General features: G+C 43.6%; 2 protein-coding genes and 1 pseudogene across 7 annotated transcripts; 1 reads left to right on the forward strand and 2 right to left on the reverse strand.

The window, feature by feature from the left end:
• Positions 1–20,915: 20,915 nt before the first annotated feature.
• Positions 20,916–109,319, reverse strand: LOC147449836 (uncharacterized). Of its 6 annotated transcripts, none has more exons than XM_086522195.1 (9): positions 108,931–109,319; positions 86,433–86,671; positions 53,183–53,366; positions 52,955–53,074; positions 26,073–26,148; positions 25,759–25,890; positions 25,405–25,478; positions 25,141–25,272; positions 20,916–21,771 (listed from the first exon to the last, which is right to left on the reverse strand). In XM_086522195.1, the coding sequence occupies exons 1-9, from the start codon at positions 109,270–109,272 to the stop codon at positions 21,703–21,705; spliced, it is 1,368 nt and encodes a 455-aa protein (XP_086378321.1). In that variant the 5' UTR covers positions 109,273–109,319; the 3' UTR covers positions 20,916–21,702. The 6 variants fall into 6 exon arrangements, with proteins under 6 accessions (XP_086378321.1, XP_086378320.1, XP_086378323.1 ...); XM_086522194.1 differs by having other exon boundaries at positions 20,916–21,761; positions 108,931–109,305; XM_086522197.1 differs by lacking the exon at positions 86,433–86,671 and adding an exon at positions 53,852–55,056 and having other exon boundaries at positions 20,916–21,761; positions 108,931–109,069.
• LOC147449837 (phosphatidylinositol 4-kinase gamma 4-like) lies at positions 106,799–108,921 on the forward strand (annotated as a pseudogene).
• LOC147449838 (uncharacterized) lies at positions 109,294–109,557 on the reverse strand. Its single transcript, XM_086522199.1, has one exon. It carries the CDS (start codon positions 109,555–109,557, stop codon positions 109,294–109,296), a length of 264 nt encoding a protein of 87 aa, XP_086378325.1.
• Positions 109,558–144,179: the final 34,622 nt, after the last annotated feature.

The raw sequence follows: 144,179 nt of genomic DNA on the forward strand, positions 1-144,179 counted from the left end.
TTTGTGAAAGAGAATCTTTGATGCTATACATTGCAAAGTGAGAGAGTGTGAATGTCATATCTCAAATTACTATTGTACATGTTCTTCCATTATCAATGATTGAGGTTATACATTGCAAAGTGAGAGAGTGTGAATGTCATATCTCTCTCTCTCTCTCTCTCTCTCTCTCTCTCTCTCTCTCTCTCTCAATACTCTACTTTCACCTTATCTACCATCAATAATACTCACTTTTGAGCCCACACCCATGACTCAAGCAAACAAAGAAGACATGCAAAATTTTGATACTCAAAAGAATCATAATCTTGATTTGATTAGTTTGTAAATAAAGTTATCAATAAACTTAATGAGGGATCTAAATAGGCCCCTCTCCTTCTTGTAAATCATCTCCAATATCTCACAAAGAACCCCAACGATGTATACGTGAGAAGATATTTAGGTGTAGTCACCACCTTGTGAGCTCTATATTTTGTGAAAGAGAATCTTTGATGCTATACATTGCAAAGTGAGAGAGTGTGAATGTCATATATCAAATTACTATTGTACATGTTCTTCCATTATCAATGATTGAGGTTATACATTGCAAAGTGAGAGAGTGTGAATGTCATATCTCAAATTACTATTGTACATGTTCTTCCATTATCAATGATTGAGGTTTTGGTGTTGCAAAGGCATGCTTGGATTTAGAATCTTTGTCCATTCAATTGTGTGAAGCTCTTTGGAAAATGAAAGTGACTTGTATCTTTTAAGTTCTCTCATTTGCGTTTGTTTGAGAAAGTGATTAGTGTGTTTTCATTGCCAAGTTCTTTGTCATTGTAAGAGGGTATGGTGGTGATAGGTGTCCCACAACCCTAAGATAATGTGTGTGTGATGGCAATGGTTAGCACTCACTAAGCATTGGCAATAAGCATTGGTTTGGTTTTGTGCAAGCTATATGATAGTGTTTTACCAAACAACCTCCATTTTCAAGTTGCAAACTATGTATTGCACAAGTACCATTCCTCTCTATCTTCTCTTTGCTCTATATCTCTCTTGATCCATTTGGTGTGTGTATTTGTGTGCGATCGTTTGTGTGTGTTTTGTTGCACCTCTTCTTGGTCATGGTATCGCGTCCTAGTTCGCATCCCATAACTAGGTGGTGCCCCTTCACTTGTTTGGTTGTGGGTTTGTTTTTTTTTTCTTGCTTGTTGTTGCCCCAACCCCAATTAAGCAGCATGGGAGCCTTTAGGGGTGTTTAGAGCTTGCCTCTCTTGTTGCCTACCTCGGACCGCCTCAATTTTGGTTCCCCTAGTGAGGAGGGCTTGGAATATGTTGTTGTTGCATATTGTGTGAGTGCTTATCTTTTAGCATAATCAAGTAGGCTACATGAATCACAAAAACTTATATGACCCATTTGTTCCCATTGCAAGGAAAAATGTGTATATTATTGTCAGCACTAAATTACAATTTCAACGAGTAATTCGTAGAATTTTAGGTCCTCTTAGGTTGACCGAGATAAATGCTTCAGTAAATACTTTTATTTTCCCTCTCATTAGGTACAACCTTAGTTTGGATGTATATATTTTTGTTCTATTTTAAGCATTAGGTCATGTATAGATCATGGATAATGGTCTAGAAATAGAGTTTTTTTCCTTCCATTTTACTACACATCTTAGAATAAACGTTGCGATTAGTAGAAAGATCCATTTTCAACAATGTATGGTGTTGATGTTTGGTGCCCAAGGATATGAGAAATTCTCATGACTCCAAATCTTGTCATTCTGACTCTTATAGACTATCATAGATCATTTGATGTGCATATTTTTATTTTGTTATAAATTACATTTTAGCAAACATTGTTGTGTAAATCCTTTTAAGAAAGAAACGTGTTGTCACTTTGAAATTGTTTCAATGGAGGCCGAACACCAAATGTCAGGATATCCTCTCTTTTTTGGAGATCCTGGCCAGGACGATTTATTTCTAGAAAATTTAAAAATTGCTTGTCACATAAAAAGAGTGATAGGAGATGAGGAATGCTTAGGAATTTTTGAGGAAAGATGCTATCACTTGGTTTTTCTCTCTATATGAGGAAGTTAGAGAGAGCTATAGGGAGGTTTTGGATCACTTCAAGCATTATTTTTTCAAACCCCAAAACACTCAAAAACTATGGCAAGACATTGTTTCCCACAAGCAAAATGACCTAGATGATTACTACACCTACAAGAAAAAGTTTCTACGTCTTTGGGTTATATGGGTAAGGAACATTGCTAACCCCATGGATGGTGGATAATTTTTAAAGAAGGAGAGATTTATAGCAGGCTTATTTCCCACACTCAAGATAAAATTTGAGGTGGGTGCACCTGCTACCTTTAATGCCACTGAAACTAGGGTTGCCTTGAAGTACAAGAAATTGAAGTGCATTTAGGGAGAGCTTCCAATAGAAGGTCCTGGTCTCCTAAACCTAAGGACACAACACAAGCATCAATGTCTAAACAAACACCTGAGGTAATAGCCGAGGTAATTGAAAAGTTGAACGAATCTTTGAGCAACCCATCAATTCACCTTGCACAAGTTGTAGGTTCCAAGAGATAAACAAAGAAATCTGGTGAATGAGAGTCACGACCCGAATGAGTATTACATTGTTGGAACTACAGAGAATCTGGGCATGGGATGTATAATTGTCCTTGGCCCTGTGGGAAGCCAGGGAGGCCTAACTTGAATTATACAGTGATGAATGTAGGTGAAATAACTAGTCAACAACCAATGCTTTTGCAAAGACCAAATAGAGAAAGAGAAGAAAATGGTATTAAGCATGGCCATGAAAAAGGTAAGGAGAAAGAAGGAGTCACATCACAGAGTGACCATGGACAAGGCAAGAAGGAAAAAGAGACCAAGGAAGCCAAGAGTACTTGAGGTTGTATCAACCTCCAAGACTTCCTTCTTGGACATGGTATGGCTTTGTACAACCTATTGGAAGACATGAGAGGTAAGGGTCCTAATATCTCATGGCCTCAATTTCTTACATTGTGTCCATAATAGAGGAGGGAATTAACAAAGAAAATTAGCAATATGAGAAAGGTGAAAGAAAATGTGCCTATTGTGAAAATTTCACAAGATGAAATGAATGGGGACATTACACATGTGTTAGATTATTACATCAAAGGAAAATTGGTTAGGAAAGGTCTAGTGAATAGGGGTGCACAAATTTGCATCATGACAGAGGGACTCATGCAAAGACTAGGAATGCACGTCCATGAGACACCTAAAATCCAAGTCAAAATGGAAAACGATAGCAAAGCTAGGTTCGTAGGAATTTGTAAAAATGTTTTTGTGGAAGCCTTTGGCATAAAGAAGGCAATTGATTTTTATGTTATGTCGACCAAAAGGTATGGCTATCCATTTATCCTAGGAAGATCATGGCTAATGAAAATGTAAGCTTTGCATGATTGGGAAAGTGGAAAGTTAATTTGCATGAATGACAATCAGAAGGTTGTCTTTGACATGAAGGAGAAATGTCAAAAGAATCACTATGAAGAATCATCTCAAACTGAGACAGAGGAAGACTAGACCGATAGCACTTCAGAAGAAGAAAGTAGTTGCAGCATTACTAAAGAGGAGTCTTCCATCTAAGTCATGGGGGTAAGGTTTAAGCCAAGTAACCAAGAGACCTCTTGCCCAGGCTTGGAAAGGGTAGGTCCTCAAGAGAACCAAGGTGTACAAGATGAAGGGATGCTAGAAGGTATGTTGTCAAAAACACTTACAAAGGAAGAAAGAGAGGAGTTCAAATGTGTGCTAAGGAAGTTTTCTAATTTTTTTGCTAGAGACTACACCAACGTGCATCGACTCAATGTTGTTCAACACAAGATCGCATCAAAGCTGAGGCCACACTTAAGTCACAGAAGCTATAAAGGCTAGGACTCATCAAGGAGCAGGATCTACTCAAGGAGGTAAGAAAGCTTCTAGCTACAGGTTTTATTTATTCATTGGAGAATTCAGAGTGGGTCTCCCCAGTTGTGGCCACTCCTATTACAATGGAAAGTGGAGAGTTTGTGTTGACTATAGGCCACTCCATGAGGCAACCAAGCAAGATCACTTTCCCCTTTCATTTTAGGATACGATGCTTAATGAGGTAGCCGATCATGAGAAGGACACTATGCATGATGGCTACTCAGGTTACTTTCAAATAGGGATTGCATTGGAGGATCAATTGAAAATATCCTTCATCACTCTTTGGGGTTATTATGCTTTTAGAGTCATGCCGCCTGACAAATGCTCCGACAACTTTTCAAAATTTCATGAACATGGTGTTTTAAGCATTCTTTGAGAGTCAATTAGGGTGCTCATTGATGATTTTTTTTATTTATAGCTCAAAATCATTGTACTACAGAAGGTAGAAGAAGGTTTGAAGAAACTGTCCGACATGGCAGGCCAACTCATTCCTGAAAAATGCCATGTAGCTGAGGATGAATTGATATTTCTTAGTTACAAGGTTTCCTATAAAGGTATTGAGGTGGATTCTTCAAAGGCAAAGACTTTTATTGAGTTACCATCACCCAAGAAACTCAAGGAGGTCATCTCATTCATTCAAAAGGTGAAGTATATGTCTTGCTTGATTCATTTATACTCAAAGTTACTTCACCCCTTGCAAATATTGACACAACAAGTTGAGTTTTTTTTTGTCTGATGAGCTTGAAGAGTATTTTTGTAACATTAAAGTCATTCTATCAGAACTAACAACACTCATGTCTCCTTGTTGGGAGTACACATTCTTTGTTAGCTGTAGTGTTTGGAAAGAAACAATTGATGTTGTTTTGCTACAACAAGATCCCCACAGTACTAGGATGCAGCCCATCTATTTTTCTAGTTGGGTAATGAATGCCTTGGAGAGAGGCTACACAGTACACAGAAGCAGAACTCGTGATTCTTGCTCTCATGTTTGTGATGAGAAAATTTAGATCCTACCTGTTACGAAAACCTTCTGTAATTCTCACTGCAAAAAAATTGTTTCCTTGGGTGTCATCTCAAATGAACCTTAGTACTAGGATTTCAAAGTGGATAATGGAATTGCAAGAGTTCCAATACTCTTTCAAGGCAAAAGATAGTGTGCGTACACAGTTGGCAGGGATTCTCACTTATAGGGTGCATGAAAAGGAGATTAAGGTGCCTGAAGTAAAGACCCTACCATTGCCACCACCTAAAAGTATTCATGATGCTTTTACCTTGTTCTTTCATGGATCTTTTTGACAAGCCATGGATAAAGCAGGGGAGGGATGGTGTTTGTCAACCCAAGTGGAGAGATGGTCATGAAAGAGAAGGTCAACCTACCAGGTTCAACAAGAAACAATGAAGCAAAGTATGACATTTTACTTCATGGTTTGAAAATGTGCATTAATCAAGGGATAAAATGACTCATGGTAAAGGGGGATGCACTTCTCATTGTGAAGCAGATTTTGGGCATTTGGGCATGCAAGAATGAAAGCTTGAGGACAAAAGTTCATACCATCCGTAGGTTGTTCAATCAATTTGAAGAGGTACAATTTTATCATATTCCTTGAGAACAAGATGAGGATGTTGATTTACTTGCACAACACATAGTTGCATGTGTTGGGAAGTGCAAGTCATTATGGTAGTAGCAAAAGCTATCAAGAAACTGAGGTACTAGGGAATGGAGTCATTGGATCCCATTTTTGGCTACATTTTAGAGGGCGAGTTTCCACAAGGATGCACAAAAGCTCAAAAGAGGAGACTCATGAAGAAGGAAAGTTGCTATCTCTTCCAAGAAGGCTCCCTCTATCAAAGAGGAAAGGATCATATGTGTAGAAGAGTACCAACAATGGAGAAAATTCCAGCCATTCTAAAAGGTTTGCATGAGGAAGAATGTGGTGGTCATTTTTTCCAAGAGCTAACTGTGAAGAAGGTTTTGCTTGCGGGGTATGTTTGGCCAAGTTTGCATGTGGATGTTCAATATTGGTGTAGAAGCTGTCACAATTGTCAGGTTAATGGAAACCAAAGATTGGTGCATGGTCCAAGGCAAACAATACTTGCAAATGGACCCTTGAAAAAGTGGGGCATTGATGCTATGGATCCACTACCAAAAACAAAAAATGATAAACTCTACATCCTAGTTGCAGTAGACTATATGACTAGGTGGGTGGAAGCACAAAGCCTGTCTGGCAAAGGTAAACGAGAGGACATTGAGAAAACTTTTATACATTCTCATTTTTTGTAGATTTAGCACACCTTTGGAGATTGTTTTTGATAATGGTCCAGGATTTAGGAAGGGCTTGCTCACAGAAGTGTGTGAAGAACTTCACATTCTACATCATCTCACAACACATTCAGTCAAATGGTTTGGTGGAGAAGGATAATGGTGTCATTGCAAGCATCATTAGAAAAACAAGAAAAATTGACTTCTTGGATGGGGCATTGTGGGCATATCAAACCATATACAGGGAGGCGATAGATTTCATGCCATTTCACTTAGTCTATGGTCAAGAGGCTTTGCAGCCTATCGAGCTCAACATGCGAACAATGCCGCTGCACAAAAAAGGCACAAAAGATTATCAAGAAGCCTTGGATAGATTGACTTATTACATTAGTAGAGCTTAAGTAGAGAGAGAAGCAGCCTATGAGTGCTACAAGAGGAAAGCTACACAAGCAAAGGAGAATCTTGACAAGAAATTGAAGGACAAAGACATCAAGGAAGGAGATCTTGTGCTAAGGTATGACAATCAACTTGATAATCGTTTTGATGCCAAGTTTGAAACTAAATGGAAAGGACCATACATAGTCAAGAAGGTTTTCAGCTCAAGCTACTACCAGCTCATAGACTTGAATGGTAAAGAGAACTCCAAGAAGATAAACACGTATCAACTAAAGCCCTATTTGAGTTGCCTTCTACCAAAGGATCCACCAAACAACTATCAAAGAGCTACTATCTTGTGTAAGTTTTGTTGCATGATACATATGTGTGAATCAAACAAAGGGGACAAGGAGTCACACAATGAATATTTTGTAAAGATACAAAGTATCATAGAGGACTCAGAACCACTCTCTTTGAAAAAGTTATCTTATGATGGCACATGTGCCATTATCTTGGGGGAGGGCTAATGATAGCCATTTTTTGGCTCTCTGTGATTGCCATAGTAAGCTACCTTACCCTACCAACATCACCCAAACACTGTTGTACATCGGCATGTGTGAGTTAGGGGACTTTCCCAATATCTCCTTAAAACCGTCAGTGCTAGTTGAGCCAAAAACTAAATAAAAATAAAAAATAAAAAAATATTATGACCCATTTGTGTGTAAATATTTCATTGTATATAGAACCTAAATATGGGGGTTTTTTATTATAATTATTTTTATATATACTTAAATATTTTTACCTAGGTGTGCATTATTTGCCTAAGTATGTTACGTACATTGACTCAATGTTGTCATAAATTTTCTTACCATTTTGCATTCACTCTATTCTATAAATAAACCTTTTCATCCAAACGTCTATAGGTTTTAGAATCCACTCCAGGGGGAAATAAAATATATATATCTCACCCAATCATTCTCTTTTACTAAATTACTATTTTCTAAATGCATTTTTTTCTACTTCTTGTAAATAGAACTACATCAATGAAAACAAATGAGGGACCCTTCATTTCATTCCCTATATTTTTATATATTTTATTTTTATATTTTTATATATATGACACTATTCTAGATTCTATGATTGTTTATAGGCTAACCTATTTTTTTCATCATATCCATATATCATATTTGTGGATAATCCAAATCCTTGCATGTCTTCAAACCCTCAATAATATATTAGGTCAGGCTCTCATGCAAGGAGAGGCTCACCGTTGGAGCCTTATGCAAATTCAACAAAAGGGGGGCCACTGGAAGACTTTTGCACTAAGAAAAAACAGGTATTTTGGTGGAGTTTTTGTAGTCCATCTCCATTGTGAATTTGAAGAAGTGGTCAAAATACAAAATGTAGCCCACAAGCTGAATAATCTCTCTAAAGTTTATTGGAATTTTTGGAGCTACCACTGATGAGATATGAATTTTTTGGTGGACCCCAGTTTTTTCACTTTTCTCACAAGTCACCCCTAGTTCTCTCTCATCTCCTTTCACACTTCTACACACACACACACTCATCCTTGTCCATACGTCACTCAAACCCACACCTTCCATGGCTTCTCTCACCCTCTTCACACCATTACCCTCCCCTCTTACCTAGATAGATCATATGATCTTCTACATGTATATACACAATCTCTAAACATCTCTCTATCACCTCTAAACTACAATTCCTTCTTACCTATTATATATATACATAAAATTCAGCATGTAAACCCATGCTTAACCTCTACAAATTGGGGAATCTCTTCAACAAATAGTCATTTTCATCGTTGATGATAAACCTTGATGGCGGCGACGTAAAGAAGAGAGGAAGAAGAAGAGGATTGGTAGTCATTATTGAGAACCTACACAATTGAGTCCAATTTCTTCAAATCTTCACCATCACAAGGATTCCCTCACTTTATTTACCCATCTTCCTTCAACCATTCAACTCATTCTACCCATTGTGAATATATCATTAACCTTTTTAGTGATTGGTTGATAACACTAACTACTAACCTACTAACACAAAGATCCATTAACCTAACCTTAAAAATCACCTCCCCTCAAGACATGTACATATACTAAAGACTCTAAGACTCTCTCTCTCTCTCTCTCTCTCTCTCTCTCTCTCTCTCACCTTAATGCTCTACTTTCACTGTAACCATCATCAATAATGCTCTCTTTTGAGCCCACATCTATGACTCAAGCAGACAAAGAAGGCCCGCAATGTTTTGATATTCAAAAGAATCATAATCCCTATTTGACTAGTTTGTTAATAAGGTTATCAATAACCTTAATGAGGGATCTCCAACCTATAAATTGGCTCCTCTCCTTCTTGTAAATCATCTCCAATATCTCACCAAGTATCCCAACGCTCTGTAGTCACCACCTTGTGAGCTCCACATTTGGTGTGAGAAAGCCTCTGATGCTACACATTGCAAAGTGAGAGAGTGTGAGTGTCATATCTCAAATCACTAGTGTACATGTTCTTCCATTATCAACAATTGAGATTTTGGTGTTGCAAAGTGTGCTTGACTTTAGAATCTTTTGTTCGTTTGATATTGTAACGGATTTGATTTGTTTGCCGATGAGCGATTGGATTTTGGTGATTTCAATCACTTGAGTGTAGCTTGAGTTAGATGCGAGTTGTTAGTTGTTTTCGAAGAGATTGACACCCTCTTGTAGCCTCTATGCACTAGTCAAGTCAGCCTTGTCCCATGGATTGACAAATTAATCGTGGTTCTTGCTAATACTGCAATAAGATAGGATGGTGAGGTTAGACATGTGTCCCACATATGTCAAACGCCAAACCATCGACCAAGTGCACACAACCAAGTCTCCCACTAGAAAAAGTGCTAAACCAGTCATGATTTGGTGTGACATGGAAAGCAACATCCGTATCTAGTAACCATTGTGGAGAAAGTCTACTATCCATAGACAAATTTACAAGAGGTACACTGGAGGCAAGCGTGACATCACAGTCACTAGCATAGACTGCCATTGTAACTGCTTCTCTAACATGTGTCAAAGCCGTATCTGCATCTCGCATACATCTCCGCTGTTGTCTCATACGTTTGAAACAATGATGCCTAATGTGCCTTGTGTGACCACAATGCCAACAACGCAAGTATCGGCAAGATCGAGACCTCCGTCTCTCATGAGCCGTCACTATAGACTCAATTGTGTCACACATCATGTCAATGCATATGCGTCAAAAGTGGGAGATCACTCGACCACCACTGCACTAATCAAGCATAAATTAACCAATAGCTCAATAGTGAAAACCTATAACCTGCGTGTTGGAGTCTCACGCTTGTAAATCTCTTTGGCAAATGCAAGGTAACTTGTATCTTTTAAGTTCTCATTTGAGTTTGTTTGAGAAAGTGATTAGTGTGTTTTCATTGCCAAGTTCGTGCTCATTGTAAGAGGGTTTGGTGGTGAGAGGTGTCCCACAACCCTAATATTGTGTGTGTGTGTGTGTGTGTGATGGAAATGGTTAGCATCCACACTAAGCATTGCTTTGGTTTTGTGCAAGCTATGTGATAGCACCGTAACAAACAACCGCCATTTGCAAATTGCAAACTACATATTGCACAAGTACCATTCCTCTCTATCTTCCCTTCACTGTATATCTCTCTTGATCCATTTGGTGTGTGTCTTTGTGTGAGATTGTTTGTGTGTGTGTTTTTGCACCTCTTCTTGGTCGTGGAAAAATCTATATTGCATCCTAGTTCGCATCCCATAACTAGGTGGTGCCCTTCATATGTTTAGTTGTAAATTTAATGTTTTTTTCTTGCTTGTGGTTGCCCTAGTCCCAATTGAAAAACACAGGAGCCTTGAGGGGTGTTTAGAGGTTGTCTCTCTTGTTGCCCACCCTGGACCACCTCAGTAGCTAAGCCACAATATGAACGAGGCATTAGTCCCAAAACTTCAAGTAATATTCTTTGTGGTCTAAGAGTCTTAGCTATTCTAGGTATTACTCAAGCTAGAAGATTTGAGCATATTTATGGTGTGTCACTCATGCCAGTATAGGTGAGCATAAGAGTCAAATTCTATGTATTTAAAGTTTGGTGAAGTGAAGGAGGAAGTCCAAGAGAAACTCACTCATTGCGCATGGTGAGTTATGAGTGGAGAAGCTTCTACATCAAAAACCCTTCTTGGAAACATGGAAGCTATGGCAACATCCATTGATGTCACATATGTTACATTTGTTCCTTGAAGCACACATCAAATCCATGTTTTTCACTGCATGCTTTTGTGTGACAAATTTCTCATATGCATATAGAGTGTCCTATAATTGGTACTTGCCTTAGACACTCTTCCTTTGTTTCTCCCAAGCACTCACCTTGCATGAACAGGTACTAAAATTTCAATTGGTCAACATCAATAAGAGCGTATACCAAAGACACTTTTTTTTCACTAGATTTTTTTCCTTTGGTTGTCCAGGTTTTAGACCCTTATCTAGAAACACTCATTATCATCCTCTTGTATATATTTATTATACATTAGCAATAAGGAAATGGCTACCCAAATCATTTGTCAAAAAGAGCAACAATTGCAAGTCTCCGTATGCTTGTCAAGAGCATCTTTGATCTTCAAGGGTTACAACAAAGATCCATCCAAAAGAATTGCAAGTTAAAGAATGACCTACAACAATAAGCAATGTCAAATTCCACAAGAGAGCTATCCCCAACAACCATGCATAGCTCACAAAATGCTTCAACATTGGTGACCTATTGCAAAAAACTCCCATTGCAGTGGAACTTGAAAGTCAACACCTCAAAGAGAATCAATTTCACAAACTCAAACACATCAAAATCCATCTTCATGCCCAAGAATGGAAACAAAGAGAAGAATGTGCATTAAGAATCAAAGTTGCATCGACAATCAAAGCTCAAATCACGTATCAATAGATATGAATCCCTCAAGGAAGGGAGGAGCATCATCAATGACACAATAGATATGAATCCCTCAAGGAAGGGAGGAGCATCATCAATGACAAAGAATATAAGGTTGAAGAACAACCTTAAGGACACATCTGAAGACAACCCTAACAACAAGGTTGCACATGCTCGTGTCAAGGGACGACAAAAGATAGGAAGGGGGGAATGTTAATGGATTGATTGAATTCGCACCCACCTGGTCGGACACGTAGTCGGACACCACAGTTGTACTCTATTATTTTTCCGAGCTAGTGTAGCTACACTGTGTGTAAAAATCTTGATTCCAGAGTAGCAGGTTAGTTCCCTGCATTGTAATTCTATCATGATATGTGTAAAGGCCCATGTGAGCTGGCTACTAGCCATTTAGAAAGCCCTAGGTATAAAAGTCAGTAACTTTAATGTGAAAGGAGGCTTATTTTTTGAAGAGGAAAGAGCTCTACAAAATGTACACTCAAGCGACTACGAAGATCCAACTTGTAATCATCGCAATTAATGATTGGATAATCCATTTTCAATTCCAAAACTTTCATTGTGGTCCTTTCTCTTTTCTCTTTCATTCAGGTCTAAGCATTGTTAGTTTTGTTGAGGTTTGTGGCTAGCGTTAGTGAGCCTAATCTTCATATTTGAGTGCTAAAATCATTGTTTTTTGACGTTTTGACCATAGGAGAGTGCTCCTACACCATAAGGAAACCTTTCTTGATAGTTCTATTCCAAATTTTAGGACCTTTTTCATGGTGGATTATATATTTTGGTACCTTGTTAGATTGCTGCCAGACTTGGTAGAAACGTGCCCCTAGGTGTCTTAGACCTCTTCCTAAAGTTTTGTTGCATTTCAATTTCGTTTGAGTGTCGAAATGGCATGATGACCTGCAATAGTGAGAAAGGAAAGATGCAAGTTTCCTGATCATTGAGTGGTGGTTTTCTTATTGAGTTTTTGCTTTAGCTTGATAGGTTCACTTCTTAAGATTGACGACCTTAAAGAGTTTACGTGCCCCATCTGAGTCACTTCACTAAGTATTGACATTATGTTAGTGCCAAATAGCTATGCGACAGACGTTCATCGTGTGGCAACTCGCTAACATACAACAACAGCTTTAATCTTTATCTTGTGTATAAAATGATGCATTTGGCTTAATCTACTATGGTGAAGTGTCGATACTTGTTTTGAATGCCTGAATTAGTATGTGAATTTAATGGTTAAAATAAGTTTTTTTCAAAGAATAACAACAAAAAGTTATTATTTAATGATGTTGGATCCTTGCTACATTGGCTTTGTTTGCTCAAAAGAGTTATTACTTTGTGGTTATTGTTCTCTTATGACAAAGTTGTATGACAAAAATCAAGGATAGTGGTTCCTATCCATTCAACCAACTTACTTGCCTAGCAGCTATTTACCATATGATGATTTGATTGCCTCTATAATGGGGATTGAATAGTAAAATTACTGAAAATAATGTAAAAATTGGGAAATTGTATTTAAGATTGATAGGATGCTTTCCTTTTTTTGAAAAATGGTATGGCCATTGAGGTTGAGTCTAAATGGTTTAAGCTTGACAGTCTCTCCATTAAAAAGCATGGATTTTAAAACTTATACACCAGACTTTTGTATCCACATGTGATTATTACCATTGATAAAGCCTTGCTTTATAGTTAGAGATGAGGTGTCCATCGGGAGGTCGTATCTCCCTTGGTTGTGATTGGATTCTATTGTCTCTTGGTCATGATTTCTTGTTTGGGTGGAACCTTGTGCTACCTAGATGATCTTAAATGTTCCAAGGTGAACTACTACTTTTCATAACCATATTTGACTCCGAGTAGGTTGACTGGAATCATTTGCTACTTCACTTGTCTTTGTTGGGTAGTTGGGTCAAAGTTTGACTTTGGTACCCATATTTGTCACATTTCTTGTTGCTTTGAAGGTATTTCTTGATGCCCTTTGTGGTTTTTCTTTCTCTTGATTGAGGTTTTTGTCTATTGTTGATGATAGCTCGGCTTCCTCTTTGTAGAAGTGTTTTCTTGAGGGGAGTAAGTCCAGGCTATTACCTTGGGCTTTTTAGACCAACCATTAGTGTTCCCTTGAAAGTAGCCTAAAGTAGTGATTCACTCATTGGATTTTACCCATCTTATTACCTTTAGTTGTTGAGGTTGATTTTGTGATTGGTGTATCCAAATTGGACCTTTGACTTTGATGTGCTCTCTAGATACTAGCACTTGGTTGACTCGTTTTGTCTTCTTCTGGAGGCTTTGTTGTGATGAAAACTATGGTTCATAAAATTTTTGCTTAGGTTTCCATTACATTGTCGATGGTTTGGCTTTTGATGTAGAGTCTGTATTGGAAGTTTGATGGAGACTCGTTGAAGGTGTGACTCTCCCCAAATCTAGAAAATCGAGGTAGCTAGATGGCCTTCTTTTATTCTCAAGTTCCATTGACAACACCCTACTCCATTTCCACAAATCAAGGATACGAGCAACAGAAAAGATAAAGCCCTATATCCATTGTGATCGTGCTTATAAGGGTCATACACCATAAGTCAGGTCAAAAAATCAAAGGTTCTAATGGGAACTAATTCCTATATCATAAAGATAAAGTCTCATTGACATACTTAGGATCTATAAACAACACCTTTTTCCCCATGTTTAAGAGGCATGGTTGCCATTCATAAAGCGTAAACGTGATATGCGACTTATGCTTAACTAACTAATAGTCTTGGAAAAAATACTCGATTAATCGGGTCCACTCGTCTATAAGCATATTTCCATTTGGATACTAGTCTCCCACTTCACTCACCTGTTCTTTCTGTTTTTTAATTACTATCACATTGTGTTACATGCATACAACCCTTCAAACATCACCAAAACAATTCTTTCTCAAACAAAGCCTAATAAAGATATTCCTACATTTCAACAAAAAGAATTATCCAATTTTCTTATGAGTTTTCCACTACCTGTGGACTTTCTCTATCTAACCAACAGAGCTTTTGCAAAAGATTTACTTTTTTGCTAACGCAAGTTTATACATTTAATGCTTGTCGAATAGCGCGCTTGAGGTCGATGTGATTTGTTAGTATGCCATTGATTGCTACTATGAAGTTAGCCTTGTTGAGCACGATTTGGATATTCATGATCAAATTGGGACCAACCCCATATCTTTGAAAGATTGGATGATGAAACCCCATTCTATTTTTTTGTGTGCCTTATCAAAATCCATCTTAATGAAAAGAAAATCTCGAATACTTTTGTTGGCATACTCGATTCCTTCCCAAAGGGCTATAATAGCATCCAAGATGTATCGTCCCTTCATGAAACCTTTTTGTTCTTTACTAATCCAGTGTTGTAGATGATACTATAAGCCAATGGCTATCACCTTTAGCTAATAATACCTTGTAGGCACAAGATAAAAGAGTAATGGGTTACCAATTGCATAATTCTATCCTATCTCCTTTCTTGTGTGAGAATCTAATAACTCCAAAGTTGATGAAGATGGGGGTAGTTCTAAATTTGAGGGATTTTAAACAAAGAAGAATAATCTTTGGAGCCAGTAGGTCCACAAAATCTGGAAATAATATGTTGGGAGGCCATCAAATCCAAGGCTTTTCCCTTTTTTTATAGATTTAATAGAATCCTTGATCTTTGAAAGTGAAAAAGAAGAATCCAAATTGTTCGGCGATGGAACCCCCGGATGGAACTATCCACTACATCTTGAGATTTCTTTCTGAGGTTGACTCTTGTCCTCTCTAGGGAGGTGGACGTAATTTTTTGGCGAGCATTTTTCGCGACAAGCATGTTTTTGGAATTTGACAAGCAGATTCTAAAAAGATTCTATCTCTCTCAACCCTTAATAGTTGAGGATCTGCTCTTTTTTTCACTCTCTCTCTCTCTCATGGAATTTATCCCTTGGTGAACACACCTCGATCAAACATCCATCATTTACAAATCTCACTTTTTGTTTGCCTCTCTCATGTACACTGATACAGGCACATAAAATAGAACCGAATCATTGCTCTCTCTCTCTCTCTCTCTCTCTCTCTCTCTCTCTCTCTCTCTCTCTCTCTCTATCAAACATCATAATCTATGTCGAGCAACAAGTTTAACCACCAACTAGATAATGCTACACCCGAGGATATTCTTTGCCTCATTCATGTACACTCATATACAAGCATAAAAATACACCCGAATCATTCCACACGATACGTCGAGCAACAAGTTTAACCACCAACCAGACAACGAGGCATACACTCGAATCATTTGCAACAATCTAATTTTAAGGGTTTACAATCCAAAATAATCCAATCCAACTTTTGTTCTAATAAATCTCTCTCATTTTCATCTCACTCATGTGCACTCATACACATACACACTCATATACAAGCACAAAAATACACCCGAATCAAAGCATAACACTCTTTTCAAACATCATGATATACGTCTGTGCAACAAGATTAACCATCAACTTGATAGTATTGTGAGAGCTTAGGTAATTAGATAATGCAATTAAACTCTCATTAGACCCCTTTGTCTCCTAGCCAATAGGAATCAGGCAAGCCATTGGGCTGTTGAATGCTCATTGGACCCCTTGGGAGACTGTCTAATAGTCTTCTAAAGAGCTTAATTCCCATTGGTACTTTCATTAAGTGTTTTTAAATTAATTAAACTAGATTTACTTTAGCCTAATTCTCATTGAATCACCTCCATGGCCATCCAATAGGATTTGAGTACACCTTGTGAGCATTAGGGCTAGGGAGCTGACATGTGTCCCTCTTCCCCCTTGTGTACAAAGGAAGCTTGTGAGTGTGTGTATGTGTGTGTGTGTGTGTGTTTCTCTTTCATCCCCTACTTCTTGGGCTCGCCCCCTCCTATGTAGGAATTGTGAAGACTTTTTGGGACACACACAAAGCATCCAATTTCCTAAGCTTTTGACCATTGGACACAACCTTTGAATTTTGGAACCTTAGCATTTTGGAACCTTAGCATTTTGGAAGTCTTAATGGACTGAACCTTAGGGTCTTTTAAGCCCATTGTTGCACATTGTTCTTTTGTAGATGGCCCCCCCTTTGGATCCCTATTTTCCCTCCTTTGGATCCCTATTGTGGCCGATCTGCCAACTTAACCAATATTCTAGCTTTTTCTCCCTTGGCACTTCCCCATATTAAATGATCAGTTTAACATGAGAAGATCATTTAAGAGAATTAGATATTAGTTATTATGACATTACCTCTCTCTTGAAATCACAGTCCTCCTCGACTATGGGGTAGAAAAGATAAAGCATATTCATTAGTCCTTTTTCTAACGGGTAGAGGATCCCTATGTTACCCTACGACATCGTTCCAGAATGGATGACTAGTCCATTTGGTGCTTGAGAGCCTAAGCTGCCGCAAGCATGTCTACACTTTAGTCCTATCAATCTTCCATAGTAGAGTGACAAGCTCTACTTGGTGTTTGGGAGACGTCGTCTCTGCAAACCTGATCTAAGCATGCATACTACTACACATTTGTGCACAATAAAGAAAAAGAACAAAATAAATAAAACTGACATGAGATATTCTAGCTTCTTTGTATGCATGGTATAATGAGACAAAAATTTCTTATTTGTGTAAGGTTTTTGAAATCGGGGGGATTGGCACTAAAAAATATGGAACAAAGCACATGAGTTCAAGAGAAAGATTTATCTAGCCTCATTTTTTACACATTTTCAATGTACACAGGGGTACGTATCAAATGGAACATCCATAGTTTGAACAAGAAAAGCGCGTGTTATATCAACATATATGATTTTTAAATTAGGCCTTGAATGCACATAATATGGGTGGGGGGATTTAAAATCAAAGATTATAAAAAAGAAGGATAATATGTCTTGCATAGATTAAAGGTCTCAAGGACCAATTACTTGTTGAAGGAGTACGAGCGGAAGTGCGACGCGCGAGAGAGAGAGAGTGCGAGAAGAAGAGCACGACGATATGGTGAACTCGCTCTGTTGTAATGTGTAGAGCATAGTGAGTTCTTATTAGGTTTTAACAAAAGAATATGTGTACATACCTGGCGGCCCGCCCACTTACCTGGGCGACTACATTCGGCTTCATACCCCAACAACCTCCCACTTAAAGTCCAATGTGGTACTTTAAGTGTGATAGAAGCTACTATACAAGCTAATATACAAGAGATGTAGAGAAGTGATATACTACCCTACACCTAACTGCTTGAGAAAATGCACAAAGCTCTCTGAGGGAAGTCCTTTTGTAAGTAGATCAGCAGGATTTCCTCAAGCATTTCCGTGATGAAATGATATTTCACATCCACATACTTTGTCTTTGAGTGATAAACTGGATTGCGAGCCAATTGTATAGCACTCTGACTATCACAATATAACACAGGCATCTCTTCTTTGATTCCCAAATCTGTTACTAATCTATTAATCCAAATTGATTCTTTGCATGCCTCTGATGCTGCAACATATTCAACCTCTGTAGTAGACTGAGTAACACAATCTTGTAATATAGAACGCCATGATACTGCTTCACCAGCCAATGTGAAGACATACCCTGACGTAGAACTTCGGTTGTCTAAGTCACCTGCATAATCTGAGTCTGTAAAACCCTTTACACTTAGCTCCTGACTCCCATAGCATATACGCATACTCTTTGTAGCTTTCAGGTATCTCAATATTCCTTTCACTGCCTCCCAATGTTTCTTGCCTGGGTTTGACATGTATCGACTTACTACTCTCACTGCAAATGCAATGTCTGGGCGAGTAGCAATCATTGCATACATCAAACTACCCGGTGCAGACGCATATAGAATCTTATCCATTTAAGCCTGTTCTTCCTCAGACACAGGACAATCTTGTTTGCTAAGTTTCACATATGGTGGCAATGAAACACTCAATGCCTTTCCCTTCTCCATATTGAAACGTTGCAAAACCTTGTCAATATACTCTGTTTGAGATAACCAAATCAACTTCTTTGATGTGTCTCTCTCAATGCGTATACCAAGTATATGACTTACCTCACCCATGTCTTTCATGTCAAACGATTTTGCCATCTTTGACCTCAAAGCTGAAATTTCTTCCAAGTGCTTGCCATCAATCAACATGTCATCCACATACAAAATAAGGATCAGCCAACTGCCATCCTTAGCCTTCTTTGTATATAGATAGTGATCGAACTCACTACGTTTGTAGCCTTGAGAAAGCATAAACTTGTGGAACTTATGGTACCATGCCCTCGGTGAATATTGACTAGAACTAAGTTATAAAATGCAAGAAAAATCAAGATTTATGTGAGGCTATGAAATGAAATGTGAAATAAAAAGAACTCAATAAATAGGACCTTTTAGATGATAACGTGCAATGTGCATCTTTCACCTTATTTAAGTGGGACCTTTACTAATATATAAACCATCTGTGATTATGTATGTATGTATAATAACATGATTTTATATTGAAACACAACAAAAATATTCCGTGATTGTAAGCACTCATTAAAACTTACTCTCCATAAATCTCATCTCCCCCTTAACATAGCCCGCCTAAGTACATTCTCACCTTCTTTGTAAATATATGAGAGAGAGAGAGAGAGAGAGAGAGAGAGAGAGAGAGACGAAGAGAGTATCTATTAATATTGACAACTTATATGAGAGCTTGTGTTCAAAAACTTTTTCTTGCAAATTTTTTAGTGTGTTTTCTAGCACTTTGGAGTGCTTCCGCCTTTGCTTTGGTCATCTGCATACTTTTTCGGTTGGGTTAGATTCTCGATACTATGGACAATGTGGAGAGCACAAAATTTCCTCATGTTCCAACAGATTCAAGTGGAATATGTTTCTTTCTTCAAGATATCTCTGGACAATCTTTTCAAGTTGCCTATGACTTGGACGAGCTCCCTGTTAGCCATTACCAGCTCTATTTTGACTGTTTCTGAATTACAATTTGTAATACTTTCTATAGGTTTTTCATCGCTTTGAGGTTTCCCATTTGTAATTCAATCTGACATTACAAAAAAGTGTGCGTGTATGTGTGTGAGAGAGGAGGAGGAGAAGAAGAAGAAAAAGGAGCATTTTAATGTCGTAGGAAACTATCACAAGAGACCTCAAAGATCTATCCGACGAGAGTTGAACTCAAGACTAGTTTTGAGAGAGAGAGAGAGAGAGAGAGAGAGAGAGAGAATCTATTAATATCGACAAAAGCTAGAATGATCTATGAGACAGATTCACAATAATTATATGTGCAATATAGCTATCTTTGGACCAAAACTAAATTGAAGATAAGTGATATATGACAAATATTTACAATAGAAAGTAATCAAAAACTAAGAAACATTAGTCATTGATGAAGATTGAGGTGGACATAATTTGGGATCAAAGGCTATATTTATTATTAGCATGATTCCTTCTTTAACAAGTGAAAGGGTCACGGTGGCTTTCTAAAACAATAAGAAAGTGATAAAATAATTAGGCTGAGTTTAACTAGAATTATATAAGGTGATGGATTGTTCATGAATGTCTCTTTATTGAACGACCCATTTTTCTCTTCACAGAGAAGCAAATCAGAAATACTAACCAAAATTTTAACGATTTTTCTTCCCTTTACCATGATTTGCTCATATATATATATATGTTAGTGTGTGCGTATATTTATCTATAAATATAAATATAAATATAAATAAATAAATAAATAGTATAATAAAAAGAAGTATTTACTATATATATGTGTCTTTGTATATGTGTGTGCATATAAATATACATAAGTAAATAAATAAATATATATATATATGTGTGTGTGTGTGTGTGTGTGTGTGTGTGTGTGTGTGTGTAGAATTTACTGACGCTTCACTTTAGTATTCTAAAAGAATAGAATGCAAGAGAAGTCAAGCCATGTGAGGATGTGAAATGAAAGGTAAAATAAAAGGATCTATTTAACATTTTAAATCCAAAATAACATTTAAGATATGTCTCAATCATATGGGCAATGAGTTGATGATGACTCCCGTGCACTAGTGAAGAAAAACACAAAAAAGCTTTGAAAACATACTTGGGTATGTGTCAACCCGATTAAATGAGACTTGACTTGAGTAACACCAAGGTGAAGGCTCACATTGGCATTTTAGAACGAAAAGTCACTCTTGAGGCCCTTAAACTAAGAGGTGCATCTACAGAAGTTGAAGGCTCACATTAGCATTTTAAAACAAAAATTTGAAAAGAAGTCATGAGGTCTTTAAATGAAGGGACCCATTTAAAAACTAGACGAGGAGAAGGTCCATGTTGGCATTCTAAAACATTAAAAAAAGCAGAATCAAGTCATGGAACTGTGTAAGGTTGTGAAAGGAAGGGGCCATTAAAAATTTAAAACCTAACGAAAAGATTTCAATTGTGTACATGAAAAGGCCGGTGTAGGAATTAATGAAGTTACTTTTAGAAAGCCATAAAAAGGTACTCAAAAATTTGTATGCCTTTCTCCCTTTCCCTCTATGGCATGTTTTAACATGCCAAAAAAGTGATGGAGAAGGCAAAGAGAAAGAGGTGGTTTTCCATGACATTTGAGAGTGGGAATGAAGTTTCTAGCAGACCCTACTTTATCAATCCCTGCTTTGCAAAAAGTCACCAAATGGACCCAATGGAGGAAAAAGATTCCTATGTCCTACTCAGATGTAAGGCTTAGAATGAGAGATGTATTGTACATGTTATAGTATTAGATGCTGGGGTTCTATTTCCTCAAAGTTCTATTTCCTTCAAACAAAAAAAAAAAAAGGGCTTGAGAGTGGGAAGCTGAGACCTTACATGTGCTATGTCCAGCCCCCACATCCTCCCTTGTTATTAGTGCTTCTCTCTAGATTTTGTATGTTGCTGTATGCTTTCTCCACATCTTCCGAAGCACATATTCAGATCACCTTAGTTGAAAGAGACATTCTTCTCGAGATTGAAGAAAGCTGTGAAATCAAGGAGGAACTCACTCTGAAGAAGAGCTCCATTGAGCTATCAGCTCTTTGCATCTGGCTATGTATGTTGGTTCTCATGACTGATAGTTGTACGAAATTATTCAAAGCATTGAAGGCCCTAACCATGAGCCCACGTGTGTATTGCATAGTTTACTTGAGTTGCTGTGGTTTGAAGACTCTCAAATATCCATTCATTGAATTTTTCCTTGGCATCTTCCTCTGACAAGTCCAACACTAAAATATCACGGAGGTAACACACATTCTGAGGAGTTGCAAGTTCGGGGATCCCACTCGATACCATCTGCAATTTTCTTCATGGAAGCAGTTAGTGATCAAATTTCACAAAAGGTCCACGTTGTTGGCATAGGCATCACACCCAAAATGTAGGATGAAAGCACACATTCTCATTCTCATAAGATTATGAAAGCATTATATTCTTCTCTCTCTCTCTCTCTCTCTCTCTCTCTCTCTCTCTCTCTCTCTCTCTCTCTCTCTCTCTCTCTCTGTGGACTTCCGCAAAGCATTTGACACAGTGCCGAGGGCCAGATTGATGCGCAGGCTACTGAAGTTGGGAGTACCCACAGAGATCATATGGGGGATCATGGCTTTATACAGCTCCGTGACTAGCCAGGTACGCACTCTTGAGGGGATTTCTGACATTGTTCATTCCACTATTGGAGTGAAACAGGGGTGTCCTTTGTCCCCTACACTATTTGGTATGTATCTAGATGAGGTATCTGACTACATTGACAGAGGGGGCAATAGAGGCGCTCAGCTAGCAGGGACATGGATCCCTTTGTTATTATATGCTGATGATATTGTGTTGATATCAGAGTCACCAGAGGGCATGCAGAGACAGTTGGATGCATTGCACAGCTTTGCCGAGGATAGCGGATTGTCTATGAACCTTGGTAAAACCAAGGTTATGGTGTTTAACACCACACCACAGTGGGTCAAGAGATCAGCACCTACACTCGTATATGGTCAAGACACTGTGGAGTACACAGATGAATATACATATCTGGGGGTAGTATTCACGGGACCGAGGTTTACTCTGAGGAGAGCAGTAGAGACTAGACTGTCTAGAGCCTATGCGGCATTGGTAGGGCTAGAGAGGATGTGTTCGCAGGTTCAGTTTCAAGAACCATGAACAAAGCTATGGCTCTTTGATACTTTGGTTGCTTCAGAGTCCAAGTTTGGAGACCATATGTGAATCATGACAATTGGAGGAGCATGGAGAGACCCTTGGTATTTATGATATCCCGGATGATTAGAGCCAAGGCCTCCGTACCACATGCGATTATTCGAGCGGAGGTAGCCGCCCCTCCTATAGAGATTGAGGCTCTTACCAGATCAGTGTCCTTTATGCACAGTCTATGGGATACACATAGAGGTAGATATACTAGATTGGCTCTTGAGTCCTCTAGACAGTTAGCGATGCAGGGAGACGCATCATGTTGGTATGCACAGATGACCTCATGGTTTCAGAGGCATGGTTTCAGCATGGATAGACTGCCTCCTTTTCAGTATTCCCTAGATGCACCCTCATTGCCATTCACACGGACGGAGATCACTAGACTCATTCGTCAGGATCTTATACAGTTGGACACCAGGAGGACATGGGTAGAGCCGATGCAGGAGTTGGGCACGAAGATGGCTTTCTACAAAGAGCATCTTCTCCAACTTTCGGGAGATGGGTTTGTGATTCGTCCGTGCTACATGGACACTCATTTGTCTCATGGTCTGCGATGTCAGATTCGCACATCGTCACACCAGCTGGAGATTGAGACGGGTAGATTCAGAGGGATACCACCGGAGTCTAGGACATGCCAACTATGCGATAGAGAGCCAGAGACAAAGCTACACTACATATGCCACTGCACTGTGTATTATGAGATACGAGGGTGCTTCCATTGGGAGGGTTTTGGACCCCTAGATAGAGTCATGAGGTATCAGGATCAGAGATACCTTGGCTTATATCTACTCGAGCTACATCGATATAGAGATAGTCTGTTGAGGAGACATGGAGTACGACAGTCATAGACACAGATCACAGATTTCTTCGGATCGAGGGAGCCAGGAGACCAACCACCACCACAGGGTTGTACCCACATTCATACCAGAGGCACCCTCATTGACAGGTCGACTGAGCTCGGGAGATCGAGACGACCACGACCGAGACACAGGAGCACACTCCATCGACGGAGACTCCAGCAAAGGATCAGAGGCATTCTAGCACGACACCCAGAGTGTCATTGAGGGCCTATTCTACATTTCACATTTCACATTTCACACTTCATTTTTCATTTTTCACATTTTACATTCAGTACTTTTTGTACTTGTACTTCGGACATTGTATCAGATTCACCACTTTGTATCTGATGGTCTCATAGGTCATTTTGGCCTTTTTGAAGACGTTAATATATCATTTCATTTCATTTCTCTCTCTCTCTCTCTCTCTCTCTCTCTCTCTCTCTCTCTCTCTCTCTCTCTCTCTCACACACACATTGAGGAGGGTAGAGCACATGGGAGAAGGATATATTGCATCTTTGTGGATTTCCGCAAAGCCTTTGACACGATGCCGAGAACCAGACTGATGTTGAGACTGCACGCTTTAGGAGTATCCATTATTGCACTCTATGAGACTGTGGTTGGACGAGTACGGACCTCAGAAGGTTTATCACAGCTGGCTCATTGCAATATAGGGGTGAAACAGGGATACCCACTCTCACCGACCATTTTTGGATTATATGTTGATGAGATCTCGGACTACATTGGGAGCGGAGCAGAGCTCAAGAGGCAGAGGAGCCCAGTTGGCTGGCCCTTGGATATCACTATTGTTGTATGCTGATGATAATGGGCTTATAGCAGGCTCCCCAGAGGGTATGCAGAAACACCTCGAGGCCTTACAAACTTTTGCGCAGAACAAGGCCATGGTATTCAACACCACAGCATAGTGGGTCAGGACTACAGGTAAGGCTGACTAGAGGATATGCAGCATTGGATGGACTAGAGAGGATGTGTGCACAGGTGCAGTTCCAGGAGCCACATACTAAGCTATGGCCTTTTCACACTGTGGTCACATCAGCCATACTCTATGGTGTACAGACATGGGGGCCCAACTTAGATGATCGCAGCAGATCGGGACGCACATATGAGGGATGGATGTCAATGGAGCGACCGTTGATATCCATGATCTCTAGGATGATTAGGGCCAAGGCCTCAATCCCGCATGAGATCATTAGAGCACAAATACCAACACCACCGATTGTAGTTGAGGCCTTATGTAGATTACTATCATTTCTCCATAGTATATATGGGTTGCCCCGAGATAGTTATGCCCGACTTGCTCTTGAGTCTTCTAGGCAAGTTACATGGATGGAAACACATCATGCTGGTATGCACAGATGACATCATGGTTTGAGCTTCATAGACAAAATAAACCCCTTTCAATATCTCAAGATGCACTCTCCCTCACCCTAACACATTAGGAGAGTACTAGAGTCATTAGACAAGACCTCATCCAGCTGGAGACTAGGAGGACATGGCTAGAGCCCTCACACATGCTAGGGACGAAGATGGCTTTCTACCAGGAACATTTTCTTCATACTACACATAATGGTTTCATAGTACGAAACAAAAGATAGCTTGACAAAGAGCTTGAATTATTATGCACTTACCAAGTTAATCAGGTTCAGAAACAAATGAGCGTTTTCACGCAATTTGTTGAAGGCAAGCCCGCAGAGCTCTTGGAACTGGTTGAAACGCTCATCTGCCGTTCCACCCATCACATAAGCCATATCTGGTGTAAACTGTTGTAAATGCAAAAATCAGTCAACATCTCCTACATTTGCAGACCTTACACACCTAAACGTCGTTAATTACAAGCAGAAGCCTTCTTATATACATTTCCTTGCGTAACATGAAAAGAACTAGAATCTTACCACAAACTTAGCTCTTTCCCTTTTTATTCCAAATTTGGACTTGAAATGCCCAAGAATGTGGCCAAAATCAATGTCTTGATTTGGTTAGAGGCAACGCAAGTCATCTTTATTTTAGTTTCACAGCGAAAAGCGTCAAAACCTCTATTGACTATAAACTGTCTGAGAAAATTGGATGGGCTTTGCACACACATGAACACATATAAGCACTGCTAGCATCATTTCTTGTGTAGTTGTAGAACAATCTTACATGTACCATAAAAGTTCAAGTTTGATCGAGCAATGATATATATAATATTCATGTGCAGCTATCATTTAATCGATCTGGATAATTCTTCACAAAGGTTGAGTGGATACGGAAAAATTCACCAGTTCGTTTAATCATAACATTGTCATTGTGCCTGTCCCCAATTCCAAGAACGCATGTAGCCACACAATATGCTGCACATGATCTGATAAATTTCTCTACAGCTTGGCTGTAATCCTCTCCTGCTTAAACACCAATTTGGCAAGTCTTTAATTCCTTTCACTAAACCTCCCTATGACTCCTGCTAGATTTTATGGCCTTACAGCCATACACCTTGTTTAACTTAGCAATCCAATCGTTTCCAATTGGCATGCATGCTAAGTGTTTAGAAACCAAGAAAAAAGGAAACGTTTGAAGCTTGTGCCTGTCCGATTATTAGACACCAGCCAGTTCTGTAGTGTCTCAACACGAAAGACAGCTTTTGCTCCTCCTCCATATTTCTGCGAAAAGGAGAGATAAATACCATGTTCTTGTTCAGCAAGGATTTTCCTTTCTATTGTGTCAATATCATCACACAGGATATGGAGCCAAAAGCATAATGATAAACCCATAGCAAGCAAATACTTGGTTAGGCCAATAAAAAAGCTGTGACAAAACTTTGATGATTAGTGGTCACCAAACACAACATTAACTGAGCGATAAACTTTCCCAGCTGCGTATATGCCATTCTCAATCTGACACCTACTATGGATCAAAAAGTGCTTCTGAAGCTTCAAATTTATAACTCTACATACACAGCAAGAGGTTATCAAGGTGCTCAAATAAATTCGTAAACTCGTTCAGACTGCCTTTGATTTTTCAGTCCAGATTCTCACAAGTTTAGAACTCCCAACCTGAAGCTTTCAAGCTAATAGTTATAGTGGTGTTGCTGCAGATTTTGGCTGTTTTCTATCAAAAAGCACCTCTGCTTTATCACCCACGCATGGACTCACAATTGTGCAGACAGTTGCATGCAGATATCAAAAAACGATATTGCTCTGTTTAACCAGACTATTGCTGTCCAGAAGTATAGACTAGCGCATTAAACTAGCTTAGCCCAACGGCCATTGGTGAGCTTGGTGGGTTGGCAGATAGGAGCCAATAGGTAAGTATGGCGGCCAACACCAGACTGTTTCTCATGTTGAGACCTGTTGAGCAAGAATCATGGCTACAATTTCTTCTTATCCATTCCAAGTTGAGACTCTCTCTCTCTCTCCCTCTCTCTCTCTCTCTCTCTCTCTGCAGTTCCATTTGACTGCTGTATTTGAAAAACTGCAGAAATTGAATACGCCATGTATGCTTAATGTGGGAACATGTATGCATAATGTGGAAGCCCCGGTGCGTGTAGATCTCCGCAACATTTCGTCTCGTTTGTTAGCAACGGCCAACCATGAGGAAGCAGAATGAGGCCGACCCCTTAGAGGACGCAGTCCAAAAATGCAAAGAAGAAATGGTCGAGACCATTAACAAGATCAACCGCCACCTATTAGGTACAATAAAACTGCTCGAAGATCGCGTTTTGGCCCAAGAAAGCAAGATCATTGCAATGGGAGATCGTGTGACGGCCCAAGACGAAGAGATTGCGTCACTCAAAAAGAAGCTCACGGAGGCACGATCACGAAACACGCTTGAGAGGGAGAATTGCAACCCTCGGTAATAGAAGAACTCAACACAATCAAAGAGCAAGTGCGAGCCATCAAAGAAGGGGAAGAGCAGCATAAAGAAATGACGACCTCTTGGGTGGACGTTATCACAAAGACTCAATAGAAAGCAGATGAGGCTGAGAAATGGATTGAGGTTGCCAAGAAAGGGAAAAGTAAGGAAACAACATCCACACCCACTATTATCAACCTGACACTAGAAGAGGAGCAAAGAAGACGTGTACGCTCTCTACATGTGAGAATTTGCGGCCTAAAAGACAAAGATAATGTAGATGATGACCTTACCCTCTCACAGGTCGCCCATATGCAAGAGGTAATGCCAGAGATTAGAGCGGCAAGGGAAAAAGGTAAGATTGCTTTTTACCAAGATGGAAGAGTGGTGATATTGGAGCCACGCTCCACATGACGGTGTGAGACCTATGGGGCCACACTCAAAGTTGCTACCTGGAATTGTAATGGATCTATGTGTCTTGATGTAAGTGCTTTTGAGGAGAGTTTCAGTGGGAGAGACATCATCTTCTACTCTGAGACACATCAGGCCCCTGGGCAGTCTATGCCTCACATTAGTGGATACAGATGGGAAACAGCTTGTAGACAGGAGACACGATCAGAGCACAGAGTGCGGGGCTCTGGAGGAGTGGCAGTGTTATTCAGGGAGGAGTTGCATCCATTGATACATATCGCTCGCACGGATGAGCAAGCTAGGTAAGTGTGGGTGAGATTGAGAGCAGAGACTGGCAGATATCTTTACATTGCTATTTGCTACTTTCCCCCGAGTATGTCAGTATATGCACCACCCAGAGGACAGTCCCCCTTCTCTATTTTGGATGATCACACATGGGAATTCTCTAGAGATGGTGACATTATCATTCTAGGGGACTTCAATGCTAGGACTGCCCATCATCAGACAGTATTTTATGATACTTCAGAGGAGATGCTGAGAGAGCTGGATGTCGCAAAGACGGGCCTATCTAGACTATCACAGGATGCGGAACATACTCAGTATGGACGGCACTTGATAGACATGGGGATTGCACATGGATTGGCCATCTTGATTGGCCTACAGACATTTCCCGATGCGGGAAGTTTCACATGCTTTCCACACAGACACGGAGCCAGCACAGTGGATTATGTCATGGCGCAACCAAGCCTCATCTCTAGTATCCAGGATCTCATGGTCGGACCCAGACCTGTTGGGGTGGCAGTGGATCATGCTATTGCGTCGCTAACCATCTCTTTCCAGTTCAGTGTAGCACATAGTCCACGTGTAGCAGCCCCTACTCGCTACACCTTCTTGCAAGAGACAGATTCCGTATACATAGTCGAGATCTACAGACGTCTATGCACTGAGGAGCCAAGGCGACCTTTGGAGGAGCTTACTACTATACTGGCACAGACATTACATGATGCAGCAGCAGAGACATATCCACACACCGAGCCTGAGCATACACGCCATTCTGGGAGCATGCCTCGAAACAACTGGTATGATGAGGAATGCCGCCAGACTAGAGCTAGACTTCAGAGGGAAGTGCTTTTGGGGGACATCACTCACAGACAGTCTCACAGATTGACTTCCGACGCCTGGTGCGGCGGAAGAAGAGGGCATTTTTGGCTCGACTAGAGCAAGATCTCTACCAGCTATTCTTGAGTCAGGACTCACGTGAGGCATGGCGGCTCTTTCATGAGCGTCTCCCCCCCCTACCATTACCTCTACAGAGACTTGGGGTCAGTACGCATCATCTTTGTACACAGTTTCTGGACAACCGCCCCTTCCTGACCCCCCCCCCCCCCCCCCCGCCCCCGATCCATGCCCACACACATGTGTTTTTTTCACCGCTGAGATGGTGAAGAAGGCCATTGACAGGATGAAGACTGGGAGAGCATATGATCATGATGGCTTGGTGACCGAGCATTTTAGGCATGCCAGAGATCTACTAGCAGAGCTTCTAGCAGTTATGTTTAACTGTGCCATGTGTGAGGGCTTGCCTGATACTTGGAGCCTATCTACGATTGTACCTATCTTCAAATCAGGAGACCCTATGGAGCCTGAGAATTATCGCACTATCATGATTGGACACACATTGGCAAGGTTGTACACATCTATTCTTGAGCAGCAGCTGAGTAGATGGGCAGAGAGAGAGGGAGTGCGTGCAGCTAGGTAGGAAGGGTTCATGAGAGGTTTTTCTACTCTTGACCATATCTTGACACTCAGGGCCATCATCGAGGAGGGCAGATCCTGTGGGAGACGGATCTATTGTAGCTTTGTGGACTTCCGCAAAGCATTTGACATAGTACCCAGAGCTAGATTGATGCGCAGATTACAGGAGATGGGAGTACCCACAGAGCTCATTTGGGGGATCATGGCATTGTACAGATCAGTAGTAGGGAATGTACACACCTCAAAGGGTCTATCTACACCGGTTCACTCCACTATTGGGGTGAAGCAGGGTTGTCCGCTCTCTCCTACTCTTTTTGGTATGTATGTGGATGAGGTTTCTGACTACACTGAGAGAGATGGGGATAGAGGTGCACCGCTGCCAAGGACATGGATTCCGCTATTGTTATATGCTGATGATATTGTGTTGATCTTCGACTCTCTGGAGGGGATGCAACGTCACTTGGATGCTTTGCATAGGTTTGCCCATTAAAAGTGGTTTGTCTGTCAACCTTGGTAAGACCAAGGTCATGGTATTTAATACCACCCCACAGTGGATCAGGAGGTCAGTGCCCGCATTCACATACGGCCAGGAGACGGTGGACTATACAGATGCTTACAATTACCTTGGAGTGGTTTTTAGTGGACCAGTATTTTCATTGAAGAGAGCAGCAGAGACTACATTGGACTAGAGCCCATTCGGCATTGGGTAGATTGGAGAGGATGTGTTCACAGGTTCAGTTTCAGGAGCCTCGGACAAAGCTCTGGCTCTTTGACACTTTGGTGGCTTCTGCATTGCTCCATGGAGCTGAGATCTGGGGACCTTCATTGGATCTTCAAGGGAGGACAGGTTGCACTGATGGGTGGGGGGGCATGGAGAAGCCCTTGGTCTCTATGATCTCGCAGCTCATTAGAGCCAAGGCTTCAGTACCACGTGCTATTATAGACAAAGCTAGCTGCCCCCCCATTAGTGGTTGATGCGCTCACTAGATCTGTCTCCTTCATACATAGCAAGTGGGAACTTCCCAGAGACAGATATGCCCGCCTTGCACTTGAGTCCTCTCGACAGTTAGCCATGCAGGGAGATAAAGCATGTTGGTATGGGGAGATGACATCATGGTTCCAGGCGCATGGGTTCAGTATAGACAGATTGCCCCCCTTCCAGTACTCACTGGATGCACCCTCCCTGACTCTTACACACTCCGAGATGACCAAGCTCATCCGCCAGGACCTGACACCAGGAGGACATGGATACAGCCAACACAGGCGTTGGGCACAAAGATGGCTTTCTACAGAGAGCATCTTCTCCAGCTTACGGTGGACAATTTTGTGACGAGGCCTAGATACATGGACACCCACTTGTCTCATGGGATACGGTGTGATTGGCCAGATACGCACATCTTCACACCAGCTATGGATCGAGACTGGGAGATACAGCGGAGTACCAGCAGAGGCCAGGACATGCCCCCTGTGTGACATGGAGCCTGCGACAGAGTTACACTACACATGGCATTGCCCCGTCTACTACGAGATACGAGGCCGCTTCCATTGCTTGTCCAGAGAGGGCTTTGGACAACTCTCCACAGTCATGAGGTAGGAGGATCAGAGATGCCTAGGTTTGTTTCTGCTCGAGCTGCGCAGACACAGAGAGAGCCTCATGAGAAGAGAGGCCAGCTAGTCCCAGAGACACATCATAGACTTCTTTAGAGCAGACACTGGACACCCAGAGGAGCTACTACCACAACAAATCTTGTCGCCGCACACCAGAGGCACACTGATTGACCGAGTGACTGAGTTGGGGAGATCCAGATGCCCACGACTACGGAGGACTACATAGCATCGACGGAGGCTACATCAGAGGATTCGGATCACTTTGGCCCGACATGCACGATGCCTGATCAGACTGCTGACCATGGAGGAGATTGATGAGATCTGTCAGCGACCAATGCTGGATCTCTTGTGACTTGTGATTTAGCTATCCCAGCTAGCTGCTTAGTTCACACCCACCAACTTAGGATTTCATAGTATCTCATTTTGTCATTTTTGTCATTTCATTTCATTTTGTTACTGTGACTTTGTATCAGATCCACCACATTGTAACGCTTTGGTCTCATAGGTCATTTTGGCCTTTTGAAGACGTTAATATAACATTTCATTTCATTTCCTCTCTCTCTCTCTCTCTCTCTCTCTCTCTCTCTCTCTCTCTCTCTCTCTCTCTCTCTCTCTCTCTCTCTCTCTCTCTCTCTCTCTCTCTCTCTCTCTCTCTCTCTCTCTCTCTCTCTCTCTCTCTCTCTCTCTCTCTCTCTCTCTCTCTCGTGCTAGAGCTGTCCAGACATAGGTAGAGTCTCTTGAGGAGAACAGGCACTCAGAGACATTCACAGAGGGAGATCACTGACTTCTTTAGATCAAGGACTCAAGAGCCAGATAAGCATGCTTCACAGCAGACTTAAGATCCCACTTAAACTAGAGGTATATTAGTGGACAAGGCCACTGGGCTCGGGAGAGCTAGACGCTTACGTCTACGAGGGCGACCACGACATCAACGGAGGCTCCATCAGAGGATCAGGACTATCCGAGCACGATATGGGAGACGCCCGGTACGACTATCTATAGAGACGGACATTGATGAAGCTCTTCAGCGACCGATGCAATACTTTCTCGGACGACGTCCAATGTCGGACATCTTAGGGCATTGATGATGATGATGACGATTGCAGTCCGATGATTTTAGTCTTTTCGTTTTTCTAGTTTAGTCTTTTACTTTACTTCATTTTATGTTTGTACCCAGACATTGGACTAAATCCACAAGGATTGTATCAGTTTGGTCTCATAGGTCATCTTGGCCTTTTGAAGACGTTTAATATAACATTTCATTTCATTTCATTTCTCTCTCTCCCCCTCATCGGATAGATCTTTAAGGTCTCTTGGATAGTTTCCTACGATGTTAAAACAATCTTCTTCTTCTTCTTCTCTTCTCTCTCTCTCTCTCTCTCTCTCTCTCTCTCTCTCTCTCTCTCTCTCTCTCTCTCTCTCTCTCTCTCTCTCTCTCTCTCTCTCTCTCTCTCTCTCTCTCTCTCTGGCAGCATGGAATTGTAACGGATCAATGAAGCTAGATGTAGGCACATTTGAAGATAGTTTTAAGGGAAGAGACATTATTTTTTACTCAGAAACGCATCAGACTCCTAGAGGCACATTACCTAGAGTGACGGGATACCATTGGGAGACTACTTGTAGGCAAGAAGTGAGATCAACGCATAGAGGACGGGGGTTAGGAGGTGTGGCAAGCCTATTTAGGGAGGAGCTGCAACCCCTCATTCGTATTGTTCGGAGGGATGAGCAGACAATATAAATGTGGGTTAGAGTGAGAGCGGAGACAGGGAGGCCACTCTACATTGCAATATGCTATTTTGCCCCAAGCACATCTCACTATGCATCGCTCAAGGGGGAGTCACCCTACATGATATTGGATGAGCACATATGGGAGTTCTCTAGGGATGGAGATGTCATTCTTTTGTGAGACTTCAATGCCAGGACAGGCCAGTCTCAGATAACTAGACACTCTAGTGGCTTCAGCTATGCTTTCCGGAGTTCAGATTTGGGGACCCTCAATGGACCACCATGGCAGATCTGGTAGCACTGATGGATAGAGATGTATGGAGAGGCCTCTAGTCTCTATGATCTCGCGGATGATTCGGGCTAAGGCCTTAGTGCCACATGAGATTATTCGAGCTGAGCTAGCTGCCGTCCCTCTCGTAGATGAGGCCCTTACTAGATCAGTTTCCTTCATGCATAATTTATGGGACCTTCCTAGAGACAGATATGCCTGGCTAGCCCTCGAGTAATCCCGACAGCTAGCGCTACAAGGGGACACATCATGTTGGTATGGGCAGATGACATCATGGTTTCAGTCACATGGCTACAACATGGATAGATTGCCTTCATTCCAGTCCTCCTTGAATGCACCCTCCCTTTCTCTCAAACGGACAGAGTCCACTAGACTTATACGTCAGGATTTGATTCAACTAGATACCAGAAGCACATGGATACAACAGGTACAAGAGTTGGGCACGAAGATGGCTTTCTATAGAGAGCATCTTCTCCAACTAACATAGGATGGATATGTGATCAGATCGGCCTATATGGACACTCATTTATCCTATGGGATACGATGTGCTATTGGTCAGATGCGCACATCATCGCATCAGCTAGAGATTGAGACTGGCAGATTTAGGAGAGTATCAGCAGCAGAAGCCAGGATATGCTAGTTATGTCATATAGAGCCAAAGACAGCTACATCACATTTGTCATTGTCCGATATACTATGAGATACGAGGCCGCTTTCACTGTCTATTCAGAGAGGGATTTGGACCGTCCCTAGAGTCATGAGATATCAGGATCAAAGATGCCTCGGGTTGTTTTTGCTAGAGTTGCGCAGACACAGGGGAAGTCTCTTGAGGAGATCACGCAGTGGGAGACATTCACAAAGGAAGATCACTGACCTCTTTAGAGTAGGGACTCACCAGCCGGATGAACATGCTTCACAACAGACTTCATAGCCCACTTCTACCAGAGGTATATTAGTGGACAGAGCCATTGAGCTCGAGAGAGCTAGACGCCCACTTCTACAAGAGCGACCACGACATCAACGAAGGCTCCACCAGAGAATCAGGACTATTCTAGCACCACATGGGAGATGCCCAATACGACTATTTACAGAGGCCGACATTGACGAAGCTCTTCAGAGACCGACACAGTACTGTCTTGGACAAAGCTTGATGCCGAGCATCCTCGGGCATGGATGATGATGATGATCATGCTCTCCTCACGTTTACCGTCTCATCCCAGTTCAGCATAGCTCAACTAGTACACACCTACGCATACCTGATACACTTTTACTTCGGAGACTAATTCTGTCTACATAGATGGTATCTACAAACGCTTATGCATAAAGGGTCCGGGGAAACCTTTAGGGGAGCTCGCATGTATATTGACAGAGACATTACAAGATGCAACAGCAGAGGTATACCCCCATATTGAGCCCGGGCAGCGACGACGTTCTGGGAGCACACCCCAAAATAGCTGGCATGATGAGGAGCGTAGAGAGACCAGAGCCCGAATTCAGAGGGAGGTACTTCTAGGAGTCATCACTCACAGGCAGTCACTGATTACTTCTAGGCGTTTGGTACGACGGAAGAAGAGGGCGTTTCTAACTCAGTTAGAGAAAAATTATACGAGTTGTTTTTGAGCCAAGATTCATGCGAGGCATGGCGACTCTTCCATGGGCATTCTCCCCCACCAGTCATCACTTCTATGGAGGTATGGGGTCAGTATGCATCATCTCTCTACACAATCTTAGCGCAGCCACCTCTTCTAGATCCGCCAGAGCCATGCCCACACACATGTGCTTTCTTTACCGCTGAGATGGTAAAGAAGGCCATTGATAGGACGAGGACTAGGAGAGCATATGATCACGATGGCCTAGTAGCAGAGCATTTTATATATGCCAGAGACCTGCTTGCAGAGCTTCTAGTAGTGATGTTCAATCGTGCCATGTGCGAGGGCCTACCTGATACTTGGTGTTTGTCTACTATCGTACCTATCTTCAAGTTAGGGGACCCTATGGAGCCTAGGAACTACCGCACTATCATGATTGGACAAACATTGGCACGGTTGTATGCATCCATCCTTGAGCAACAGTTGAGTAGACGGGCAGAGAGAGGGGGTGTACGGGCAACAAGACAACCGGGTTTCAGGAGAGGTTACTCTACTCTTGATCATATTCTGACACTTAGAGCCATTATTGAGGAGGAGAGATCACATGGGAGACAGATCTATTGTCGCTTTGTGAACTTCCGCAAAGCCTTCAATACAGTGCCCAAAGCTAGATTGATGTGCAGACTACAAGAGATGGGGGTTCCCAAAGAGTTGATTTGGGGGACCCTGGCTCTATACAAGTCAATAGTGGGGCATGTACGCACTCCAGAGGGGATTTCTGATTTGGTTCACTCCAATATTGGGGCGAAACAGGGCTGCCCGCTATCTCCTACACTATTTGGGATGTATGTGGATGAGGTTGCTGACTACATTGAGGGATGGTGATAGAGGAGCACCATTGGCAGGGACATGGATCCTACTATTGTTATATGATGATGATAATGTGCTGATGTCCCACGCCCCGGAGGGGATGCAGCGTCAATTAGATGCTTTGTACACATTTGCCCACGATAGTGGACTGTCTGTTAACCTAGGGAAAACCAAGGTTATGGTGTTTAACACCACACCATAGTGGGTCAGGAGGTCAGCACCTACTTTTACATATGGCCAGGAGATAGTGGAGTATACAGATGCATACCCCTATATTGGGGTAGTCTTCAGTGGACCGTCGTTTTCAGTGAGAAGAGTAGCAGAGACTAGATTGATGAGAGCTTATGCAGCCTTGGGAGGTTTGGGAAAGATGTGTTTGCAGTTTCAGTTTCAGGAATTTTGAACAAAGATCTGGCTTTTTGACACTCTAGTGGCTTCAACTATGCTTTCCGGAGTTCAAATTTGGGGACACTCAATGGACCACCATGGAAAATCTGGTAGCACTGATGGATAGAGATGTATGGAGAGGCCTTTAGTCTCTATGATCTCTCGGATGATTCGGGCTAAGGCCTCGAACCACATGAAATTATTCGAGCCAAGCTAGTTGCCCCCTCTCTTGTGGTCGAGGCACTTACTAGATCCGTATCCTTCATGCATAGTTTATGGGACCTCCCTAGAGACAGATATGTTCGACTAGCCCTTGAGTGATCCTGACAGCTAGCGCTATAGGGGGATACTGGTATGGGCAGAGGGCATCATGGTTTCAGTCACATGGTTTCATCATGGATAGAATGCCTCTGTTCTAGTACTCCTTGGATGCATCCTCCCTATCTCTCACACGGACAAAGACCAGTAGACTCATACGTTAGGATTTAATTAAGCTTGATACTAGGAGCACATGGATACAGCCGACACAAGAGTTGGGCACGAAGCTACACATGAGGCAGAGAGACCACTATGTACAAGCCAACGCCCAACTGTTGTAGCTCGGTGTGCAACCAGCCACTGGAATAAAGTGACTTGCTTCGGTTGTCTAGAGTCCCAAACCTCTCCCAAAAAGCTGCAAAGAACCCATCTGTGAGACCCTCCTCCTACCAATGAGGTGTTGCAGCAGGACGAGCCTCCCTCTGGGCTGCCAGTATGTGACGTCCTAGTCGAACAGTGTACTGAAAGAAAGGGACACCTGGATGGTCTACTGAGGAGAAAGGGTCCCTCCAAAGCCACTCTCCAGGATCCCATACCTGGATGGTCTACTGAGGAGAAAAGGTCCCTCCAAAGCCACTCTCTAGGATCCCATACCTGGATGGTCTACTAAGGAGAAAGGGTCCCTCCAAAGCCACTCTCCAGGATCCCATTGTACTCGTGCCAGTGGACAGCTCTTCCAAACCCACAGTCTCCAGTGGCCAGTCTCAAGAGCTGCTGGGTCGAGATCTATGACAGAAGTCCTCCCATAGATGCCCACCAATCGGATCCTCTAAAAACAGCACTCTGCCAACTGTGGAGCCTCTACTGCAACTCTGTGTAAACGTCCCTCACCCTGTAGCTCGAAAAACAGGGAGGGTATAGTCTCTGAGCAAGCTCGAACTGAGATAAGAACCTCCAGTTGCGTGAAGGCTCCCATCCATCTGGGCGCTGCTAACTCGAGAGATGTGAGCCACTCGGCAGGTACTGCCTCTGCGATGTCCTGACACATGATCTGCACCCCTCTCATGCCCTGTAGCTGAATGCCCTGAAGCTCCTTTGACAAGCCTGAAAATTGTAACCAGTCACCTAAAGAGCGTGTTGGACCCTCTGCCATGGGACCCCAGGAAACATGAGGCTGACTACCAACCAAGTGGCCTCTCTGAGTGCTAACCATGGGGTTCCAAACAAGGGCCGTCTCAAGCACTCCTCCGTACAAGTAGGCTGACGTTGCTCTAGGCCTAGATTTTGCGCGAATGCCACGATGTTCCTAGCGCTGGGCACCCACGCATCCAGAGAACTCTGGCTTTGGTCAAGCGATATTTCTATTGGCCAAGAATGCGCTCTTACATAGAGAGCTATGTGAAGAGATGGGCTCAATGTCAAGTCAATAAGGCAGAGTGCCTTAGGAAAGCTGGCCTGCTACACCCATTGGAAATTCCAGATGCCAAGTGGCAAAGTATTTCCATGGACTTCATCGTTGGTTTGCCAAATACTAGTCGGGGCAATGACGCTATTTGGGTTGTGGTCGATAGACTCACAAAAATGGCGAAGTTTAAACCAACGAAGTCGACAGGAAAAAGCCATGAGTTGGCGGTTTTATCTGTCGATCAGCTTTATAAGCTGTATGGTCTCCCAGAAGATATTGTCAGTGATCGTGATACTAAGTTCACTGGCTGATTTTGGCGAGCTGTGTTTGCCAATCTTCAGACGAAGTTGAGTATGTCGTCTTCTGACCATCCTGAATCCGACGGACAAACTAAGAGGATGAATCAAACATTAGAGGACATGTTGAGAGCCTATGTCTCTCATAGGCAATCTGATTGGGAAAGGTATCTTCCACAGTTAGAGTTTGCCTATAATAGTAGCAAGCATTCTGCTACTGGATTGAGCCCATTCCTGCTGATGTATGGATTCGAGCCTAAATCCCCGATTGCTATTGGCTTAGAGAAAGTCAAGGAATGCCAAGCTCGTGATTTTCTGTATGACATGCAAGAAATGCTCGAATTGGCTAAGGATAGTATAAGAACGGCTCGTGATCGAGCCACTACTTATGCTAATTAAAAGAGATCTCCAAGGACTCTAGATGTGGGACAATGGGTTTATCTGAAGATACCCAAGGATCCCAGGACTATGCGAACAGGAAAGCATTATAAGCTTTCAACTAGATATTGTGGTCCGTTCTTCATCGCAAAGAAAATTGGCCAAGTTGCCTACAAACTGGCTCTTCCTTCGGATGTTAGTGTACATCCAGTGTTTCATGTCAGCCGCCTTAAAGTGAAATTGGGCGAAGCCGACATTGTGGTGCATATCGAGGAAAATGTATGGCAAGATATGCAAACTGAGTATATTCCTCGAGAACCAAAAGCGGTTTTAGATCATCGTACCCGTCATTCACGTCAAAAGGCTTATGATGAGTACTTAATTAAATGGAAGGGTCAATCTGAAAGGTTTGCTACTTGGGAACCTGTTAGAGCTTTGAAGGCTCAGTATCCCCACTTCATTGATGAGGACATCAATGGTTCTTCAGGGGGGAAGTATGTTATGTCCCGCTCACAGGAGAGGGGATCTAGCCCAGATGCCGTCGGGATGGAGTCCAGTGTCCGGGCGGATGTACTGTGAACCCGGCCAATGTGGCCGGCCATTATTATAAAAGGGAGGCCAAGGCTTCATTTACAGTTATCGACCCCCACTGGCAGAGTGCCAGTGGTTAGCCCGTGAGGCTAGGAGTGCGCAAGGTCACCTCGAGGAGGTGGGGCCGGGTGGTATGGGACGCTCGGTCTTACAGGTACACGCCTACGTCCTCGGACGCTGGCCCCAGCACGGGGGAGCTACTGGATGGTGGCTATGGTCGGGTGGTTCGTCCGACGCGTATCTGTAGGCGGTCCGTGTGGCCGGGATATCCTATCTCCTCGTTCCTTTCAAGAAGAATCACCAAAACCTCACCAAAAAGCCGCGCGAGGGCAGAAGCCTCCCAAAAAGTAAAGATGTTGTCAAGGATTCTATGCTCCTTGACAAAACCTGTCCGAGTCCCATGTATAATGCTCTCTAGGAGTGGCTGAATCCTCAAACTCAAAGCCTTGGCAAGAATTTTGTAGGATGAGTTGAGGATGGTGATGGGGTCCGTTGTCGAATCTCATCCAAGGAGCCACCCTCCTTGGGAATGAGGTAAATCACGCCCTCACTCATGCTGTCAGACATCTCTCCTGTGCGTAGGATGTACTGAAAAGCACTACAGAGATCTGAGCCAAGCAAGTCCCAATACTCCAAGAAAAGGCTGGGAGTCAAGCCATCCTAACCTAGACAGCTACCACGGGGGAGTGCGCTAAGTAGCTCCTCTAGCTGAAGAGGCAGCTCAAGCCTCTAACGCATCTCCTCAGTCACAAGACAAGGCATCTGTGCCCACACCTGCTCTCAGCATGCATCCTGACGCTCTAGTAGCAACTGCACGCATCTCCTCTGGCTCTAAAGCAGCTCACCCGTCGGGCCTCCTCAACTGACTGACCTTGGCATGCGTATGCTGAGGTCCCACTGCCTCAAAGAAAGCGCATGTCAATCTGTCACCCACCTGGGTCCACTGAGATGCCTGTCGATGGAAAGCAAACTCATGGCGCCTCTCCTCTATGTTGACGAGCTCCTGGCGAGCCTGGTGTAACTGCTCCTCCAGCCAAGGATTGTTTGGATGCTGCTCTTGCATCCTCTGCAAGGAAGCAACACCCCATCGAAGACGCTGCTTCTCCTCTCTCGCTGCAGCCAGGCGAGCCAAAGACTCCTGAAGAAAGAGTCGATAAGCTGAGCAACTCTTGAGGCCACTCTGTCAATAGGAGAATCCTGCATGTCTAAGCTCTCTGTCCAAAGAGCCTCCACTCGCTATCTAAGCGCCGAGTCCAGCAAGACCCTCTCTAGGATACAAAGAATTGTGCTCCCCCTCCTTTGCCTATCAGTCACTGTAAGGATCACTGGAGCATGGTCCGAAAAGGAAGTCCCTGCCAGAATGCCAACTGCCCACCCAAGTCACAGAAGTGGTCACTAGTGTAGAAGCGATCTATCCGAGATAGATTCACGCCTCCCTGTCTGCGGTTCGAACGAGAGAAGGCCAGGCTGTCTGGGGGCCTCACAAAGCTGAAATGCTGCCACACATCTGAAACCCGCAGTCACACAAAACCTCTCCCAAGCTGCCATCTGAACTCCATGCACAATAGTATGGCTACCACCAATCCTGTCAGAGGGTTCCTCCAGCATGTTGAAGTCACCCCCTATGCACCATTGCTCTGCCTACGGCAGAGAGAACAATCTGAGACCAAAACTCTGCACGTACACTCGCCACATTGGGTGCATAGATGTTCAACAAGCCCACGAGACAACCCTTAACTTGCATACTGATCCACTGAGCCCTGCCTGACACAATAATCTCTCTGCCCACAATGGCCTGCTGCAAAGAATCCGCAATAGTCATACATACCCCGCCCTGGATGCCTCCAGGTCCAAATGCAGCTGACCAAAAAGTCTCATATCGTCCACGCAAAAGCTGACGACAACGTCTAATGCGACTCTTACATAGATAAGCTCCTGTAGCATAAGAAGGTCAATCTCTCCTCCCACAAGGCACCGCTGAAGCTCCTGACGCAGACGGCCCCTCTGATGCTGAAATTGGGACCCACCTAATCCTTGTACATTCCATGAGACGATCCTCATGGGGAGCGAGAGAGAACTGATGCTGCCGCAGTAGCTAACCGTGCTATCTTCGAGGCTGGCTTGGACGGGGAGTAATCCGCATCCGAGCGTCCTCGAGATAGGCGTGACTGCAAAGAATGCCTAGCCCAAGCCCAAGTAGACTGAGCCGTGCGTAAAGCAACCTCCTCTGTCCAAGAGTCCTCATGTATGTGTACATAGCATGGCGGGTACTGCGTGTCAGCAAAAAAGTGAACCACAATGTGTCTACATCCTGCTGCGTCTAGAGGTGTCACAACAAACTTGGCCAAAGGCCAAAGAGTCTGAAGCAAGTATGTAACCCCTACGTCTCCCATGTGATGAGAGAACTCTAGGGCCCGTGTCTGCAGCCACTCCAACACTGAGTCTAAGGTCCACTCAACCTGGTCCCTGCCGCATAGGGGAAACGAGAAGCCAACCGATGAGTCCAAGGCATCTATCCCCCTAGCTGCAAGGAACAACACATGAACTCTGAAGCAGGTTGCCTCAAGGTCTGGTGAGGTGTCGCAGAGAGGGGAGGCGAGGAACGAGAAGCCAACCGCTGAGTCCAAGGCCTCTATCCCCCTAGCTGCAAGAAACAACACATGAACTCTAAAGCAGGTTGCCTCAAGGTCTGGTGAGGTGTCGCAGAGAGGGGAGGCGAGGGAGCAGGGGGGGAGAAGGGGGAGAGGGGGGGCGAGGGGGATCGACAAAGGTAGAAGGGAGAGATGGAGAGGCAGAGGGAAAAGGAGGGGGAAGGGCGGAAGAGGGGGAGAACTCGGGGGAGGAGAGGGGACTGTCGAAGGTGAGGCTGGAGCAAGGACCTCGTCATGCTGAAGAGGTTCGAATCGGTTCTCCGTGGGAACCCACTGCTGTTGGGCAGGAGTCTGAGGACCACTCTGAGTGCCAGGCCGGCGCGGTGGCCCTTGCCGACGTCGGCCACGAACCTACTGCCAGCGCTCCTCCGCTTGAACCCCAGGCTCAGAGGTGGCTCTGCCAGCTGCTGCTGGCCAGCCCTTGAGGGCTGGGGCTGGGCTTGTGGTGTAGGTCGGGGTCTCCTCCATGGACAGGCCTTCCCAAGATGGCCCATCTGTCGACATATGAAACACTGATTCGAGAGGCCCGAATACTCCATGCTCTGTCGGAACCAACCCCCACTCACCCTAGGAAGTAGGATGACCTTTGGGAGAGTGTGGGTGTCCCTGACTAGAACACGTACTGAGGGAATGCCGGCTGCCTTGGCAACTACTGAGGCTGTCGAGCGAGGTGTCTCCACGACAGTCCCAATTGCTTAGCCTATCCTGGATAAAAGTGTTAGATACTCCCTCCTCAAACCAAGGAAGCAGACGGAGATGGGAAGGTCTGCCTCCTCTACCAGAACATCTGAAGCTGGGTCAAAACCATGTCTCCACTGTCGAAAGTGGGCTCGAATTGCTCGAATGGTCAAGGGGCTCATCGCGATGATCTTGGACGCCATCTCGGAGGTCTCAAACTCTATCTGATAGTAACCGCATCCGAGGAATTGAACGTCCAACATCTTGCCCACCTTTGCGAGAAGGCGGGCCTGGAGAAGATCACGCAGCTCTCCTTTGCTGGGTCTGGCGCCGAGAATCTTGCAGATGACGGAAGTCGCCTGCAGGCGATCCACCTCTGCGGCTAGGCTCTCTTGCTCTGTCAATGAGAGAGAAACTCGAATGGTAGGCTTAGCGGGGTCGAGCGAGGGGGCTTCATTGGAGTCCCTCTGTGGCGGAGCTTGAGCCTCCATCTGTGTCTCCTTCTGTGAAGAAGAAGTGGAGGAGCGTCGACGAACAAGGGAAATCCTGCTCGACCGAGCATGTCGAGGGTGCCAGCGAGGCTCGACAGGCAGGAGAGAAAGGGCGATGGACTATAGGTGAATGTAGGCAGACAGGGCAGTGGGCAGGTAGGCGGGCGGGATGAGCAGCGGCGGCAGGGGACGGGTGGGCAGCCGGGCGGGATTGGGCAGCGGGTAGCGGGGCAGCGGCAAAGGCAACTGCAGGGGCAGCGGGTGGAGCAGCGGACAAGGGTAGCGGGTGGAGCAGTGGACAAGGGCAGCGGGAGGAGTAGCGGGCAGGTGCAACAAGTAGGGGGCGGGCTGAGGACTGCGCGTAGGAGGAGGTGAGGGTGGGAGAGCTACACGAGGGTAGAGGGCAGCGCTTGCGAGACAGAGAGAGGAGGAGGAGGGGGGGGGGGGGGGGGGGGGGGGGGGGGGGGCGTACGGATAGCAGAGCAGCAAGCTCGCAAATCAACTCAAAAAACAAAGGCGAAGTATATCTTTGAGTTAAAATTTTGATCTGCTTGAAATAAATTGATGATGACCATATAAAAACCCAAGAGAAACTTTGAGATGCTTGACTTCCTACTTCCATGTTTAAGGATTGTACTTAGGCGGCTCAATGTGAGAAGTACTACTATGGACTCTCTTCTCCATTACAGTAGTATTGTCTTATCATGAAAGTTTCTACCATGTAAGAGCTTATGGATCATGCTACAATTGGCTACAAGATGATTGCTACAAAACTTACTTGCACCAATAATACACCTTCTAAGAACGCTCCTCTTCTTCCAATACACACTACTTTTGCATCTTATGATCCATCCTCTACACCTATTTGCCCAAATCGACACACCTTTCAAACTCTCAATCTTAATGCGATGCAACAAGAATTTCTCAAGAAGAACAATGAGTGCGACAATGTTTTTCAAACTGCAGATTATTCTTGCAAGACCCTCGTTACGGCAATCTAACTTGTCTTCTTATCCCCAACCTAGCAAACATCCTAAACCATCGATTGAATTTGATGTTGATGTGATTGGTACTTTGTCCAATGATAATCTAGAGAACTTTGTAGATCTTGAGAACAAGTAAAAGGAGAACAAGGCTTGATATTCTTTGATCCTCGAGCTTCATAAAATTTGATGTTGATGTGATTGGTACTTTGTCCAATGATGAATCTAGAGAACTTTGTAGATCTTCAGAACAAGTAAAAGGAGAACAAGGCTTGATATTCTTTGATCCCCGAGCTTCATAGAATTTTCTTATCAAAGGAATTTTTTTTTTCCATGAAAAAGATCCTTCTAATAGTTACTGAAACTGCCCATAGGGCTACAACCACCTCTTCAAGAGAGGGCTACAACAACCATGATGGGAGACTCTCCCAATGAAAAAAAAACCAGCATATCTACAATGGGGCTAAATCAAGAAATGGGGGGAGGGAAAAGCCACACAGGTGGTCGGTGATGCAATCGGAGTACTCCCTCGACCATGGTGTAAAAAGGCCCAGGACGCCAGAAAGCCTCTCTGCGCTCCCGCATGCGGTCGGAGCTGCCCTGTAGTCCCTCAAGCTGTCCTCTCAGAGTATGGATCAACTCTAGCCAAAAATCGCGAGCAATCTCTTCTAGTGGCACGCGGCGAGCCTCAAAGATGCGGAAGCAACGGCCCCGCCAGATGAACCAGAGTGTCAGGCCACTGATGAGCTCCCAACAGTCCTCTCTCACACTGCACCACTCCTGTGGAGTAAGCTTTGTAGAGCAGGTTGGAGTGTAGGTCGCCCCTCCTGTATCACTATCATCCTGCTGGTGGAAGATAGCTCAAACTGAAGTGTCGGGCCCGTGAGGGTGGACCAAGCCGCTACTCCCCAAGTGTACTGTCGAGCCGTGGAGAGAGCAAGCATCAGCCAAAGAACTTGTAGCCACACCTGCTGGGCCGAGGATTAGTCCCAAAGACAGTGACGCTGACTCTCCACAAGATGGTCACAGGCTGCACATGCGGCCAAGAGACCACTCTGCACTAGCCAGCTCCCAACTGTTGTAGCTCTGTGTGCGACTAGCCACTGAAACAAGGTGACTCGCCTCGGCTGTCTGGACTCTGCAGTCCCACAACCTCTCCCATAAGGCTGCCAAGAACTCAGCTGTGAGACCCTCCTCCTGCCAATGAGGTGCTGCAGCGGGACTGGCCTCTCTCTGTGTTGCTAGTATATGACGTCCCAGTCGAACAGTGTACTGAAAGAAAGGGACTCCTGGGTAGTCTGCCGAAGAGAAGGGGTCCCTCCAGAGCCACTCACCAGGATCCCACTGTACTCGTGCCAGTGGACAACACTCCCAAGCCCACAGCCTCCAGTGTCCAGTCTCAAGAGCTGCTGGGTCAGGATCTATGACACAGGTCCTCCCACAGATGCCCACTACTCGGATGCTCTGAAAGCAGCACTCTGCCACCTGCGAGGCCTCTACTGCAACTCGTTGTAGGCGTCCCCCACCCTGAAGCTCGAAGAAAAGGGAGGGAACAATCTCTGAGCAAGCCCTGACAAAGATGAGAACCTCTAGTCGTGTGAAGGCTCCCATCCACCTGGGTGCTAGTGGCTCGAGAGGCTGGAGCCACTCAGCTGGAACTTCCTCTGAGATGTCCTGGCACATGCTCTGCACCCCTCTCATGCCCTGTAGCTGGAAACCCTGCACCTCCTCTAACAAGCCTGTGAACTCTAACCAGTCACCTAAAGAGCGCGCTCGACCCGTTGCCATGGGACCCCAGGAAACATGAGGCCGACTACCAACCAAGTGGCCTCTCTGAGTGCTAACCATGGGGTTCCAAACAAGGGGCTGCCGTAGGCGCTTCTCCGTGCAAGTAGGTCTGCTCCAGGCCTCGCCCCGCAAGAGCTCCCAAGATAGAAGCAGACTCACAGTGAAACGGTCCTCCAGTCTCCTGCGCATCACTGTGAAGATCCATCTGGTCGAAGGTTGTCAAGGGCCTCCTACCTGAGGCACCCTAGCACAAAGCCACTGTAGCAAGAACTCCTTCCAAGGCTCCTCACCTGGAAGAAGTCCTCTGACTATGAACTTTCCAAGAAGGGCTCTGCCCTGCTGTGCTGGGTCAATGATCCCAAGCCCTCCCTGTGAACAAGGAAGAGTAATGACCCGCCAAGCCACTTTGGCCCAGGCTATCTCAGTGTCACGTCCTGACCAAAGGAAGTTCCTGAACAGCCTCTCTACCTGGCTGATACAAGAACTCGAGAAGATCCAGCAAGAAGTGATGTACCACATAGTCGCCAACAACACCTGGTTGGCCACTACTACTCTGCCAACCAAAGAAAGTCGTGCTGAGCTCCAGTGTAACAACTTCCTCTTGATAGACAGGAGGAGGGGAGCCAACCTGACAGCCCAAGTACCGAACTACAGTCCCAGGGGGGATCCACCTAAAACCCTCTCCTGGCATCCAATCGGGTACATGAGCACTACCAACCGAGAAAGCCACTCTCTTTCTCCAGTTGATCAGTGCGCCCGATGCACAACAGAAGGTCTCCAGAGCCTGCTCACACCTGTGAAGGTTGGCCTCCTGGCCATCTAAGTACAAGGCTGAGTCGTCGGCAAACTCAGCATCCAGAAGCTCATCTCCCCGAATAGGGAGTGCTAAGCCCCGTAGACCAACCTGCTGTGACACCAAAAACCTGCTCATCACCTCCGCATAGAACAGAAAGAGGAAGGGGGCAAGAGGACAGCCCTGTCTGACCGATCGTGTAAGCATGAACCGATCACCTCCATCTCTCGCCAAAAGCACCTGACTGTGAGCCTGTCTGTACAAAGCTGACACCCTTTTGATCCAAGCATCTGAGAAGCATGTCCTGCATAGAGTGCCCTCTAGAAAGTCCCAGTCAACTCTGTCGTATGCCTTCTCAAAATCGAGAAGAAGAATCACTAGGTCCTCACCACAAAGACGTGCTAGGGCAGAAGCCTACGAAAAAGTAAAGATGTTGTCAAAAATACTGCGTTCCTTGACAAAACCTGTCTGAGTCCCATGTATAAGGCTTTTTAGCAGGGGCTGGATCCTCAAACTCAGAGCCTTGGCAAGAATTTTGTAGGTTGAGTTGAGGATGGTGATGGGGCGCCACTGTCGAATCTCATCCAAGGAGCCACCCTCCTTGGGAATGAGGTAGATCAGGCCCTCACTCATGCTGTCAGGCATCAGTCCTGTATGCAAAATGTACTGAAAAGCGCTACAGAGATATGGGCCAAGCAGGTCCCAGTACTCCAAGGAAAAACTGAGAGTCAGCCCATCCTCACCTGGACAGCTACCACGGGGGAGCGCCCTAAGAGCCGTGTGTAGCTCCTCAAGCTGAAGTGGTAGCTCAAGCCTCTGACGCATCTCCTCAGTCCCAAGACAAGGCATCTGTGCCCAAACCTGCTCCCTGCATGCATCCTGACACTCTGATTGGGGCTCTGCAGACAGTAGTTCACGGTAAAAGTCAGTAGCAACTGCACGCATATTCTCGGGCTAAGAAGCAATTGACCTGTCGGGCCTCCTCAACTGAATGACTTGGCATGCGAATGCCGAGGTCCCACTGCCTCAAAGAAAGCACCCGTCTCACTGTCGCCCACCTAGGTCCATTGAGCTGCCTGTGAGTGGAAAGCAAACTCATGTTGCCTCTCCTCTGTGCTAACAAGCTCCTGATGAGCTTGCTGTAGCTGCTCCTCCAACCAAGGATTGTGTGGATGCTGCTCTTGCATCCTCTGTAGCGAAGCAATGCCCCTTCTGAGACGCTCCTCCTCCTCTCTCGCTGCAGCCCGGCGAGCCAGACTCCTGGAGAAAAAAACGGCTAATCTGAGCTAGGCATGAGGCCACTCTGTCAGCAAGAGAATCCTGTATGTCCAAGCTCTCTGTCCAGATAGCCTCTACCCCCTCTCTGAGTGCTGAGTCCAACATGACCCTCTCTGGGATGCGAAACATCGTGCTCCCACTCCTCTGTCTGTCTGCCACTGTGAGGATCACTAGTGCATGGTCCGAGAAGGAAGTCCTTGCCAGATTGCCCAATGTCCCTCCCAAGTCACTGAAATGTTCACTAGTGTAGAAGCGATCTATCCGCGATAGATTCACTCCTCCCACTCTGCGGTCCGAACGAGAGAAGGCAAGGCTGTCTGGGAGCCTCACAAAACCAGAGTGCTGCCAAACATCCGAGACCCTCAGAGTCAAACAAACCCTCTCCCAAGCTACCAGCCCAACTCCGTGCACAGTAGCGTGGCTACCACCAATCTTGTCAGAAGGGTCCTCCAACATGTTGAAGTCTCCTCCTATGCACCAGTGTTCTGCCTGCGGCTGAGACTCAACTATCTGTGACCAAAACTCTGCTCGAGCACTCCCCACATTGGGCGCATAGATGTTCAGGAAGCCCACTAGGCAACCCTGAACCTGCATAGTAATCCACTGAGCCCTGCCTGGCACAATAATCCCTCTGCCCACAATGGCCTGCTGCAAAGAGTCCGCAATAGTCATACATACCCCACCCTGGATGCCTCCAGGTCCATAAGAAGCTGACCAAAATGTGTCATATCGTCTACGCAAGAGCTGACCACAACGTCTAATACGGCTCTCACATAGATGGTGCTCCTGAAGCATAAGGAGATCAATCTCTCCTCCCACAAGGCAGCGCTGAAGCTTCTGACGCACTCGACCTCGCTGACGCTGAAACTGGGGCCCACCTAGTCCCTGCACGTTCCATGAGACGATCCTCATCGGGAGCGAGAGAGAACAGATGCTACCGCAACAGCTAGACGGGCTATCTTCGAGGCTGGCTTGGATGGGGAGTAATCCGGATCCGAACGTCCGCTAGATAGGCGTGATTGCAACGAGTGTCTGGCCCAAGCCCAAGCAGAGTGAGCCGTACGTAGAGCAACCTCCTCTGTCCAGGAGTCCTATGAATGTATACATAGCATGGCAAGCATTGTGTATCGGCAAAGAAGTAAACCACAATGTGTCTATATCCTGCTGAATCTCGAGGTGTCACCGCAAACTTGGCCAATGGCCACAGAGTCTGAAGCATGTCTGTAACTCCTAGTTCTCCCATGTGGTGAGAGAACTCTAGGACCTGTGTGTGCAACCATCCCAACACTGAGTCGAGAGTCCAGTCTGTCTAGTCCCTGCCGCAGAGGGGAAAGGAGAAGCCAACTGCTGAGTCCTGAAGCAGGCTGCCTCATGGTCTGCTGAGGGGTCGCCGAGAAAACGAGTGAATTCGTAGTCGAAGAAATCCCATCGGCGCCGGATGTCAATGCTCGTCAGACCTCGAGGGATATCTGCAAGGGGAAACGTCTACACCTGTAGAGGGGGCCGCAAGAAAGGCTGTCCCTCTCTCGCCAAGCGACTCGTGGCAAACGCGTTGCCAAGAGATCTCCGAGCAGCCGGAGAAGGCCCTGCCCCCTGGGACGACTGTGGAACTGAAGCAGGAGAGGGGGGAGAGGGAGCAAGGGGGGGGCGGTGGAGAAGAGGGGTGGGGAGGGGAGCGGTAGAGGAAGAGGGGCGGGAGGAAGAGGCGGTGGGAGCAGGGGGCGGGGGGAAGGATGAGGAAAAGGGGGAAAACTCTGGAGGGGGAGGGGATGTCGAGGGTGAAGCTGAGGTGGGGGTTGGAGCAGGGACCTCATCCTGCTCAAGAGGACCAAAACGGTTCCCCGTGGGAACCTACTACTGCTGAGTAGGCGCCTGAGGACCACTCTGAGTGCCAGGCTGTCGTTGTGGTCCCTGTCGTCGTCGACCACGGACCTGCTGCTATCCCTCCTCCGCTGGAGCCCCAGGCTCAGAGGGTGGCTCTGCATGTGTGCGTTGTGTCTATGTCTGTGTCTGCTGGCCAGCCCTTGCAGGTTGGGGCTGAGGCTGTGGTGCAGATTGAGGCCTCCTCCGTGGACAGGCCTTCACTAGATGGCGGATCTGTCGACAAACGAAGCACTGGTTCGGGAGGCCCGAATACTCCACACACTGTCTAAACCAACCTCCACTCACCCGAGACAGAAGAATAACCTTCGGGAGCGTGAGAGTGTCTTTGACCAAAACGCGAACTGAGGGAATGCCAGCCACCTTGGCAGCTACTGAGGTTGCCGTGCGAGGTGCCTCCAGGACAGTCCCAATGGCTGAGCCGATCCTGGACAAAAGTGGTAAGTACTCCCTCCGCAAACTCGGAAAGCAGACGGAGATGGGGATGTCTGCCTCCTCTACTAGAGCATCCGAAGCAGGGTCGAAACCATGTCTCCACTGTCGAGAGTGGGCTCGTGCTGCTAGGATGGTCAATGGACTCATGGCGATGACCTTGGACGCCATCTCGGAGGTCTCAAACTCGATCTGATAGTAACATTGTCCGAGTATCTGTACGTCCAAAATCTTGCCCACCTCTGCGAGAAGGCGGGCCTAGAGAAGGTCACGCAACTCTCCTCTGCTAGGTCGGGTGCCGATAATCTTGCAGATGACAGAGGTCGCCTGGAGGCGCTCCACCTCTGCTGCGAGGCTCGCTTGCTCTGTCGGTGAAAGAGCAAGTCGGATGGTGGGCTCTGCAGGGTCGGGCGAGGGGGCTTCTGAGGAGTCCCTCTGGGGCGGAGCATGAGCCTCCATATGTGTCTGCTGTCGTGGAAAGGGGCGAAATGGCAGTGACAAGATAAGGCCCTCTACTAGACAAGCACGCCGAAATTGATGACGATTTCAGCTGAACTAGACCCGGGGGGAGAGGGAGGGGGTATCGAAGCGGAAGCAGTGGGAATGCGAAGCTGGGGTGGCGCAGGCTGAGGCTGTGGCGAGCGGGCGGGCGCGCTGTTGCACTGCGACAAGGCAGGCGGGGCGGAGTTGCTGCGCGCTGGGGCCGAGTGTAGGCAGCGGGCAGGCAGGGCTGGGCAGCGTGCGCTGGCGGGTGGAAGGGGGAAGCGATGGCGTGAGCAGGGGAATGCAGAGCGGCGCAGGGAGGGAAGCGGGGGCAGCAGCGAGTCACGCGCAGTCCAAATCGCAAGCATCGGGAATTCGTCAATCTAGTCTTTCCTTATCAAAGGATTTTACAGCAACCCTTGGCATTACTTATGTCTAACTTGGTGATTCTCTTCAAGCCAAATTAGATATAGGTGCCATGGTGCAAGTGTATCCTCTTAGTGGCCCACTTCATGCTTTAGGATCACCCTGGCACAATCGACTTCCACATCATGAAGCTCCCTCACTCTGATGTATGCCATGGTTTTACAAGAATTTTGTTGTTCCGGACGGTGGACCTACGAAAGAAAGTCAATTACTCTCATGCAAAGAGGACGGACTATTTCTTTGGATGTAATTGAAGGAAGATGCTATCTCTTCTCGAATTAAGAACTTTTGGCTATAATATTTGGTCTTTGTTAATAAGAAGAGGCTGATATAGACCATTATTGAATGGATGTATCAGTGATAAACAATGTAAAGACATAACCTACTAGGGTTTACGCACTAGATATACATACCAGCACTAGATTGTTGTATTGGATTTAACGGTGTGATCAGACATGGTTGTGTGGGTATGATTCCCTGGGCATATTATGGAGCCACAAATAGTTGTAAATTATGAATTTGAATCAATAAAAAAATACCGTGAGGGGCACTCGACTTGAGGGCCAATACACTTTGGAGGGGAACTACCCCTCTCCTGTGTCCTTTACAAAGTGTAAGTGTGATCTTTTCAGTTCCATTCAAGTCTTTCAGTTACAGTTTTGCGTGTTTGAGTGGGCGGGTAATCAAATTTTTTCAGGCTTCACTTCAAGGTGTGCTACAACCTTTGCTGAGATGAAATTGTCCTTGGCTCCATTGCCAAAGAAGAAAAGAGTCTCTTGGTCTCTAACCTTTCCCCATGCTCTACAAAGCCCTGAAGACTCATCATCATGCATGTCTGATACAAGTCCAGTATTGTTCTTTGGTTTCCTTTCCTTCCTCTCCCCTCTAGCTCTGGAAGTCTCAGCCTTGTCTTTCTCCTTGGTAGGATATTGAGAAGATTTGTGTCCCACCTCCCAACATGTAAAGCACTTCCTTGCTTAAACCCCCCGAGCTTCTGCTCAGTAGACTTGAAGCTGCCCAAAATTCCTCTTCTTGAAGGTCTTGTTTTTCTTGGTTTCCCACCTCCCCACATGTAAAGAACTTCCCTTGGTTAAACCCCCTGAGCTTCTGTTCAATAGACTTAGCTGCCCAAAAGTCCTCTTATTGAAGATCTTTTTCCTGGTTTTGATCCTTAGTCTTTTGCTGATCCTTGGTTTGAGGCTTCTCCTAGTCATCGTTGTCTCAAAAATCAACCTTCCACTGAGCAAAGCATATCCATCCCAAGCATGTGCCATCATCCCTTGTATGCACCTCTTCAACTGATGAGGAAACCAAAAGAGACCATGTCTGCTCATCCAAAGTGACTAACTGAAAAGAAGCCACTTGTAGATACGCATCCCAAACTTTTGGTCATATTTTTACAAAGTGTCATCCTCCTCAAACCATAAATGATTCCAAGCAGACAAAATGTCTGCCTGAAAAGCTTGTGTCAATCACTAAGAAACAAACACTTGTTTGAACTCCAACCAAGTCTTTGGAGACCCCTCCTGAATCTCAAGAGTAGGCCACCATTTCCGAGCAATCGCCTTCAGAAAGAAGAAGCCTTTCTCACCTTGGAGGCTTCTGTGAAGTTGCACCCAGAAAAAGTTACATCCAGCTCCCTTTTGCTCTGCACCTGCTTCTTCCTGTACCTCTTCCTCCATAGTAACCCCAACGACATTATATAATTTCTCCTGTTGGCTGGTGAGGAACATAAACCATGATGCAAGTCTTGAAACTGATGTCTGGATCAGATTGCCCACACAAGAGCAATCTTTCTCTTCTTCTTTCTCTCGCCCCCCACAAGCAGCCCCCCTGTTTATCATAGGTAGCCACCTCAGCTTGTGGATCAAGTAATTCAGCCAAGGGAGAAGCAAGCACATCAAACCTTAGCATCCGAGCGCTGCCCTGCTAACAGTAAGGCTTGTACACACATTCCTCATGCAAGGTAAGTCTCACCACCTATGTTCAAATGCTAATGGCTCAATCTTATCATCATAAATTTTATCTTCAACTTTCAGCTGGCATATAGATTGCAGTTGAATTCCGATACAAAATGGCATGAATAAATTTGTGATAAAATTGACAACGAATGTCAATGCAAATATACTTCTGAAAATGAGAACAAAGCAATGTTAGATAGATCGTACTGATGCAATCTTTGACATTGTCTCGGCATTTTGGACGATCTCTAAAAACCCGTCGGATAAGCCTGTTGATACACATCCATACACATTCATTCGCAAATCCAAGGAAGCCTTTGACCAAATCTGCAATGCAGCCTGGATTTAACAATGATTGCTCTACTGCAGAAAATAATGCTTAATTGCATGAAGAAGAGTATAACACTAAGACGAAGAGATATGTCATTGGCAAACCTTTTCCATGATTTTCATCAGCTGAAGAGTAAGCATGTCTTGCCGAAGATCATCGCCAGCTTTGAACATTGTATAGATTGGGTGTTGTACTGTATTATCAGCATTTTTGAAGACTAGCCACAATGGAAGCTTCTTCGAGTCCATATACTTGCACTTCTCCACATCGATTCCACTGACTTTCAACCTGTTGCAGATTTTACAATTTTGTCAGCGCATGAAGCTTCTATAGTCAAAAAATGGTATCCTCTTGTAGTAAATAGCATTCTTTCTTTTCAGCTAGATTGGATCCTACCCCCAATCTTTTGCCACATGATTAGAACTCTGCATAGAGAATATTCTCTTTATGTGCTGCTCTTTGGAATGAAGAAAGGAAAGCCTACTAAACATGCACAACAAATTAATTTCCTTACTTCTGATAATAGTGTTTATGATCCCCGCACACATGCTTGCATGCATGTGTGCACAAGCACAAGCACACGAGAGCGCATGAATGGCTATGTTAATCTTAGTAATGCTAGGTTGCAAGTCACACGGATCGCTAGGAGGCTTTAGAGGTATCCATGTACCCGACAACTGTGCCCCTCTATCCCATGTAGTGTCAATATAGTCAGAAATCTCATCAATATACAATTCACAAAAAGTCAGAGAAAGTGGGTATCCTTGCTTTACCCCAATAGTAAAGTGAATATTCCCCATAACATGTGCTTTGGTACACTTATGTCCTGGAATCTCTGCATGATGCATGCTCGGGATATCGTGTCAAAAACCTTGCGAAAATCCATAAAGTAAAAGTAAATCTTTTTACTATGAGCTCGGCCCTCCTCTATGATCGCTCCTAGTGTGAGGATGCGATCCAAAGTGGTGTATCCACAATTGAAACTAGCATGTCCTTGTGACCCCAAGACCTGCAGACCATGCAGTTAGCTCATTTTCCAGAATAGATCCATAGATCTTGGCTAGTGTGTCTCCGATCATGATGGCTAGTGTGTGAAGGGTGGGATTATGGTATCATCTGGCCAGCTCATGGGAAAGCCCTCCCATACTGCTTTGTTAAACAGTTATCACAAGCATTTACAAAGTGCTTTGCTACGAGACCATCCTCATCTTGTGCTCTTTCATTCTGTAACATATAGATTGCCTCTCCAACCATCCTCCAAGTGAAAAAAGACCATTCTGTTGGTCTAGTATCCTTTGGGGGCAGCATGGCTGGTTATCCTAGCACATTGTAAAGCTCTTCCCAATAATCCATTCATGCCTTTGGAGATGTGCTGTATGCGAAATTGTCTTTCCTGTAACATTAGCCAAGTCCTCTTGCTGTCCTGTTCAAAGAAAATCTAGTAAATTCAGCTCTCCCCAATAATCCATCCATGCCTCTGGGGATGTGATCTGTAGGGGGGGTTGTCTTTCCTGTAACATCTGCCAAGTCCTGTCCCAAGAAAAGCTAGTAAATTTTTGCCAAGTAGTGGGACTTACACAAAAGGCATATGACGAGTTTCCTTGCTTGGCTATGTGTCTAGGTGCCCAAGTCTACCTCCTTGCGTAGGCTGATGCATCATACCAGCCATTCTAGGGTGCAGTCAAGCACCAGGGTCTGGACCTGTCACTGTAGTAGGATCGGGCCGCCTCTCAAAGATAAGGATTATATACATCCCTCCATATGAACCAAAGTCCCAGGCTATTGATCAACTCCCATCTAAGGTCTCTCTCCTAGTTTATGTTGCTGTCAAAAACTCCAGCATACGGGCCTGTGTGTAAACTCAAATGTCTAGGCTATGTGACTCTGTCTCATAGCCCAATGCTAGCCCTCAGCTTGTTGACCGCGCTGCTGCCCATCATGTCGGGGAGGATTCCTCCCTGGCTGTTGGAGTGGCCTCCTGCGTGGACATCAATATCTGAAGACTGAGTCATGCATTGTAATAAATGAAAGATACTCTAGGATGCCCCAGGGGGGCGGGGGGGAGGTGGGGAGAGTAAAGCAGTACAACAAGAGAGAGAGTATACTCAAGACGATAAACAAACCTACAACAATTTGCTGCATTAATTGAAGAAATCCAAATCCAAGATCCCTCTTACGAGAAGTGATTGGAGTCTTGTAGGCTTGCATCATTGATGACAACATACCTTTACTCAAGGGGGTAAGGGTGCAATATTCTTGAGGGTTTAGTAACTCGTGGGCTGCAAGTGGGAGATGACCATGACTCATGGATAGATGGATGGTGAACTAGATGATGGAAACTCATAACTAGCCAGAGGGGATGCACAACAAGGATTAAATCAAAGCTTACCCATGAATTTGAGGATACATTTAAAAGGAAAGATATTATTTTCAACACAAATGCACCAACCACCCTGTAATGGGACACTACCTGAAATACGTGCTTAAAGATGTGAGTCTATTTGCAAGAAAAAGGTGTGGTCGGCCTTGAGCAATAGAGGTTTTGGAGGCATTGTAATTCTATGTTCAGATGATTTACACCCAATCATTTAGGTGGTACCAAAAGATGGCTCCACTCTCTCAACCAGTTCTCCTTCCAGGTCACTTTCCCCAATACAATTCTCACCCACTGTGTTAAGAGCAAGTTCTTGAGCAACAAGCTCTAGAGCAGGTGGCCATGGAGGAGCTGACAAGCTTCTAGCTAAGGTGAACATCAAATTTCCGACTTTCAAAGGACTCTCCACAGAGGATGCACACGACCATGCTAGGAGATTTGTGTCCCTCTGCAGCGGTCATGGCCTCAATAGAGAAGACGCCTACCTCTGCTCTTCCCGTCAACCTTGGATGGCTTAGCAGATAAATGGTATAGTCAATTTGCTGAGAACCACTTCACTACTTGGGCAACACTAAGGCAGAAACTCTGTGAAGCTTTCAGATCAAGTAACTTCCAAGAAAAGGTTTTGGATGAGTTGGCAAACCTAGTGCTCCAGCCAAATGAGATTTTTGTAAAACTCATGACAGGAAAAGAGTTTTTGGTTGCCAGCAACCAAGAGAATTCAAAGTCAAGAAGTGGGTGGAGAAGGCTCTTCCCAAGACTACTCAACAAAAACTCCGAGAGAGTCTCCGACCTGAGACCACCCTGGAGGAGTTTGTCGCTGCTGCTACTAGAATAGAAGGGGCAAGGAAGCTATTCAACAACTCTCCTCAGGTAGAGACTGCCTCAGTACTCTTGGAAAGTCCATCTAACCCCTTGAATTCTCTACACAGGGAACTAGAAGTGTTGAAGTTACAACGAGCCCTTCCAGAGGAGAGATCCTTCTCACTTCGACAAGAGAAGCCTCTACATCAAGAGTCTTTGGGCCAGATCAAGCGGGGGCTACCAGAGCTCAAGGCTCAGCAGAAGTCTAAGGTTGCAGTTTGGTGTAGCTCATGTCGCTCTCCCGGGCATCCTTCGCAGGAATGCCCCCTTCGAGCTTACTACGACTTCTGTGAAAAACTTGGACATGATGACAAAGATTGCTACTATCTGAAGAGATTGCCACAATTACAACAAAGCCTCGCCCCTATGCTTCAACAAGGCTCGACACCTATTCACCTGGCATTGGCACCTACATCCATTATGGTTCCCCCTATGGTCATCCAAACTACATGCCACCTTTGCTGACAACCCCTCACATGCAGGTATGCAAAGCAATTTTCCATCTCAAAGCTTTTATCATGCTAATGCTCCCTCCGCTCCTCAGAGCTTCTACACCTCAGCCTCCACCTCCATGCAACAGGAGCACAGACCACCTCCCCTCCCGACTCGCCCGTCCAATCGGCCCATTTTGTGCTATAGATACGGGGGAATATGGGCATTACCAAAGCAAATGTCCCTTACACGAAGGGTCTCCTCCTTGCCGTCATTGCCTTGAGGCTAAGGATCACTATAGTAAGGATTGCCCCAAGCAACGAGCACCCACGTCTTCGAGCCCGAGTCTGAACCAACAAAAGTTCACGTTTACAATGATCAACCTGATAGCGGTGAGCACCCCTCAGAAAAAGCTGCAGCAAGTGGAGGAGCCCACTGGTGTCCTCACTCGGGCACAATGAGCAGCCCTCTGCCTCAGCCTTCAAGAAGGTTCAACTCTTCCATCCCCACTTCCACCACCTAGTCTAACCTGCAGTAACTGACAAGCCACCCGCTGGTGCCAAAGGTGGACGGGGACCCATCCCCATGCTATTTGATATTGATGGGGCCTTCTTGGAAGCAGTGGCTGACTTGCAGCAGATCAAGGTACCAGAGAAAGCCCTAACCAAAGGAGAAAAGCCTACATCGGAGACAATCTTGAAGAACACCTTTCAACAAGTGTCACTTTACTACATGCTTCCGCTGGATGCAAATCTTCAAATGGACACCCTTACAGTCATTCGATCTCTGTACCCCGGTGCGCAAACCAGTGGTGGGCACATCCAGTGCAACCCTCTGAGTCCTACATGATCCCTCCACTCACGGATTACAAGAGTCCTCATCTCACTGTGTCTATTCTAGGATGCCAATTCTTGGGTTAATCGTGGATGTTGGATTTGGCATCAACTTGATGCCTAAATTCATCACCGTGCTGGTAGTGGGTGTCCAGCCGACTAGGCCGTCCCATTCATAGTGACTTTGGCAAACCAAAGGATTGTCTACCCCTTGGGCATAGTAGACAAAGTGCCTCTGCAAGTGTAGGACTTCACCTATGGCCTGGATTTTATCGTGGTTCCCTAGGTTTAGGACAGCTTTCCTTTGCTCATTGGTAGACCATGGCTGCGGCACACTAAAGCACTACATGATTGGGGATATGATGCAATGTGGATACATACTCCTGGCTCCCAAATGAAACCAATTCGACTTCAAGGAGAGATGGATCCAGTAGTGCATCATAGTTCGTAGTTAGTAGAGTCCTACCCCGACCTCGACCAGCCTACCCCTCCTGACGGACCATAGGAGGACATACTTGAGTGGTTGGAAGTTACAAAGTCTATGCCTTGTTATGTGGTTTCTATCCAGTCTTTACCTGAGGAAACCCCATCCCCCACTACCCTTACAGTAATCGGGACCAATATGCTGCCTAGCTCAGAGACAAGTGCTGAGGTAATGGCAGCTGATAACTCAAATGCTCCTACTGTCAAGGCCTATGGTCTTGGTGAGCCTATCAAAGACCACAAACAAGGTAAGAAATCTCCTTTACAAGAGTTTCCCCAACTCTGAACCTCTTATGTGTCTGACTCTCCGACAAGGGTAAGCTCTCTTCTGTGTCTGATGAACTCCTCTTTGACGAGCTTCCACAAGGATGGTTACAAGAAGAATATGCTGATTTTAATATTGATGAGACGCCAGCTCATGATGTCTCAAAGCTCCGAGAGACAACAAACTCTTCATCTTCTGACGCCTCCTTGCCAGAAACACCTCCCGAGCCCATCAGAGAAGTCAACCTTGGGGACCCTGACAAACCTCAGCCCATTCTCTTAGCCGCCCGGTTATGGGAACACCCGGCACTACTTGACTAGGTAGTTTCTTTCATGCACTCTTTCAAAGAGGTTTTTGCCTGGTCTCACAAAGATTTGAAAGGAATCCCACCAGAATTGTGTGTCCACACTATCCCTCTCGTTGAGGTGTCGAAGCCAGTCAGAGACCGTGCTTACAAGCTCAATCCCAAGTGTGCAGAAGCTGTCAAACTCGAGCTAGTGAAAAAGCAAGAAGCTGGGATCATCATGCCTGTGGAGCACTCCGAGTGGCTGTCACCCACGGTCATCACGCCCAAGAAGCAATCCAGGAAAATTCACGTGTGCGTCGACTACCATGCTCTAAACAAGGAGACAATCCCGGACGGTTTTCCCACACCTTTCACCGAACGCGTGCTCGAAGATGTGGCGGGGCACATACTTTACAGTTTCATGGATAGGTTTAGTGGCTACAATTAGCTAGCCATCCATCTTACGGACTAGATCAAGGTTGCATTTGTGACTCAATGGGGTATCTTCATTTATACAAGAATGTCTTTTGGCTTGAAAATTGCCCCTCCCTTCAATCATACAGTACACATCATCTTTTACCCTCTGCTCACTGATCATCTTCGAATCTTCATGGATGATTTTTCGACCTTCTCTGGCGCTCAGTGTTCCACCCTAATGGAAAATTTGGAGCACCTAGCTCAGCTCTCCGCAGTTGTAACATCGATAAAAAGATCAGCGTGTTCATTTAGAAATGAATGGAAATCACTTTTTACTTTTACTGAACCATTAGAAGACATCCCAGGAGATTTACCTCCTAGAAGGGGGATGGATGACCATAGGATTGAGCTCATACTAGGAAGCTCTCCTCCTAGAAAACCTTCTTATCAAGTCTCACCAGCTCAACAAGAGATTATTATATCACAAGTTAATGAACTTGTGCAAAAAGGAATGGTAAGACCTAGCTCTTCACCATTTTATTCTCTTGTCTTATTAGTGTACAAAAAGGATGGTACACACACAAAAGGTGTGTAGAATATCGTGCATTAAACAAGATGACAGTGAAGAACAAATTTCTAGTCCCAAGGATTGAGGATTTGTTTGATAAGTTGCAAGGATCTATCTAATTTAGTGGCTATCATCAAATACAAATTGTACCAGAAGACATTCAAAAGACAGCCTTTAGACCACCTTTGGCTTGTACAAATATCTTGTCATGCCTTTTGGGTTGACAAATGCTCCAGCCACATTCAGTCGAATAATGGAAAGAATTTTTCATGTACATAGGGATTACATTGGAGTCTTCTTTAATAATATCACCACTCTTAAGTCCTTAGAAGAACACAAAAAGCATCTCAAAGCAGTGTTTCAAGCATTGCAAGAGAATAAGTTATTCAGTAATCGCAAAAAGAGTGAATTCTTCTTAGAGGAGATTCAATATTTAGGTCTTATTATCTCAAAGGAGAGTATCTGTATGGATCCACAAAAGCTTGAGGTGATAAATGAATGGCCTGAACCAAGGAATCCACATGAGCTATGAAGTTTTATTGGAATGTGCTCATACTATAGAAGATCCATTGCAAAATCCTCGGCCATAGCAGAACCATTACACGATTGAACAAGAAGAATGTCAAGCATGTATTTACTGAAAAGGAGAGAAAAACCTTCACTAAGCTTAAAAAGAGACTCACGTCACAACCTGTCTTAGTGCTAGCAGAGCTCTCAAAGCCATTTGAGGTCCATTCTGATGCAAGTGGTGATTGCCTTGGAGCGGTACTACTTCAAGAAGGGCATGCCATAGCATATAAGAGTCGCTGATTGCACTCTGATGAGATGATTCTTCGCATCTATGAAAAAGAGCTTCTAGTTCTCTTACATGCCTTGGATACATGGAAGCATTACTTACTTAAGACACACTTCATCATTCAAACGGATCACCAGAGTCTCAAGTACTTCATGACACAAACAGATCACTCTTCATCATTCGAACGGATCACCAGAGTCTCAAGTACTTCATGACACCAACCAAGCTTTTCGACAAACAAATAAGGTGGAAAATTTTCCTTTTGCAATTACATTTTCACATTGCTCACATTCCTGGCAAGCACAATCAAGTAGTTGATGCATCCTCACATATATCTTGATGCAATGCTGTGTCAATAGCCTCTCACAATGATCCGACCTCTATGGTAGATGAGTATGCTACTGAACAAGATTTTTGGGATATTATGTGTGCCATAGACGCAAGAACCATACGTGGGTCAAGATGGATATCTTACCTATGGCTCTCGGCTATGTGTTAATAAAGTTTAAGAGATCAGGTCATGTAAGAAAAGCATGCCCCACCATATGCTGGGCATAGAGGGATTCAATTCAAAGAGAATGACTGGGTTCTTTTAAAGTTTCCCAAAGCTCGCTTAAGGTACACTATGGGCAAAAATTGCATGCAGAACTCACAGGTCATCAAAAGTACTAAGCAAATTAGCACGTAGGTATTATGGACCATTCCAGATTCTACGGCCAATCAATGAAACGGTTTATCATTGACCAATCCATAATGAATTCTATGTAAGTCTACTAAAGGGCTACAAGGGTGACCCACCACAAGAGCTAGTAGCAGAAGATCCTCCAAAATTTGAAGGGACTGGAGAGATATTGCAACCCGAGCATACCATCCGCCATGAAGACAAGGTGCTACGCAATGGTAAGGTACTACATTATCTCATTAAATTTAAAAACTACCCTTTCGAAGATGGTAAATGGATGCAAGAGCCACAATTGAAGGATATTATGTCACTTGTAGCTACCTACAATGAATTGCATGTAAAACCCTAATGTTTTTACATCAATGTATTCAATGAAAATGAAATGAATAAAAACATGATCCTCACTTTTTGAACTCTGTTTTCTCAAATCCATTAATGTCTAAATGTAATCTGTATGCATACCAATTGTTACACACCCACGGCAGAGTTTCTCCGAGTATTGAGTAGACTTGCAATCTACTACGGGAAGCTGCTAGTGCTAATAGGGTAGACATACTTGCAGTTTGAACTTTGTTTTCTCAAATCCATTAATGTCTAACTGTAATCTGTATGCATACCAATTGTTGCACACCCACGACAAAGTTTCTCCGAGTACTCAGTAGACTTGCAATCTTCTGCAGGAAGGTGCTAGTGCTAATAGGGTAGACATACTTGCGGCATATTTTCTCCCAAGTGCCAAGTAGATTGCTCATCTACTTTGGAACGATGTCGAATGCGTTAAAAGTAGATCTTGTGCAAAAAGCCAATGAACCAAAGATACCTCTCTTGAATAGAAGCATAGTCGAGGATGACTATGATTTCAAGGGTGGGGTAATGTCACCAAATTTCATTTTTGGTCTACTTAAATGAATTTTCTCTTGCTAGAATTGACAATTCTAGTGAGAGAATAAAAATAGTAGAAGGGCCAATTATGTACAATGGGCAGAGGAATATGTTCCTGAACTGGAGAATTCCAAAATTTGAATGCACTCTTCACAAGTGCAACGGAATTCGATATTGATTCAATTGGGATCTTATGGGGGGAGGTTGTGATATGAGTGAGACCAACATAGTCCAAAACGCAAATCAATTACGCTCGTTGTTGTTGTGCGCCGCCCCCCTCGCCATCGCTGACCACTCCCCCCGCGTAGCTTCGTGCCAGCCCACCTCCCCTCCTATCCCAGTGCCTCAGCCTGAATCCGCCTCCGCCTCTGCCTCTGCCCGCCTCCCCTCAGTTTGCTCAGCCCCCGCCTTCCGCAGTCCTCCATCGCCACCCGCCTCCCCCTTGCGCCCCCCCCCCCCCCCCCCGAAGGCCTTACTTGTTCAGCCCTGTAGTGGAGCTCTCGCTGGGACTTTACTCGCCGAGTTTCACAGGTGTTAGTCTTCGCGCCCCCCCCTTTCCTACACAGCAATAGACACAGATGGACGCTCATGCTCCCCCCCCCCCCCCAGAGAGACTCCTCAAAAGCCCCCTCGCCCGACCTTGCAGATCCCACCATCCGACTTACTCTTTCACGGACAGAGCAAGTGAGCCTCGCAACAGAGGTAGAGCGCCTCCAGGCGACCTCCAAATTTTGCAAGATTCTCGGCACGAGACCCAACAGAGGACAGCTGCGTGATCTTCTCCACGCCCGCCTTCTCGCAGAGGTGGGCAAGATCTTGGATGTTCAGTTCCTCCAACGCGGCTACTATTAGATAGACTTTGAGACTTCCGAGATGGCGTCCAAAGTCATCGAGATGAGCCCCTTGAACATCCGAGCAGTTCGAGCCCACTTTCAACAGTGGAGACATGGTTTTGACCCAGCTTCAGATGTTCTCGTAGAGGAGGCAGACCTTCCCATCTCCGTCTCCTTTCCTAGTTTGAGGAGGGAGTACCTACCACTTTTGGCCAGGATAGGCTAAGAGATTGGGACTGTCCTGGAGACTCCTCGCACGACAGCCTCAATAGCTGCCAAGGCGGCCGACATTCCCTCAGTACGTGTTTTGGCTAGGGACACCCACACTCTATCGAAGGTCATCCTTCTTCCTCGGGTGAGTGGAGGTTGGTTCCGACAGAGCGTGGAGTATTCGGGCCTCCCGAACCAGTGTTTTAGTTGTCGACAGATGGGCCATCTTGCGAAGGCGTGTCCACGGAGGAGGCCCCAACCTACACCACAGGCCCAGCCCCAACCCTAAAGGGCTGGCCAACAGCAGCAACAGCAGGCAGAGTCAAAGAGAACGCAGGCAGAGCCACCCTCCGAGGCTGGGGTCCCAGCGGAGGGTTGGCAGCAGGTTCATGGTTGACGTCAACAGGGGCCACTGCGCAAGCCTGGCACTCAGAGTGGTCCTTAGGCTCCTGCCCAACAACATTGGGTTCCCACGGGGAACCGATTCGACCCTCTTCCACAGGACGAGGTCCCTGTTCCAGCCTCCACCTCAGCCTCACCCTCAACAGCCCCTCCCCCCCCGCTCCTTCTCCCTCTGCCTCTCCATCTCGCCCTCCTACTTTTTTTTATCCCCCCCCCCCTTTCCCACCCTCCCCCCTTCTCTCTCTTCTCCTCCCGCTCCAGTCCCGCAGTCGTCGCAGGGGGCAGGGCCATCCTTGGCTGCTAGGAGATCTCTTGGCAGCGCCGTTGCCATGAATCGCTTGGCAAGAGAGGGAAAGCCTTTCTTGCGACATTCTCTTCAGGTGCAGACGTCTCCCTTTGCAGCAGTTCCTCGTAGACTGACGAGCTTCGACATTTGGCGTCGTCGGGATTTCCTTGCCTACGACTTTACACGGTTTCTCGGCGACCCTTCACCAGACCTTGAGGCAGCTTGCTTCACAGTTTATGTGTTGTTCCTTGCAACTAGAGGGATAGCGGCCTTGGACTCATCAGCTGGCTTCTCTTTTCCCCTATGGGGCAGGGACTAGGCTGAGTGGACTATAGACTCAGTGTTGGAGTGGCTGCAGACACAGGCCCTAGAGTTCTCTCACCACATGGGAGACCTAGGGGTTACAGACTTGCTTCAGACTCTTTGGTCATTGGCCAAGTTTGTTGTGACATCTCCAGACGCAGCAGGATGTAGACACATTGTGGTTTACTTTTTTGCTGACACGCAGAGCCCGCCATGCTATGTACACATACATGAGGACTCCTGGACAAAGGAGGTTGCTCTACGCACAGCTCGGTCTACTTGGGCTTGGGATAGACACTCTTTGCAGTCACGCCTATCTCGAGGACGCTCGGATGCGGATTACTCTCCATCCAAGCTTGCCTCAAAGATAGCACGGTTAGCTATTGCGGCAGCATCAGTTCTCTCTCGCTCCCCATGAAGATCGTCTCATGGAACGTACAGGGATAAGGTGGGCCCCTGTTTCAACGCCAGAGGGGCCGACTGCGTCAGGAGCTTTAGCGATGCCTTGTGGGAGGAGAGATTGACCTTCTTATGCTACAGGAGCATCATCTGTGTGAGAGCCGCATTAGACATTGTGGTCAGCTTTTGCGTGGACGATATCAGACTTTTTGGTCAGCTGCATTTGGACCTGGAGGCATCCAGGGCGGGATATGTATGACTATTGCGGATTCTTGGCAGCAGGCCATTGTGGGCAGAGGGATTATTGTGCCAGGCAGGGCTCGGTTGATCACTATGCAGGTTCAAAGTTGTCTCGTGGGCTTCCTGAACATCTATGCGCCCAATGTGGTGAGTGCTCGTGCAGAGTTTTGGTCTCAGATTGTTGAGTCTCTGCCACAGACAGAGCAATGGTGCATAGGGGGTAGGAAGTCAACCTCGACAACCCTCGTAACAACCCTCGTAACCCTCAATCCACTCCCGACACTCCTCAACTAGGTAATTTATTTTATGCACTCTTTCAAGGATGTTTTTTCTTGGTTCCAAAAGAATTGGGCGTCCATACTATCCCTCTGGTCGAGGGGACTAAGCTAGTCAAAGGCCGTGCAAAAGCTGTCAAACTAGAGCTTGAGAAAATGCAAGAAAGAAGTATCATCGTGCCCGTGAAGCACTGAGTGGTTGTCACCCATGGTCATCGCACCCAAGAAGCAATCCAATAAAATCCGCAAATACATTGACTACCGCACTCTGAACAAGATGACTATCACGGATGGCTTTCCAACACCTTTCACCGAACGAATGCTTGAAGATGTGGGTGGACACATACTGTACAGTTTCATGGATGGGTTCAATGGCTACAATCTATTGGGCATTCATCGTGCGGACCACATCAAATTCTCATTCATGACTCCATGGGATATTTTCATTTATACAAGAAAGTCTTTTGGGTTGAAAAAGGCACCTCTTTCTTGCAATCATACAATCTACATAATCTTTTATCCTCTGCTCACTGATCATCTTCGAATCTTCATGGATGATTTTTCGACATTCTCGTATGCGCAATGTTCCACCCCAATGGAGAATTTGGAGGAGCATCTAGCTTAGCTCTCTGTAGTCTTCCTTAAGTGTCAGGGCCTAGAAGGCATGCCTTAAGCTCGATTCTAACAAATGCCACTTTTTGGTCACACAAGGTACGTTTTTGGGTCATGTGGTGTCTCCTGACCCTGATAAAATCGTGGCCATCTGAGATTGACTCCTCCAATCAACCCCAAGGGTGTTAAAAGCTTTGTAGGTCAGGCATGGATTATGTATGCTGATATGTTCATTCATATGTATGCGGATGTTGCCCAACCGCTGACCCGCCTGACCTAGTGCTGTTGTATTGTTTCTGTGGTCCAACGTTGAGGCCCAAGCTTTCGCTTACTTAAAAAAGCCCCGGATTGGTCTCTTACTTTGCATGTGCATACCGATGCTACTCAAACTACTGTAGGTGCTGTTTTGACTCACTCTAGCAAAGAATTCAACTTGGATCGCCTTATCCACTATGCGAGTCGCCTACTATCCAAAGATGAGCACAATGACAACACAACAGAAAGGAAAGGTTTGACTAGTGTTTATGCCTTGCAAAAATTCCGACATTATTTATTAGGGGTTCAATTCACCATTATTACCGCTCATCATGCTTTCCGTTATTTGTTGAATAAGCCACAAGTTGCAGACCAGGTTTGGAGGTGGCTACTGCTATCCCAAGAGTTTGAGGTACTTCGTCCAGGCAAGCGTCACGTCATGGCCGACCACCTCTTTCGCATACAAACAGATGAAGAAGCAGGCAATCCAACCGTCCTTTATAGGTTTCGATGACATGGTGGCTGTTTGAGAGGTGAGGTTTAGATTTTGCTGGTCCAATTTCTCCCCCTCCTCAACCACGCAATCGCAACTATCTTTTGGTAGCTACAAATTATGTCACCAAATTAGCCAGGTACTCGCTACCATTGACTACACAGGTATCACTGTGGCCAAGTTTTTCTATCAGAATATATTTTGCAGGTTTGGGTACCCACGTGAGATCACCAATGATCGAGGCAGTTACTTTGTCAATGAGCTGATCTCAACACTTCTCACAAACTATAAGATATTCCATTGCAAATCTTGCTCATACTACCCGAGGGCCAATGGGCAAGTAGAGAGCACTAACAAGGTTCTAATTGCACTCCTCCGAAAAGCATGCCATTTGCATCCAACTTCATGGGATCAGGCAGTCCTAGGCGTCCTCTAAGTATATCGAACTTCTTTCAAAACGACGACCAATCACACTCCTTTTCAACTAGCCTTCGGACTGGAAGCCATTGCTCCTTTTGAATTCAACTCTGGCTCTTCCCAGGTAGGCAGTCTTTGTGTTGATTGTGATGTGGAGTCTACCTTTATATCTCTCATCTCTCCATGCTTGAAGAAACTAGATTGTTAGCTTCCAATGCTCTCCAAGAAAAGTAGTTCTGTTGCAAAGCGTGGCATGATCGTCACCTTCGCAGGCCAAAAATCATGCAAGGGTCCTTGGTGCTGTTCTATCAAGCGCGCTACCAGAAAAAAGCAAAGAAGCTAGTCCCCACATGGCAAGGGCCATATAGAGTGTAGAAAATTTCACCACAAGGAGCGGTGCAATTAACCACTCTAGATGGTGTTCCTCTGTCGCTTGCAAATGGATGTAGAGTCAAGTGCTATTCAATGCTCTTGTATTTACCTTTCCCTTTTCATGTACGATCTTTCTTAAACCTACAATTAAATCTGTGACTTCAGAAACCTACACAATCTCCTCTTTCATGTGTCTCATCTGCTCACTCATCCTAGTTTTTTATTCTTTATGCATTCATCTGACGTTGCAGTCCCATCTAGTGTGACTAAAATTCCATTCTCTAGCTCAACTTTGCACACCCCAGTTTAGTCTACCCTTCCCATGAGATAATACTAGCCTATTTTGAATTGTCAGCAGAGTCCAGCATAGATTTTGCAAAAGATTATCTTGTAAAACTTTTGGTAAACCAGTGATTGAACAGCTTACAAATCCTCCTATCAAGGGCTAAAGAGCCTACTTCTCTCAACTGTTGAACTGGTTAGCATCAAGATCCGCGTGTGATTTTTTCAAAAGAACACTACAAAGTTTTGAGTACCCTGTGAGCACTAACACTAAAGAGCTGGAAATAGGATCTCTTGTTCTTTGCTTGAGAAGATTTTCTCTCTGTAGAAGCAATCCACCCGTATCTACCCACCTCTCTCTTCCCCTCGTCCCTAGACCCTCTAAATCCCTCGCCCCTTTCCACACGCCCTTGCCTCTCTCTCTCTCTCTCTCTCTCTCTCTCTCTCTCTCTCCCTCCCTGCCCTGCTTCCCTCCCGCGACCAGCCCTCCCTACTGACCTCCCCTGCTCTCTCTCTCTCTCTCTCTCTCTCTCTCTCTCTCTCTCTCTCTCTCTCTCTCTCTCTCTCTCTCTCTCTCTCTCTCTCTCTCTCTCTACAGACGACCGCGACTGAGGAGAGGAGCTACACAGCATCGACGGAGACTACAACAGAAGATTCGAGCCATACTCTCTCGACATCCAGAGTGCAGATGAGGATGGATCCTCACCATTTCTTCCATCTTTGTTTCACACACTGTTACATCCAGTTTACCGGGTACCTATTGTATCAGCTGCTACACCCACGTAGTTTTAGATTGTAGTAGTAGTAGTAGTATTTTGTTCCACTTCTAGTTCTTTTCTAGTTCTTTTGTACCCAGACATGGTATTAGATTCACTATTTTGTAACTGATTGGTCTCATAGGTCATTTTGGCCTTTTGAAGACGTTAATATAACATTTCATTTCATTTCTCTCTCTCTCTCTCTCTCTCTCTCTCTCTCTCTCTCTCTCTCTCTCTCTCTCTCTCTCTCTCTCTCTCTAGGACCTGACTCAGCTGCCCCTCCCTGCCCTGCTCCCCTCCCGCGACCTCCCCTCCTTGCCCTGCTCCCCTCCCGCGACCAGCCCTCCCTGCTCCCCTCCCACGACCTCCCCTGCTGCCGCGTCTTGCCCTCTGCACGCCGCCGTGCCCCTGCTCCCCTACCTTCTGCCGCGCCTCCCCTCACGCTGCATTTGAAACCCCGCCATGCGCTGCTCGCCTGCTCCCCCGCTCCCTGTGTAAGGTAACCCCCCTCTTTTCTACGCGTTAGGTACCCCCTCTTTCTACGCCTAGGATGTCCCCCCTTCCTCTACGCGTAGGATGCCCCCCCTCCCCCCCCCCTCCCCCTCCCCCTTTCTTTTAACGCGCGCGTAGCATGTCCCCCTTCTTCTACGCGTAGAAGGTCAAATTTTTTTATATATTTTTCATTTTATTTTATTTTTTTTGGCCGGGATACGATATTGGACTCCCATTGGTGCATAAGCTTACTCTCATAGGTCAATTTGGCCTTTTGAAGACGGTAATATATCACTTTTTTTTTTTTTTGATACCCCCCTCCCTCTCTCTATCTCTCGTCTGCACTCTAATATTTCATTTCATTTTATTTTATTTTATTCCTTTTGATACCCCCCTCTCTCTATCTCCCGTCTACACTCTCTCGTAGCTCCACGCTACCCCTCGCCCAGCTACTGCGCCCGCTGCTAGAGTGGGTGCACACGTACACTTAGGGACCCCTTGACGGACAGCGATCAAGCATGAGGAAGCTGAACGATAAAGCTGACCCCCTAGAGGATGCCATACAAAAGTGCAAAGAGGAAATGACGGAGGCCACTACCAAGATGAACGGCAAGCTCTGGGGCACAATAAACATACTCGAAGGACGCATGCTGATCCAAGAGAGCAAGATAAGTACGCTGGAAGACCGAGTGACGACTCAAGAGGCAGAGATTGCGTCGCTCAAGAAAGATCTCGCCGAAGCCCGATCAAGAAACACGCTGGAAGAGGGCGAACTGCAACCCTCAATAATCGAAGAAATCAACACAATCAAGGAGCAAGTACGGGCCATCCAAGAGGGAGAAGAGCAACACAAAGAAATGACGACTTCTTGGGTGGATGTTCTTACCAAAACTCAACAGAAGGTTGATGAAGCCGAGAAATGGATCAAGGTGGCCAAGAAAGGAAAAGGCAAGGAGTTAACGCCCACGTCCACACCCACTATCATTAATCAAACACTAGAGGAGGAACAAAGGAGACGGATGCGCGTTTTACATGTGAGAATTTGCGGTCTTGAAGACAAAGGCAATGTGGACGAAGAAGTAAAAGAACTCACAACCTTGATGGGGGTGCATGAGCCAACGCACACAAGGGCATGAAGAGTGGGCAACATAAAGAAAAATGGAAGCAGAGGAGAAACCTCAAAAGAAAGAGCACTCATCCTCCGTTTTCCCTCCATGGAAGCGAAGAAGTCCTTCTTGAAGAAAAGACAAACTCTTAAAGAGACTGGCATCTTCCTCGGGGATGATCTCACCCTCTCACAGATCGCCCATATGTAGGAAGTAATGCCGGAAATTAGAGTGGCAAGGGGAAAAGGCAAGATTGCCTTTTACCGAGATGGAAAAGCGGTAATACTAGAGCGACGCTCCACATGACGGTGCGAGACTTATGGGACCACACTCAAAGTGGCTGCCTAGAACTGTAATGGATCTATGCGTCTTGATGTAGGTGCTTTTGAGGATAGCTTTACTGGAAGAGACATCATCTTTTACTCTGAGACACACCACGCCCCTGGGCAACCCATGCCTCACATCAGTGGATACAGGTGGGAGACAGCTTACAGGCAAGAGACACGCTTAGAGCACAGAGGACGGGGCTCGGGGGGAGTGGCAGTGTTATTTAGAGAGGATCTGCAGCCACTGATACATATAGCCCGCAGGGATGAACAGGCTAGGTACATGTGGGTGAGATTGAAAGCAGAGACATGCAGATATCTCTACCTAGCTATTTGCTACTTTCCCCCGAGTACATCAGTTTATGCATCACCCAGAGGACAGTCCCCTTTCTCTATTCTAGATGATGACATTTGGGAGTTCTCTAGAGATGGTGACATTATCATACTAGGGGACTTCAATGCTAGGACTGCCCATCACCAGGCAGTGTTTTATGATACTTCAGAGGAGATGCTGAGAGAGCTAGATGTCATGGAGACGGGCCTGTCCAGACTATCACACGATGTGGAATATACTGAGTATGGACGACACCTGATAGACATGGGCACTGCCCATGGATTGGCCATCTTGAACGGCCTACAGAGATTTCCTGCTGCGGGAGGTTTTACATGCTTCCCACAGGCATGGAGCCTGCATAGTGGACTATGTCATGGCACACCCGACTCTCATCGCTAGTATCCAGGATCTCACAGTTGGGCCCAGACCGGTCGGGGTAGCAGTAGATCATGCTCTGGTGTCGATGACCATCTCTTTCCAGTTCAATGTAGCACATAGGCCACGGGTAGCAGCCCCTACTCGCTACACATTCACACGGGAGACGGATTCTGTATACATGGACGGGATCTACAGACGCCTATGCACTGAGGACCCGAGGGGACCTTTGGAGGAGCTAACTACTATACTGACACAGACATTGCATGAGGCAGCAGCAGAAGCATACCCACACACCCAGCCTGAGCAAAGCCCCAGAACAGCTGGTACGATGAGGAGTGCCGCCAGACTAGAGCCAAACTTCAGAGGGAGGTGCTTTTGGGGGATGTGACTCACAAACAGTCACAGATAGACTTCCGACGCCTCGTACGACAGAAAAAGAGAGCTTTCTTGGCTCGACTCGAGCAGGATCTATATCAGCTATTCATGAGTCAGGACTCGCGGGAGCCATGGCGGCTCTTTCATGAGCAACCCCCCCCCCCCCCCCCCCCGCGCCTTACAATTTCCTCCACAGAGACATGGGGTCAGTACGCATCATCCTTATACACAGTACCTGGACAACCGCCCCTCCACAACCCCCCCCCCCCCCCCGACCCATGCCCACACACATGTGCTTTTTTCACTGCTGACATGGTGAAAAAAGCCATTGACAGGATGAGGACTCGGAGAGCATATGATCATGCTGGCTTAGTCGCTGAGCATTTCATGCATGCCAAAGACTTACTAGGAGAGCTTCTCGCAGTTATGTTTAACCGTGCCATGTGTGAGGGCCTACCGGACACTTGGAGCCTATCTACGATCGTACCTATCTTCAAGGCAGGAGACCCCATGCAGCCTGGGAATTATCGCACTATTATGATTGGGCACACACTGGCATGGTTGTATGCATCCATTCTTGAGCAACAGCTGAGTAGATGGGCAGAGAGGGAAGGAATGCGTGCAACTGGGCAGGCAGGTTCAGGACCATATCTTCACACTCAGGGCCATCATCGAGGAAGGCAGATCTCATGGGAGACGGATCTATTGTAGCTTTGTGGACTTCCGCAAAGCTTTTGACACAGTACCCCTCTAGATTGATGCGCAGATTACAGGAAATGGGAGTACCCACACAGCTCATTTGGGGGATCATGGCATTGTACAGATCAGTAGTAGGGCATGTACGCACCCCGGAGGGACTTTCTACACCGGTTCACTCCACTGTTGGGGTAAAGCAAGGCTGCCCGCTCTCTCCTACTCTTTTCGGTATGTATGTGGATGAGGTTTCTGACTACATTGACAGCGATGGGGATAAAGGTGCACAGCTGGCAGGGACATGGATTCCACTTCTGTTATATGCTAATGATATTGTGTTGATCTCCGAATCCCCGAGGAGAATGCAACGTCAACTGGATACTCTGCATACGTTTGCCCACGAAAGTGGTTTGTCTGTCAACCTTGGTAAAACCAAGGTTATGGTGTTTAATACCACCCCACACTGGATCAAGAGGTCAGCACCTACATTCACATACGGCCAGGAGACTGTGGAGTACACAGACGCTTACACTTACCTTGGAATGGTTTTCAGCGGACCCACATTCTCACTCAGGAGAGCAGCAGAGACCAAACTGACTAGAGCCCACGCAGCACTGGGTAGATTGGAGAGGATGTGTTCGTAGGTTCAGTTTCAGGAGCCCCGGACGAAGCTCTGGCTCTTTGACACCTTGGTGGCTTCAGCATTGCTCTATGGGGCCGAGATATGGGGGCCCTCTTTGGATCACCACGGGAGGTCGGGTCGCACAGACGGATGGGGGAACATGGAGAAAACTCTCGTCTCTATGATATCGCGGCTCATTAGAGCTAAGGCATCAGTACCACAGGCCATTATCCGCGAGCTAGCGGCCCCCCCACTAGTGGTGGAGGCGCTCACCATATCAGTCTCCTTCATAAACCGCACATGGGAACTATCCAGAGACAGATATGCTCGCATAGCACTTGAGTCCTCTCGACAATTAGCCATACAAGGAGATACAACATGCTGGTATGGGGAGATAACATCATGGTTTCAGGCGCATGGGTTCAGCATAGACAAGCTGCCACCATTCCAGTACTCATTGGATGCAGCATCTCTCATTCTTACACGGTCGGAGATCACCAAGCTCATCCGCCAAGACCTCACCCAGCTAGACACCAGGAGGACATTGATACAACCAGCACAAGAATTGGGCACGAAGATGGCTTTCTACAGAGACCACCTTCTCCAACTTACGGAAGATAGTTTTGTGACGAGACCAAGATACATGGATACTCACTTGTCTCATGGGATACGATGTGCTATTGGCCAACTACGCACATCGTCTCACCAGCTGCGGATTGAAACTGGGAGATACAACGGAGTACCAGCAGAGGCCAGGACATGCCCCTTGTGTGACATGGAACCGAAGACAAAGCTGCATTATACATGCCGCTGCCCTGTCTACTACGAGATACGAGGCCGCTTCCATTGTTTGTTCAGAGAGGGTTTTGGACCACTCGCAAGAGTAATGGGATACGAAAATCAGAGATGCCTAGGTTTGTTCTTGCTCGAGCTGCGCAGACACAGAGAGAGCCTGATGAATGGCAGGGCTAGCCAGTCTCAAAGACGGATCACAGAGTTCTTCAGAGCAGACACAAGACAGCCGCAAGAGCCACTCCCACAGCAGAGCTCCCCCTCGTCTCACACCAGCGGCACATTGATCGACCGAGCGATTGAACTGGGGAAATCCAGGCGCCCACGACTGCGAAGGAGTACACAGCACTGACGGAGGCTACGTCAAAAGATTCGGAGCACGTTGGCCAGGCATGCACGACGCCCGGTCAGACTACTAACCATGGAGGAAATTGACAAGATTCGCCAACAACCAATGCTAGATCTTTTGTGATAAACCGCCCATTTTTGCTTAGTCTTTTGCTTAGCTCATATCGACCAACCTAGGATCCCATAGTATATATCTTTGTTTTGTACTCTTGGTAGGTTATTTCGTTACTCTGACTTTGTATCAGATCCACCGCCTTGTAACTTGCTGGTCTCATAGGTCACTATGGCCTTTTGAAGACGTTAATATAACATTTCATTTCATTTCTCTCTCTCTCTCTCTCTCTCTCTCTCTCTCTCTCTCTCTCTCTCTCTCTCTCTCTCTCTCTCCCCCCCGCCCCCCTACCTACCCCCTCTCTCCCTCTCACCCTACCCACACAACCTTGTCCCTACCCACCTCCTCTCACTCTCGCCCCTACCCACCCCCATTATCTCTCTCGACCCTATACAGCTTCCTCATCTCTACCCCGGTCATCACCTCACCCTATCAGTTTCTCCAATGTTATCAGCCTCTCCTATCAGGGTTCTCCAGCGTTAAGAAGATCTGTGCAGGTTATCAGCGTTCTCTGATCAGGTTCCTAGCGTTCTCCCCCGAGCAGGTTCTGCACACAATTTTCCAGCGTTTTCCCGAGTAGGTCCTGTACAGGATTTCGGAGCACAACTACATAAGTTGTAAAGCTCTTGTGTATGCTAATGCGGGGTTTTGATAACATCTGATAGTGATAGTGCTATATGTAAGCTTTTGTGGTCTTGTGAGCACTTTCCTATTATTACATCGCAATCTACTCTACATCAATCTATCCGCCGTGAATTTACAGTGTGTGTGTCTACAGTGGGTTCGTGCCCATACAGCAAGAAGCAGCGTATTCATATGGCAGGAAGCAACAAGCAGTCGCATAGGGAAGCATTGAGGAAGAGGCCTACCCCTACTGAAAGGCATCTCAGTTCTGCAGATGAAGAAGAATGAAACCACAGTAGCCATGGCGTTTTAGACATGACCTCGAGTGCCCCTAGTGACAAAAGTTACAAGGCATTGGCACAAGATTCAGATTCGGACTCAAGCTCAGAATTAGACAGCTCCAGTGTCCAAGAAGAACATCACAAAGGTAAAAAGAAAAGAAATAATCAGCTATTAAGCCACGAGATCAGCAGGCCTGCAAAAATCAAAAGCCAGGTGAAATTCCTTTTAAATTTTCACTTGCAGCCCACTAATCCATCTCTTCGTGACGTACTCTCCCACGATCAACTGCAGAAATTGAGTTTAAAAGCGTTGGCTGATACAGATTTACTGGCTGATATCGGTTCATGAGCTTTTAAACCGTTTTCCAAAGGTACGAAATTACACTCTTACTGCGACACAAATTGGTCATGCGTTGGGGACGACAAGCTTCCCATCTTTAAAGCAGGCTACACGCACATACTCTCAGCTCTCTAGAGACAGTACAATCCAGGCATGTCAAGAACTCTTTCACGCTAACCACCCCAACTATGCGAGGAGCTTTTGACAGTATTTAAATATAACTTTCCCCACTACTTTTCCATAGTGTGATGGCCTCTACTATCTGATAAACATTATACCTTGTGGGTTTCATTAGCTACTGTAACGGGACGGGCACCACCTGCCGACGGAAATTCCGAGGGTCATTCTGAGGGACATTCGTAGGGACAATCAATTTTCTCATTCCAGATCCGAGCCTTTGATATCCTGGGTCGTTGGCTCCCCAGAAAAATCTCATCCATAAAGGAGTATATTCTCATTCCACATCACAGCTCTTGATATTCTTGATATTCTGGTGTAGCAAAATGAGCCGTCACATCTAGACTGTATTGATCTTGAACGGGTGTCTCGATGCACTAAAATTACATATCCAAGCAATCTCACCCAATTAGGAATATTTTCAATGGTTGGCACATCACCAAATGCTCAAATATGCATGTTACAAGACATAGAAACATAAAGCAACCGACGAACACTTCCCTTGCAAATAACCATCTTGATTCACGCCATGAGTTGTTCAACGACTCCCTCATCACTCGTTCCGCAAATAACCTAAAAAGATACAGTCCATGAGATATAGAGGCCTTTTACAACCAAACGCTCCCCAAATTGTAGCTTGCGTTGCTTGGAGGTGTTGAGAGTAACCACTGCTCAGACTTCTTAATACTCCCCCCGTACATCCAGGTCCGGACCATGAGTAACAACAACAATACTCTCTCCGTAAATAACCACAAGGGTTCAGGTAGAAACAACACTTTTCAAACATTCAATACTCCCCCCGCAAATAACCACAAGGGTCCAGGTCTTGAGTATGTGCAAGCATTCTCAAACATCAATTCTCTTGAGTACTCCTCCTCGGCATAGAACACCAACTATTGAAACAGTATTAAAACCAGAGTCAAACAATTCAAATCGGCACCAAGACAGGAGTAATACAAACTCCATCCATTTCAAACAAGATCACCAAACAAGTTATCAAACAAAATTCAGAAAACTGCTAAATCAAACTAAAAAAACATTCTCGATATCAACCGAGCTCGAAAAGACATCTGGCTTTCCATCTTGAAATTTCACCAAAAATTAGGGTTAGAATTGGTCCAGAAGTTTGTAGCCAACCACAGCATGGTCCATAAGCTCTTGGACAGACATTGTTTCTGTAGCGGTGATGGTAGTCCCAAGACATAGCAATCACACTGGACCTCCAAGGTTATCAGCTTGGGAAGAGACGCCAAATAAAATATGTTTAAAGAATGCAAGTTGTAATCTGCTAGGGTTTCCATGGCAAGCATTTGAGGATACCCCACTCTGTCAAAAGCTGCACTCCGAAGGAAGATGTTAGAAAGCATGTAAATTCAGAAAAAAAAAATCTTCAAAGCTTGCCAAGTCCTTGGAGTGTGCCGCTTGGTAGCTATAGACATCCACCACTGCATGGCAATGCTTCTAAGAAAAACAATGGTTATGCCCGGTAAGATAGAGCGATGAATACGGGAGCGCGCTCAATGCACGATGGACTAAGGGTGGGCGTGACTGCTAAGTCCGGGATAGAGACATGAGGATTCTATGATAAAGATTTCTAAAAACTTTGGAAGCGCCATCTTGCTTTGTCTGCTCTTTGATAGGACTGGTATGCTTTCAGAAAAGCACGTGACTGGAGCTCTAATACCATTGAAATGGGACGCCACCACGTGCCAACGAAAAAGAACAGACGAACAACTTTAAGTACTTCACATAACAACTGAACTGAAAGAGATACACACACATGAGACGGGGAGTGGCGGAGTTCCACCCCAAGAGAGCATTGGTCCCAAACCTTGGCACCCCTTTCTGTATTTCTTTTTTTTTTTTCTGAGAAAAAGATCCTTCCATTAGTTAATAAAACTGCCCAAAGGGCTACAACCACCTCTACTAGAGAGCGATACATCAACCATAAAGGGAGACTCTCCCAATGAAAAACAGCATATGTACAATGAGGGCTAAATCAAGAGATGGGAGGACGGAAAAGCCACGCACATAGGCGGTAGAGTATTCTGGGCTCACCCTGGACCATGGTGAAGAACGGCCCAGGGCGCCAGAGTGGCAGGAACGCCTCTCTATGCTCCCGCATGCGGACGGAGCTGCCCTGAAGTCTCTCAAACTGACCCCTGAGAGTATGGATCAACTCTAGCCAAAAGTCACAATCAGTCTCCGCCGCTGGGACAGGGCGAGCCTCGAAAATGCGGAAGCAACGAACCCGCCAAATGAACTAGAGTGTCAAGCCACAAACGAGCTCCCAACATACCTCTTTCTCACTGCACCACTCCTGTGGGATAAGCTCTGTAGCAGGCTGGAGTGTAGGCCGACCCCCCTGGATCACTATCATCTTGCTGGTGGAAGATAGCTTAAACTGTAGCGCAAGGCCCGTGAGGGTGGACCAAGCAGCTACACCCCAAGTGTATCGTTGCACAGTGGAAAGAGCTGGCATCAACCGAAGAACTCGAAGCCAAACCTGCTATGCCATGGGGCAGTCCCACAGACAGTGACGCTGACTCTCCAATGGATGGTCACAAGCTGCACAAGTTGTCGAAAGGCCACTATGTACTAGCCAGCTCCCCACTGCTGTAGCTCTGTGTGCAACTAGCCACTGGAATAAAGTGACTCGCCACGGCTGTCTAGAGTCCCACAACCTCGCCCAAAAGCTTGACAAGAACTAAGCTGAGAGACCCTCCTCTTGCCAATGAAGTGCTGCAGCAGGATGAGCCTCTCTCCGTGCTGCCAGTATGTCACATCCCAGTCAAATAGTCAACTAAAAGAAAGGGATCCCGGGGTGGTCGGTTGAAGAGAAGGGGTCTCTCCAAAACCACTCTCCAGGATTCCATTGCACTGGTGCTAGAGGACAGCTCTCCCAAGCCCAAAGCCTCCAATGGCCTGTCTAAAGATCTGCTCGGTTAGGATCTATGACACAAGTCCTCCCATACATGCCCACTACTCGTATCCTCTGAAAACAGCACTCTGCAACCTGTGGAGCCTCTACTGAGACTGTGTGTAGTCGACCCTCGCCCTGGATCTCGAAGAGCATGGAGGGTACGGACTCTAAGCAATGGACTCTGAGCAAGCGCGAACTGCAATGAGGACTTGCAGTCGTGTGGAGGCCCCCATCCATCTCGGAGCTGCTGTCTCTAGAGGAGTGACCCACTCAGCTGGTAAAGCCTCTGTGATGTCCTAGCACAAGCTCTCCACCCCTCTCATGCCCTGTAGTTGGGTGCTCTATACCTCCTCTGGCAAACCTGAGAACTGAAGCCAGGCGTGTTGGACCCTATGCCATGGGACCCCAAGAAACATGAGGCCTACTACAAACCAAGTGGCCTCTCTGAGTGCTAACCATGGGGTTTCAAACAACGGGCTGTCTCAAGCGCTCCTCCGTGCAAGTAGGCTGGTGCTGCTCTAGGCCACTCCGCAGCTGCTCCCAAGGGTAGAGCAGGCTCGCAGAAAATCGATCCTCCAGTCTCCTGCTCAGACCAACTCTGCGCATCTCTGTAAAGATCCACCTGATGGAAGGGATCCAAGGGCCTCTTGCATGAGGCACTAAAGCTCTAAGTTGTTGAAGCAACAACTCCTTCCAAGGCTCCTCACCTGCAAGCAATCCTCTGACAAAAAATTTCCCAAGAAGGGCTCTCCTCTGCTGTGCTGGGTCTATGATCCCCAACCCCCGCTGAGAACATGGTATGCTCCTCAGGAAACAAGTCCAAGCCAACCTGACAGCCCAAGTAGCGAGCTGCAGTCCCTGGGGGAATTCATCTAAAACCCTCACCTGACGACCAAGAAGGTGTAGAAGCACTGCCAACTCAGAAAGCAACTGTATTTCTCCAGTTGATTAGTGCGCCCGATGCACTACAAAACACCTCAAGAGCCTGCTCACACTTGTGCAGATTGACCTCCGGGCCCTCGAAGTACAAGGCTGAGTCGTCGGCAAACTCGGCGTCAAGAAGCTCATCTGCCCTGATAGGGAGCTCAAGGCCACGCAGACCAACCTGGTGAGAAGAACCTGCTCATCGCCTCAGCATAAAACAGAAAGAGGAAGGGGGCAATAGGGCAACTTTGTCTAACCGAGCGCGTGCGCAAGAAACGCTCCCCTCGGTCCCCCTGCCAAGAGCACCTGACTGTGTGCACGCCTGTAGAGAGCTGTCACACCTCTGATCCAATCATCTGTGAAACCCATCTTGCATAGAGTGCCCTCTAGGAAGTCCCAATCAACTTTGTCATAGGCCTTCTCAATGTCGAGAAGGAGTATCACCAAATCCTCTCCTTGGAGACTCGCAAGGGAAGACGCCTCCAAAAAGTGAAGATGTTGTCAACGATACTATGCTCCTTGACAAAACCTTTTTGAATCCCATGTGTGCTAGAATTTTGTAGGTTGAGTTGAGGATGGTAATGGGTCGCCACTAGCATTTGCTCCTCCAACCATGGGCTTTCTGGATGCTGCTCCTGCATCCTCTATAAGGAAACAATGCCCCGTCGATGACGCTTCTCATCCTCCCTAGCTGCAGCCAAACGAGCTGCAGACTATTGAAGAAAGAAGCGACTAAGCTCTACCAGTGTCCAGAGGCCACTCTACCAGCAGGGGTGTCTTGCGAGTCCAACCTCTCTGCTTAAAGTGCCTCCACTCGCTCTCTAAGCTCTGGATCGAACAAGATCCGCCCGGGGATGCGTAGCATTACCCCCCCCCCCCCCCCCCCTCTCCTCTGTCTCTCTGTCACTGTGAGAATCACAGACGCATGGGCGGAAAAAGTGGTCCCTGCAAGAATGCAAACAGATCCCCCCATGTCACAAAAGTGGTCACTGGTGTAGAAGCGATCTATCCTAGATAGATTCACTCCTCCTACCCTACGATCAGAGCGAGAGAAAGACAAACTGTCTGGGCGTCTCACAAAACCTGAGTGCTGCCAAACATTAGAAACCCTCATAGTCATACATAGCCGCTCCGCTCCCAAGCTGGTCTACCGATAAGCAAAGGAAATCCTCCCTCAACCTGGGAAAGACGAACAACAACAAAGTCCAAGCTAAAGGTGAAGTCTTATACCTACAGAGGCACCTTGTCCACTATTCCCAATGGGTAGACTATCCTTTGGTCAACCAACGTAACTGTGAAGAGAGAGGCTCGAGTGGGCTGTAGACCTAAAGCCAACATAGTGAACTCGAGCATCAGATTGATGCCAGATCCACTATCCACTATCACTCCTGAGAATTGCCACCCCAAGATGGACACAGTGAGACGAGGGCTTTTATAATCAGTGAGGGGAGCAAAGGGATAGGATATCATATAGGACTCTGATGGTTTCACTGGGAGGTGCCCGCCACTAGGACCTACTCCGGGGTAAAGCGACTGAATAACTGCAAGGGTGTCACTTCGAAAACTCGCATCTAGTGGCAGCATGTCATAAAGCGACACTTGTTGGAAGGTGTTCTTCAAGATAGTCTTTGCTGTAAGCTTTTCTTTTTCCACTAGTGATTCTTTGGTACCTTGATCTGTTGTAGGTTGGTGACTGCTTCCAAGAAAGCTTCATCAATCTCGGAGAGCTGAGATGAGGATCCTCGCTTGGCACTAGGGGATGGCTTGTTGACAACTGGAAGCGGGGTATCCACTGGTGGGATAATGTCTGGGGGAGTTGAACTTGCTGGAATGCTAAGATCGAGAGCTTCCCTCTGGGCCCTAGTGAGGACACCCGCGGGCTCCTCTACCAACTGCAACTTGTCTTGAGGGGCAACCACATGGGCAGAAGGTGGCGGCTGAGGGATGGTGGTAACTGCTATCAGATTGATCTTGGGAAAGGTAAATTCATTTTAGATTTGACTAGGGCTAGAAGATGTGGATTCACGACATTTGGGAAAATCCTTACTGTAGTGATCCTTAGCTTCAGGGCAATGACGACAGGGAGGGGACCCTTCTGGCAAGGGCCATTTGCTTTGGTAATGTCCATATTCCCCGCATTTGTAGCACAAAATGGGCCAATTCAATGGGTGTGGTGGTCCCTGCTCATGGTGCATGGAGGTGGAGGTGGAGGCGTAGAAGCTTTGAGGGGCTGAGGGAGCATTTGCATGATAAAAAAACTGAGAGGGAAAAGTGCTTTTGCATACCTTGCGTAGGAGAGGCTGTCAGCAAAGATGGCATGTGGTTTGGATGACCATAGGGGGAAACCATGTTGGATGTAGGTGCTAACCCTTATTGAAGAGTAGGACCAAGACTTTGTTGTATTTGTCGCAATCCCTTGAGGTAGTAGCAATCCTTGTCCTCATGTCCAGACTTTTCAAAGAAGTGGCAATAAGCCCAAAGGGGGCATTCATGTGGAGGGTGCCCTGGAGAGCGGCATGAGCTACACCGGACCACAGCCTTAAGACTTCTGCCGAGTCCGGAGATCTTGTAGCTCGCGCTTGATCTGGTCCAAAGCCTCTTGATGAGGAGGCTTCTCCTGTCAAAGAGAGAAGGATCTCTGACTAGACCAAAACGAGAGACTAGACCAGCTGGTCGAGGACTAAGCTGGACTAGACCAAGCTAGTCGAGGAGAAGTTGGATGAGACCAAGCTGGACCAGAGCACTCGAGACTAGCAAACCAACACAAGTGAGAGCGTAAACCAGCTAGCTCCTCTAACTGTAGGCTCAACGGAGTGAGACTTTAGTTGAGGTCCTACCGGGCATGCCAAAAATGAGAGCACCTGTAGTGGAAAAAGTGTGTCCTGCTCTCTCTACAGTGGTTGTCCCTCAGTGTAGTATGCAAGAAACCTCACTCCAACAGAAAGAAAACATCACACTAAAATGGAACGACGACTCAAAGCACAACAGACTAAGAACTTGGTGAAACTTGACAAATTCAAAGAACCATATAGACTCTGGCTAATCAGCACACTCAACTCCCAGCCCAAACTCAAGGGTACAATCATAGCAGCTACGGTACGGGATGGGACGTTTAATAGGCGTGTACAATACGCGTACTAGACGTATTTTTTAGAATCAAAAATAAAATACGTCAACTTTTTACGATATGATACTTTAATAAGAACAAATGAAGCGCTTCATGGACCTCCTCAATGATTCTTCAATATTAAGTCATAGCATACATAAACAAGCACCATGAAGCTCTAAAGCACAATTGATCAATTAGAAAAAGACATACGTTGTGAGCAAAAAAACGTTAGAATCTTGTACATTTCAATACACGACGTTGTGTATTCTAAATAAAATACGCGTATTTTAGCTACTATGGGTACAATGGGGGTGTCGAGGCTCCAATGTGAAGATATGCGGTGCTAAACCCAAGACTCTAGACCATAGACAGTAGATAATGCCGATGACTAGAACCAACTACATATACATACAATCATGAAGCGCCACCAAGGGCCAACAAATATCTCTAAATATCCAGCTAAGTCAATCTCCAAACTGGGTGGTGGTGAGCTGGCCACGGTGTCCACTAGACCGCCAACCGTATCTCTGCCACGCGTCACTGCCCAGGCGAGATCTGTCTAGTATGTACCCAAGACCAACTATAATTGTAACCGCCTATCCTGTGCAAGTGACATGTTAGCCCTGCTACACACTGAGAGCGCAATAGCGGACAAAGATGCTACAATCCTTGCGTTGTGTCAAGCCTTGAGAGTGATTTTCTAAATCCTCGATGACCTAGAAGCCGAAGTTCAGGGATTTCGAGAGATACTATTACAAGGAGATATGGGGGCTCAGTAGCACAACACCAGAGATTACCAAACTCCGGCTGCTATGGGGTATGGGTGGACAGGTCCAATGAGACAGGTACAGACACCTATGAGATATGGGTGGACGGGTCCAATGAGACAGGTTCAAACTCCTAAGGGTTATGGGTAGCCAAGTCCTTCAACATAGTTTATGTGAGGTGCCCAGTCTCAGTATTTGGACTACTATCCCTAGGGGTTTCAGCAGCCTACCCACATGACACAGATGCAACCGACACAGAGTTCCTTGTGAGGGATTTTCTAGTGTACATCACCATGGCTCTGTTAGTCGGCGGCCTCAGTACCATCCAAGACAAGTGTTTCCATCAGCCGCTCATTAGGTGGAAGCTACTTTCATAGAGGGCTAGTTTGTCGAGAGCAAGGTGATGATCTAATCTTATGGCTCCACCTCTCGAGGAAAACTCTTTGGGTGCTACAGTGGCGACAATAGCAACCACACTCTCTCTAGGTTGACACGATCGAGAGAGCGTAGCTCAACATCATTGTGTGTGCATATGCAGTTCTTTTTTTCAGCTTACTTGGTACATGCAGTTTCCTTCATAGTTTTCAGTGTTTTCTCTCACATGACCATCAACAATCAATCACATCCGATATCATATCAATGCCTTTCTGGGAGAGATAATATGCCTGTCTTGGAGACCGTTGAACAAGATAAAAAACCAGACTTCAATGCAAACTCTCCTTGAATCAACAATCTCCTTGATGATCTATCATGTGTGTCTATAATGCATCCGGAGACCAAAAGTAAGAGCAGCTTGTCGAAATGAAAGTATTGCCCATCAGCATGGACACATCCGATATCGCATCAATGCCTTTCTGGGAGAGAAAACATGCCTATCTTGGAGTCCCTTGATTTAATCAAAAGCCAAACTTCACTTCAAACTCTCAAGTCTGAGCGAACTGCCACTCGCGTCATCCCTACCATCTCATGACAACTACTTTGTGACTTGTTTCCAATCCGCTGGGAATCCAAAAATCATAGCTTCAAATTTACCCAAAAAGACATCCCGGAATCATAGCTTCAAATTTTCCCAGCAGGAAGGTTGCCAATGAGCAAAAGCAAGTGTAGAAATCGCATGAGAGCACAAAAAAGCAAACATTAGCGTCAAGGGCTATTTTTGTCCCACCAATACCAATAACAATGTGGCCTTCCTTGCAATAACACAAGACCACAAATGTAAGATATTCAGACCACCGCACTTCTTTGGAGTACATAGTTTATCCATAGCAAGCAATCGCAACCCTTTTTTATAAGAGTAAGTAGACCAAAAATGATCCACAATCCGGGAGATAAAAGCACGAAGACAACGAGTTGGCCAATGCAACAATGGTAGAAAAAACTTTATATATGCCATCAAGATGGACTACACTATTCTAACTCGTACATGTAACGGCCAAGTGGACAATTTCCAATATTGTAATTTGGATCTAATTTTATGCTCAACCCAATCCAAACGTTTGGTTTTGTTCAGGGACCAAGCCAAAGGGTATCCAAGATGCCGCACTAGCTGATCGGGCTTCACTATCTCACCTGACCATAAATAGAATGCCAATCCATTTAATGTAATGGCAAAAACTTATATTTTTGGAAGTTAACATGAAGACCAGTAGCCAACCCATAAATGTGCAAGGTATCCATGATACACCAAACATCATCCGGATGATTTCTGCCAGAACATGGAATCATCAGCATACGCTTGTGCCACAAAATGATTGGGAGATGGTAATTCCAATCCATGCAATTGGCGAGATGCCATCAAGGAGTCCAAATAAAGCAATAGAGGATGAGTGGCAATAGCATAGAGCATGACACTTAAAGGACACCCTTGCCTAGCAGAACAACCAAGATTCCACGGCTGTATAAGCTCACCATCAATTATTCAAAAAGATTGATTGTGTTCATAAACAAAGTAGACCACACGACGCATTTTCAATCCAAAACCCAAGCCTGCCATGATGTGTGCAATGAAGTACCAGTGAACAATATCAAATGCTTTCCTACATCAACTTGCATGATATGCACATCTTGTCTGGTATACTTTGCATACTCAATGCCGATGAAAGCATTAGCAATATTATCCATAATTTGCATGCAAGGAATGAATTCAAACTGAGCGGCATGTATGCCCAAAAAAAAAAAAAAAAATCTTTAATTCGTGTAGCAATCATTTTCGACATTAATTTGTAAATGACCAACATAAGCGTAATGGGCCATCAATGAGAAAAGGAGTCACAGAGTGCTTGCTTAGGCAACACTTTCAACAATCCTTTCCACGATTATGGCAAAGATTGTGTAATCCATGCATAGTTCATCATGAAAAGTAAAGGCTATCTTAGGGATTCCCAAAAAGGAACGAAAAACTCAATTGTAAGACCATCCCACCCAAGAGATTTCCAATGACCAAGATGCAAAAAACCACTTTGCAGTTCAGCTTCAGTAAAGTCACACACACACACACACACACATACGCGCGCGCATATAGCTCCTTAAGAATAAAGGTTTCCATGATGAAGGCAACCATTTGTTCCCAAAGAAAATTGAATTATTATAAACTACGTCCATTAAAGCACTAAAGAACTTAACATAAAGTGAATTTCACGAGGTAGATTGTGCAACGCACACAACACCTTTTCATCCATGAATGACAAACCGAGTGCAACATTCTTTAGTAAGAGAAAAATAAATGGGAATATTGCCAAAATACCCTTGTATTTTATTAAATTTCACGATTTGCCTCATGAAGATGCAGATCGTGCAACGCACACAACACCTTTTCCTTCACAAATGACAAACCAAGTGCAGCGTTCTTCAATAAGAGAAAAGTAAATGGGAATATTGCCAAAATACCCTTGTATTTTATAAAATTCCAAAAAGACACTTGTACCAACTTTGGATAGATAGCTGCAATTTTCATGTAGTTTAATGTTTTTTGATAATAAGGATCTATCTTTAAGTGCTTTGAACGAAAATTCCTACCAATGAGCTCACAAATAGTGGCATTTTTTTTGTTTGATAACCCCACAATACCATCAAAGATCCCAAGTTCCATTGTCTTCTATTGAAAGAGAACCAATCTTTGTACAAAAAACTTTCAAATACAATGCCTTTCAAGATGTTTGTGATACTGACGGTGGGAATTTTGGTAAAGTTTGAGGACATATTGGGAATTGTCGACAAAATTAACCAAATATGAGGGTTATTTTGGAATTTCCACAAATTTCAGGGGCATTTCGTTTATTACGGTTAATTATGTGAAATACGACCAAGACTAGGATGTATATAGCCTTTGAGCAGCATAGGCATTCAACATCCATGAAGGCATTACAGCAAACACTAACAGCAAAATAAATTCACAATCCAACGAAATGGTTGATACCACAAAATATCATATTCCTAATTACATCGCAAAACCTCTAGTTAAATTGCAAAGCATCTTGTTTTTCAATTTTATTGGTAATTCTAAATTACATATGCATGCAAGCACACACACATGCATCCAAGCGCGCGCGCGCACACACACACACACACACACGAGCATACAAGAAAAGTATTAAAGGAAAAGAAACACCTTACTCTGGATTCAAGGGCAAAGAAATCGGCTCAACAAACTGTATTTTTTTTAGCATCTTACGTAGTGCTCCTTTTCGAGCCTCTGACTTCATAGGCTTGATGGAGTTTGCAATCTTTATCAATGTTCGTACAAAATCATCTTGCTTGATAAGTTCATCAACATACTGAGCCTTGCACGACCTTAAAAGCTCCTCAAGCACAAACTCAAATCTTGCTTTGAAAAACGGAACCTGAAGGCCTGTCTATACATATATAGGTATCATGTAAGATTCTTTGGCTGCATGAAAGTAAGACCTCCAAGAAAAACCAAACATAGACTCAGCAATGAGGTAAGGTTTTTGTATTGATACATGAAGTAAGAACACGGAGGATAAAGATAGGGAACGGGAGATTTTATTTCCTAAACTAATTGCGATTTAAAAAAATATTGCCTAAACTAATTGCTATATCTTTATCTCCTAATCCTTATAACTCCTAATCTGAGTGGCTTTCTAAAAACTTAAGTTCAATACCTCCAATGTTGTAAAGAAAAGAATGAGACTAGGGAAAGGCAAATACATATGCAAATAGCATACATGCCAAACACCCTCTTTATATAGAAAGTGGAAAGGCCCTTGACTTCCAATGTCAAGACTTTTCATCTTCTAGACTATTTCCCTTCACTTTTTCATTATAGATGTTAGTCATGTTAGGGAAGGTTTTTGTTTTGTCAGAAATTGTAGAGACCTAATTGCAAAGATCCCCTCAAAGATTCCTAATGGAAAACCCTACCTGTTACTTCTGCAATGCTACCCTACACGCGCCCTCTACAACAGACCTTGTTGTCCCCAACCCCCCCCACCCCCAAGGGCAAAGCCTTGGCAGCACCATGCACTGCAGCCCCGATCACTTTGGGCCTTCTATGGGGCTCAAGAGAGCAAGGTGGCTGGCCTCTGTTGCGGAGCCAAGGCAGGTAATGGCGTCAGGCGTAAATCTACCGAGATCCAACTCCGAGCTTTTTAACTACAACAACTTAAATATATGCTATTGGAGCTCGAATTACCGCGGCTGCTGGCACCAGACTTGCCCTCCAATGGATCCTCGTCAAGATTGTACTCAGTCCAATTACCAGACTTGAAAAAGCCCAGTATTGTTATTTATTGTCACTACCTCCCCATGTCGGGATTGGGTAATTTGCACGCCTGCTGCCTTCCTTGGATGTGGTAGCCGTTTCTCAGACTCCCTCTCCGGAATCGAACCCTAATTCTCCATCACCTGTCACCACCATGGTAGGCCTCTATCCTACCATCAAAAGTTAATAGGACAGAAATTTGAATGAAGCAATTAGTGGCCAGCACACTGCTGCGATGCCAAGCAACATTCTGAAGCCAGAAGGTCTTGGATGTGTGGCAGCACTCTAGTTTTGAGAAGCCCCCAGATAGCCTTATTCTAAGGAAGAGCAAAGCACTTATTCTAAGGAAGGTCGTTGTTTTCGTTGTCACATTAAGGGTCACATAAAAAGAACATATCCTAAGCTTGAATCGAATGAATCTAAAGAATCCACAGAACCCACTTCCTCTGTCAATGCCATTAATGATAACACGAGTGTGCCCCAAGTTTCTCTTGACCCTCCCATTGATGATTCTCTCATTAAATGTTATGGTCAGGTGTCGGGGCAGCGTTTTGTCATATTGTTTGACCTAGGTAGTATGCATGATGTGATCAGTCCCTCTCTTGTTGAGAGAGCCCGCCTAGAAGTTAGTCCGAAATCTCCTCTCGAGGTCTCTGGCTTTGTTCCTGGTATGGACTCTATCATCACGCAAGAGTGTCTTGGTGTGTTGTTTACAATTCAACAACAAGCTGCCTTCACTAGAAGATTTTTTGTCTCTCCTCTCTCAAGATGTGATATGATTTTGGGCATTCGCTGGTTTCGTGATCTTAACCCTCTCATTGATTGGGAGGCTAACAATTTCACTCTCTTTGCCAAAAGTGATACTCCCATTGTCATTCGTGGAGAAGACATTGTTCATTCTCCCTCTCTCATTGCTAATATGCAGGACAAGATTGAACGATTCAGGAGAAGGAGACTCTCTCAGTCTCTTCTTCTCCAAAGCATGACACACAAGATTTGCACGATGATAAGCATGATGATTTGAATGATAATGATGAGCATGATGATTTGAATGCCAATGATTTGCACGATCAAGATGTGATTTCTCACAAGCATGATGAGTTGCATAAAGATGATGTGATTGTTCACAAGGATGATGTGTTAGTTGATGCTTTTTCTAGCGAAACTAACCTTGTTGCACATTCGATCAATCACGAAGGATCAATCTTGGCTCTCGAGCCTAGGTCCAAAGAACCTCCTCAAGAAAAACCGATCTTGGCTCTCGAGCCTAGGTCTAAAGAACCCTTACAAGAGTATTATGTGTTCGCATGATTAGTTCGCACGCATTGTTCGAGTGTTTCATTCGTGATCGTTTCTTGTATTTTAGTCAATGTCTTTATGTGATCCCTTTTCATAGGCATGACATATTGTACGTTGAGCACGTTTCCATCATGAATGAGCACGAATGTATGTGGATTGTTCATGAAAACTTCCTTGGCATGACACGGTTGCAAAAAGAGCACATGAAAGTATGAGCATCAAGCATAGGCATTTCCATTGTGAATTGCCACAGTTGATTGCTTTAGATCAAAAGAGAAAGATTCGATCTCATTGTTTGTGTGTATGTGATGAACGGTTTGGCACTCCGTCTCCGTCTCTTTGTTCATCTACATTGCATGCACAGTCTTTGAGGAAGACAAGATTTTTTCCACTCACTTTACATGGAATAGGTATGTTCATGTTTTTGTGTTGGAAGTGGTTTCAGGAATTTTCAGCCATGGAGATTCTTGAAGAAGAAAGACGCATGACTAAAGACGAAGTTGAAGCATGGAAGAAGCCACAGAAGATTTTGTGTCGCTTTCGGCGCGGCCCAAAGAAGCAAGCGTTGCAGACCTTTCTGAAGTTCAAGTACCGCACGACCCACACATCAGAGTGGACCGGCGAAGAATCCCTTCCAGGATTCCGGATGCTATTGGCGATCTCCCTCGATGCCATACAGTTCGGTACCAGTACCTCACTTTGAAAAGGAGGGGATGTCACGTGACACATCCAACCCTATGTGTCTGTGGACAAGCTACAGCATGATCAGGGTTCAGTCAGTCCAGTCAGTCTAGATTAGAAGTGATCTGACACTTTTGTGAGTCTATTCGTAGACCGTGTATGCCCAGTCACTTAGTATAGATGCATATCCTCTGGTTGTACACAGCATGATCATCAGTATTCCCATCAGAATCCATCAGATTCCATCAGGGGAATTTTTCAGTACATTTAGCCTATTTTACCTATTTTTGACATTTTCCAGTACATTTAGCCTATTTTACCTATTTTTGACATTTTTCACTTATTATTTTTAAGTGCCTTTTGTTGAAAAGTAGGTAGGGCAATTTTGCTAAGTTTGTATATAAGCAAACCTAAACTAGCACTAAATGGCAGAAGAGGCAACAGGAGCCAAGCTCAGCAGGCAACTTCTCAACAAGACCCTTGGCGGTACTTCCCTCCAAGCAAGAACTTCATCCTCTAGCGTTTCCATCAAGCATCATAGCCTTGCGTTTTTGCACCAGCACACCATCGCCAGCAAGTCCCAGCAGATAGCGTTTTTGCATCAAATCCTCCCGCCAGCATATCACAGCTTGACCTAGCGTTTTGGAAGTTCAACAGCCCTAGCGTTTTCTCCAACTGCTAGCGTTTTTAAATCCCAGCATATGCAGAATTTCAGTGATTTTCAGCAATAGAAGAGTAGCAGATTCAGCCCATAAGGAGGTAGCAGATTCAGCCCGGAAAGACCATCAGTTTTCAGCCTAAAGAAACCTCAGTTTTCAGCCCTAAACCTGCAGATTTTCAGCATCAAAGACCCACCGAAAACAGCCCCCAAATCAACATTTTTGGACTAGTCGCAGATTTCAGTCCATCGCGTTTTTGGACAGTAGTAGAAAGATTGCAGTTTTCAGCCCTAGTGTCGCCGTCGTCATCGTCGACATAGCCTAGACTTGCATCAATCACATGCATCAGCATTGTACCAGTTTGTGCAATCATAAGTAGACCACTCTTGCCGACGAGAGTGGGGCCTTCGGAGGAGGGTTTTACGTCTCTGGTGTCGTATCTCTCTTCTCTCTCTATCTCTCAGTCTCATTCGCTTGCACGCACAGTGTCCATTCACTTTGTTTGTGATCATAGCATTCTCTCATTAAGAACGAAAGTCTCTCCCTTCCATAAGAACAAAAAGGAACCTTGAGCACACTATGGAGCACTCATCTTGAGCAAAGCGCAAACATTCATTCCGCTGCACCTAACATCAAGTTTCCCAGTCATTGGCTCATACATAATGCTTTCCATGTGAGCCTACTAAAGCCTTACAAAGGAGAGCCACCACAAGAACCAACTATTGAAGACCCACCGGACATCGAGGACCAAGAAGAGGTGTTGCAGCCCGAGTCCATTCTTCGACATGAAGACAAGGTATTAAGAGGTGATAAGACTATCCAACGATATCTTATTAAGTTTAAGAATTATCCTTTTGAAGATGCTAGATGGATGCAAGGCATACAATTAAAGGATAACCTAAACCTTGTCAATGCTTACAATGCTTCCCTAGAGTAAGCAAATGTACAAATGTTTAAAATGAACAAAGTTTTTGTCTTCTAAGACTCTCTTTTTCTTTATTGTGCACAAATGTAAAGTAGCATGCATGCTTAGATCAAGTTTGCGGAGACGATGTCTCCCAAACACCAAGTAGAGCTTGTCACTCTACTATGGAAGATTGATAGGACTAATGTGCAGACATGCTTGCGGCAATCTTAGGCTCTCAAGCGCCAAATGGATTAGTCATCCATTTTGGAATGATGTCGTAGGGTAAGATAGGGATCCTCTACCCGCTAGAAAAAGGACTAATGAATAGGCTTTATCTTCTCTACCCCATAGTCGAGGACGACTATGATTTCAAGAGACAGGTAATGTCATAATAACCAATATATAATTCTCCTAAATGATTTTCTCATGGTAAACTGATCATTTAATATGGGGAAGTACAAAGGGAGAAAAAGCTAGAATATTGGTTAAGCTGGCAGACCGGCCACAGTAGAGATCCAAAGGGGGGGCCATCTGCAAAAGAGCAAGGTGCAACAATGGGCTATAAAGACCATAAGGTTCAGTCCATTAAGACTTCCAAAATGCTAAGGTTCTAAAATTCAAAGGTTGTGTCCAAAGGTCAAAGCTTAGGAAAATTGGATGATTGTGTGTGTACAAAAAATCTTGAAAGAGTCCTACATAGGAGGGCGCGAGCCCTTGAAGTAAGGGATGAGAGAGAAACACACACTCACAAGCCTCCTTTACACAAAGAATAAAAGGACACATGTCAGCTCCCTAGCCTAGATTCCAACAAGGTGTACTCAAATCCTATTGGATGGCCATGGAGGTGGACCAATGGGAATTAGGCTAGAGTAAATCTAGTTTAATTAAATTAAAAACACTTAATAAAATAACCAATAAGAATTAAGCTCTCTAGAATACCATTGGACAGTCTCCCAAGGGGTCCAATGAGCATTCAGCAGCCCAATGGCTTGCCTGATTCCTATTGGCCAAGAGACAAAGGGGTCCAATGAGAGTTTAGTTGCATTAATTAATTACCTAAAGCTCTCACAAAAGGGGAAAGGGGGACACATGTCAGAAGGCTATCACTTATGCTTCTTAATTCTCATTGGCTAAGCCTGGAAAGGTCCAATGGGGTGGCAGCATGAGCAAATAGCAAGAGGGGTCGACCAAGAGAGAGAGGGGGCTGAATTTCTCTAGGCATTATCTCACACACTCACACACAAGCTCTTGTGTGAAGCAAGAAGACTCTCTCTCCTTCTCAAGCTTTAATGGAAAGCTTATCACCTACTCCAAGCTTGTGAGAAGGGAGGCCTACACCAACAACTCTTGGCTTTGTGATGCATATCCAACCAAGAGCAAAGCTTCAATGCATGCTCATCTCCTCTACCATGCTAATTACTAAGCTATGCTATGCTAATATGAGTGATTATGTGAGGAGATGTACATCTTTCTTGTAAGACTACTCCTTCCTCTCAATCTACTCTCATACCCCGCTAGCTCTCACCATCTTCGAAGCTGTGTGAGGTCTTGGGTCTGAGACCGTGAGGGAATCGATGTTATATTTTATAAGTGTTTTGCTTAGTGCTTGAATCTTCCATCTTCATTGCACTAGCTAGTATTGAAGGAACACAAAGAATTGTATTGTAAAATGTCTCTCTTGATGGGAGAAACCTATAATACAAAGCCTTTTGGAGGGGGGACCGGCTCCATGTAAATTCGGTCCTCAACTGTTGTCAATAGCTTAATTTCTCTCTCTTTTGAAGTATTATTCATGCTATCTAACTAGGTGTTACGCTTTTTGTTGCTCTCTCCACCCAAGCACTCTTGTAATGCTCATTAGGAAACTATTGTAATGAAATGCTCACTATGTTCAAGTTATTTTCCGCTACACAAGTTACTAGGCCATTAAATGTTACAATTTCCGTAAAACGCGCTGACATGCTGACGTGCCAGACTATACGAATGCTGATGTGGTAGGGCTGTACGGATTTTTCGCGTTTTGTGCTGGTTGTGCCTGTGCCACGTGGCAGACTATACGGATTTCTGCAATTTTCGCTAGCTTTTGGGAGCAAATGCTTTTGGGGTTTAGTGCTTTTGAAATGATTGGTTTTGGGGCTCTGCTTTTGGGCATCCCTTGTAAGTTTAAAAGAGCCCTTGGGCCTCTCACTCTGCAGAGCATCTAGACGGAGAGTTTGAGCAGAGGACCCTTGGGAGTTGTACTTTGCTGTGAGCAATAATAAAGAAATACCAAAAGGGACACCAGCCTTTGGGGTCAGTGCTTCTGAGCGCGAAACTCCTTCGTGCCGTGCCGTGTCGTCTCTCTCTCTCTCTCTCTCTCTCTCTCTCTCTCTCTCTCTCTCTCTCTCTTTGAAGTTCAGTTATTTTGAAGTTTTTGTTCATGTGTTGCTATTGATTTCTCGCTTGGAGTGTCCAAGCCTGTAACATTGGTATCAGAGCTCGGTCAGATTCTTCTTCTACGAAGGATCCCATCCCTTCTACAGCACACATAGACTCTCAACCCCGACTTCAAATTTATTAGCCACTCCCACCCTTAGTCCATCGCACATCGAGCGCGCTCCCATCTTCATCGCTCTGTCTTAAGGGTCATAAGCCATAAAGAACCCAAGAGTGAACATTGGCTCTCGTGGAGAAGCTTACAGAGATAACATCTCTCAACGGGAAGGCAAAGAAAAGTTGAAATTCAGCACGGGAACTGAAGAAAAGAATGAAGAATTGGGCAAATTTTCGGCAGGGAAGTTTGCCAGAGCGGAGTACAAACGTCAACTGCAGGTTGACACGTGTGTGAAAAGATTAATGAAGTACTCCCAGAACCCAAAACATGTGAAGTATTTGAAGACTTACCCAATGGATGAGATTCACACGAGATGGCAAGAGCCCATTGATTCTCCTCTCAGGTCGGGAAGAAATCTGAAAGGACGGACGAGTGTAGAAAAGTGGAAATTGCACTTGCAGAAAGAGCTGGACAAAGCTCTTAACAAGAAGATGAACCAGATAATGAAAGGCTTGAAGCACTCTCCGAAGAAGAGGAAATCGGTGGATTTTCCCGATTATTTGGGTTGGAGCAAGCAGATCCAAGAAGCGTACTCGTTTCGAGGATGACTCAGATTTTTCTTCGTCTTCAAGAGAGTTCTGATAGTTCATCATCCTCTAGTTCTAGTGAGGATGAGAAAAGGCGAAAGAAGCGGAGAAAAAACAAGAAAAGTAAGAAAAACATATTTCTAAAAAAGTCTAGAAGGCATGGGAGGCCATCTAGTAGTTCAGAGGAGGAGAGCTCGTCCTCTTGAATAGATAAGCAAGGAAACCAAGGAGTTCAAGGAAGGGGGTCAAGCCGTCAGGTTTGAGACATTCTCAGGCTATCAAGACACCCGTGGAGCCCTTGAGTTTATATAGTAGTTTGACATCACCTTCTTGGGAGGCTGGTTCACGGAACACTCCAAGGTGCAAAGGGCGGCATCTTACTTGAAAGGAACTGCACAGATATGATGGTCTACTCTGTTGTTATGCAGAGAAGCACCTGCAACATGGTTAAAATTCAAGAAACTTTTCACGTCAACTTGGATATCATACAAATATAAAAGGGATGTCATCACAACTTGGCATCATTTGAGAATGACTAAGAAAGATACATTGGATGACTACTACCATAGGTTATGGGATACTTATTTGCAAGTGTCTTCATTTCAAAGGATTACTTTTGAGGGACCAGGTTGAGCGGTTTTGTTGTGGTTTGCCAAAAGAGATTCGAGAGTATTGTCTAGAACGGAAGTCTGACTCTATTCAAAGACTTACGGTACATGCTAAGCAAGGCTTTGGAATGCATGCCAGCTCATTGACTTATCCTATGGACAGGATAGTATCCACCTCATCAGGCGAACCGGATGACAGCTCATCACATGATTCCGGAGCAGTAAGGGAATCGGATGGTAGCACATCCGAGGATCCTCAGCGTGTTCTGTATAGCTCTCGTCCCCGGCCAGTGTTCTACTTTGGGGTGGGTGTGTGGGTGTGTATGTGTGTGTGTGTGAGAGAGAGGGTGTGACAGATTTACAAAAAAAGTATGTGCGTAAGCCCTGCAGTAGTTTGTGTTGTGTTTCTCTTCTTGTAGATATTCCTAGGGTTTTTTTTCTCCTTTTCTTCGATTAGGGTGTGATAGTGGATTGTTCATCTTATTACCATAAGAAGCAGTATACAAACGCCAGAAACAGGTAGATTTCACCTCAATGGATGCGGCAAATATCATCAAAGAATGTTTGTCTGAGGATTTTGCAGATACCCCAAATGCTTGGAAGGCCATGAACCTACCACTGAAGGGGTCATTCCAGATGTTTCACATATAATGTGTACAGGTTGTGCAACCATGACCTAACTTGGCCATATGAAGCAGATATCGTGGTATTACGGAGCATAATCAACATGAGTTCGTTGGTCAATCTTCGTACTTTGCGGGATTTTGGATTGCTTATGCTAGCACCAGTACTTATTTGGGTGTTTTAATGATGGTGCGACATGAGTTGCAGCCGGTCTTCGCCCACAATAACCGTAAGGGGTGGTGGATGGTTGTACAATATCTTGTTCAGGGAAACATTTTCGAATTTGTTGGTATATATACTTATACTGCCTCGGCCCAAAGAAGTCATCTTTGGCAAGATTTGGCCAAATTTCCTAGCGATCGTAGGCATTCTCGTGTGGAGATTTTAATACTGCGCTTGCAAACACTGATGATACATTTGGTCGTTCACGTATTTTAAGCTCTGAGCGTTCTTGGAATAATATAGTTAGTAATGTAGGTATTTTGGAATTGTGGACCCTTACTCGCTCTACAGAGAGGGGTTATACATTTACTCATGATGCGCACTCAAGGCATTGAGCACGATTGGATTGTTGGTATTTATTGGGTACTCAGCAATATGATATATTTGCATGTAATATGCCGGTTGACCGTTTCTTTACCCTATCCCATCATATCCCTATAACCGGCCTGTTAACTTCAAAAAGGGCGGTAGACTTTACTTCAAACCTTGATTTAGCTTTCACCCATTATTAGTCATCTATTCTACCTGTGCTATAATGACACAAGAGAGGGGAATGGGATACAGATGCTAGAATGCATCTGTATGCGAGTCAGACACCAGCTTGGCCCCTAAATAGGCGCCCCTTTCGGTATTTCTTTATTCTTTAAAAGAGGGAATAAAAGCTTTGGTTCCCTACAAGCTGCCCCGCACAGCCTTGGCTGAATTTCAACTCTTCTGGCCCGATTTCGGTAGCATAACTGTACTAGGATGCTTCACAGTCAGTATTCCCACGCATTGGATGACTTTCCCGACGCATACGGACACTTTGCAAAACCTGGCGAGAATCTGCAGCAAGCTGAATTCTCTGTTTTCTGCCCCGAAAATGCGCCAAATCACCTGTACAGCGGTCCCCTTGCGTGCCCGAACCTCCTGGGGGTATTAGGGTCCGTTTAGGGCCAAAACCCTAAACCTGCAAAAATACACAGCAGGCTGTAATTCACTGTTTCGGGCTCTGTTTCGCGCGCCAGTTGCATCCGTAGCAAGTCCTCAAGCTCCCGCACCTGTAGGGCTACTTGCCCTTTGAATCGGACGAGATTTCGCACGTGAAACCTCTCCGAATCACCTATACCTGCGGGGGATTAGCCGCTAGCTAATCCAGTACCTGTGCAAGAGGCTCTTGCCTCGGCAATCGCGCATGAACCCACACAACTGTACATTGGTCAATCTGATGAGCCCACTAGAGGGGCATAACCATAAAGAATAGGGGAGAGAGAGAGAGCAGTGAGAGGTATGCAAGTCATGACATCCTGCACCTCACTGTACATAGAGGGTAAGCCACCACTCCATTGAAGCTCTCCCACCTGTGACAGCACTCAAAAACGAGTTCACCGCTGAAAATCACGTTTTTGCCTTCTCTTTAAGTAGTAAACTGACCTCAGAGTGCCAAGTGTCACTCATTTGTGCATTTTCCCGCTTTAGACCCTCGAGTCTAAAAATATCTCACTTGCAGCCTCTGTTGACTTGGCCACAGAGTAACAAAATGATCCCCATGTCAAACTGCACGTAATGACGCGAAGACATTTTGCCGTCCAAAAATAGCAGTCCCCAAAATTTAGGAGTTTCTGCCATTACATTCTTCTAGGTCATCTGACCCTCTTTGTACACTGCAGCCACACCCAGAACTGAAATGTAGCCTATGTAGCAAAGGATTCCGCTTTGGCTGGCCAATGACCCCACTTTGGCTAACCATAGTCCTTGTCCAACCTTAGTGCTCTTTAGCCCTCAGGCTTGGACTCTCTCTGAATAGTTCCACACTGGCTATGCAATGCAAGGCAGTTAGATTTCCAAAGGGGTGTTTCCAAAAGGTAAAACAAACGAAATTCCCCAAAGAAAGAGAAAATTAACAAAAATGGAATTGCCACTGGCTGGTGACATACCCCCCTGTTGAAATCTCAAACGTCCTCGTTTGCACCTATGTCGTACATGCTTACAGTCAACACTCGGGTGTATTCAACACCTGTCGACACATGCACGACACATACATACTCATTGTCAACACCTCATTGACACATGTATTGCCTGCGTGTGAACCCTGTCCCAATGACATAGTAGAAGCGTCACACTCTGCCATTGCTTTGAGTCCATAACTTTCCAATGACAAAATGGAAGCATCACATTTTGCCACTGTCTTTTAGTACACGTTGGATCCAATAACACTTTCGAGCATACCCAAACCGACAGTTTAAGAATGCAGTTACACATGTACCCTTTAATAGAAGCAATTACTGTATCCTTGACAAACTGACAAGAAATACTCACTTCTATAGCACTAAACAAACTTTTGGACATTCCATAAGAGCAATTGCCAGACTGACAATCTGTACAGCTCTAACATTCATGTAACATGCACTTCATTTGAGCTCACTGTAAGTAACATGTACATCATTTCTTTTAGAAGCCATTGTCACACTGACAATCCACGTAGCTCTGAATCTCAAGGGGTCAAGGTAGGTTGCAAACCAAGGTTTTAAGTTCCCATACTTTTAGTGACTCTGCAAGTTCACTTTTTTCCATCCACTTGACATCCAGAGGTGAATAGCTTTTGAAATTTACCAAACAGCACCTTGCAACCTTCCCTTTTCTTTTCTTTCTTTATGTGCCAAAATCTGTTCCGGGACCAAGATCTCGTCAAGTTCCTCGACTTCCGGTTGATCTTCAGCTAGCATATCTTCTAGCACATCACCCACATAGGGTCTGAGAAGACTCACGTGAAACGCATTGTGAATCTTCCAACTCTCAAGCAATTTCAGCCTTTATGCAATATCACTGATTTGCATACTGAGCGTCAAAAACAATCTTTCTCTGCTCTTCATCTTGATCTTTGGAGATTACCCTGTGATCTACCCTTATGCTGTCACTTTTATTGGGCTGAGAATTCTCTTTTTGACCCAATTTTGGCAGCATAACTGTAGTAGAAACCTTCACAACCAAAAATCCACATATCCAAGTGATTATCCACGCATAATAGAGCACTTTTGCAAACCTATCCTAGAAATTCAGCACGCTGAATTCTCTGTTTTTAGCTCCTAAAATGCTCCAGATCACTTGTATTACTGTCCTCTAGCTTCCCCGAAGCTCTTGGGACAAAAAGGCATCAAATAGGGTCAAAACCCTAAATCTGCAGAAAAATACAGCAAGCTGTATTTTCTTCACGTCCACAGTGCTTGTGGCATGAGCAAAATTCTATCAAGCAAATATTGTGCAAGTGCGTCGGTCTTTTGCTATATTTATCGACGATGTTTTCGGAAAATATGTCTCTGCTGTCTAGATCTAATTGTTTGAGTGTTTCTTTTTTTTCAAAATGAGTGAACGTTGGTCTGGAGGATTTGTGTTGATGAAAATAAATTCTCTAGTAGTACTGTGTAAAGGTGAAGACAAAACAATATAAGCAGCTTGTTGTGCACTTAATTGCTGCATATTCAAAATTGTGCTTTCAATGCGTCGTAATCTTTCAACAGTGTCTGTATTATTGGCGATACAAATATCGATCTCAACTTTAATAGTTGTTATCAATGTGCTATCCATTTTTGTTATATATGATGAGCAGTATGCAACAGCTCCGTATGCGTTCACTATGTATTGGATGTCGGTATTAGCGTTCCATAATTCTAAAATTTTTTGATTGAAATTGTTTGTGAAAATGTCTTCTGTTTTTCGTCTCATCAGTACAATTGGTGTCATAATTTTCGATCGAATTGCCAATATGTAATCGTCAAAAGAAAGATCTAAAATCAGTTGGTAATTCTTCGGTTTTGGTTGTTTCGAGGAATTCTTTGATTTTTTTGAGATTTCTTTTATGTTGTTTAATATTCTTTTCTTCTTATTGCAGTGGTCTAAGTATACAGGTACACGGCATCGGGTATCGGGGAAAATCAAAGCGACATCTCTTTCCTTTTTTCAAGCAAGTTTTTCGATGTGAGTGTTGTTGAACGTCTCTCAGTCTTCCCGACGAAGATTCTTGTCAATGCTAATGCATTTGTCAATGAATGTCGTCACGCTAGTTTCTTTTGTACCAATTAGCTGGGGTGCATTTTCAATCCATATTAGACCATAATCGTGTTGACTACCACAACTTTGGAATTCAATCACGAAAAAGTAATCTTTCACTTTTCCTCCCAAAATATTGTTGTCTTTGGTGAGTAGTTTTTTCAAGCTTCGAAATTTGTGCAAATAATATCTGAAACATGTTATTGGGTCCGATCGTATGAGTCATCTAATGTAAGAATTTTCTGTTTCATTGTCATCTTTGGTTATAGAAGTGAGTTTTTCTAAACAGTTGATTAGTTCTTTCCAGCATCTCTTTGCAACCGAGAAAGTGATAAAGAAAGTAGGAGGATCTAGCTGTCTTATTTTTCTTAATTTTTTGTTTATAATCTGGAGAAGTTCTCAAAGATTCGTAGTCTTTGTAACCTATCTTTGATCGAATAATTCTGTCGACGTTTGTATCATGCAACACATCTCGCGCGTAAAGAACGGTCCCTTCGAGCTTGACCTTTCTTAGACGAATCCATATAGATGAAATAATTTGTTGGGTCATTATTTTCACTGCTTTAAAGAATAAGTTTTCTATATCCAATGCAAATCGTCTTTCGTCGTGAAGTAATTTCCATTTTGCAATTTTATGATAGTTTTTAACTGCTAGATCGTGATACTTACGTGGTTCGCCAAAGAATATCCTTGGAAAACCTTGTTCTTCACAAAATGTGTCTTTTAATAAACCAAGTGGATGATTTCCTTCACAAGGTGCAACGTGTAGGATCTTATCGTTGTAGTCAATGATTTGTTGTGTTGACGTCAACTGATGAACGAAAATATCGTGATAATTCTCATCGTCTTCATCGTTGTCATTGCACACTACAAGATGAATAGAATGTGTCTTTTGCAAAAGGGTGATATGTCGCAACCAATCCTCATTTAAACTTATGCTCTCTTTTGCGTAAAGATCAGAATGCAAAAGCTCTTTTGGCGCTTCAAGAGTGAGCAGTGGACGTACTAGTCCGCTCAAATAATAATGGTTGTATTCTAGTTTTCTCTTTAAACCTATAAGAATTGAGTTTTCCTCATTGATGAATCGTGGCAAGCTTCTTTGTGTTTCGGTAACGTTCGCCAGTACATTCACAATGCTTCCACATAAACCATATTGTCCGTCGTATGTCAACTCTCGTATTTTTGAGAACAATATTTGAAGTGCGATCAGTCTTTCTTCTATCTTGTTTAGTTTTTGTACAGTTTCGTTTTTGTCATTCAATCCAATTTCTTGTAAAGATTTGTAAGTCACTGCTGGTTTTCTTCTCTTTCTTTTGCAAGGCTCACAGATTTGCATAACAATGTCGCTAGCTTTCTTTTTTTTTGTTAACGTTATTTGGTAACTGAAAAGCAGTCTATTACAATGCTCGCACAAGATTGAAGGAGTATCATGTATTTCCTTTAAATATATTTCTGTAGGTGCATCATTGAAACGTAGTCTCTTTCTCGAGCTTGATTCGTTTTCCCGAGGAGGAATATTTTGAAGTGACTTTCTTAAGCGTTTTATTTTTGTTGTCATCGCTGTTTCCGTATGAACTGTGTTGGTTTCTTGACACAAATACTCATTGGCAACACATTTGTTACTATCATTAGGATACAAAATCAGCAGTCTGTGAAGTTTTGAAACCTTCGAAGGTGTCCCAATTTCAAATCTTTTCGAGCCTGTTGCAGATTTGTGCATAGGAAACACGTATAAAGCTCCGTCAATGTCTCTGATTAGTTTTCGTTGTTTCATACTAGCATTGCTGCATGCACCGACAATGAATTTCTTTCGCTTCTTGCGCTATCCGCTTTGTAAAGTCACCTCGATGCACAAGTGATTTGCTTCACAATAAAGCTCGATCATCTGAATAGTCAATGCCAATGAATTACGAGAGGTTTTTAGCAACCTGTAGACTCTATCGTAAGCTGTCTCGTTTGCCCCAGTGTTATTTCCTAAGAGAGTGTTAATTACGTTTGTCGATGTGGTTTGTAGTCCCATTTGAAACAAAGTATAAGCAGCTAAGTTTGTTAGAAGATCCGTTGGTTCAAGTGTTGTTTATGTAATGTATTGAAACAGTGAATATATCAACATCCAAACCGTATGTACGCAAGAAATATTCATCGACACTAAGATTTTTTAAATTGTCAACAATGGAAGCATCCATTCTTTGAGTGAATTGAATGAGCAGAGCAAAAGAGAGAGAGAGAGAGAGAGAGAGAGAGAGAGATTCAAAATAGGGGAGCTCTCTGTACAATAATGCGACTGGCACAAGGAGAGCAACAGAAAGAAAAACTAAAGAAGTTTTTTTTTTCAAACTCTTGGAAAGAGAGAGAGAGAGAGAGAGAGAGAGAGAGAGAGAGAGAGGCCACTAGAATAATAGAGGTTTATGTATATCGTTGCTGTGAGGGAAATAGATAGTGGGAGCAGGGGAGGGGATGAGAGAAAGAAATAAGAATACAAGGATATTCGAGACAGGGGAACTCAGAGAAGAATACAATGAGTGGAGAGAAGAGAGAGGGGGAGGAACCACTGGAAACAATAGAGCTCTATGGAAATCACCAGATTTGAGAGAGAGAGAGAGAGAGTGAGAGAGTGTTGTGTGTGTCTGCGCAAGGAGGATGGATGGAAGAGAGGGGAGGGGGGACGGAAGAGAGATCAATCCAGCTCTAATAAAAAATGAGTTTCTTATCCGACTGTAGCCAGGAAAAAGGATAGTGGGGGGAAGATGCAGACAACCGGAAATAGTGAAGCTCTATGCGCAATATTGAAACTGACAAACACAAGCAAGGGAGTCTTTATGGACAATAGAGAGAGAGAGAGAGAGAGAGAGAGAGAGAGAGAGAGAGAGACCAAAAATGTTGGAGATAACGGGACCCTTTAGGACCCTTTATACAATCATATTTGAGAGAGAGAGAGAGAGAGAGAGAGAGGAAAAAAGAAAAGACGTCCAAATCACTAACGACACGAGAGAAACGAGTGAACAAAGAGAGAGAGAGAGCGAGAGCGAGAAGGAAACCTTTAAAACCTTATAACGTAGTTGCAAGTGTTTTTACAGAGGCTTTTTTTTACAAGGATTTTTTGATGCATTCAAAACTGCTTTATGCAAACTAGGAAAACTAGCTCACGACTCTTCAAGAGCTTTAACAGTATTATTTATATACAATGGTAGACCCATATTATGCTTCCAAGACCTTTACTCTGGGTAAAAAGTGGTCAGATTTCCTGCAAGATTGATTTTGACAGGGACCTTCGCTTGGCTTGATCTTCACTTAAAGCTTGGGAATCTCGTAGCTTGTAGTCGTCTTTTGGCAAGTGATACAGAATAAACCCTCTTTGGTTTTATGAACCTTATTTGATTTGCAAATGGCACACAATGTCTCCAAGAGAACACCATTTATGTTAGAGGAACGCAAGACGCCGAACACCTGCAGGTCAAAAGCGAGAATCAAGAAACACAAAGGAAGTCAACGACATAGTTTCCAGGCAACTAAGTTAGCCAACATTACCTGCTTCCCATAACCGAGACTCTCAACTTGTGTCTTGTAAGTTTGTAAGAGATCAGATTGCAGACGCTTGCTGTGGACAGGCACCAAAATTGTAAGATCCAAGACAGACAGCGTATTCTCACGGCCTAAGAAAGCGCCGACATTCCTTGCAACAAAAGTCTTCACTTTTCCATTGTCAACATCCCTTCTGATAGACTTATATCTTCTTTGCGATCATTGACAAAAGTCAACTGGAATAAAAGCACACGTTAAATGATACGAATTTTTTTTTGCCTTGAAAAATGCAAAGGATCTCAATATGCGAGACTCACAGTTGCTCGATCGCGTACCCAAGTAACTTTTCGCACCACCTAGACCCGCACTTGTTGCCTCATCTAAGAAAAATCTTATCTTCGTTTCCGGGTAAAAGCTCAAGTGAATTGGAAATGAAGCAATGCAAGTGACGATCGAGGTAGCATCCAAGTAAAGAGAGAAAGGTGATGTTCCACCATCTGCCTTGTTCTTTGTTTTGATTGCAAAACCCTCTATTCACACAAAACTACCAACACTTAGAAAGGAAGCGAATTCTTGCACCGCCTCTTTGCTGTTGGATGTACCATGTACCATAATCCTATATGACTGCTTGGATACGCAAAATAAAACGATACCAAGCCACATCCACATTGATAAACATATGAGACATGAGGAGGAATCACTGCTTCAACCAGATTTTGGAAGGCTTGATGCGATAGATATGCAATAATCGCTTGGGGGAAAGAGGAGAATCATTAGGAGATGCATCAAAAGAGGGATTGTCACTAGCCAATGGCAATTCCATAATTCCATTTTTATTTATTTTCTCTTTCTTTGGGGAATTTCGTTTGTTTTACCTTTTGGACACCCCTTTGGAAATCTAACTGCCTTGCATTGCATAGCCAATGTGGAACTGTTCAGAGAGAGTCCAGGCCTGAGGGCTAAAGAGCACTAAGGTTGGACAAGGACTATGGTTTGTATCATGCAACACATCTCGCGCGTAAAGAACGGTCCCTTCGAGCTTGACCTTTCTTAGACGAATCCATATAGATGAAATAATTTGTTGGGTCATTATTTTCACTGCTTTAAAGAATAAGTTTTCTATATCCAATGCAAATCGTCTTTCGTCGTGAAGTAATTCCCATTTTGCAATTTTATGATAGTTTTTAACTGCTAGATCGTGATACTTACGTGGTTCGCCAAGGAATATCCTTGGAAAACCTTATTCTTCACAAAATGTGTCTTTTAATAAACTAAGTGGATGATTTCCTTCACAAGGTGCAACGTGTAGGATCTTATCGTTGTAGTCAATGATTTGTTGTGTTGACGTCAACTGATGAACGAAAATATCGTGATAATTCTCATCGTCTTCATCGTTGTCATTGCACACTACAAGATGAATAGAATGTGTCTTTTGCAAAAGGGTGATATGTCGCAACCAATCCTCATTTAAACTTATGCTCTCTTTTGCGTAAAGATCAGAATGCAAAAGCTCTTTCGGCGCTTCAAGAGTGAGCAGTGAACGTACTAGTCCGCTCAAATAATAATGGTTCTATTCTAGTTTTCTCTTTAAACCTATAAGAATTGAGTTTTCCTCATTGATGAATCGTGGCAAGCTTCTTTGTGTTTCGGTAACGTTCGCCAGTACATTCACAATGCTTCCACATAAACCATATTGTCCGTCGTATGTCAACTCTCGTATTTTTGAGAACAATATTTGAGGTGCGATCAGTCTTTCTTCTATCTTGTTTAGTTTTTGTACAGTTTCATTTTTGTCATTCAATCCAATTTCTTGTAAAGATTTGTAAGTCACTGCTGGTTTTCTTCTCTTTCTTTTGCAGGGTTCACAGATTTGCATAACAGTGTCGCTAGCTTTCTTTTTTTTTGTTAACGTTATTTGGTAACTGAAAAGCAGTCTATTACAATGCTCGCACAAGATTGAAGGAGTATCCTGTATTTCCTTTAAATATATTTTTGTAAGTGCATCATTGAAACGTAGTCTCTTTCTCCGATCCAACATAGAGTAATGCCACACAAGACAAATAGCAATGAAGAGAGCAAGGAAAGTAGATGTCGTTTCTTTTTTAGCAATGACAGGCTATATTGAACCAAAAGAAGAGGGATAAGCAGAAAGAAAAAGGGGAAAGGGAGTGCTCGACGTGAGCTAAGCATGTTGACACATAGCATACATAACGAAACCCCACCCTCAGTCTCTTGAACGACAAAGACCAAGCATTGCACACACAAAAGAACACGCACAAGTGAAGGAACACAAGCCAAGCAAACACAAAAGAAAACACATGATTAGAAGGCCTTCAATCCACAATTGCTGCATATCTCAATCGACCCGCCTTTAGATCCCTTTCTCACTAAACTGTCAATGGCCACAAGCAACATATGCAAGTGATAACGTGAGACACAGTAAAACCTAACGACACAACCATCAGGAACAAAAAACCACTCTAAACACGACAACAAATGAAACAAGCATCCCCAAAAGACCAGATGGACCACGTGCCCATGCACACGAGAATTCATGCACCGAAGTAGTGGACACAAGAAGCACTAGCCTACAAAAGCAAGAAACTTATCACAGCAAACCGAAGTCAAGATATCCGCATGTCCTTATTAAAATCCACAACAGAAAGGCACATTCGTGCCATCTATAAATCTTCAAGCATGCTTCAAAAAAATTCCAGAACGCAATCAACAGCATTGAATCACACTGAGCCTTTTAAAATAGAATATCTATGCACATAAATATACAAGCATTGTATGCATCTTTTTGTGTAAAAGATTTTCATGTATTTGTACAAATGAATGCACCTAATCACGAGAAAAAGAACATATTCCTGCTATCTACAAATCTTTGACCATGCTTTAAAAAGAAAAAAAACAGAACACAGTGAACAATATGACTCAGAACGCAGTCAACAGCACCGAATCACACTAAGGCGTTCCGCGACCCTTGCGCTTTCAGCATGCTGCTTCTGCAAGATGCGCTGAAGCTGTTTGCTCCCACCTTTGATCTGAACATCCCTTGCAAAGGTGGGCTTTTGGTGTGCCGTCTTAAGATCTGGACCCGCGTCTTCACAAGCGCAGCCACCATGGATGTACTTTGGATGACATCGCAATGGAGATCTCGGATCTCTCTCTGTGACATTCCCTTCCTAGCAGGATCTTGGGGCCAGAGGCTCTTCTTAAAGAGATTTGCAGGAAGCCTCTATGCTCATCGCGAATCCTCTGCCGGTGGAGGATTTTGTTTAATCTGGTATGTGCCGCCGCACACTAGAGCATTTTAGCCTGGAAGAGAAGCCTATTCAAGTGTTTGTGGCTACCATGGGTAAGGTTTCATCCTTGGTATCCTTGGAGGTGTCCAAATCGGATACAATCGCATGTATAAAGCTTAGAATACAGGCAGATAAGGGGTTTGTTGCAGACCAGCAGAGGTTGGTGTATGCAGGCAAAGAGCTTGACACGCGAGATGAATGTCTATTACAGGATTATGGCGACAAAATGGCGATGTGTTACACCTTGTGCTGCTAATACCTAAGCTCATATCACTAACCTCAAGGACTGTCAATGGGAATTCGTTTGTATATAAGGTCTGGCAAGCTGAGGACTCCAAAGATTTCCGTGGTACCCTTGGAGGTGTCCAAATCAGATACAATCGCATGTATAAATCTCAGAACACAGGCAAACAAGGGGTTTGTTGCAGACCAGCAGAGGTTGGTGTATGCAGGCAAAGAGCTCACGCGAGATGAATGTCTATTACAGGATTATGGCGTACAAAATGGCGATGTGTTAGACCTTGTGCTGCTAATACCTAAGCTCATATCACTAACCTTAAGGACTGTCAATGGGAATTCCTTTGTATATAAGGTTTGGCAAGCTGAGGACTCCAAAGATTTGCACAAATTCATCTCCAATGTAGATGGTCCCTTACCACTGGGCCTTCCATTTGTGACTTTGAAAGGTGAGCAGATAGAAGACTCAAACATTGCAGAGGAGTTGCCATTGAGAGGAGAACCTGTGTTGTTTCTCCGTGTTCACAGGCCGAATGCACGTTCCCGATTTGTGAGTGCAAAGGAAGTGGAGTTTGCAGCGGCATCAATAGATGAGGCACCACTTACAGGTTCCGAAGGGACGGTTGCCATAGTAACAGGGAATGGCCGCTTTCAGGTCTCCGTTCCCCGTTCCCGTTCCAAGTTCCCGTTCCGAATCCCCGTTCCGTGTTTCAAACGTGAGTACCCGTAACAGGGAATGGCATTTTGTTCCGCGTTCCCATTCCCCGTTCCCGTTCCGGTTTCCCGTTCCTGGTAACTATGACGGTTGCAGCAACCAATTTTCCAGAGAATAAAGCATCTCAGAAAGGAGGTTCTCGCGCTGGATTTAAAGCAGGTAGAGAAGAGAAACACTCAAAACAGGGTTTGCAACATCAAGCCAGGTTGTTGCTTCCATCTAGATATCCTATTAGTTTTGATCTTCCTAACTCTTCAAAGGAACTTGTAGATCATGTCAAAACGGGCTTGCATGCTGGTTAGGCTCCTGGTCTGACGACAGAAGGCTCTGGGGGGGTCTATCTACCGAAAGATGAATATGGCATACACAATGTAGCAGTGTTCAAGCCTATGGACGAAGAGCCCATGTCAGTTAACAATCCTAGAGGGTTCTCTAGAACTAATCATGGGGAGGGGCTTGAAAAAGGGGACAAGAAGCGGTGAAGGAGCTCTCAGAGAGGTGGTTGCCTTTGTCCTCGACCATCCAGCTGGGAGTGTGAAGACCAGGACAAAAGAGGAGCTTGCGAAGAGGGAAGCAGGAGGGTTTGCAGGGGTTCCACCCACTAAATTGGTGAGATGCTATCATGAGACATTTCATTATGGGTCTGATGAGCACAAGCTGCGCAAAGCAAAGACGGGATCACTGCAGCAGTTTGTGCATGCCATCAGCAGTTGCGAGGACATGGGATCTTCGATGTTTCCAGTAGATGAGGTTCGTAAAATCAGTATTCTCGATTTGAGGCTAGCAAATACAGATAGGAATGGAGGCAATATCCTAGTGTGCGAAGGGAGAGAAAAGGCGTTAAAGTTGGTTCCAGTTGATCATGGTTACTGCCTACCTGAAAAAGCAAGATACCTTGTTTGATGGTAAACATGAATGCTCCTAGGTTCCATCGAAGTGTGGCATACAGATATTTTTTTTAACATGGGTAAAAATGCTACGGAACCGATGTAAAGATACACAGACGATCTAACTTTTAAACTTTATTTTATAGGGCTCCTAATGTAGTGTAGATTTCTGCATAATTGTGCATCTAGTAGCATTGTAGTTTGTACTCTTCATTGACAAAACCTTCATGTCAGCCTGTCTCCTTCAGGCCAACGATGCACTTTCTAATGATGCTACTGTTCTCCTGTCTGCTCAGTTTTGTGGGTTATTCTTACAGGGCTATGGTGTGGGCGATTCACCAGTAGATGGTCCTCCACCCGACAAAGGTTCCTCCATCGTGGAGGAGTTAAACACTAATATTGGCTGCCTTTAAAGCCCACAACTAAAATGTGCATCTTTGGGTGACTTATCTGTCGTAGCTTACCATGCAAACAAGCAACACCTTTTTGAATGCAAAAGTTTCCTGATGGAACGCAGTAAACAAGACATCAGTCCATACAATAAGCCAACACATGCTCAAGAAGAAGAGCAGTACCTGATACAAAACGCCCAACGGTTCCAATTTCCTCAAGACCCACCTATTTAATCCTGTCACACAGAGCAGCCGGAAATGGGAACTCCGTAGGAAGCCATCCCGCAATGATGAGGCGGATCCAAAATTGATCGAAACAGCATGGCACGCCTGGCAAAGATTGGAGCTTCCATTGAAGGCAAGCATAAGCGCAGACGCAAGCCCGAATCCGCATCTGCACGCGCGTGGAGCAGAGAAAGCGAGGGCGCAAGGGTCACGCGCATCCGAAACAATCCCGTCACGTCGATTCCAAAAGGGTAAAAGCAAGGTGTCTCCTCCCGACCAATGAGGGGGGGCCACATACATGCCCCGACTTTGAGCCAAACACTAAGGCTGCCAGTATGGCAGGCCAATAAGTCCATCACCAAAAACATATACAAAATCATCATCATTAAAAATTTGATCCTCCCAGACACTTGCAAGCAGAATGGCATAAGCTTTCGAGACTTTTTGAATACGCTCTTGATAGATGTCGAGTTTCACCAATAGTGCTTCTGCAACATCCAAAAGCTCACTTTCCCAATCATGCATTGGCTTCAAAAAAGCATCCATGTGCTCTACAAGGTCTTCATTACATCTTTTTTCTTCCATCTTCAGATAGCGCTCGAGATGACGAAGCCGTGTGAGCGTTTGGTTGTGCAGCCAACTAATTCTTCAAATATGTTTGCCTACAATAGTATTTACTTTCAAATGGTTGTTTATCAGAAAAATACTTATTACATCTTTTAATCCAGAGATGTCGTATAGATATTTGCATCCCAAAGGAAGTCCGTATAATCAAAAAGAATCTTTGGCTCTTTTTTTTTTTGCACGCACGTTTTGATGCGCAATTTTGAGCCTCTAATTTTAGGATAAGCTTGTCTGAAAAGAAAAGAAACTCTAATCTTGACTTACCTTCTTTGCTTTTTTAAAAATACTCCTTCTTTCCTAAAATTTAGCCAAAAGTTTCTCTTTCTTTCTTAAGGGGGGTCAGCTCTTATCTTTGTACATCGTCTTAAGGCTTAAATTTCCCATAGAAACCTATTGTTCCCAAATGAGTAAGGGACATAAATTATAGTCCCGGAGTCTGATTTTTGAACCGATCGTTTCGTTAAAACTCCCTATGGCTCAACAAAAATATGAACCTCAAATACTTTTGCAAAGTAAGTGAAATAAGTTTTATTGATAAATCTTGGGTATGTTACAAAAGGTAAAGTCGATTTGCGAGGCCGATCTACTTCACTATTTTCTTTTTCTTTATCTTTTTCTATTGTAGTTGGTGGCCTCTTCTTTGCATGGATTTGAGATGCCTCTAGGACTATTGGTGTTGTTGTTGTTGAAGTGTTTCCTCTTTTTTTTTTGGATTTCCATCCAGCTTCTTGTTAGGACTAGACTCTCTTTTCTATGAGTGATGGGAGTTGATTATATAGAAGGTGTTCTTGAATTCCCTAGTACTCAACTTGAGGGTTCTGCCATTCAAAAGCTGGGAATTGGTATTTGAAAACTCGTGTAAACTGCTCCTTCTAGATCTTTTATTGGTGGCCTTCTCATCATTATCCACGTGTCATAAGTCATTAGATTCTTTGTTGCATATGGATCTATTGTAGCTGAGCATGCACTTTTGAGTGGTGTTTCTTCACATATGTTGAATTTGATCACTGTAAGGGACCATCAATCTTTTGCCATATCCTTATTCCTCCCTCGATCTTGAGTTTGTTGAACATCTAATGTGGAACTTGGTTCTTCATTTGATTTTAGTTGTGCACTTTCTAGAGTCGGCTACAACTTCTGTCAATTCTTTAGGTATGTCGATGATGACATATTCTTGCGGTTGATTTTCTTCCTTTGTTTGTGCTTTTGCACCATGATTCATGACATTTTCTTTCATACTCACAAGTTTCATTAGCTTCCTTCAACACCTTTATCATAAATAAGGAGTTATTCCTTTCTCACAAAAACCTTTGTAGACATTATTTCATTTATGCACACGACTAGAGTAGTTAGTACCTGATCTCAGCCAAAAGTTTCAAACAAATCTTTAGGAAATGGCTCTTGAATGTAGTCTTCATTCTCTACTAATCTCTCTAGGATGCAATCTTCTTTCTTTAGGCTCCAACATTCGGACGCTCCACACATCCAAATATGCGCTTTTTCATGAAACCGTGCAGGTATTTTGTTTTCATGGATTGTATCTAAGTCAAATTTTCCATAGGAGTTTGATTAACATCTCTATAACTATGATCCTTGATGATGACCCTCGTGGTAACACCTTTATGCCGCATGCAAAGGTGGTTGTAGCCCCAATCTTGTACCATTTTAAGTTGTCACATGAATGGTTGCCCCAAAATGATATCAAAGTTATTTCTCTTTCCAAAATCCACTATTGTAAAGGTATTCTCGTACTCAATTCCGCATAAGGATACTATGATCTAGTCCAGCAAGCTCAAAGGTCTTTCTATAAATCCATCTGTAAGTTGCAGTTTCATTCGTGTTTTTATAAGAGTTGGTCTTCCACATTTTCCTAAATTTCTTTGTTGGCAATGGCCACTCCAGCCCCACTATCAAGTATGGCTATGGTTTTTACACCTTTGTATTCCACGAGCAAGTTTGCAAAGCTTGGGCTACCTCTTAGAGCCATCTACACATTTCCTCGAGGGGTTCACCTCTTAGACATGTAAGTTACCACGTGAGTTCAAATGAATGGATTTTTTAATTGGTAAATTTTTAAAGTTTTAATAGGATTATATTAATAGAAGGGGTTTTTTAATTGATTTGAGAGGAAAACTCGTAAGTTTTGGAAGAAAAAGGGGTCATTTTATTACCTTAAGCATGTAAGTAAAGAGGTTTTATTAATACCCTTTGAATGCACATTATATAAATAGTTTCCAAAAGGTGCACCCCTCGAGCACATTTCCAATCGTTTTGTCTTGACTTCTAGATGCAGATACATCAACCATATTTGTTTTAGTGTCTGGTTGTTTTTTATTCTTGTTTTGTAGTATTGCCTCATGGAATCAAATACTCATTAACTTTATCTGCGAAGATTGAACCACCGCGTATTTCCAAAGCCCACTATTGCAAAGGGGTGATGGCATGTATAGGTGGTACCACTTTTGGCACCTTTTGGTGGTACCACCAATAGCCCATAGGAGGAGGCAACTTAAATGTTTTTAAAAGTAAAAAATGGAGAGAGAGGAAAAATATGTTTTCAAGGGTATTGACTTATTATAAAAGCATACAAATTGTACATGCATATCCCATAATTTCAAAAGTGCATTAATGTAAAACTGTGGCCCCCTCTAGTCTCCTTAGCACCATCCTCTTCACAAGCTTTGAGACTCTTCTTGCATTGATTTCATACTCAGATTAATCTTGCATCAGACCCTATGCCTTGCTACTTTGCCTCTGTGTTCTTAGCACAATCTCCCTGTCATTTGATCTTCACTGCACGTAGAAATGAGCACTCCCTCCAAGAGGAGAACACCCTCTCAAAGGTCCAAGAGAGCGATCGACAAGCGTGTAGAGTCTGTTCAAATGAATCCTTCCCCGTGCCAAACTCTGCACCTACAGATTATGAATCTCTCTCTAAAAGTGGCCCCCTTACAGCTAAGTCTACTCAAAAAGGTATTGTGCTATCTCACCTTATCTGTATGCAATGCATGTACTGCATACGTGTTAGAGTCATATCTATGCACATGCAAGTCAGTTTTGGTGCAACAAAACTAACTTTCTCTGGCTCTAATTGGCAGCATCTTCAGAGTACCCAACATTGTTACATTTTTTCTTCTCAGCGTCGAAGCTGCATGAAGAGTATGGCTTGAGCCTTGAAGGCAAGCTGCCCAAGGATCTTATTGAAGTGGACTTGCCACTTGACCAATGGCTAAATGTGTTCAAGGTCCCTAAGAGGAAGAAGATAAGGGTCTTCCTCAGCATGGTTCATGACTATCTCTACGATGATTGTCGCCTCCTCTACCAGAAAGTGTACCAGAACGCCCCTTCCAACAGTGAACTCATGACAAAGTCTACTAGGGGGTTTGCCTATGAAAATTGTGATGTTGTCAAAGCAGCTCCTAAAGGCCACAGGATTGCATGGGCAGTTGTCGGTGGAATGGTATTGGAGAAAGTGAAGTCACAAAAGGGGGGCCTAAATAGAAAGGTGACGAAGTTCAAGTTTGATTACAGTGTGTCTATATTACCAAGACAAAGGGATTTTTGTGTAGACTTATACGGAGTTACTGTGTCCAACCTTTCGTTGAAGCATTCTGAGGTCCAATCCGAGCCCGTGTACACAGAGTGGGTTGAGCGAATTGCCAATGACCTTGACCACCAAGCCAATAAAAATGAAGACAAGGTCGCCTCCCTAAGGCCGTCTTGGTTGAGAAGAATGATTTATGGCTACATAACAAAGGTATTCATAGTGCTTGCACTCCAATTATTGTGGAGATGAAGCAGTTGAGCGCAAAGTTGCGAGCACTGAATGCAGCCCCAACAGAGAATGTAGCTCTTGTCCTCCAGAAAGAAGCTAAGATCAAAGTACTCACAAGGGTGTTGAGCCTGAGTGGTGTGTCATCAAATGCTAAAAATATGAAGGAGGAAGTCATTGCTGGCAGTGCAGGTATTTACATGACTTTTCATTAATAGTTAAGCACTTGTAAACACTTCGAAGCACACTTCCAAACACTTTAAAAAGCCTCAAAGTGATTAGAAAGGCTTCATAGTGCCGCAGGGTGCTAAGAAGTGCTTCAAAGAGCTTATTAAAGATTGCAAGCACTTCCAAACACTGGAGGCGATATTTAACTGCTCTGAAGTGCTTAACAAGGGCATTTTGAAGCACTTTGAAAACTTTCAAAGTGCTAATAATTGTTTCAAAGTGCCCTCAAGCCCTTAGAAGTGTTTCAAAGTGCTTATTAAAGCTTGTAAGCACTTCTAAGCACTTGAGGGCACATTTAACTACTCTAAAGTGCTTCTAAGTGCTTAACAAGGGCATTTTGAAGCCCTTAAAGGCACTTTGAAGCACCATAAACACTTTGAAAAGCCTCATAGTCCTTATAGGTGCTTCAAACTGCCCCACGAGCCGACTCCCACCCGAGGAGCATTGCAAATATTCTGGGCCATCAATTTTCAAAGTGCTAAGAAATGCCTCAAAGTGCTTATTAAAGTTGTCAAGACTTCTAAGCACTTGAGGGCACTTTTAATTGCTCTAAAGTGCTTCAAAAAGCCCTTGTTAAGCACTTTGAAGCACTTTAGTGCTGAAAGAGGCCATAAAATTCTTGGAAGTGCTTGTAAGTGCCAGAATCTAAGTAATTTACAAGGGTTTTTATCAATATTCAACCGCTTTAAAGCACTTGTAAACACTTCCAAGCACTTTCAAGCACTTTGGAAATGCCTAGAAGTGCATCAAATGCAAAGAAGCGCTAAAAAGTTCCTAAAAGTTCTTATAAAAGTTGTATAGTGCTTCAAAGTGCTTAGAACTGCTCAAAAGTGATTTACTTGGATTTTTATTAGTTGTCATGCACTTTGAAGCATTTCTAAGTACTTTGAAGTGCCCATAAGTGAAGTTGTGCTTATAAGTGCTTAGATGTGTTCAATTATCTTCTGTTTTTCATTTTGTATAGACAACAGTTCAAGAAATGCAGAGGGATCTTAAAAGGCAAGCCTCTTTCATGAAGGAGGCCTGCAACTTTGTGAAGCGAGACGGGAGGGTCGTGCTTGTGCCTACCCCACCACCCAAGAATGTGTTGGGCGCTGATACTGTGATTATTGGAGGGAACTGTGTGGCATGTGGCCAAGTTCTATTGGACCAACATGTGGTCGGGGTTTATTACCTGTCATGTGGCCACAAGTACCATCCCTTTCGCTTTTCAATTGTCTGCACGATCGACGTAGAGGAGGTTCCTAACCACAACCTCCCTTGTTACTTTCTAGTGTTCCTCTGGTAGATGGGAGTACTCTTGGGGCATTTTATGTGGTTCAGCTGAAGTACCCACATCTACCAAGGCCTCCGACTATTTAAGCTCGTGTTCAGTGTCTTCTTCTATATTGTCAAAATCTAGCCCTATCTCCAAGGGTCTTTGCTCTCTAGGAGTGAGGTTATGAATTTGCTTGATCTTTGAGAGCTGATTTCTCAACTCTTCTACCTCCTTCATGAGCATCTTGATGGTGTCATCTTTATTCTTCCCTTCATTTGTCACGGATTCTCTTTTATTGTGAAGCACCTCTTCTAAACTTATCCTTGTTGTCTACAAAACTTTGAGAGCTTGCTACAACTCAGCAATCTGTTTCTTGTATGCGTCATTTTGTTTAGAGCTACTTGTAGGAATAAGCATGGGGCCCTTAGTGAATGCCTCTAGCTATCGATTCTAATAAGTTATTCGGCCTTTAGTACCTCAATGGACACCCTTTGCTTTTGAGCCAGTTGTTGGGGTATAAAGCCCAATGTGGTCGCCCAGGTAAGTGGGCGGGCCGCCAGGTATGTACACATATTCTTTTGTAAAAACCTAATAAGAACTCACTATGCTCTACACATTACAGTAGAGCGAGTTCACCATATCGTCGTGCTCTTCTTCTCGCACTCTCTCTCGCGTCGCACTTCCGCTTGTACTCCTTCAACTGGTATCAGAGCTCAGATTGAGGCTCGGGGCAGCACTGCAGGAGGCTAGAGTCACCAGCTCAGATTGGAGGGCTCGGTGTTCTCAGAATTTCATTTTGAGGTCATCTCGGCCACTGTTCGGCTTCGACAAAGGTCTGCGCAGGCCATTTTCGACTACGTGGTCTCGGCGGGTGCAGATCCGACTCTGCAAATTTGGGGTTTTCGGCCTACGACTGCAGGTGCTGAGGATATCGACACTCCCAGAGTGTTGATTTGTGGCTGTCTACACATCGAAGGACGGCTCACAGTTCTTGGAGGCGTGTCACATACGACACGGGCGCATCTACACACAGACTGTAGGCGACATCCACTAGTTCATCAGGTAGCTTGTGTTTGCTGCTTGATATTCCAGATTTCATCCTGACATTGCAGGTACTTTCACATGGGATGTATTGTCAGAGATGATGTATGTTTGTTGAGGGTTTGCTGGCTGTGAGTCACGCAGCAAACAACCGCCACAGCGGTTACAGCATACAGTGGGAAATTTGTGGATGTATGACTTTGTGGGAAGTCTATGTACTGTCAGATTTACTGCAGCCTTTGTTGAGGGTCGAGTGAGGTTTTATTGAGCTGGGGGATTCTCAAATGTTGAGATCCTTTCGGTGATACAGGTCTTGGAGCGATCCCTCGAGCACCCTTAGATAGGCAGCTAGGATGTATTGACTGTGAGTTAGACAGTTGGGATTGCATCTTTGCTTTACTGCCGTTGAGGCATTGTCACAGTCTATGCTTACAGGACAGTGACAGGACAGTGAGAGACAGTACAGGTGCAGGACAGGTTTACCCGCAGCTTGCAGTGTTAAAGAGACAGTGTTTTTTGAGCTGTTTTTTGGTCTGTTTTTAGTACACCAGAGCCATTTTACAAAGGAGACTCTGCCAAAATTTCTGCAGAATCCGAAGCTTTCTTGGTTCATTTGATAGGTTGATATTGGTTCAGAGGTCAGTTTACAGGGGAAACTCTGCCGAATTTTTCCCAGGAAAGTAAACTACTGTGAAGCGTAGCTATGGCTGGATCACAGGACACTGCTCTTTACAATATCAAGAAGCTGGATGGAACCAATTTCCCATTGTGGAAGAAGCAGATTTGGCACGTGTTGGTACAAAAGAAGCAGATAAAACCTATAAATCTCAAGGGGATAAAACCAGAAGATATGGACGAAGATGAATGGAGCGAAATGGATGAATTGGCACTTTCTACCATTATGTTGACTTTGGAAGAAAGCGTTTACTTCAATGTAGCAGACGAGATGTCGGCTTATCAAGCATGGTTAAAGCTGAGTGATCTTTATGAGAAGCAGAGTGCAGCTTCACAGGTATACTGGCTTAAGAAGCTTGTTGACTTGAAGATGAAAGAAGGGACACCTATGTCCAATCATCTGAATGAATTCAACACAATCTATAGTCAGTTGTCAGCTCAAGGTGTCAAGTTTGATGAACCTGTTAGAGCTATGTTCCTGTTGATCACATTGCCGGAAAGTTGGGACACTTTTCGCACAGCTTTGAGTAATTCTGCACCTCCAGATGGTTTGAACATAGCAGGTGTAGAAGGAAGTCTGCTTACTGAAGAAACCAATAGAAAGACAATGGACAAAGGCAAAGGAACAGCCTTAGTTGTCAGGGGAAGGACCAAAGAAAAGTACAAAGGTGGAAAGAGGAATCAGTCTCGTAGCAAGTCCTGCAGTGCTAAAGGCAAGAGTGACATAGAATGCTACCATTGCGGCAAGAAGGGTCACATGAAAAGAGAGTGCAGAGAATGGAAAGCGGAAAAAGGCAAAGAGAAAGCTGAAGACCATGGTGAGAAGAACAAGTCCTCAGTGAAGATTCAAGAAATAAATGTGACAAACACTGTTGCAGAGGATGACAGTCTAGTGTCAGGAGACATCTACTTCTTGAAGAATACAATGGACTCAGCTCTTCTTAGAGCATCTGATGGAAATGCACTGAGTGACTGGATTATAGACTCAGGGGCATCACTTCATGTGTCTCCAAACAAGGAGTGGTTTACTTCTTATGTGACCACTAAAGATCATGTTCGGCTAGGCAATGGGCAGACATGTGAGATCTTAGGTGTTGGAGATGTTCAATTGAAGTTTCAGAATGGCTCTTCTTTCACGCTGAAGAATGTGAGACATGTTCCCGCAATTACAAAGAGCTTGATCAACACAGGTTTACTTGATGATGCTGGCTACATCACCACTTTTGGACAGAACATGTGGAAGATATTCAAGGGTTCCATGACAGTAGCACATGGAGTAAAGTCTGGAGAACTTTACATGATTTATGTATCAAATGTCTCTAAAAATGTAATCAATGTAACCGAGCAGTCGAACGTTTCTTTGTGGCATAGCCGGTTAGGACATATGTCCAAGAAGGGAATGGAAATCTTGTCTCATTCTGGTTATTTGCCTGGCTTTTCATTTAATGATTTTGAATTCTGTGAACATTGTCTGTATGGTAAGCAAACACAGCAGCCACATAAGCATAGAAGCAGTAGAAGAGATACACAGTTGGCACTTGTTCATAGTGATTTGTGTGGACCTATGCCTAACCTATCTCTAGGGGGAGCTTCTTACTTTATGACATGTATAGATGATTACTCGAGGAAAGTATGGGTTTACTTTCTCAAACACAAAGATGAAGCGTTTAGTGTTTTCAAAACGTTTGTGACACTTGTGGAGAATCAGAGTGGCAAGAAGCTTAAATGCTTACGCACTGACAATGGTGGAGAGTATGTTTCAAAGGCCTTTGAGGACTTTTGTGAGTCAAAAGGTATAAAACGTGAACTTACTGCTCCTTACAATCCTCCTCAAAATGGTGTTGCTGAGAGAAGGCCAGAAGTATGTTGTCTAATGCACATCTGCCAAATGGGTTTTGGGCTGAAGCTGTATCAACAACTGTTCATCTTGTAAATAGATCTCCTAGCAAGGTTTTGCAGAAGGATTCAGTGCCAGAGATGGTATGGTCAGGCAAAATGCCCTCATACAAGCATCTCACAGTCTTTGGCTATGAGGCATATACTCACGTTCCAAAGGAATTTAGGAACAAACTTGAGCCAAAGAGTAGAAAGTGCATCTTTCTAGGCTATGGTAATTCTGGTGAGATGGGGTACAGACTTTGGGATCCCGAATCCAGAAAGGTTGTCCGCAGCAATGATGTTCACTTTAATGAATCCAAATATCATTCTAAACCAGAGAGGGTTGAGGAGATTAGAAGAGTTGTCTTCCAAGAAGATGGACCTGCACGTGCAAGACAAAATGTCAGGGCTCAAGAGGAGCAAGGACAGGATAGAGTGGAACCACAGGTTGTGGCTAAGCCTGAGCCACCTATTGTGCGTAGATCTGGACATGTCACGCGACCTCCTGATAGGTTTGTTCCATCTATGAACTATGTCATGTTGACTGATTGCAATGAGCCTTCATGTTACAAGGAAGCAGTGCAAATGAAGGACTCCGGGAATTGGCAATTGGCCATGCAGTCAGAGATGACAGCTCTGCATAAAAACAAGACCTGGAAGCTAGTTAAATTACCACAGGGCAAAAAGGCTCTACCTTGTAAATGGGTTTACAGGTATAAGATCACCGCTCATGATAGTCAGCCAAAGTACAAAGCAAGGCTTGTTGCCAAGGGCTTTAAGCAAGAACAAGGCATTGACTTTGATGAAGTATTCTCTCCGGTGGTCAAGATGACTACATTGAGATGCTTTCTTGCATAGGTTGCCATATTAGATTTGGTGTTGCACCAAATGGATGTCAAGACAACGTTCTTGCATGGTGATTTAGATGTGGAAATTTACATGCAGCAGCCAGAAGGGTTTGTTGAGAAAGGCAAGGAAGATTGGGTATGCCAGTTGTTAAAGAGTCTTTATGGCTTAAAACAATCACCGAGGGCATGGTACCATAAATTCCACAAGTTTATGCTTTCTCAAGGCTACAAACGTAGTGAGTTCGATCACTGTCTATATACAAAGAAGGCTAAGGATGGTAGTTGGCTGATCCTTATTTTGTATGTGGATGACATGTTGATTGCTGGCAAGCACTTGGAAGAAATTTTAGCTTTGAAGTCAAAGATGGCAAAATCGTTTGACATGAAAGACATGGGTGAGGCAAGTCATATACTTGGTATGCGCATTGAGAGAGACAGATCAAAGAAGTTGATTTGGTTATCTCAAACAGAGTATATTGACAAGGTTTTGCAACGTTTCAATATGGAGAAGGGAAAGGCATTGAGTGTTCCATTGCCACCATATGTGAAACTTAACAAACAAGATTGTCCTGTGTCTGAGGAAGAACAGGCCGAAATGGATAAGATTCCATATGCATCTGCAGTGGGTAGTTTGATGTATGCAATAATTGCTACTCGCCCAGACATTGCATTTGCAGTGGGAGTAGTAAGTCGATACATGTCAAACCCAGGCAAGAAACATTGGGAGGCAGTGAAAGGAATATTGAGATACCTGAAAGCTACAAAGAGTATGCGTATATGCTATGGGAGTCAGGAGCTAAGTGTAAAGGGTTTTACAGACTCAGATTATGCAGGTGACTTAGACAACCGAAGGTCTACGTCAGGGTATGTCTTTACATTGGCTGGTGGAGCAGTATCATGGCGTTCTAGATTACAAGATTGTGTTACTCAGTCTACTACAGAGGCTGAATATGTTGCAGCATCAGAGGCATGCAAAGAATCAATTTGGCTTAATCGACTAGTAATAGATTTGGGAATCAAAGAAGAGATGCCTGTGTTATATTGTGATAGTCAAAGTGCTATACAATTGGCTCGCAATCCAGTTTATCACTCAAAGACAAAGCATGTGGATGTGAAGTATCATTTCATCATGGAAATGCTCGAGGATAAGCAACTTCAACTTGTCAAAGTTCACACCACAGAAAATCCTGCTGATCAACTTACAAAAGGACTTCCCTCAGAGAGCTTTGCGCATTTTCGCAAGCAGTTAGGTGTAGGGTAGTACATCACTTCTCTACATCTCTTGTATATTAGCTTGTATAGTAGCTTCTCTCACACTTAAAGTACCACATTGCACTTTAAGTGGGAGGTTGTTGGGGTATAAAGCCCAATGTGGTCGCCCAGGTAAGTGGGCGGGCCGCCAGGTATGTACACATATTCTTTTGTAAAAACCTAATAAGAACTCACTATGCTCTACACATTACAGTAGAGCGAGTTCACCATATCGTCGTGCTCTTCTTCTCGCACTCTCTCTCGCGTCGCACTTCCGCTCGTACTCCTTCACCAGTGTGGCTGACTCTTTGGCGCTTTGATGAGCCTATTGATACTGCTTTTCTTTTTGCTCCAAGGCCAGCTTGTTACTTTGGACTATGCTTTCTTGTACATGCTTGGCCATCACTTCCTTCTCATAGAGTTGTGTGTACTTTGTAAGCTCTTCATCACTGATGTGCTCTATTTGAGCATCTCTCCGTTGTAGGTCCTCCACTAGGCGAGTCTTACCATACACCAAGCGAACTATAAAACCGAGGGAGACTAACTTACAAATAGTGTGTGTGTGTGTGTGTGTGTGTGTGTGTGTGTGTGAGAGAGAGAGAGAGAGAGAGAGAGAGAGTGAGAGAGTTTTAAACAATTTCTGTACAAGATAAGGACAAAATAAGGAACCTACAAGATAGCTACAACAAACAACAAGTATCATCATTTCTTTAAAACATTATTGTATTGGAACATTGGACTGCATCGCATACAAAATGGCGTACAAGAGAAAGAGAGAGAGTTACAAACAATTTTTGCACGCATGAAATTTCCAAAAATAAGGACAATACAAGAATGCTACAACGAACATTAAAAAAATGTCATTTCAACAAAAATATTGTCTCTTCATTTCAACAAACTTTTATGATGACGAATCACACTCATCATCAATTAAGACATGTATTTTACGTGGCTTGTCGAGAGGACGCATAGCGTATCTTGGATCTCGCACCATCCTTCTTGCTTGTGCTTCAATGTATACTAGCAAGGCACTTCATGCATACATAAATCATATACTAGAGACACAACCTCATGACGATCTCCGCCAACCTCAACATATTCGTAAGGAGAGTGAGGCATAACTATCACACGTCGATGTGAATAAGTAAGTCAGATGCTCTACACACCTTCTCTATCCAAAATAGGCTGTCACCTTTAACAAAAAACACAATGTGTTAGACAAAGACAAAAAACACAACATCATCAACACAAACTACAAGAAAAAAAATTTGTCACCTGCAATAGAACCCAAGACAACCAGCCATCCGGAACATGCCAATGTACTATGTGTCAAATGGATAGCAGCTCTCACACGCTCCTCAGTGAATGCATCCCATGGTGGTTGTGATGGAGAAGAGCACAAAACTCCTCCAAAAGGCAAATCTAGAAATGCTGCCCAAGGAACTAGTCGACCACCCCTCTTGTAAATAAAATCTGTAGATCGTACTCTCGCCATATGCCCATGAAGCGGCATCCAAGTCGGTGACGGCACACCCGAATGAAACTCGCCAGCAATAGAAATGTAATCTCCGGACATAGCTAAGAATCTATGACCGTCAGATGAATGTAGGCTCCTCACTGGGAGAAACAAATCGCAATGAACGTTGCAAGGTTCGTGTGGCACCAATAGCTGTCAAGCAAGGACAACTTTAATATTGTTTATTATACAATATAGACATACAAGAGAGATATTTTAGGCTAGCACCTGCCATGTTAGGCTCAGGCCCCATGTCATGCTGCTTTCCCTTATCCTTGGGAAGCGATACTATTTCATATACACAACCCCATTCTCAGAGATATTTATTAAACACAAAAAACACCATTAGTCATCCAAATTCATTAAAATATTTTATAAAATACTCACTAGTATTACTGGATCTAACATTTTGTCGAGTCTCTTGAGGATCTACTCCATGTGTGTCAGGTGCTATGTCATCGTTTCTCATGTAATCTACTCTCATATGTGCAGAGTGTAGCTCTCTCTCTCTCGTACAATAACATATCCCTGCTCCATATCTATCCACCATGGGCAATGATCTAGTTTCCATTGTTGACGACTATGCATAGTTGAAGGATACATGCATCCCTCTCTGCTATCAAACTGATCCCATGATCGTGCTAGCATAGGAATGTCCACAATATGCCGCATCCCAAGTAAATGATAGAAATATCTAAGAACGTTTAGAAAGAAAAAGTAGGAAAAGAACCAAATGCTTGCTAAAAAACAATGTCAAAGAAGTTTAACAGTGAAGAACTCTACCTGTAGAGAAACCTCTGAGATGCCATACGATAATAATCAGTCTTTTTTAGTGTTTGCAACTCCACCTCACTATTTCTGCTCTCTAGGGACACCTCAATAGGAAATAGAAATTTCCTTGCCTCCACAACAATCTCCCTGTAGTAAAGATCTAGCGTGGAGTCTGGTGGGATAATGATTCCTCGCGGCACATCAACATAGTCTATCAAGAGCGCAATAGCACCATCGAGGACTCTTGAATGGACCCCTCTCTCTTGAGCCAACTATACACACACATGTTTGACACATATTTTAATGCAAATGATCACTAAAAAAGCACAAGAGGCAAAAATGTTAACTCTTTGGACTCACCTACGAAATTTGTAGTCACCTTTGGACAAACCACATGAGGCTCGAGTAATCTTGCTAGCCTCCAACAAAGACAACCAAATAACTTTATTCTCTATCTTTGCGTCGTGTAATGCTATGAGGTTTAGTTTTTCTAGTGTAGCCCAACTATCATTATCCCATTTTAAACTCAGCACTTTAGAATACCACTCTTTTCCAAGGTGAGGGTCTACTATATTTAGAATCTGAAAGATAGAGTTTAAAATTATGCAAAAACTTATAAAACATAGAGACTATTATTAATGCATGAAACAAACAAGAAACATACCTTTCCAACACGATCTCCATATTTGCCATACAACTCACCAATTATGCATTTCTCTTCCTTCTTAAGATCATCCGGAGAGAGGATATCCTTCTTGCCTTCCAATATACTCTGAAACTCTTTGGACATTTGAACATTTTCATATATATTTAAAAAGACCATAAAAATGACATCTATCTATATTTAAAAAAAACCAAACATAAAATACTTTATGAAAATGAAGCATAATTTAAAAAAAAACCATTGTAATTTTTTTTCAAAGTAAAAAAGCAAGAGTAGCCAACAAAAAATACCTGTCACATAAGATTTCTCTTTTTGGCATGTGGTCAAGGATACAATAAATGCGCCCTTCTCCTTGATGTATCCTTCTCTAGCAAATGCTGACTTTAAACCACTGACATCTGATCTCAAGCCTCAAACTTTGGTGTACGAAATGAGACAACATAATGGCACGGGAGGAAACTCAAAGCAGCTGAAAATTCTGGTTTTTGAAAGGATATCCTCCCCTCTATCTAAATGCAGTGATATGTCATCATCATCAATAACACCTGGTTGGATCTCTGGTCTCATTTCAAAAGGTACTATCTGTAGTGAGGCTTCAACTGCTACTTCCTCTTGATCTATCTCATGCAAAGATCCCAGACCTAGATCCTGGCTATCACTGTCATCATGAGCTGCGTCTCTGCAACCGAACTAACCTAGTCACTACACATTGGTAATGGTGTAGATGCACCTCGACCACGTCTTCTAGAATCGACTCTAGAAGAAGAAGTACTTCATACACAAAAAGCTTTGATTTTATAAAGATTTTTGACCAATTATTCTACTAATTTAACAATACAAAGAGAGTTGCTGCTGGTAAGCAATACACTGTCGCCACATCATTGAGCGATAAATCAACATGGCAGCTCAAATTACTTGACTTCTCCAGGTCATCGCTATTTGCCATTGACTGGCATGCTGATAATTCAATGCCACAAGCAAAAAGAGCTTGGCACCATCATATGTGTATATGTATATTCATTAGCTCTCTCTTTTCTTTAATAAGAAACAAAACGTCTTTAGAGAAACTCTATGGATCGATTTACTTTTGACTAAAACCTAAAATTTTCAAGTAGATCATTTCAATGGCTCCCACCTTAAGTCGAGTAGGGCTACTACTGGCGCTGAAGAGCATGTTATGATGTTTCGAGGGAGCAGATAGCAGAGGAAATTATAGAGTACAAACAGCTCCCTGACATGGAGTTGGAGGCTACCATAAGCTAACTATAGGAGGTCTTGAGACCCGTACACCCAGATAAGGGCTCTTCTCGAGACCCTTTAGCGGGAGCAGCACACAGGTTAAATCTCTTTTTATATGAAGTATGTATATATATATATATATATATATATTGTGCACATAAGTATATCACTTTATCTCACCAAAACATGATAAACTTGTGATGATAGCAGCACCCCTTTGCCAGAGCCAGCTACTACCACTACTCAACTGCTGCCAGTACACAGACTACTCAGCGGTCACTGGATGGCAAGGTCACACAATAGGCCTCTCACACATAGCAGACCCGATGAGTCCGACGGTGCACCTCTACGGCCTCGGGACTTTCTTCAACCCACAAGACCATAAACGCATCTGTTTGATACAAAAAATGCGTCCTAAAATTAACTTTTCAACCTAACTCTATCCACTATGGCAAACCCCAACGGGAATACCAATGCTCGTTGGACAATCATGCTAATGCGTTTGCTATGACTATGTCGTGCCAAGGCATGAGCATACAAACATGACGTAAAATTGTGCAACACTGTGGATTCCTTGAAGAGAAGCTCTCTATCTTTCCTAAAGTGCTTTTCATGCATCTGTGAGTGAATCCTGTGGAGCATGCAATATGGTTTCCTTGTGAAAAGGCCACACATATAGACGGTGACAAATATGCAAGAAACTGTCACGAATAAGACACTCTAACAATGCAAACTAACTAATCATGAAAGAAAAGGGTACTTCCTAAATTTGTACTTCTGACTCGACTCGAGAGTCAAGATCGGTCCTTCGTGACTATTCGTATCTACAATCGGGTTAGTGCTACTAGACATACAAGCACTCAAACCATCCAATTGCTCACAAAATTGGAACCATCTAGCGTGACAGCCATGGCAAGGCTGCAAAGAGCAGAATCGATGGGAGTCTTCAAGGTGGATGCAGAAACACTATGTTGTGATTGTTGAAATCTGAAAATGTTACTAAACTTTATGGTTGAAGACTGAATGCAAGGGTTGCCGGTGGTACTTGCAAAGCCTGGCGAGGATCTTCTACCACTGAGGAATGGATCCGGGCTTAGGGCTGAAATGAAAACGCTAATGAAGGCTAAAAATGCTGATGCTTCAAGCTCCAAAATTTTTGAGAAAACGTTGTTGAGTGGATCGAAATTGCTCCAAAAATGTTGGCTGAATTGATGAGAAAACGATATTCTCTTTTGCAGTACTCTATTCTTTAGGGTTCAGTCAAACTCGGGAAGAGGTCAATGATCAATTTGATCTCTTCATTGTCCTTCATTGCTTCTTGAAGCTCTTTAGTTGTCAAGTTTGCATCAACAGAAAGAGTGTCTGGCAAACCAATCGAGGATGGATTAGGCTCGCATGAAGGATCAATGTCTTACTCTAAGGCAATATCTTCTGCTTCATCATCCATTGCATTAGTGTTGCTCTCTTCTTCGTTGGAGTAGTCATCATGTGCTTATGCTATTAGGAGATGGGAATGTATATAAGTTGTGTTGTTCTCTTTACTTACATCATCTGAGATTCCATCCGAGTTGGTGGTGTCAAATATTTGACGTCCTCGAGGATTAACAGGCACGACTTGCCTCCCTGGACTGAGAGAATCTAGAGAACTATAGAAGAATGCCTGATCACAATGTGCCGATAAAATATATGGTTCTTGTGTTGTATGTAATGGTTTTGAAGAGTCAACTACCCAAAAACCAGATGGCTCTTGTCTCATTGTGGTTCTAGCCCCTTTATACTTAGCACGGAACCAATTTATCTCCAATACAATATGTTCAACATAAGATATTCAAAAAATCCTTAAAAGAAACTTCAAAGTTAATAGCATCCATATTTGTGTATATCTATTAAATCTTATTACCCATTTGCAAACACGGAAGTTGAGTTCATAAATACCAACTACGGTTCCCACATAGCCAAGCTCCTCATTGATAGGGTTTGAATCTCTTGCACTTGCACGTGATTGCTGCCTAAAAGGTGAAACAATGCAAGAATCTTGAGTAACGCTCGTTAATCAATTTTGTTGACTCAAAGGTGGTGTCCATAGGTCCACATGTCGCTATACACAGAAACCTAAAAGTATGGAGCGGAGTACATAAACTCCAAGTAAGAATATTAGAAATTCAAACAACTTTCTAATAATAACATTCATTGAGAAATTCAAACAACTTCATAAATATGCATTCATGAAAGAATTATTACTTCTCTATCCCAACAAAATCCAATCTCTCTCTGCTCATCGGTGATATCTTCTCCTTCCAGAATTCCATATCAGATACGTTTAGATAACCATGAAAGAATGAATGGAGGTTCGATCTTGGTAGATTTGCGAGCTCTTAGCCATTTTTGTGAGTTGCAAACTTCCTAGTACTCTTCGACAAATCTTTCCATACACTGTGAGTTGTAAATAACAAACGTGGATATGTACAAGTGTTCGGCAGCTGTGAGCCTGTGAGGGATTTCCTTGCCACATAACACCTCATTTGATGATGTAGGAGACTCTTCCATTGTCCATCTTTGAGGAGCAGCTATGTCAACACGCTCATGGTACTCTGAAAGGTAATACATGAACTCTCCAAGCACCCATCCTTCAGCCATTGAACCCTCTTGTCGTGCTCTTTGATGAACAAGCCCCTTTAAAACTCCCATAAATCTTTCAACCCAAAACATCCAACGAGTGCTAAAAACACCTGCAATCTCTATCTCATCCACGAAATGAATGAGCACGTGGATGTCGGTAACTCTTTCTCTGCCAAACAAAGAAGCTCAATGCATTCCCTTTCCTTTTGCGATATTGACTTTGTATCAATCTCCTTAGACGTGATCCATCTATAAAAAAAATAGAAGAACAATGTGAAAAATGTTTATTAGAAGTACATATACAAACATTCACAAGCTATACACATACTTGCTAGCTTCCCTAAATGATATATAACATCTCGGATACCACTTGTTAAGAAACCATCAATAACAAGGGGGAGAACATGCTACATGTATCAATTTAAAATCAAATTATTATCTCTTGATTGGAGGAAAGAGTTGTTACGATTAAAAAAATATTGGGTTACCTTGATGAAATTATGACAATCATGTGTCTTCAAGTTCAAAAGACTCGTGTTATCCACAATGAATATATTCGTCAATGAGGCACCATATCACGTAGGTGTGCCGATAGATCGTATTCTTTGATTAATTGTGTCAATCTCTTTGGAGGTAAGCACCTTAGTTACTTATGTCATTTCCCATGTGTTATAAGGTTTGGTTTTTGTAATCTAGGTATCCTTGGAGTCCCTTGACTAAGCATCCTTTCCACTATCACTATTTGTCAGTCTAGTAGCATCCTTGGTGGCCATTACTACCATCTTTCACCTTACAGGTTATTTGAACCCGTATTTGGCTTCCTCTAGTCTTTCTAGTTCTCTAGACTACCCACTTAATATGTTTTTGAGATCAATAGGTGCTTTTGTTTCCCAAAACAGGTCTCATGGTAGCAACCACGGTAACTGACATTTGTTTCCAAACTGGGCAAGAGTGGAATTATTTGTCTTCTTTGGTTATGTACTTTGCCCTGTATGCTATAGTTGGCTAGCTGTTCTGATCCATTCTTAGGGTTTTCCTTTTTCCTTAAACGACATATGGTTTTGATTTTTGCTTTGTGGTGTTCCCATTGGGATCCATATCCAAGGCTGATTTCTTTGTGCTTGACATAACTCTTTGGGTACCTAGATTTGCTTTGGCAACTCGGTTGGTTGTTGAGTCGCTAAGTGGAGCATAGTATGTTGGTTTTTCCTCTTAGATAATTTCAACATACAACGCTTAGGTATCCAAATAAGCTTCTATGTTTTTTGAGCTTGGACTAACTTTGTTGGTACCCATACTTTTGTGATAGAATCATGAGTGGGTTGTATGGGTGTATGAAGTAGTTCCTGAGACTGTAGCGGCTTGTGGATGTGTCATGATTCTTGTGCACCTGCAACATCTTTCTTGACCCATACTTGCTTTGTTCAGAGCTAGTCCTTGGGTATCCATGTTTCTCTTTTGTTGTGTATTTGTCTCTTCTAATCTTCTATCGTTTTTGATGTGGATGAGACAGATGCCACTTTGTTTTGAAGTGTTGGTTCCTGTGGCGACTCTTTGGGAATCCATTGCATGTTTCTTATATGCAAGGGTTGTTTTCCCTGGTCAGTCGTGTTTTCCTTTATTGGCTCCGTTCTTGTTACTTTAGTTAATGGGACCATTTGACTCTCGTTTTAATTCTAAATCCACACCAGATCGGACTTCCAATCGATCTTAACATTATACTTCCTTTGCCATGGCTATCCCAATAATTATTGGTGTTGATCGTGTTGACCTTCTACCACATAAAATATATCTGGATAGACATAATGATTGATTTGAACAAATAAAGTTACCCACCCTAGGGATTTGATATGGTGGTCAATATAGCTCTGCATTTTTTGGTGTGTCATTTAAAGCATCGCTCCTTGATCAAGCTGTGTATATAAGGTGAGGAAAATGACATTTCCTTGGGCTCTTGTATCTAGTAGAGCAGTGGTTTCTACTTGATTTTTTTAAATCTTGACCTTTATCACTGGATCCACCCTATCTTCTTCGAATTCAACAATGGAAATATCATTAATTTGTAATGGTCTCCCATGTTGTTGTTGTTGTTGTCATAAGAGCCTTTGTTTGGCCATACGTTCTTTAGTCTCTACTTGTGCTTCTTCAACAACCCGCTGCTTTTATATTGTTGGTTGTTTTTCTCTATGAATCTGTTGTAGCATTTCTTGGGCCAGTGGTATGTGATACTTCCTGAGCCTGCATCCACTAATCTAGCTAGGCATTTATTATCCTTCTGATATCGCAAGCTTGACAGCCCCACTTGGTGATAGATCTTTGATCACAAAGGCTTCCATCCCTTGCTTTTTGAGTTTCTTAGCACTTGTTTTGGGGTATATACCAAGATGTAGTCCCCTATTTTGACTTCTTTTGACCCACCTACTTATTGAAGAACTCTTTTTGTTTCCTTTTCTTAGCATAGATAGATGCTACCGCTTGAAGACGTAGCTCGTCTAGCTTTTCTAAATCCTCTAATCTTGAGACAGCTCATGACCTGTCCACTCAAATTGTTTAGCTACTCTCAAGGTTGGGATTAAGAATTTGATGGACATTATGACATTAAGACCAAACACCATATTATAAGGTGTTGTTTCAATGGATGGCTTATAGGTCACTCTATATGCCCATAAAGTAGAATGTAAATTTTGGTCCCAATCTGTTCGTGAATTTGTCACAATGTTTGTCGATACTATGCAAAGTGTTTTATTAGTAGCCTCAGCCTTGACCATTGGCTTGTGGGTGATATGGAGCGAACTTTTTATGAATAATCATGAATTCCTCAAGAAGATTTTCAATAACTTTGTTTATGAAATATGTGCCTCTATCATTGACAATTTCTATGGGTAATCCATATCTTACAAAGACATTTTCATATAGAAATTGTGTAGTGGTTCTGGCATCTGTTTTTTGTGTGGCTTTTGCTTCATCCCACTTTGTGAGATAATTCGTGGCAGCAATGATATACTGGGCATGAGATTTGTAAGCGGGTGGTTAGATTGGTCCCACAAAATTTAATCCCCACTTTGTAAATGCCTTTACTCCTATCATTGTCCATATTGACATCTCATCTCCTTTTATAGGTGCTTTGGTGCGCTGACAATCTTCACACCATTTAACATATTCTTCTACATCGATGTGCAATGTTGGCCACCACATTCCAGTAGTTAAGACAATTTTAGTTGTCTTATCTTCAAAGAAATGGCCTCCACTAATTCCTCCGTGTGCTTGCTCCAGGATAGCTAGATATTTGTTTTTCGTTGCACAAATTTTGAGTCGGTGATTTTTCCCTTTTTTGTAAAGTTGGTTTTCAATTAAGGTGAAGTCTCTAGCCTCCAACTCAATGGCTCTTTGTCTGGCCCATGTTATGTTTTTAGGGAATATCCTCGTTGTTAGGTAATCAACCATATATTGAATCCATTGAGGTGCAGTTGCTATCTGAAACAATGTGGCATATTCCACACGTGGATTGTTCCTGCACGTACAAAATTCATGACAAATTTATGTACATCCGCATGCATATCTGGCCAATACACTCCAATCTGCTTGAGATGTTGGTGTGTCTTCTTTTGGGAACAATGGAAGGCCATGTCCCATGGGGATTCACTATGTAGTTCCGTATGGTATCACATGAGTGTAAGGAAGAGGGGTTTAATAGGGGTACCTTAAGCGTATACAATAGGGGTAACCCCCACTTATTTTTTATATCTACTGTAGGTAGAGATGTGGGGGGGGGGGGCAACCCTCAAATCATAGAAGTCTACTAAATACCTCTCACATTTGGAAAATGTTATCCGATACTTTCAAGATTCTATATAACTTTTCCAATTTATTTAAATTATCGCTTATCTTCAATTTTGCAATCATCTCCTTAGGCCATAACTTTTGCACTTGTTCAATGGAAGATGGAATTTTGCTCACTAGATTTAGATGCTCCGTTCTAACATATACACCTCCCTCATGAACATCACCTTACACCCCTTATATATGTTTCACACTTAAAATAAACCTCACTCCCCCCCCCCCTCCTTTTTTGTCCTGTCATCGTACTTAAACCCCCCTCTCTCCTTGACTTCTTGCAATGCTTATCCCCTCTCAACCACTAGTGAGATCTTTATGAAGAGAGAAACGTGTTTGGTCCATTGTTCATCTCCCCCCTCCTTGGCGTCCTCCATGCTTATTTTTAACGTAGTGTTACGCAAGCTTGCAAAAAAATACATGATTTGAAAATATACGAAGGAAATTATCACACTTTCTGAAAATATCAATATTTGAAATTAGTGTGAATGTACAAAGGAAACTATCAAATTTTCAAAAATCGACAATTTTTACAACCCATGTATATATTACGGAGGGGGTCAAGTTACTATACAAGCACCATAGAAAGGGGGTATATGGGTGCTTTAGAATTTGTAGATACGGGGTTGGATTAGTGCTATGAGGTCCGTAGATAGAGGGTTTTTCCCATATGGTTGCACGCAGGTGACATCCCCCCCTAAGTATAAGTGAATCCCCCGGGGCTATGTCCTGTACATGGGCTTCCATGAGATCATTCATATTTGTATGGACTTATGCATAATCATTCATATTTGTATGGACTTATGCATAATCACAATATTCCATCCAGTCCTAGATGGTACAAGCGTTCTCGCTCATAAGCTAAAAGTTTTAAGCTTGCCCGATTGTTTGTTGCTTAAGGTCCTGTTCTGTCCTATCAAATGCACCTCCCTAGGTCAAAAGTGTGATCATCTCTTGAGACCACTTATGAACCATATCGATGTTGAAGAGGTATGCATACCATATGTTGTCATCTACCCCTTTGGGTGCTTCTCCATTTGGTAACCTAGTGAGGTGATCTTCTCTAAGGTGTGTTTTTCCTTTCTTCACCATTACTGTAAAATCAAACTCTAGCATTATGATGAACCAATGAATGATTCTTCATGTATTGCAAGGTCTGTTGACTAGATACAAGAGGGCTTGATGGTATGTGAAGAAAACAAATTTGTTGGCCAAAAGATAATGCCTAAATTTATTTATGGCATATATCATACCTAACCCTTCTCGTTTTGTGGTTGTGTAGTTCTTTTATGCGCTATTCATTTGTCTACTAGCGTAGCAGACTGGGAAATCCATTGTACCTTCTCCTGGTTTAACCAAGATATAGCCTATTGCAAATGCCAAGGCATCAATGTGAACATGGAATATTTTATCCCAATGTGGTGCTTTAAGTATTGGTGTTGATATAAGTGCAACCTTAAGTTTTTTGAATGAGTCTTCACATTCTTCATTCCAATCAAAGACAACTATTAACCGATACAGGGGTTGTGCAATGATTGCATACATGTATACGAACCGTTGATACTACCCACAATATCCCACGAAGGATTGTACTTGCTTGGCATTAGTTGGCCTTGGAATTTCTACAATCACCTTGATCTTGTCAAGATCCATAGATATACCATTTTTAGAGACAATATACCCCAAGATTTTTCCTTGTCTTACCATGAAGACACATTTTTCAGGATTTAGGTAGATTCTATATTCTTGCATTTCTCGAATACCTTTCTAAGATGCTCAACGTGTTTTTTTCCTAAGGATAGAGTAAACACAAAGGTCATCCATGTATATTTCTAATAATATCCGCAAATATTCTTTGAAGGCGTGCATCATTAGTCTTTGGAATGTGGCAGGTGCATTGGTTATGCCAAAAGGCATCACCCTATAAGCATATATTCACCATTCTGTGGCGAATTCCGTTTTGTATTGGTCTTTTACCGCGATATCCAGTTGGTTGTATCCCGAGAATCCATCTAGAAAGGAGTAGGATTGCTTGTTAGCCACTCACTCGAGCACATGCTCCGTGATTGGTGAAGGATATTTAACCCTTATTGTTGCTGCATTCACTTTTTTGAGATTTATACATACACATAATTTTCCATTTTTCTTGGAGACAACCACAATGGGTGACACCCAATTAGTGTGTTCAATCTCATAAATGAATTCTGCATCCTTGAGCTTGCCAATCTCTTCCTTAATTCGTTTGGAAAATGTGTCATTATAGGTATAGAGATGTTAAGGTTTGGCATTAGGATTCAAGGGGATCGTATGTTGACATATTTGATGGATCCACTCCTTTGAGGTCCTTATATGACCATGCAAAAACATCTCTATACTTCTTGAGGAGTTGGATGAATAGCTCCTCTTCTTCTGTGCTCAAGTCCGTTGCTATGCAGAACCGTCTCGTATCCTCTCCAAATTATGCAAGGTCTATTCATTTTGCATTTTTTGGGCCATCATAAGATTCATTTCCTTTTTTTCTCCCTTATCGGTCGTGTCATCACTATTTTCCTGTCCTGGATTGTGAATTTTCAATAGTGGGAAGGGACTCCATCTTTTCCTTTTTGGTGCTCTGTTCTTCCTTGCTTTCGATCTCTGTTTTCCATACTTCTCTTAACATTCTCTTGAGTTCTTGGTATATCTTTTTACGCTCTACCTTGGTCCATTTTGGTTCCCCAAACTCATCCATCCCTAGTTATTTTGGTCTCTTATGTTTCATCTCTTTTTCAGTCTTTTGAGCTTGCTTCCTCAAGCTCACAATGCCTTGTCTTGTTTTTGTGTCCTGAGTTTCTATGAATTGACCTAAGATTTTGTTCTTTACATAATCTTCTGCCCACACAAGCATCAGGAATTGTGTTTTGTCATTTACTCTTGGCATCAGATTTTTTCTGGCCATGTTTAAGGCTCTTTTCTTTGTATTGTGTTGTTGCCTTCTGGGTTTTTTATTTGGAAAGTCATAAAATTTGACATCTGCTATGGTCTCTTCTTGATCACTAGGGTTTTTAGAGCATTCGTTATCTTCATCATTATCAAATTTGAAATCATGGAAAGCAAAGAACTACCTCGTAAACTTAACCTTCCGGGAGCTTTTTACATTCATGACAAGAGAGTGGAAAAAGTGGCTACAATTCATGAAAATATTGGGATTTACAAGCACGGGGATGGGAGGGTCATCTCATACTACCGATGCATGGAATCCCATGTGAATGATTTAAGCATAGGCAAAGTCCTATACTTGTTTTCCTATGACACGCAAACAGGAGTTAACATCATCTTTGTCAATAAATACAAACGTAAATATGAGCCAATCCATCCGAGGATGTGGAAAGAGTGGTAATCCAAAACTATTGACTAAGGTTCTTGAAGAGAAGCAAAAGCCCATATACACCCCTAGCAAGACCATAAATCCTTTCTCAAATGATTATGGAACCACATCGCATACAAATATACAACCATTGTCCAACCCTTAAGACCAGTAAGAAACACCGCCATCATTGTAAGCATGGCTCCAACAATATGCAACAGTAGCGAACAACACAAAGAGAGGTGGTTATCAAGCCATGTCAGGGCTAGGAGCACCACCAATACCACCACTCCATCAGCAGTAACAAGATGAGAGTAGAACAAGAATCCAGCAAGGACAGAAGCACCACATTGAGAACAAGAACGAGTAGAAAGGGTCCAAAGAGAGGAACATCCACCTACGAGAACAGCCACCAATCACAAATTAGAAGAACCTCTAGGAGCGAAACCCTTGCCACACCTAAGACTAGAAAGAGCTCATAGAGGAGGACTGGGAGACCCCATGCTTAGGTTGTTAGATCATCGTAAGATCAGACCAGCCCAAGTCTAGATATGGATAACCAAAAAATATTCCAAGAACAGGGATCCCAAGGATCATGTGACAACCTTTGTGCGTGTAATTAGAGTTGAGGAAGTCCTAGATTTTCCAACACAATTTGCAAGATTTGGACTAACTCTCAAAGATGATGCTGCCACCTAGTTTGATTTTGTAGAATGTAGGGATTTTGAGTCGATTGAGGAGGTGTTAGATGAGTTTATCGAGGAATTCTCTCAAAGAGGGATAGCTCACAACACCGTCTTGCAAATCCACAAATTCAAACAGAAAGAAGGGGAATTTTTCATAAAATATAATATCTAACTTTACCAAATGATTTTCTCAGATTAAACTGATCACTTAATATGGGAAGATAAAAGGGGAACAAGAGTTAGTATATATATATGTGTGCTTCTAGACCTATCTCAACAGGGGACCGAAAGGAGAAATGGTTGCATCTCAATAGGGGTCCAAAAGGAGACGGTCTACCAAAGAGCAATGTGCAATAAGTGCTTCTAGATTTACCTCAACAAGGGACCAAGAGGAGAGATGGTTACATCTCAAAAGGGGTCCAAACGGAGGTAGTCTATGAAAGAGCAACGTGCACCTAATGGATCTTAAAAGACCTTAGGGTTAGCTTCATTAAAGACCTCCAAAAGTTAGTGTTAAAAAGTCCTTTGACCTTACGCAAGCTAGGGGTAACCTCGAGGTGGAAATCGTAACCAAGCATGAGGTGTTTAAGATGCTTAAAGTGGTTGTGGGAACCTTGCCCAAATCTTGAGGTGATTTTTATGCTTAAATGACTAAGGTTTTTGAAATGTTAAATTCAAAGATAAATTCTCAAGAGGCATGAACGTCCATGCTTGATTGACTAAGGCTTGAAGTATTCAATTCAAAACTATTGATTTAAGAAGCATAAAAGACACATGCTTGCTTGATTGACTAAGTCCTTGAAGTATTCAATTCAACCAAATGACTTAATAAGCATAAAAGACACATGTTCAAATGATCCTCCACATGTGGACCTCATGATGTGCTTGAATGCTATTGGTTATTTAAAGGGGTCCAATGAGAATTTAGATACATAAAAATAAATAATTAAGTTATTTCTCTCAAAGAGGACACATGTCCAAATGAAATAATAAAATAATACGCGAGAGAGAGAGAGAGAGAGAGAGAGAGAGAGAGAGAGAGAGAGAGAGGTGTGGACCAAGCATGAGAGAGGGGGTTTACTCTCCCACACACAGACACACATTCTCTCATTGTGTGGAGTGCAAAGTGCAAGAGATCCATCTCCTTCTCCAAGCTTGTGGAGAAGTGGAGAGCCTACATCAACACTCTTGGCTATGGAATGCAAATCCAACCAAGAGCCATGCTTCAATGCTTAAGCTTGCCATCTTTTTTATCTTCATTACTATGCTATTATGCTATGCTAAGCAAGAAGAGGGATGATAAGTACGGACCCATTTCTTTCTCCTATGGAATGTTTTTTCTTCCTCTTCCCTACCCTCATTCCTTGCTAGCTCTCTCCACCTTCAAAGGTGTTTGAGGCCTTGGGATAGTTAATGCTTTTTGCAAAGTTCATGTTAAGATCGTGATGCATGAAGCTTTCCATCTTCATAGCATCACCAAGGTCGCAAGGAACACAAAGATTGTATTGTAGCAAAGTCTCTCTTGATGGGAGAATCTATAATACAAACGCCTTTTGGAGGGGGGACCGGCTCCAAGTAAATCCAATCCTCAACTATTGCCATGTTCTCTAATACACTCTCTCTTGCAAAAGTATTGTTCATGACAAGTCAATTAAGTACTATGTTTATGTTGCTACCATCAATTAACTTCACCCTCTATGTTCTCAAAGTGATTTCACAAAAATGCTCACCTTAATTCTCTTAATTCCGCTATTCTCAAAGTTCATAGGCCGTTTCCATTACATTGATATCAAAGATCAAAGCATTTGGTTTCTCTTTTCTTGCTTAAGAAGAGAGGTCCTTAAGTAGCCTATTAATGGTTGATTTTGTTAATTATATTAGGGTAAGTGGGGCTGGGATCTATTATCGGTTTTGTTGAGCCCACTATGTGGGATATGGTGCACACCTCGGGAGCTTTGGTCTTAATAATGGGGTCTTTTTAGACTTGCCTACGGCTTCACCATTATTGAGCCATAAGAAGTCCAAAAGGAGCTATCCCTCGGCAATTTTGCTATGTTAGACCCACCCCACTACTCTCTATAATTAACCAATTCGAGTCGTGGGTGTAGATACTTAAGTGCTTATTTTCAAAGTTTAAGAGGAGTAGCAACTAAGGTTTTGAATTGCCAAAGAATACACTAAGTAAACACATAAGTATGATTAGCATGGCTGACAATAACCAAAAGAGTAGAATGAACATTGATAACTTTGATTTTGCACATGAAGGTGCTAATGATGATGCCCCCATGTTTATCAATTATCTTGTTACTAGGTTGCATCAAGCTATGGGCAACCCTACTTTGCAAGCCGAAGTTACCCAATAACTTCGTGCTTATGGGATTTCCCTTCCTCTCCAAGAGGAGAGAGAGTTTAGGAGGCCTCTTGATGAGACTCCCAAAAGAAGACTCTCTCCCATAAGAGAGGAGGAATCCAAAGAATGAGAAAGAAGTGAATCCCTAAGTTTCTCTAAAGATGTGGCTCCATGAAGATGGTGGTCTAAACTATCGCCAACTCCTCCCAAGAGGAAATGGTGAACCCATAGTCCTTCTCCTCGTCATTTTGAAAGGGAAGAGAGGAAACAAAGGAAGGAAACTGCAAGAAAGAGTTCACCCTCTTCTCCTACTTCTTCAACTTTCTCCTGTTCCGACGAAAGCAATAGTTATTCTCCTAGAGAATACAAGAGGAGAGGACATTGCAAAACTTACCCTGCATGGCGAAGGTCCCAAAAGCTTAATCAATTCAAAGGGGGAGGAAAGAGTATCTCTTTTCTCTATGATGGAACGTTTGGTGCCACCAACAAAGTAGTAGCCTTCATCCAACAATTTGATGAGACCTTTGGAAACAAGGGCTTCACGGAGTCCTCCAAGCTACACCATGTAGCTATGCACTTCCAGAAATCTACTTGTCAATGGTGGGCTAGCCTTCATGGAAATGATGAGGCCCCAAAGACATGGAAAACTCTATGAGTTTCCATCATGAAGCAATTCCTTGTAAGAAATACAAAGGACAAAGTGCTTGGCGGAGTTTGAAGTTACTCTTCAACAAGTCTGTCGACAAATATGTAGACAAGTTTTGGGGTTTACATCTCAAAGCTACAGTCTTTCAAAGGATAGACTTTGTCAAACAAAAGCAACAATTTTGTGTGGTATTACCTGAAGAAATGGCCGAGTATGTCAACTCACAACGGCCTAGCACTATGACCGAAGCCATCTACCACACTATAGTTACTTCAAGGATCAATTTCCAACAAGGGGTGAGAAGAAATTTCAAGCCCATGGAAAACAAGGATCAAAATGAATCTAAAGGGAAGAGCAATGCTCAAAACTCTTCCCAAGGCAACACCAGCACCAACAACAACAAGGCCAAGGAGTAAGGATCTTACAAAGGTTTTAAAAAAAAGTTCTCTCCCAAAGAATTAGAGGCCTTTTGTAAAGACCATAAATGCTTTAAGTGTGGGGAGCAAGGACATGGTTATCGTTCTTGCCCCAAAAGAAATGTTTGCAATGATACTCTTAGAGCTTCCATGGTTGAAGCTCCAAAAGAGGATACTCATTGCAAAGGCTCATTCCTCTCCTATGCTTGGGGAAAGTTAAGGGAGCATGATGCCTTCATCTTGTTTAATCCTGGCTCTACTCACAACTTCATATCAATAGAGTTGGCCACCAAGTCAGGCATTCAAGCTGTTGAGATGGGAGATATTGTAACTATTGACACAGCTTTCATGGGACAACAAGCTCCCGTTACTCCCTTGATTGGGAAGTCGAGGCTTCATGTCCAAAGCTACGTCGACAAAGAAATTTCAGCTCTAATATGATATAATAATTAATTTTCTTAATATCCCTAAGCTTAATCACAATAATCAACAGAGAATACTTTTTTTTATCTCTCCTCTCCAACATGAGGATGTTATCCTAGGGGCACCATGGTTCAATCGCATGGCTGCCAACATGAAGCTCCCTGAAAGGAGAATCTACTTCACCTACTACAGGAAAAAGAGCATGTACATAGATGCTACCAAGTCGGGGAACACCATATCCCTGGTAAATACGCTTTCTTTTGATAAGTCAATGAAAAACTCTATTTTTAAATATATGATTTTTGTTAGAGAATCTGTAAATGATTCTAATGTTTTCACAAGTAGCAATAAAGGGAATCAAGAGGAATTAGAGTTGTCTAGTTTCCTGAATGGATTCCAAGATGTTTTCAATGATGACATCCCTAGTGAGCTACCTCCAAAACGAGGGGATGATGAGACCATGCAATAGAGCTTCTACTAGGAAGCTCACCTCCTAATAAACCTCCTTATTGAGTTTCATAAGCTCAACAAAAGGAGATCATGAGGCAATTGCATGAATTGGTGGAAAAAGGGATGGTGAGGCCTAGCTCCTCTCTATTCTGTTCACCAATACTTTTAGTGCAAAAGAAAGATGACACATATCATGTGTATCGACTTTAGAGCACTAAATACGATCACTGACAAATGCTCCAGCTATATTCAAATTCACGATGGACAAAAGTCTTCAGGCCACTCAAATTGTCTTGAGGAGTACAAGTGACACCTCCATGTAATATTTCAAGTTGTGAGAGAGAATAAGCTTTTTATTAATCAAAAGAAAAGTGAATTTTTTCTACAAGAAATTCAATATTCAGGCCACATTATCTCAAGATGGTATCCGTAGGGATCCATCAAAGTTGTAGGTAATAAAAGCATGGCCTAATCCAAGGAATCTACATGAGCTAAGAAGCTTTATTGGTATGTGTGTATACTATAGATGCTTCATAGAAAAATTCTCTCACATAGCAGGACCATTCCATGACTTAACAAAGAAGAACGTTAAGTACTCATGGACTTCTAAAGAACAAAATTCTTTTGACAAGCTCAAAGTGAAGGTTACGTCTCAACCAGTCCTCATGCGTCTAGATCTCTCAAAGCCATTTGAGGTCCAATGCGATGCTTGTGGTGATTGCCTTGGAGCAGTTTTTCTTCAAGAAGGACATGCCATAGCATATGAGAGTCGAAGGCTCAATGCCAATAAACGGGTGTTGGGCATATACAAAAAAGAGCTTTTAGCTATTCTACATGTCCTAGACACATGGAAGCACTATCTCTTGGGGACTCCATTCATCCTACGAATGGATCACAAAGCCTCAAGAAATTCATGACACAAACCAAGCTTTATGACAAACAAATGAGGTGGGCAAATTTTCTTTCGCAATTTAAATTTCATATTTCTCACATTGCTGGCAAGCATAATCAAGTGGTCGATGCACTTTCACAATGACCAAGGATAAATGTGGTGTCTATAGCAACTCACAATGATCTATCTTTTATGATAGATGAGTATGCTACTGACCAAGACTTTAAGTAGGTAATTACAACCTTTGCATTAGGGAATAAAAAAAGAACCATTCACCTTGAAGGATGGTTATCTTCCAAATGGCAATAGGCTATGTGTTACTTACCCATACAATAAGAAAGTCATGTATGAATCCCACGCTTCTCCTTATATGGGGCAAAGAAGGATTCCATAATCTACTCTTCAAGGAGTAGAAATGTATTTCTGTTGGTCTGTCATGAAAAATGAACATACAAGAGTATCTTTCAAAATGCATGGTGTACCAAAAATTGAAATTTGATCAAGGGAAGCAAATTGGATTGTTTCAGTCGGACAGGAATAGCATGAAAACACACTCTATGCCTGTCAAAAAGACTATTAAGGCACATCAAACGGTAACCCTCTCTAAATCTCAAATTTTCAAGTATCATGGCTTGCCAACACCCATAGTGTCGGACAAAGATCCTAGAATGACCAGTAATGTCTAGAAGGGTCTCTTTGAGAATCAAGGAAGTAGATTAAATTTCTCTTTTGGCCTATCATCCACAAACGGATGACCAAAGTGAAATAACTAATCTAACGATTCTTGAATCTACTAAAAGCCTATGGCATGGAAGTAGATCAACATTCTCAATGAAAGAAGTACCTACCTCTTATAGAGTACGCGTACAATGACATTGTACATATTTCTATGGGGAAAGCACCTTTCGAGGTTAAAGAGGGAAGATCCAAAAGTCCCTTACTACTTAAATTACATGGAAGATCTTTGGTTGTTGATGAATATAGCCAAGACTTAGAAGAATCTTTTCCAAAGATTAAGAAGGTTATATCCATCTCATAGAAAAGGAAAAAGTGTTGCTGCTAATAAGCACAGAAGAGACTTAGCCTTTAAGAAAAGTGATTGGGTCTTGCTAAATTTTCTCAAGGCTCATCTAAGGCATATTATGGGCAAGAATCCTACGAGCAACCAAGAGTATTATGCTAAACCAGCAAAAAGATACTACAGTCCTTTCTTTTAAAATTCTTAAGCCAATCAATGAGATGGCTTATTAGTTAAAGTTGCCCAACCATTGGCTCATTCACAATGCTAACCATGTGAGCCTACTCAAGCCTTACAAAGGAGCGCCACCAAAAGAACCAATAATGGAGGACCCGCTAGAGATCGAAGATCAAGAAGAGGTGTTGCAGCTCGAATCGATTCTTCGACACAAAGACAAGGTACTAACAAACGGTAATGTTATCTAATGATATCTTGTTAAGTTTAAGAATTATCCTTTTAAAGATGCTAGATGGCTGCAAGGAACCTAGCTTAAGGATAATATGAACTTTGTCAATGCTTACAATGCTACACTAGAGTAAGAAAATGAAAATGCATTTTAAATGAACAACTTTTTTGTCTTATAAGAATCATTCTCTCTCTTTTATTGTGCACAAAATTTAAGAAGTATGCATGTTTAGGATCATGTTTGTGGTGACAACGTCTACCAAACACCAAGTAGAACTTGTCACTCTACTTTGGAAGTATAATATGGACTAAAGAGCAAACATGCTTGCGGCAGCTAAATCTCCCGAGCACCAAATGGATTAGGCATCCATTCTGGAATGATGTCGTAGGGTAAAAAGGGATCCTCTATCCACTAAGAAACATGGACTAATGACTAGGCTTTATCTTCTCTGCCTTATAGTTGAGGACGACTATGATTTCAAGAGAGAGGTAATGTCATAAAAATATAATATCTAACTTTACCAAATGAATTTATCATATTAAACTGATCACTTAATATGGGAAGATAAAAGGGGAACAAGAGTTAGTATATATATATGTGCTTCTAGACCTATCTCAACAGGGGACTGAAAGGAGAAATGGTTGCATCTCAATAGGGGTCCAAAAGGAGACGGTCTACCAAAGAGCAATGTGCAATAAGTTCTTCTAGATTTACCTCAGCAAGGGACCAAGAGAAGAGATGGTTACATCTCAAAGGGGGTCCAAACGAAGGTAGTCTATCAAAGAGCAACGTGCATCTAATGGATCTTAAAAGACCTTAGGGTTAGCTTCATTAAAGGCCTCCAAAAGTTAGTGTTAAAAAGTCCTTTGACCTTATGCAAGCTAGTGCTAACCTCGAGGTGGGAATCGTACCCAAGCATGAAGTGCTAAGACGCTTAAAGTGGTTGTGGGAACCTTGCCCAAAGCTTGAGGTGATTTTTATGCTTAAATGACTAAGGTTTTTGAAATGTTAAATTCAAAGATAAATTCTCAAGAGGCATGAACGTCCGTGCTTGATTGACTAAAGCTTGAAGTATTCAATTGAAAACAAATGATTTAAGAAGCATAAAAGACACATGCTTGCTTGATTGACTAAGTCCTTGAAGTATTCAATTCAACCAAATGACTTAATAAGCATAAAAGACACATATTCAAATGATCCTCCACATGTGGCCCTTATGATGTGCTTGAATGCTATTGGGTAGGTTTTAAAGGGGTCCAATGAGAATTTAGATACATAAAAATAAATAATTAAGTTCTTTCTCTCAAAGAGGAAAAAGAGGACACATGTCCAAATGAAATAATAAAATAATGAGAGAGAGAGAGAGAGAGAGAGAGAGAGAGAGAGAGAGAGAGAGAGGTGTGGACCAAGCATGAGAGGGGGGGTATACTCTCCCACACACAGACACACATTCTCTCATTGTGTGGAGTGCAAAGTGCAAGAGCTCCATCTCCTTCTCCAAGCTTGTGGAAACTTGTGGAGAAGTAGAGAGCCTACATCAACACTCTTGGCTATGGAATGCAAATCCAACCAAGAGCCATGCTTCAATGCTTAATCTTGCTATCTTCTTCATCTTCATTACTATGCTATTATGATATGCTAAGCAAGAAGAGTGATGATAAGTGAGGAACTATTTCTTTCTCCTATGGAATGTTTCTTCTTCCTCTTCCCTACCCTCATTCCCTGCTAGCTCTCTCCACCTTCGAAGGTGTTTGAGGCCTTGGGACTGAGGCTTGGGATAGTTAATGCTTTTTGCAAAGTTTATGTTAAGCTCGTGATGCATGAAGCTTTCCATATTCATAGCATCACCAAGGTCACAAGGAACACAAAGATTGTATTGTAACAAAGTCTCTCTTGATGGGAGAATTTATAAGACAAACACCTTTTGGAGGGGGGACCGGTTCCAAGTAAATCCGGTCCTCAACTATTGTCATGTTCTCTAATACTCTCTCTCTTGCAAAAGTATTGTTCATGCCAAGTTAATTAAGTACTATGTCTATGTTGCTATCATCAATTAAGTTCACCCTCTATGTTCTCAAAGTGATTTCACAACATTGCTCACCTTAATTCTCTTAATTCAATTATTCTCAAAGTTCATAGGCCATTCCCATTACAGAATCCATACAAAAATGGATCTTGCGACTGAAGAGATATATGAAGTTTTGTCCAGTAGAAGAATTGCCAACCCAGTCAATGTTAATGATCATTTTTATCCAAAGACTGAGGAACGCAAATCTCTAGATAGACCTACACATGAAAAAGAGCACTACATTGACTGAGTTGATGAAAGAAGCTCTACACGTAGTAGATAATTGTGTGA

Source organism: Adiantum capillus-veneris, chromosome 10 (assembly GCF_014529385.1).
Source record: "Adiantum capillus-veneris isolate H3 chromosome 10, ASM1452938v2, whole genome shotgun sequence".
Classification (NCBI taxonomy): domain Eukaryota; kingdom Viridiplantae; phylum Streptophyta; class Polypodiopsida; order Polypodiales; family Pteridaceae; genus Adiantum; species Adiantum capillus-veneris.

What these genes read in the sequence shown, in the direction of transcription:
- LOC147449836 (XM_086522193.1), bottom strand. Translation starts at nt 101,460, where the DNA reads ATGAAACAACGAAAACTAATCAGAGACATTGACGGAGCTTTATACGTG.
- LOC147449838 (XM_086522199.1), bottom strand. Translation starts at nt 109,557, where the DNA reads ATGGAAGAAAAAAGATGTAATGAAGACCTTGTAGAGCACATGGATGCT.